Source organism: Leuciscus leuciscus (genome assembly GCF_965113295.1).
Source record: "Leuciscus leuciscus genome assembly, chromosome: 18".
Taxonomy (NCBI): domain Eukaryota; kingdom Metazoa; phylum Chordata; class Actinopteri; order Cypriniformes; family Leuciscidae; genus Leuciscus; species Leuciscus leuciscus.
Genome location: NC_138742.1, coordinates 16317093 through 16450624, shown reverse-complemented (window position 1 = coordinate 16450624; position 133532 = coordinate 16317093). Strand labels below are relative to the sequence as shown.

Here is a 133532-nt window from a genome sequence, read left to right as displayed (position 1 = left end):
AGGCAGTTAATGTGAGATGACAATGATAAAAACAATCACATCACAAACATCTCTAAAAGAATAATCAATACAGTAATGAGCTCTTTAATGCGATTCAACCTGTACATGTAAACAGACAATGAAAACAAAGTACCTATAGTGAGCCAAACTGATGGTAATCTGTTGATCTAATATAACCTAATCCTCAATAGTCAATATCAAGTCCTCCACTTTCAGACGCTTGTCATTCCTCTGCATCTCATTCCGCAGGAATGTGGAGAATGCATGGCCGATACTTCTCTGAAGGTCTCACATGATCACACAATAATGCTTGCCCAATTACCCGTGAAACACTGATGGGGCTAAATAAAGGCAGCTCTGACTCTTTAACTGACTTTATATCATGATAAATGACATCAACTCCTTATGAGGCAGCAAAACAACAACAATATAAAATCACACTATTTGTAGTGAAATGTTCTTATTTCAATATTCACTCAACCCCCCCCCCCCTATATTTATATATATATATATATACACAGTACCAGTCAAAAGTTTGGAAACATTACTATTTTTAATGTTTTTGAAAGAAGTCTCTTATGCTCATCAAGCCTGCAGTTAAAAAAAAACAAAAAACAAAAAAACAGTAATATTATGAAATATTATTACAATTTAAAATAATGGTTCTCTTTTTTAATATATTTTAAAATGTAATTTATTTTTGTGATGCAAAGCTGAATTTTCATCAGCAAGTACTCCAGTCTTTGGTGTCTTATGATCCTTCAGAAATCATTCTAATATGATGATTTGATACTCAGTTATTATCAATGATGGAAACAGTTGTGCTGTTTTATATATTTTTTTGGAATACTTTTTTCAGGATTCATTGATGAGTAAAACGTTAACAGCATTTATTCATTAAAACAGCATTTATTCAAAATAAAAACATTTCTAACAATATAAATCGTTACCATCACCTTTTATCAATTTAACGCATCCTTGTTGAATTAAAGTACTAATTTCTTAAAAAAAAAATAGTTCTTGTTCCCAAACTTTTTAACGGTAGTGTATATTGTTACAAAAGATTTCTATTCTAAATAAATACAGTTCTTTTTAACTTTTTATTCATCAAATAATCCTGAAAAAAGTATCTCAGGTTATAAAAAAAATATTAAGCAGCACAACTGTTTCCAACATTGATCATAAATCATCATATTAGAATGAATTCTGAAGGATCATAAGACACCAAAGACTGGAGTACTTGCTGATGAAAATTCAGCTTTGCATCACAAAAATAAATTACATTTTAAAGTATATTAAAAAAGAGAACCATTATTTTAAATTGTAATAATATTTCATAATATTACTGTTTTTTTTTGGAGCGTAACGTTTCCAAACTTTTGACTGGTGCTATATATATACTGTATATAAATTTGTAAATTCTGCAATTTCCTCTCCTCAAGCTGTTTTATACAGCTAGTATGATTTCTTATTAAAAATAAATAAATAAAAATAATGTTACTTCAATGGCTGTTAACATTTAGTGCACTTTTTCTTTTAGAAATAGAAAAATTGTGGAAATCCTCCCCTTATAGTAATTCATTTCACAATTAATGACCGAAATTTGTTATACAAGTTAAATATTTCCCCAGTGGTTTATGGTTAAGCTCTCTGTTCTTGTGTTTGTGTTTGTGTACTGACGTGTGTCTCATGATCCACATAATAATACAAAGTAGGCCAATCTGATAATATGGAGAGAACATTATATGGAGCACAAGTTCACCAGTGTCAACCACTATAAGATTACAGTGCTGGAAAAGGTGGAGGTACTGGCTGTTTTGTCATGCATGTGAATATGAGTCTAACCAACAAGAGCATGTGGCTCGACAGCTTCAGAGTCAAAGGGGGAGTGTGTGTGTTTGCATGATATTTACTGAAACACATCTTACCTGTATCTTTACTGGAACAATACAACTAACGGCTGTCACCCTACCCCACACTAACACGCAAACTACACATAATTTTGGACGCCAATCAAGATTTCTGTTAAGATTCCCTTGATATCCTGACAGCAGAGGACAGGTACGACTGCTTTTATCATCAGCCAACCAACAGCAACCGTCACTGGGACGTCTCCTAGGCAGAAATGTGTGAGGACTGCTGTGCCCTTTCCAGGGCTAGTTTGATTTTATTGATGATTTGGATTACATTGCACCTCAATGGAAAAACTAAAAATGCACAAACAAAAATAAAATGTTTAATTGGACGCCATCAAAACACTCATAAAAAATAGTTCAGGGTTGAAAAAGTCACGTTTTGCATAAGCACTTTGGCCTATGTCTAGTGTTTCTCATGGTCAATTAAGCCATAAACGTATGTTTCAACTTTTAATCTATATGTAGTTAGAATTTAATATACTTTAAAATATTTTTTTATTATTCTGGTCCACAAAAATCAATGAAACTATCAATTTTTATGGTCGTTTTTAGTGTGTTTAACGTATTATTATCCACATGTGCACTTGGAGCGATTTCAGCATTTGCATTAACCAGCTTTACACCCAGAGTTTATTAACATTCAAATAAAACCACGTCTGAAGTAAAAGACCAAATTCTAGCAAGTTTGTTGCTTTCAAAGGAGGAAAAGTAGACAGTATCCATTTCTACTGTAAAACAACAAAGAGATGATTATAATGCTCATTATAGATGAAAATTAAAATCCTGAATAGTTCTACAATGGAATAGCAGTTCTTACTGCAACAATTCTGCTTTTATCTTTATTTGAATTAATAATTATTATCTTTAGCAACCTGCATTTTCAGTTCCATGTCACCACATACAGTTTTGACAGTTTTTTGAAAAATTCCTTGCAAACTGGTTTCGTGACCTTCACAGGGACAGGCACCACAGTCAAAGGTACAGTATGTCTTTTAAAGGGGTGGTAGAACCTGAAATATCTCGGTTGTGGGTTTAAACCATACAAGGGATGCTTTACTATACTCCCTGTAATCACAATTCCGTCCCTGGGAAAAACTTGAGTGGGCCTTTAAAAAGTGCACATAAACCGAATCATTTGAAATAAAAATAAAATCTCTGTCTGAGATTTAATAGGCAATCAAAATGTCCGTGCACATGCAATATGAGGATAGAATACAGCTGAATGGCCCTGTTAGATTAAATACAGCTCTCTTTATACTGCCTATTCCTTCACAGTACATTTTAATTGAATCACTGTTTAAAGTTTGACAGTTGCACATTTTAAATATGATGCATTTATAATATATGAAGTCACTTGGTTCACTTCTGACCCTGATTTAAGAAGTCCCTTTGCATAAAACATTTTGGTTAATGAATCAAGACCTTGGAGATAGGCTGTGCATCACATTTTTCACAACCTTTAATGTATGTTCAAATTCATAATTAACCTGTATTGCAACTAAAGCAACGCTGACAACCCAGCTAACAGGGAACGTTCACACAACTGGATCTGGCAAATATTTTTTTCCAGTAACTTTAATAGAACAAAGTTATCTGGTCTCAAATGTTCTCGAAATTTTTGCACAAAAACATTTTATGGAATGTTTTTTTCCTGAGATGCTTAGTTGGACATTTGTTTAACGTTTTTAAACATTGCAAACGACTTGTTTCAGAGCATTCAGAGAACATTTTAAAATAATGTTTCTATCATGTTTACAGAATTCTAAAATGAAACGTTCCCTTATGCCTTATGTGTACGAAAGTTTCTGGTGAGCACAAGATACGTTTCTCGTGAGCATGTGAAAATTATTTTTGTAAAGGTCCCTTTAGGGGCTCCGTACATAACAAAGAAAAGAAACAAATTTAAAACATGTTTTCAGAACATTTGTCCCAAATTGACATTTTAACATTCAGAAATAATGTTTTTATAACATAATTTTTGTTAGCAAAAGCTTTCCCTAAGAAATATTTTATGCCTAGAGCTAAAACCGCTGTGTCTGCTGTTTTGTGAACAGTGAGGTCTTCTTTTGGCTCTTTGCTGCAGAACAGGACGGTTTTGATTGCCAGGAAGGATTAAGATTTAGGAAAGGTACTTGAGACCAATGAGTGATTATTCCTAGACCAAATTAATTTGGCTCAAACGGTTTTATTACTCATCACGGTGAGATGGAAATATCTATCGTTTGAGCACTGGCTTTTCCACCAGTAGGCCCTATTAGCATTATATACATGTTTTTGTTTGTTCTTATGTTCAGTTTTCACAAGACCTCTGAATGGCTGGTGCTATATTCAAGCTAGACTCATGAAAACGGGATGAACTGGTTTGAGTGCAGGTGTCGTTCAGTTTAGCATCGATATCACTCACCTGCTCCCATGTAAATATTTTAAATTTAATCAAATGAGTATGTGGCCCAAGAGGCCCAACATGTGAACTTGTGAAGGATAAATAGTACAGAGATTGATTTAGTAAGTATGTCTATGATCCACACAGTGGCGGATTTAGCAAATCGGGGGCCCAAGGCGAAGGTAGGTAGGCTATGGGCCCCTCCCCATCCAATCTTTAAAAGAGAACGAAAAAAATATGTACCGACTGAATGGTGGATAGGCAGGTAAAGCTAATCTATGGGGAAGTAAAGGTTAGAGAGGAGAAAAAAAACGCCCCCTTTAAATCCTGCATACACTTCTTTACTCCTAAACAGAAACATGTTACAATGTTTACATGGTACAATATCTGGTAGGCTAAGCAAGGTTTTTTTTTTTTTTTGCTTTACAAATTTCACCATTTCGATTCAATTCTTGTGATTTGATTCAATATTGACTCATTTGGATAAATATTAGGTAACGTTTCACAAGATAGGCATTACTTTTTCTCAAGAAAAAAAGCCCTATCAGCTGGTATAATTTAAGGTTAAAATAAGTAATATAGTACACATATTTAGCCAAATACTCTCTATAGCTCTTTTTTTCTTGCCAATTAAATGGCTTTCCTGAGGTAAATTTTATGTGACGATTGTTCTCCAGCTGTTTTACCTCTTTCCGCGGTTGAAAAACACGATTGATATTATGAATGAGGAATATACATTTCGGTAAGTTATACTGTATCTTTCAACATTGTTAATTCGTGTTTATTTACTATTAGCTAGAGATGATCAGTTCACGTGCCGCTATAGGAATCTGTCACGTCACATTAAAACGGCAAAAACTGTATTTATTGTTTGAATTTCGTAATAGAATTGACAGAATCTGAGAGCTGAGATTTTTTTTAAATATCATGATTCAATTAAACTGCTCAGTTTTGTCTGTCGATCTCCGTGTCCTCTTTGCTTCACGATTTTTCTGTGCATTGGACGTTGTTGTTCCTGATCTGTATCCCCAACAGTAGCCGTAAAAAAGTTTGTCATTTTTGGCAGCGTTCCCAAATAACGTTACTTATCAGCGTCTTTTCACTTTTTTCTTTTATTTGAGCCGCTTGGGTAACTTCGAAACTTAAAATTTTCGCGTTTAGACTCGTCTTGCTCTGTTTGTGTATTTCCCAGTCCTCCTGTTACTGCGTGTTGTTTATCTTTCGCGCCGCGCACCTTTACATACTTTTTGCTTTCCTCCCGCTTCCTCCTTTTTTCAGCACCGCTTGGATAGCTAGCCTCGCTTCATTTTTACTCTATCTACTACTCTGTCTGTCAATCACTTCTTTTTCTCCATCAGTTTTTTGGCACAGCCTTGTCACTTTCGCAGATGCGCAGTAAGTGAGATAATGGAATAGTCCAATGTAGTGAGGCGGGGGGCCCCCTCCTGTCTGCGACACTAATGATTTGATGCCATTTTTCGCAAATGGAGTTTTAGAAATATATAATAAAAAAATAAAAACCTTAAGCATAAGTTAATAGGGCATTTTGGGGGCCCCAAGGTAGCTCGGGGCCCAAGGCAATTGCCGACCTTTGCCTAATGGTAAAGTCCGCCCCTGGATCCACACACGTTAGCTTTCTCAGTTGAACACTCACAGTCAGGGCGCCCTCTGTCGGTCATGGAGCATTGTTGCCATCAAGGACTAATGCGGAACCTTGAAGTGGATTGATAACTTTGTTTTGGGGGCAGCATTCGGGTTATTGTCATAAAGTAGTAATTTCGCTTCTACAGCGCAATATAACCAGTGGTGGTTATATAAGGATTTACACTTTTATTAGGGAGACATCAGCAGGTGAAGTTCGTTTCACGATTGATTGCCTTTAAATCTCAGATCAAATATATTAAAAGTAGCCTACATTATTTAAAAAGAAAAAAAGAAAAAAAAAAGAATAGGTTTCAACACCGTTTTCAAACAACATTTCTGTAACTACAGACCTTTCAGTAGCTTTTGGTCTGAGCGGTAACCATAGCAACTATAGGCTATCGCGAGCTCAATTGGTGATAATCAACAATTATTCATCACTTTATTAAAAGTTTACTTATCACAAAATATTGTCTTGTTTTAAGTGTCTTAAAGATGTGACCAGATAGAACTTGATCAAGGCTGGTAGACCACCTTGCACAGTATAACGTTTCCACAAAAAAAAGAGAAAAGAAACACACACACACACACACACACACACACACACACACACACACACACACACACGCCCAGCTTGACCACCATAAACTGACCTGTTTTTATTTTTTATTTGTTTATGTATTCTTATTTATTTATATTAATAGATTTCCAGAGAAGACAGATGCTTTTATCACTTTACATGCGAGAACACCTCTCTCAAATTTGTATCATTTCAACTGCAGCGAAAAACCGACAAAAAACTTTTGCATTAAAAATCGCAGAATTTTTTTCTGAACTCTCTCAATGCTAAGATTTAAGTTTTTTTTTAGTTTTTTTTTATCAAAAATGTTTCTACATACTTCACCCAAATGGACTCTACGTGTGATTATAATTTAATTATTTTTGTTTGAAATGTACTTTTGTTTATTTTATATATAAATATAAACACAAACACAAAATGTTTGAATGTCTTCAAGCACGAATTTAATTTGTATTTATAAGTATAAATACCCACATAATATAAAAATATTATATATTGCCTAGTTTATGTTTTAAAAAATGTTAAACATGTTTTCATCATCGTTTTAGTAGAACTCTCTCTCTCTCTCTCTCTCTCTCTCTCTCTCTCTCTCTCTCTCTCTCTCTCTCTATATATATATATATATATATATATATATATATATATATATATAAAAGCTTTTTTTAATTTTCTTTAATATTTTATTATTATTATGACATTTAAGGCTTTTGTAAACGTTGGTTCATTGGGTGACGGGCTGCAGAAGTCAACTGCTCAAATGGCTGTTATGTCAATATGATCCGGAAGGAGGCGCTGTTGTTGAGTAATGACAATGGCACGGGGGAGCTCGACCAGAACAGACTCACGGCGTTGTCATGTCGTCCTCTCTGATTCACACCCATCGAGTCTCTGGTGCAGTAAACCAAGATGTCATCTGATACCTGTACCAGCCCTCAGCAATGTGAGTCACAGCATTCAAACTGTTGATATGCATACACAAATCTTATTTAGCATTAGAGTAAAATAAATAAACAAATGCAAACCTTTCAGCAGCACACGATGAATGAGACCAGAGATAAATGTCACCCAAGTGGCTCGACTGGTCATAAAGTTGCAGGATTGTGTTCAGATGTGATTTGCTTGTGAGTTAGAATGATATAAAACACTTTATTGTGACAGATAGATACTGTTTAAAGTTTATGTAACCTAGGCCTGGTTTCACATAGGCATACACAGGCCTTGGTTTAAACCAGGAGTGTGCCTTAGTTCAATTAAGACATTTAAGTACCTTTTAAAACTGTGCCTTAGGAAAAAAACAAAAAAACATTACTGGTGTGAATCTTGAGTTAAAATATAATGGCACTGACATATTTTAAGATATCTCAGTGCAAGTTTCTTTCCGTTAAAACAGCTCAAACATGCATTTTAGTCCAGACTTGGCTTAAGCCTTGTCTATGAAAGCGGGAGTTAGTGTACCATTCCCATTGTTTTGATCTAAAGCAGAGTTAATATAATTCACCATGTAGGCTACTTTGATTCTGTCAGATGCATAACATTTATATATACTTTTTTTTTTTTTATTAACCAAGCAAACTTGCAATAAAAGTCATTCATGTAGTTTCTCAATTTGAGATCATTAAAAACTGCATGCATAGTAATTATAAAATGGTTTTAAAGCTTAACATCTCATCTGCTTTAGATGTCAGCTAGCCTCTTATAATTCCAGCTTAACATGGTTTAATGGTGTTGTATAGTAGTCTGAGGTTCCGTGCGAACACTTGTGTTTGTGTGTGTGCATTGCTCGATGGAGCGAGCCAGAGAGGCCTGGTTTCCATAGCGCAGAAACACTGATGCAATGACACTGTCTGAAAGCCCTATGGGATTGACTCCTAGGTACTTGTTTTATCTTCTGCTGGTCTCCCCTGATATGTCACTCTATTGTTTCCACGTACTGTTCTGTATTGAGAGCCACTTATGTCAGTGTTGAATTTGAGGGGGATGCGTTTTATCCCTGAAGTAACGTGGGACTGAAGCTTAATACCGTTCACATAAGGCAGAAAGTTCCCTTGACTGCACAAACACCTGTTAAACATCATATGGAATATGTGGTAAATCTGGGGTAGGTGTGTTCTTTTACCTGAGTGTACACTATAATTGAGATGTCCTCCTATGGACCATCTGTGCTGTTGTAGGGATGCAGATGGGCCTCGTTAACTCGGTCCGCTAATAATCACGTTCTAAATGAGTCAGTAGATTAGGAGTCATTTGGGGAATCAAGCAGAAGCTCAGAGCAATCTGTGGTTGGCTTTGCCTTTCATTTCTATTGTTGTCTGCCTCACAGACCTTGCGCATATTGTCAGTGCCAGTACTACCGTATTTATTTTAAGTTTGAGTATATAACTTTATACCCGTGGTTCTCAACTGGAGGGTCGTAAGTCTGTTCAGCAGGGGAAATTATGTGACAAGATGACAAGACGTTTTTGTCCTATGCATTAATTAATTAAAAAATACACAGTTAATCAATGCATTCAGTGTCTTGAATACACCTCTTCCATGACGAGCATTTTTTTTATTTCTGATTTAAAACAGTAATATTTTTGAATATTATTACCATTTAAAATAACTGTTTTCTATTTGAAAATATTTAAAATGTAATTTATTCCTGTGATGTCTGAATTTTCAGCATAATTACTCCAACTTTTCAGTGTCACATGATCCTTCAGAAATCATTCTAATATGCTGGTTTGCTGCTCAAGAAACATTTCATATTATTATAAATGTTGAAAACTTTATCATAAATGTTGCTTAGTCATTTTGTGGAAACCATGATAATTTTTTTTTTTTTTTTCAGGATTCTTAGATGAATAGAAGGTTCAAAAGAACAGCATTTATTTGAAATGAAAATCTTGAAGATCTTTATATCTTTACTGTCATTGTTGATCAATTTAATGCATCCATATATATATAGGCTATATACTTTTCTTTTTTTTTTTTTTTTTTTGCCTGTTCTTTGTCATGGACATTCTAGGACAGTAACATTATTTATATTATTATTTTTTTGATATACTAATATTATATACAGTATTTACTATTAGTAATACCATTATTTTTACTATATTTTTTAACTTTTAATTTCTCTTGTATGATAAATCATTATGTTGCTGTGTTTGGAACCACTGCACTCAGGGTTGTATTAGTGGCAGGGAAGCCAAACGGTCATGAGCAGGTGGTACAAATATATGACCTTGGTTATCAGTGCAAGCATTCTCCTTTACACGGAGCTAGTGCTCTGTTCTGTTGGAGTGAGCTTTGCATGTTGGTTTGGTTACACACAGGGAGTCAGAAAAGCATCAGTCAGGCACAGCGCGCTCAGACCAACACCATGTGCTCAGACAACCCATGCAAATGTTTTTGAATAGGAAAATAAAAGCGCATGTTCATCGCAAGCTCTACTACTCATAAAGTTTGCCTAAACCTTTCACTTTCTGACCTCGTTTCCTGTCTAACTTTGTGTATGGTGTGCATTTTGAGGAAGTATTAAAATTCAGACACTTGTCTGACCTGCAATGATAGAAAAAAAGTATTAACTAGACATTTATCTCATTGACTAATATTTATCCTACAGTATGTTTTACTTTGACTACTCTAATGTTTTTTTGCAGGTAATTGGTGAAATAAGGCAATTTTTCTTTATACTAAATGATCACACAATAGCGATTTGCTTGTGATGCAAATGTTAACTGAAGCTTCGTAGAGGAAGACACACACACACTCGCACAAACACGCACACACACATACATCCGAGGGCGTATTTGAATTTTAACAAGCGACAGGGAAAATGCACCTGATTTACGTGCCGTTGGGGGATGGGCGGCCGCCCCTGGGCGTGAGTCTTGGATGTCACCTGTTGACATATGACCCCAGTGTTTACCTTGTCTTTGATTTCCCAACATTTTTTACATATATATAAGATGGGCATCGATTACTGATGGGCATCAATTACTGTAGCCAGAGATGAAAAATTATTGATTTATATTGTATTATTAATCAAAATAAGTTATTCCTCAGACTCATAAGGATACTGGGCTTGATAAATGCTGATTTGATGCAGACTTTGGGTGAGTTCAGGGCTTCTCTGAGCCTTGTGTGTGACGCTAATGACAGAGTTACGGAGCAGAGTCTACCACACCGCAGCAGTCTGTGTCTCTATAGACTTTGAAGTGTGTATTTGTGTGTGGTGTGTGTGTTTTTGTGCCTCAGGATACTGCGTCTGTCTCGCCCTACAGATGAATAGGACCTAAGCCCTGTGCAGTCAGCAGCTGCTTCCTTTGAACACACGGAAACAAAAAAGGCTCTAAATCTGCTCTGCCTCTTTCATCTGAGCATTTGATACCCGTCTTCCTCACCTTGCCACCATTGATTGTAACCCCCCCCCCAAAAGAAAAAAAAAAACACGGAGGTGACGGAGGTGTTCAGAGTCGCTGCGTGTATTTCATTGTAGAATTCTGCTTTATTTTGCCGTTTTCTTTTGTCTAAATGTCAAGTCTCTACCAAAAGTTTCAGTTGTAGGGGTAACAGATAGATTTTTACTTAGTTTCTGCAGATTTGACCTGAAAGACCCATTTATAAATGCCTTACATACTTCTCTTTAAAACTAATATAATGCCACTATTATTATTATTATTTTTAAAGACACTACATCCTTTTTTTTGTCCTTTAATACCTCCTCTTTCAGCCGATGACCTCAAGACTCAGGGAGGGAATAGGTTCAAAACTAAAATTAGTAAGTAAAAAAAAGAGCGTGTGTGATAACCTAAGTGTTACATCCTGGGTGAGCCTGACAGATTCCCGCTCAGCGAGGACAATTAGGAATTTTTAGGGCAGGATTCCTTGGCTGCGTGAAGCAGGGGCCCAGCACTGTACCAGGCAAAGGTTTCCACCAAACCATTCTTGCATAACCTCCGGTGATAACACTAGTGCATTCTTCAAACCAACCATCCTAGACGCCCTACATCACTTCCTCACGCATGAGTCCACGCACATGCAGTACACGGTCTCATACAGATTTAGGAAACCGTTGTAAAAAGGTTTCAGGAAGTTCAGGGCGGTCAATGCTTTCTGGATTTTTCTGGATGTTTTTGTGCAGTGCGTTGTGATGGTCCGGTCTTGATAGGCCTTGTGTTGGAGGACTGCTCTTGAGGTAGGTCACCTGGGGTTAAGACTGAGGAAGTTCTCAAGGTGCTTAATTTGTTAATCCTTCCTCTCTTTTGCTGTCAGTACTGCTGTCCATGGTCATCTTTCTTATTGTGCTGCTTTTTTTTGTTATCTATATACATATACTGTAAGCAACTATATATAAGAAAGTGGGAATACTGGTTAGTATTATATGGCACATTTAAATTATTTTTGAAAAAATTTTGATCCTGAAATAATATGATGGAAAATGGAATGGGTGCAAATGGTTTTAAATTTAATGTAATTTGAAAGGTTTTATATAGTAAAATGTATTGCTTTTAATAAAATAGAATTTATTTAAAAAAATGATTAGGTTACACGGTATGGACTAAATTAATTCTACTGCTTATAGAAATTCATAAAGAAGTTCTTCAAAGCCATAACCTGAAAATGTCGGATACTGTTACGATACGCTTACACCTTGAGAACTTGCACCAGCTTGTGCTTTGCATCTGAACAGGTCATGTTGTTGGCCTTTCAGTCTCTTGTCTACATCGTATCTCTCTGCATTTAGGATTCTCTCTAATTGGTTGTGATTTTTTTTTTTTTTCATTGCACAGACATCTGGCCATCTCTCTCTTTATTTGCTGATGCCACTGTATGATTATTTTTTGTAATGCACAGTCTGTGAAATTGTGCATACCAGTGCCATGCCATCAGTTATATATTTAGGAAGTGAAACTTGATCAAATGTGATAGCAGCACTTCTTTGATCTTAGCTTTGTCCTGATGGCTGATGATATTATCAGGAGAATGAGATCTGTGATGTCATAAGAAAGCTTGGGTTTGCCTCTCGCATTGCCTGCATACTTTTTGGCACAGTCATGGTAGTGTGTATATATTAGATAGATAGATCTCATTAGTGCAGGTGCTATTTCTCCTCATATAAACGGCTCAATGTCCTTATCTGCATACAGCTTCTTGTTCATATGAAGCTCTTAAAAGATATGTCAACGGTTTAGGCACACCTTGAAAAGTTGGTCATGGCAGGGTTGTTCATCAGGAATTTGGCACGTTGTTAGTGAAGATTACACATGATAGCGTACCAGCTCTGTATTGTATGTCATTAATAATAACATAGTTTCAATCCTTGTGGTTAGGTTCCATAACATTCTGCTTCACGGCAGCCATAGAACTGCACACAACACATTCAGGAGCCGTATTCACGAAACATCTTAAGGCTAAAAGTAGCTTCTAACTTACTGATTTAGGAGAACTTGTAGTTGTAAGATAAAATGTTTTGTGAATACGGATGAAATATTAATTAACCATTAACTGCATTGTGGCTTTGGATCATACTGCATGGCTTAGGCATTAAGTTGTTCTTCAGATATTTATAAATCTATAAATGTATAAAGTTTTCTAAACTGTCTAAGCTATTAAGGGTTTTGAAGAAGCTTGAATTTCTCTCTCTTTTGCTTTTTGTTGCAGAAGTAGACACTTTATTGACAGACTGGCCTTCTGGGCTGTATTTGTGCAGCAATAAAACTACCCAAGCCCTCTGATAGTGCTGTGTTATTAACATCAGCAAATGTGCTGCAGTGTTGCTCTCCCGTAGAGACAGTATTTGGAGAATGGTGTCAGATGGTGCTTAGATAACTGGACTTTGATTCCTTACCATTCAAAAAAAAAAAAAAATGATTTACATGATGTGAAGTAGGCTAAAAGATGCCATTTGGAAAATATACATGAACAGCATGAGAAGCACTCTAAATCTTGTTTTCTGTGTTTATGAATACACTATTGTTACATTTTATGTGTGTGTGTTCTGCACAAATAATTCATAACTCATTACACTAATTTCACCTCATGACCAGTTTCCAGTTACTTGGTAAAAGTGCACTGCACTGATATCCATCTTTCATTTGAATGCTATTTCTTTGTGGACTGCTCACAAGTTCAGTAACATTCAAACTAATTGGTTGCTCAATTTCATCGGTTGTCAAAGTTTCTTTCTTAGATCACATCTGTAAATCAGTTTTAATTGGGCCCGTCGGTTCCCTGCTCTTTTGAACTCTTTAATCACAGGTGATAAAGGGCTGGTTGAGCTGTATAAATGTCCTTCTTATGAAAAGGACTCATTATCCAGTATTCTTTTTAAAAACCGGGCATGCTTTGCAGTTTGTTTAATCCATATGCAAATCAAGTTTGCCTTGGAGTAATTTTGGACGTTTCATTCATCACATATACAGTAAGAGTAACACAAACATGTTACCCTGCAATGTTGGTTCATTTGATTCATCAATGATTCATTGATGGATTCATGCTGAGATTTATAATAACAAGCGACAGATTTGAAAGCTGGTCTGAATGACATCAGAAAATTGTGGGAAATTTTGATTCACCATCTGTCTGTGATGAGAATCCCGTGTTCCTCACTTGTTTCTCGCTGTGGTGAGTATTGATATCACCCAGAGGAAAGCAGCATCACCTCTTGGGATTTGAGAACTGGCTCTAATTAAAGCGATTTAAGATGTCATACAGTTTCTGTTCAAAAGGTGCCAGTCAGAAAAAATGATAAAAGCATTTCGCATACACCTGTACTATCATTCTTTTTTTTTTCTGAAAATATCAAGAACAGAGACGTGTTGAAGATATTCATCACTTTAATTTGGAAATTGTTTCCGACACCTGCCTTCTGGATTAATAATGTTCTCTTACGTTTCCTCAATTAAGTTCTTGTACTCTATATCCTCCTAAGTTACATTTTCATTGGAATTGCCATTGTGTTCAGCAACTTTCATATCTCTGTGAGCCTCTTTTGATCTGGCTAGGATTGATAACACATAACCGTGTCTTGTACATCCAGCATCTTCCATAGTAACGGGTCCAGAGAGGCCTGTGGATGAGTCTGTCTCCCCATGATCAGAACTCCCTGTGGGCAAACCGTATCACAAACAGATCTTGCATCATTATCAGCCCTTCTGGTGCTCTTCCATCTGTGCCCACACACATTTCACAAGCGCTTTTCAAGCTGAAACAAAGCACAAAGGAACATGGACCTTTATGACATTGACATTAACTTTTGCATGAAATTTCGATTGATCCCTCATCATTATAAACAGAGACACTCATGCAGGATCATAGAGCAAAATGGGCTCTGATGTTGTCCGTAAAGTTCTGCATGATGTAATAAGCAAACACTCTCTAAAACGATTGCGCCGGCAGGTGTGTAATAGAAGTAGTTGTCGTAATGGCTGTTCGTAGCATCGTCTCCTGAAAAGCATACATAGACTGACAATTGAGTGGGTGCCTAAAAGCTGAGCGAGCAGACGAGGCATTTAGACGAAACAATGGAAGAAGAGACCTGCGGGACAACAGCCTGCCTCGTTTTCCAAACAAACTCCTTCGCTCTTGTTTTTCCCTCATTATGTTAGTTGACATAAAACAGGCCAGCACAGGTGTGTTTGATGGTCTGTTGAGGGTCATATCAGGAAAGAGAGGCTTTTTGTTGGCTGTGTGCGCAGAGTCAATATAATATGGAATGGGTTGCTTTGAATCAAAATGGAATTAGTTTTTTATCAGGTCATGGCTGTAATCTAATAGCACATATTATATTAAAGCACATATGATTTGGTATTTACCAGTGTGTTTGTTTTCAATTGCAGTTCACTGGAAGAGAAATAAATGATTGAGATAGATCTTGTTCTAATCCAAACTGTTTGTTTTAGTCTTGTATGTTTAAATCTAAAGACAAATTTTGCATTATTCTGTTTTAATTAAATACACTGCCGTTTAAAGATGTCTTTATTGTTTTTGAAAGAAGTCTTTTATGCTTAAAAATACAACAAAAACAGCGGTATAGTGAATAAATTACAATTTAAAATAACAGGTTTTGAATGTGATTTATTCCTGATGGCAGAACTTAATTTTCAGCATCATTACTCCAGACTTCAGTGTCACATGATTTTTCCGAAATCTTTCTAATATGCGGGTGCTCAAAAAAACGTATTTTTCTTACTTCAAGTTCAAAAGAACAGCATTTATTTGAAACATAATAGAAATAGATCTCCTTAAATCTGTGATTTGCTGCATATTATATTGTACTGGAGGTCTTATAAGAGAATCTACTGTAACTGTTCCAGTAATCGGTCGACTTAAAGAGACAGATTTTGACTAACATCCATTTGGATGAAGTGAAGTTTTCAGTTTCAGCATCCATCCAATTTGACACCATTTCTTTCCTAACGTCGATCACAGGCATCGATCACACAACAAAATGGGTGTGGAATAATTGCTTCAGCTCCTTCAGAACCTTGTGCTTGACTCGAACTCTTTGACAGCACAGTGTCAGTGTCAGTGCATCATAACCCATTCCTGCTCAATCTGAACTAACAAAAAGGCTGTATATGTGTGATAGAGTTGTACTGGTTGAATAAACCAATGCTGACTTTATTTTTTTTCCTGAAATATATTTTTTGAATGAGTGGTCAAGCACAGACCAGTTTGATGTGTTAACAAGTGTGTTGTGGGGAAAAGGTAGATCATTAATTGGTAGGTCTGACTCTTTTCCCTTCACCTATGGCAACTTCTCCTTGGGGACACACAGACAAACTCAGTGACACACAAGCACTACACCCATGATCCCCGGAGGCCAATTACCCAATGAAGGTAATGCGTGGCAAGTCAGAGCAAGGCTGTGGTTGTGTATTCGTTTATGTCTCCCCCTCAAACCTCAATCCCCTAGTGAATTTCCACAGGTAAAGAAGCTTCTCAAGATGCAAGAAGGGAACTTTTCACTTAAATTGTAGATATCTGATAGTGCTGTTTGAGACGATTATGACATTGAGACATTATGGTGTGTTTTCGTAGCAGGTTTGCATGAAGTACTGTGCATCAAATGCAAGAAAACATAATTTAGTGAACCAGAGCCTTTGCATTGACCCATGTGGACTAAGCTTTCCTGCTAAGACAACACACAACTCTGTAATTTCACTGGAGTCGACCTGACCAAAATACAGAAGCAAGGCAAATAGAGTGAGAGACTCAGAGAGACTTTTTTTTATATATATCAGTATTATCATAGGCTACCTTGTTTTATTTTTGCCTTTAATATTAATAAAGAGGGGACAGGAAGTAAAATGAGAAGAATAAGTAGTATAGACAAATGACATGAGCCAGACTCAGTCACATCACAGCATGAGCACCATGGCTTAATGTATCCCAACACACCTACGTTCCTTTGCATAAAGGAATCTATATGTTGCTAATGAAAATTCTAAAGGTCATGTAATGACTGATATTTTGCTGGTAATTTTTTTATTTTTCAAAAATATCGGTTGCATTTTGAGGTGCTTTAGGTCCGATCTGTAAACATTAAAATAATCAAGGCTAAAAAAGTATAGTCATACAGTCAAGAAGACATTAACATTATGCATTCTAACATGATTTAAGTGTGAAAAATTAGGCCTAATTAACTTTTTCTGTGTATGGTTATATAAAATGTTGCCAGCTTGCCATGACGTTCGCACAATAATCCCCAAAACAACTGTAAAAATGGCTCACACAAAAAACTCAGCTCAAATGAATGTTTTTATAAATGATTACCTTTACATTTCTGCTTTAAAATCCTCCAAGAACTGTCCCTATTCAAATCCATTGAAAGTGCCCCACCAAAACCTACATTTTTTGCAAGTTTTTGCAAAATATTTTTTTTGTGTTAATCAACATTATGCCACAAATTTTATCGATTGAGTTTAACTTGTACCAGTGTTAGTTTGGTGTAATTTTTGTACTATTATAGTATTAATTCATATTTTGAATGAGCTTTTATTGTTATATTTCTCATTTTTAGTTTTGGTTATATTTTGTTATTTTTTCAAAATTATTAGGGTTTTGCTTTTTTTATTTCAGTTTTAGTCATTTTATTACTTTAACTTAAATGTAGTTACTATGTTTTTTTCCCCCATATAATATTTATATTTTATAATATTTCAGCTTTATTTAAATTAACGGAAATTTTATATAACACACACACACACACACACACACACACACACAGGTGCTGGTCATAAAATTGGAATATCATCAAAAAGTTGATTTATTTCAAGAATTCAACTTAACAGGTGAAACTAATATATTATATAGATTTATTACATGCAAAGTGAGATATTTCAAGCCTTTATTTGTTATAATTTTGATGATTATTTCATAAGCTTACAGCTTATGAAACCCACGAAATCAAAATCCCAGAAAATTAGAATATTACATGAAATCACACAGTAATATCATGGTCATTGAACCATGGTTTTGGTTCTTTTGGCAGTGTGGGCAGGTGCAAATCCTGCTGGAAAATGAAGTCAGCATCTCCATAAAGCTTGTCTGCTGAAGGAAGCATGAAGTGCTCTGAAAATGTCCTGGTAGACGGCTGCGTTGAGTGGACAGCACAGTGGACCAACACCAGCCGATGACATGGCTCCCCAAACCAACACAGACACTGGAAACTTCATACTGGACTTCAAGCATCTTGGATTGTGTGCCTCTCCATTCTTCCTCCAGACTCTGGGACCTTGGTTTCCAAATGAGATGCAAAATTTGCTCTCATCAGAAAAGAGGACTTTGGTCCACTGTGCTTTATTAAATCCAGAGTCAACGCAGCCGTCTACCAGGACATTTTCAGAGCACTTCATGCTTCCTTCATTTTCCAGCAGGATTTGCACCTGCCCACACTGCCAAAAGAACCAAAACCTGGTTCAATGACCATGGTATTACTGTGTAATTACTGTGTGATTTCATGTAATATTCTAATTTTCTGGGATTTTGATTTCGTGGGTTTCATAAGCTGTAAGCCATAATCATCAAAATTATAACACATAAAGGCTTGAAATATCTCACTTTGCATGTAATGAGTCTATATAATATATTAGTTTCACCTGTTAAGTTGAATTCTTGAAATAAATCAACTTTTCGATGATATTCTAATTTTATGACCAGCACCTGTATGTGTGTGTGTGTGTATATACTGTATATATATATATATATATATATATATATATATATATATATATATATAATAAAAAAAAATATATATATATAGATAATATAAATAAATATAAATATAGATAAATTGTACGAGACACAATGCGTGCTATCGACGCACATTTAGTGTGACCGGGTTGCTTGTACTGAACCTGAAGGTTCCTGGGAAATATTTCAGGCTTTTTGTTGAAGTCATGATGTTATGTGTTGAAGCTATGTAGCCTACTATTAGTGTGACAGAATTTTTTTTTTATTGACATCTAAACAAGAGTGTTGCCCCATAAATGTGTGCTGCCACTGTTATACTTGTTATACTTTATGTTGTGAGACATTCAGGTTATATAAAGCGAACAAGAGAAACTAGTACATGGGCTTTGTGGAGTCATTCGTTTGTCTCCAGCGAGGAGTGACTAAATGCAAACCAGTATGAAAAACAGCATGTCACTATACATTTACATTGCTTATGTTCATCTGCTGTCTATCCGGCACAGAACATGTTTAAGTAAATAAGTGTGTGTGCTTCTGCTAATACATGCATTTTGATATTTGTCATTCCCATGTTTAAGAAAAATGATTGACGTGTAGTAGATCCGAGTACGAAATTGCCGTGATTGCTCTCTCCTTGTGGAAGGGCCGTGGCTGCTGTCTATGGCATGGTTCTTCTGGAAAGGGAGCTGATGTCTGTCCCCTCCGCTAGCCTTGCGTGACAGCCATGGCTGATATCTATCTACCCAAATGAGTTTTGGTTGTGCCTGGCCGGTTCATTCTCAAAGCTCATTTGGAATGCAAATGAAAGAATGCTAAACAAAGCAAACCTTTTAGACAGGCCAATTTCCTTCCAGTCAAACCGGAGGGCCTCTTTCGCTGGACAGCCGGGGGAGAGAAGCACGAAGCAGTCGGCCGCTTAATGGATATGGCCCTTTGTCCCCATTTACCTTAGTACAGCACTTCTCTGCTCCGCTGACCAGGAAATACTGTATCAGAGGGCACATCGTATGGGAGTCAATGACTAACTAAGTTACTTTTTCTCTTTGAAATGAATTCCAGATAACAGTACCCTGCAGTTGCATCTTAAGTGATTAATATTTTGCATGTAGCATGGCATGTTTAGTTTCGTTTATTCTCTTTTTAATTTACAGTAAGGTCTAAAAGTCTGAGACCACTTTTGAAAATGCTTCTGTTTTTCCTTTTTTTTTTTACTGAATACAATTTTTCATTACAAATCATATTATCAGCATAGCAAATTGAGTGAAAAGTTTTAATTTAAAAACGTATTTGTATTTTGCTTTAATAACAGCAGCACTCAGGCTGCATGAACTCTTGAGAATGATCCATATAAAGAGTCACTTGATCAGAAACGCATGCAGATTGCAGAATCTTAAATATGTCATAAAATTAACCACATTGTGTTATTAAAAGTAAAAGTTTTATGTTTTTACTTCAGATTGGTCTGAAAAGATTAATGTGCCCTTGATGTCAAAGGTGAGACAGGTCACCATAGCCCACACCTTGAAGTATCGGGTTATCATGGGAAAAACCTCAGTCTTTTGTTCTGACATGATGCTCACACACAATCAGTGATGGCTGAGGAGTCACCTGCCCATTAAACCCCCTTAACAACATCATTAAAATGTGTTCCTTTGTGCCCCTGACAGTTCCTATTATCCTTATATGATTACCTGAAATACTTCTCCAAGTAACTATTATATTATATTATATTATATTATATATTTATATAAATTAAATTATATTATATATTAATGTTAAGCATTGCATTGGCTTTTATTCAAGAGAAAAATGTTATCATTAAAGGATTCAATATCACAGAATTTGTGTATATATATTATATATAATATTTTTTATATATATATATATATATATAAATAAAAAAACTAAAAAAAACTTCAGTGTGTGTATTTACTAATAATTACTTTATACAACTGATCAGCTCTTTCATAGGGAACAGTTTGACTTCCCACCCCCCAAAAAAAATCCTGAGAAAATGCTAAATAACTATGAATTCTCACAACAATAGGGTCAATATTTGCCCATTGTAACAACATCTTCTGACTTTCGTTGACATTTGTCAGACGTAGGATTAGTATCAAGTCAGTCTGCATTGTTTAAATGAATCCAGCTATTACGTTGAGCCCCAGTGTGTTGTGGGGCCCACCAGCCTGCAGGAGACAAGCATTAGACGGATGCCTCAAGGCCTGATGACACAGTGTCACAAACCTGAGTTTACCTGTGTCCCCTCGGCTCATAATATCTAACTCCCTTTTAGTCTGTTTTATAGGACTGAGGTTAGAGTTCGATGGGTGTGGGAATATGAACGGGGCAAAGGCCAGTTGCTTCTTGGTTTTACCCTTTCTGGTTGTAGAGGCTGTGTCTCCTTGCATGTCTGTATCAGAGGATGAGAAAGAAATTCTTAGTCTGTTTTAGAATAAACATGAATGGACTATTTCTGTTGAAATAGGAAAAGAAGGTGCAATCACTCAAAGAGAGATGACATCATAAACATACACAAAGCAGGTTGGGCGGGGGCAGGTGGTTAGAGAGGGCCCTCCGGGGCGGGACTGACCTATCATGGAGTTTGGGACACACCTGCAAGCGCTACAGGCTAAGGAGATTGGCTGCGGCATGAAAATTGCACCTGTGGGGGTGGAGGGGGCCTGTTACATGTAAAGCAAGCTCTTTACAAATTCTGTCTCTCTTCTCAAAGAGGTTAAACAGGTAGCATCACCTCGAGCTCCCGGCGACGAGCGTCTTCGTTGAGACAAAGACTTACCTGCTTTGCTACTCTGTTAGTTTCAACGCCCAGCGTCATGTTGGGAATCTGGTTTCCCGCCTCAAGATGGTCTCCTTCCTGGCTTTCGGGCTGCAAAAATCTTAAAGGGCGTCGTTCAGCCGAAGAGAGAAGAAAAGGACATGCTGGTGAAGCGGCGTAACTGACGCAGTGTGGTGTCTCTCTCGTATTTAGTGGATCGTGTCCCGAGGACGCAAGGGTAACTTTTTTAAAACTCTAACTTTTTTATATCTGTCATTTTGTATTGCGTGGATTGCTTGAGTTTTTGTTTGCTCTCGTTGTCCCCACCCTTAGTTTTGTTCCTGTTTGGTAGCAAACCATGTCATTGGTAGCTATATTTACAATTTGTACAGTACAAAGTAAAGAACTCAAGTGAGACAGAACAGGAAGGGGGATGTTTTTTAGTTGGTTGAGGGGTGCTCATAATCTGTATCAAATTCCAATCCATTTAAACAGAAAGAAAAAGGGAGCACAATAGACACAAACCGTCATTCCTTGACTGGATAAACCAGTTTGGGCAGGTAGAGGCAAACCGCCAGACTTGTCAAAGGGGATAAAGAGGGGGCTTAGGAGCCCTCTCTGCTTTTGCTAAAAAAAATAGCTTTAGATAGGACGCTCTGTAATATATAATCACTGACAAAAAAGGCCTACAGAAAAGCATTGTTGATAAAGAAAGAGGTTGTATTATTTCCCATTATTAAAAATATTTGTATCTCTTTTAAAGCTTTTGATAGAGATAAACTAACAAAAATAGCAGCATTTAGTTTGTATTTTTTTATCAATTGAAGTGTTGTGAAGATTAATTGTATTTGCTCTTACAATTGCTTGTAGTAAGGCTTGTCTTTGCATGTCTTTTTGGCATGATTTCAGAGGAAGCGAGACGATGATTGCTGTTTTGTCAGCTTCTGGTGCGAAAAGCAAACAAGTGGCTATTAGCTTATACGCACTAAGCTGTCGTCTGCTCTTTTATCCTTCTTTCTTGATAGTCACGATCGCTGCTTTAGATTAATAATAAGTCCTGTATTGACTTGACACAATCTTGATATTGTTTCTAAAGGCAGGCTTATGTTGTCCAGTCATTTCATTATTGCTGATAAATGTATTTTAAAAGAGCTTGTCTGCGGTGGAAAGAAAATGTCGGCTAGGCAGCACAATGGATGCACAGTGAGGTGGAGGGTTTTGATTGGTGGTTGGAAGAAAATGAGTCTGTTTCATTCCCTCATCTGAATGAGTCATTTGTCACAGTTCTATAACCTAGCCAGAGCATTATGAGAGTTAAGCTCTACCTGGGACAATGTGCAAAGGTAACAGATCTCCATGTTTGGAGGCCGATGAAGCCTTTATCACAGAGCCGTTAGTGCTGGAAGTGGGCAGCGGTTCTTGCTGTAGTGTTTGTTCCTCCGTGTGAGGGAAGAAAATGGCGTATTAATTACCGCGCGTGGGTGAGAGGTCACGGAAGTGCGGCACATTGAACTTGTGTACTTAAGAGCAGCAATCTGCCACAGTGCACATTCAGTATTTTCATGGGAGGCCATCTATTAGCAGGTGCGCATCTTTTTTTAGAATTTTTTTTAGGAGGTTGTTAACATGTTTAACATAATTATGCTGAAAAATGAAACGGGGTTCTCTGGAAATTCTGGATGACAGGGGAAATTACCACCTATTCCTGATATGCAAATTACCCTCATCCACTTCCTATTCCCATTCAAACTTAAGAAAAACATTTTGAGCAAGGAAACATGCCTTATAAAACAGAAAAGGAATAAATCTACTACATATTTCTCTCGTTACATGCACATCGTAGGAAACAACACGTCCATTTAAACCTGAAGAGCAATTAGAGTCGTCAGAGCGAGGCCCGCCTTTAAGTAAGGTTTAGGGTTTCCTCGTCTTTGTTCTTCACAAACTATTGATTAAGGCCAAGCCTAGTTTACCCCTCAGGTTGTCCATTTCAGTATGGAGTCACATTCCAACCAGGAGGGCAGGGTTACCTGATCACACCTCACTCTCAACCCAGAGACCAGTGCAGACAGCCAGGAAAAGTTAAACCTGCACCTGACGGCAGCTGAAATGTGAGGGAAAGATAGAGAAAAACAGAACAGGGGACACTTATTCTACCAGGAGGACAGTGACGATAGACGAGAACCCTCAAGTATGTGCTTAAAACGTTTTCTGCTTCTGACTTATTCTCTTTTCCCTCTCTCTCTTCTTCTCTTCCTCTTTCTTTCTTTCTTTCTCAGAAGGCCTGCTGCACTGGTTTATAATGCTGATGATTAACCAAATAGAGGCTGCGGTCTGGGAGAGCAGGTCTGCTTGGGCTTTTCATTGCATGGGTCCTGACTGAGCAAGAGGAAGCTGAAACCTTTTCAGGCACCTGCTGGAAATTTGAGATTTTTTTGTCTTTCTTTTCCCCCCTTACTTGCTTTTTTTTTTGTTACTTTACCAGGGTCCCTTTCACGACGGTAAGGTTACAGCCTCTCTCTCTAACCCTTAAGTTTGCACTCGCTCTCTTTCTATCTTTCCCTCCCATTCTCTTTTTTCTGCTCCCCCTCATTGCTCTGTTCATTTCTCTTTTTCTCACGAGATCTACAAATGTAGTTCTTTGTCACAATTCTTCAACCGTTTTTTGCTTTGTGGTAATTGTTTTGAATAATTAGTATGATTTTGTGTTTGTTCTTCTACTTTAACGGTTATAATAAGGTATTTGAAAACTACATCTATGACTTCGCAGTCATAAAAAAGTATGTTTTAGATCTAGTCTACTTGTATCTTATTATTCAAATCAGATCAGTAATTAATTTCGCCACCTTTGTCCGATATTTAGCCATTTGTGACAGAAAACATGTGTGTATCAGTATGCTAAAGATGGTGTTTCTCACTTTGTGTGCTACAAACGTTACTCAGTAAACAGGAAGTGTCTAGATCGACCTTCTCAATGCCGAATTTGGTCGCAGGTCAGTCCGGAACAACATTCCAGCTTGCTGTTATCACTACACATTAGCAATAGTCAACCCTTCCCACACTCGCTGTAATTCTGTTTATCTTAATAAGACAACTGGGGTTTTAGGTTTGTATGGACTGTGAGGATGAGCGAATCTTTCGACGCCACCCAGTCAGGCCTTTGTTGCTTTCAACGCAAAAGGGTTAGGTTTGGGTGGGGGGGCGCCGTTTAGCAGAGATGCATATTTTTTTCCCCTCTACATTATATTGTTAAAGCGAACAGCCCTCCCAGCCTGGCCATGATGTCAAATCAGACCAGTCAGAACAGGTTTGGGCAATTATTAACTGTCTTAGTGGCCCACTCTGCACTTCAGCTGCAGTTTTTTAGATGAACAAAGCCATGCGCCATACTAGCTCTACCTGTTTTTGAGCAGGTTATTTTGCTGGCATACCCCTTTGTCTGGGACAGTTGACTGAGTCAGAGCTGTTATCAAGCCGTGTTGATACTACATAGTTTCTGTGGTTGACTCCCCAACTTATGCCATTACAATCCGATTTTAAACGACACAAAGAATTGGATGCTTATAATACTGTTAACATTATGTTTTGGAGTGTTTCTGATGATAGCATTTGATATATTTCACTGGACTGAGATGTTTGTCACTTGTTAAGATTGATTTGGGTAGTCTTCTCCATCTTACGAGGCAGCATTGGATTTCATTACTTTTTCTAATACTGCCTGGTAATGATGATGATGGCTGTCCACGAACTTCAGATACAGAAATTTTTCTATCAGCGCCCTGGAAATATTAGCACTCATCGCTGGCACTTAGCAGCCATCTTACCGGACAGTGCTGGACTGTGTATCTGTTTTCTAACACTGTCTGGTAACGATGTTTGTTGGGTGACCTCATTACTTCAAGGGGAAGTGCTTGTGTTAGTTCACATAATGATATTAGTCTACATGCAACTTGACTATACATGTGCTTGTATGTGACATGATGAAGCTACAGAGGGAAAGGCTGTATTATCTTTATGTCAGCAATTCTTATCACAATGTTTGACAGCACTTGTTTTGTCTTTATTTCCACTGTTAGGATGAGAGAGCCACATGAGGGCATGTGTTTGTTTGACAGTTTGCTTAATGCGTATAGGCCACGTTTCCACAGAAACCATAACGAACTATCTGCACTTCCTGGTGTGGTCTTAACTACACTGTCCTAGAAAATGCCTTTTAGACAGTTTTTTTAATAGTGTGAAAACAACTAGCACATTGTTTAGTACACAAAACTATATATTTAATTCTATTACAATTACAAATTTAGAAGCAACGCTCAAAGTTAAAGTATCAGCAGTTAGAAAGTTCAAAATGTTGCATAAAGAGATGACCCTTTGCATGAAAAGTCTTTAGAAATGATCTTAATAAATGACTTGAAGGGGCTTTGTTTCTTTTTCTTCTTTTTTTGACGTTGTCCCATTTTGTGTTTCAGACGTCTGAACCGCACCCAGCCTTAGTTAAAGAATACCAGTCGGTTAAACCAGACCTGCTGAAAGTTTCGTAGTCCCCTCCCCCCCTCTTATGTTGAGTGTGGCTTTTGTGATAGCAGGCGAGCCGTGATTGGTCCAGCTCGTTTAACCTGCGTGGCACATCCTGCAACTGACACATGAGCTCAGCGTAACCATCCTGATAAAAATAGACATAATGACATCCTCAACTCCTCCTCTTCCTAGTCCCCCTCTCTTTCTTTTATCCCTGACTATATATTTTCCCACAGAAAATCATCTTGGCAAATGTCCATGTTAAACATGTCATTCAGTGGTAGAGTATCTTTATGAGTATCTTTTATGAGGAGCTTTACTTTGAGTAATTTAATTTACATTACAGGGAAATTTTCTGTACACGTAAATCCTAAACCATAATGACCTTTGCCACTTGTTTAGGGTACAGAAAGTCCTGTTTCCTTCATTATGTCATTAATGATGGTTGGGAAGAAGAAATGGTTGTATAGTTGCTTAAGTACTGAATGTTTGTTTAAGGTGGGTGAATTGACGCGCAAATACTGAACCACACCTATATTTGCTTGAATGGGGTACTTTTTTATTCTTCACTTATGTATGTATGTATGTATGTATGTATGTATGTCTAAAATGAACTCGTTTGTCAATCACCATCCCCCTTTTTTGTGTTTTTACTGCCCGTATTTACATAACTGCGTCATCTACAGTCCCTTAGGCCTTTTGAAATACACGCAGGTTGGCTGTATGTTTGTTTTAACAAAATAGTTTTATGGCATAAGCGAAACTGAGTGCTTTTCTGTACGTTTCATATTCTATTTTTATGTAAGTTAACACAATTTCCTCTTTATCAGGTGTCACAGAGCCAGGCCTGTTGATAGGCGTCTTACCAGACATGGTTAGATCTAATAATTTGTGTCTAATACTGTCTGGTAATGCCGTCCATCACACGCTAATGTCATCTTTTCCCTCTTGAAAGAATAACTTCAGTGTGCTTGAAAGAAGGATGTGGAAAATCTATCATTTTCCTATCTACATATGCAAATTAAGATACTGTCATGGTAACTTTTATCAAGACGCATGCAGAGTTTCATCGTTATGATGCAAACCAGAGCTATAACTCCCAACAGTCTTCACATTTGTTATTAATGGGCCATATTTTTTATATTTATGCTATATATGTAATTTTATAAGAAACTGTGAATCCTACACTGGAAGACTGGTATTTTGCAATTCTCTTCCATGTGTTATGAGTCAAAGTTTCTGCAACAAACCCTGCAAGTAAAGTAATTTGGCACTGGCAGGAAAGATATCTGGGACATGCACTTTTATGTATATTTTATGTTTTTGCTCGGTGTATATAGATGTTTCATGCGATTACATCAAAATTCTTCTGATACATACTGTAAACTGAGACTGTAGATGGAGGCTAGTATCCACATTAAATCAGAGTGTAGGCTAAGAAAAAAAACTATTTCAGAAATGTAAATTATAAAATGATTTTTGTCACTTGCTGCTGATTACCCAACACAACGATCCTCCAATGTCACCATGGTAACTAAATTCCACATGGGAAAAAAGCTCACAGTGTTCACTAATGGTATGTTGTCTAGTTTCTTTCCAACTAACCGTGCTGATTTTCAAATATGTGGATTGGAGCAACAAAAGTGAAAACTGCATCAATTAAAGTGTGTTGAAAGGTACAGAAATAATGAAAACAGTTCAGACTTCAATTGAGTGTGTCTGAGACATTTCTTTTGATTCTATCAGGTCAGTCAGGCATGTATTCAGCGGTCAGGTAAGGTGTATGTAAATCTGGGTCTGGCTCTGCTGCTGGCTTGGTCATTGTGTTCATGTGACTCCTCAGTGGGTCGACCGGAATGCCTGGCCTCAGAGCAAAGCAAGATCCAGTTACATGTGAACAGAGCTCCTTTTTAACTACCTCAATTTGCCCTGTTCTGCCAGGACCTCATTGTGTTGCTGTGGAAAGCACACTGCCAGTGAGGCCCCTGTCGTACTGAGGTGCAAGGACACCATGACAATGATATGTAAAAGAGCTTTTTACCTTCATGCACCTATGTACTCAAACGCAAACTACCGTGAGTGAATATATGAATGATTCCTTGAAGTTCAAATGTAAACTGACACAATGGCTCAATAAAGTTCAAATACAAAACCAACACAATGGCCTTTTATTTGCTATTTCTGTTATCTCTGAAATATTAGTCTGTCACGGACGGTTTTGTCTGCTGCTATAATGCAGCATTTGGCACCCAACTCTTTTATGAAATAAATGGTTATCTTTTGTCAGTTGTTAGTATAAAGGCCCATTCACACTAAGGACGAAAAGAATAGCAGAGTCCACATCACAATTATAATGATAACGTCACAGAGAAACGATGCTTTCAGAATTTCTTTTTTCCAGCTGGTGAAAAATAAAAACATTGACAGCCAATCAGAATCCATCCTGCTTTAAAAAACGTAGACATTTAAAGCATCAATGACAAAACTGCAGCTTTGGTGTGAACACTAATGTTGCCTTATATATATTTTGTGATCAGTTATAGTAGTAATACAGCAACTAAAAATAACCCTGTTCAGGATTATGATTTGTTTTTCAAAGAAGTCTCTTATGCTTGTCAAGGCTGAAATTATTTGATCAAAAATAGTACAATAAAAAAAACTATATATATATATATAATATAATAAGCTGATTTGGTGTTTAAGAAACATTTCTTATTATGATGAATTTTGAAAGCAGTTGTTAATGCAAATTTCCAGAGTAATTGCATTTTTGTGAAGTCACGTGGGTTTAGGGAGAGATCCTTTTGAGTGCAATCCAGAATTATAATTTATAGTTAATGGATGATATACATCCAGACAGGATCTGAAACGTTGTCAAGTGCTTTCAATTAGATAAATTTTTTTAAAGTTGCAAAGGTTACTATAAAGTAAGTTACACCTACAACTTGCTTATATAGTATAGACAGTATATCAGCATTTTAACTATTTAACCAACAGATACTTGGATAATCAAGGAAAGAAATGTGACAAATTCATGTTTGTTTGAACATTATTATAAAAGTGGATACAATGTAAAACAACAAAGTGTCTATGAACATTAAAGTGAGTTAAATGCGTCAAGTGAAAACAGAAAGAGATCCTGTCATCGCGTGACATCACAAGAGAATTCCACATTGCCGGAAACACTGGAGAATTCCAGCACTGGTCTGTGCATGTCAGATGTAGCCAAACTAGATTCCAACCAACAGAGGGTGAGATTAACCTAGGATTGCCAATGAAGTGGAATGGGCTGTCAAGATGAACACGTGTTTAAACGGCTGTGACATACAGTACCTTTAGGAAAAGTAGTAGTCACGCTGATAGGAAACTCCCCGATTCGTTTGCAAAGGGTTTTTACCACAACTCTAACCACCCATTCTCAGTTATTTAGATCATTCTGAGAAACTTGAGAGTTTGTTATACATCTAGCTGCTGGAGAGAGACTGTTCTGTGCTTCGTAAGATTAAACTTTGGGCCTCTTTACCTTTATTTATTTTATTTCATTAATGCTCCTCCTTGTACAAAAGAACAACGTCACCCCTCATTTGCTTCACTAATACAGCAGTTTGTCAGGTTCTGGTGACTGAGAAACAAGGAATGATGGCACAGCATGATGACAATAAGATGACATCAGTCTTTCACCAACTGTGAACAGCATGAAAATGCATTGTTTTTCCTGTCCACTCCTCCACACTCAATTGTGTCTCAAAGTTATGGTGAGACCCCCCAAAAAACTGACTTTTTTTCTTCAAAAACTACATGCATATAAACGACTTCAGTAGGCTACTTCCTGGTTTGTGGCAAAGATGAGGAATAGGACAGTCCACAAAAACAGATATACAGTCTCTCTCTCTCTCTCTCGCTCTCTCACACACATAGTCATAAGCAGATGGTGAACCAGGGGAGTTACATGGCTGTAAAACAAACCTGTTTTCTTTGTCCACCTACACAGCGCTCTGTACACAGCGTCTATCAGATTGCAGCCTACTGGCAAGGTGTGGCTGAAACCAGCAATGTACTCACATACTGTACATGACTACAAGCCACATCTGATGACATGAAGCCACTGCATTAAGAGCTTGTAGCTTTGAGTAAAAGACACAATCCAACACAATGTGATGCAAAATGTAATGTTTTGCTCTTTACACAATCGTTTTGTTTCTATAATATTACAAATTAGAAAATTAATTGAAATAAAAAAAATTGAAAATTAATATTTGTATTCATTGACCCTCATAATATAGGCTACCCTATTTTTTGCACAGAGAAACATGGGTCGCATTTTCTTTGGAAAGTTTAAACATTGATTTATAACTTCTTTATGCCTGGGATGAGTTCTTATTCTGCTAAAAAATAAAATTGTCATTATGTACATTACACACACACACACACACACACACACACATTCATATATATGTGTGGTTTAGGATCAGTTCCTTCCCTCCATGAATTCTTAATCACACTGGATTAACTCTACTCAATGAGCAAGACCAGAAACTATTGGGATTGTGTGGAAGCTGGTTTAAGCTAAATGAGTGTCAGGAGTGGGATTACAGTTAACTGCCACTGGTGTCTGGGTGTGTCTTACAGAGTCGGTTGTTATGAAGAGCAGTAATTTTCACACTTTCTAGGAGACACTCTGAAATGTAGTATATGTGGGAACTGACTAGCACCTCCGCATCTAAAACATGAAAAAATATCTGCATTCACATGATTAAAATACATAAATGGAGGTTCAAATCTCTCAGTCCACACTGAAAATGAGGGATTCAAAATCTAATTTAAACCCGGAAATAAACTGACAGTTTTAGAATTTTGAAACATTTTAAACAAAGTAACTTTACAATGTAAAATTACAAAGAAAATGTCCATGTCACTGAAGTAAATTAAGATTATCACATATTATGTAGTTATGTAACAAAAATGGAAAAGTTAAAGAGAAGCATTACAGTACTTGACTGTGCAAATACAGATCAAACATGTGTTGTCTAATGCAACATAATATGGTTACACACAATTAGAATTTCAATAAGTCTGTTTAGCGTCTTTCTTTCTTATTAAGGTAACTGCATAGAGACAGGTGTGTTTGGGCTTGATATTTATTGAGGTTTTGTTCTTTGTTTGACGTTTTACCTTTGTGTTATGTTCATGACAACACAATCCTGAAGAAAAAAAACATACAGAGACAAATAGGCCTCAATAAGCTGAGCAATTAAAACCATTGTCTAATATCTTTTTATGGGACATTGATCCATTTTGAAATCAATATTAGCTCCAATTTCCATGTTTTACACCTAATTGAACACAATAGCTTAAAAGAGATCAAATAAACAGCATCAGTGCACACCATTCATTGTGGTTGAAAATGCGCTCTCACATTACTGTAATGTCAAAACAGTAATCTTTAAGACGATTAATAATGAATGGTGTTCGGTTGGAAACACTGAGAATCATTTCCTGGAGTGATTCTTTTGTTCTGAGATTCTAGCCTCCAGTAGTAGCTGTTGCTAAGACACCCATTTCCTAGGTAACAAGCAGTTGTTTACATTGGCCTGGCTAGTTTGAGTTAGCATGCTCCAAAAGTCTCTTAAGTACATGGACTGAATAAACAATGTTTGCTGCCATATCATTAAATCACAACCAGTTTAGATGTTCCAAATGGAGACAGCAACTTTTTAAAAGAGGAACGGAACAATAAACATTTTGTAATCTCCAAAATCACAGTAAGTTGAATAAAAAATGTATTTACTAAATTCAAAGTAGCTGCTAAGCTAATCCACCGTTGCTAAAAAGCAGTATTTAAACATTTTTCCTTGGTTATATGTAATGTGTTTTCTCCATTTTTTAATCGTATGTGTTGAAAATCATAAAAATCAATGTATTGTTTTGCCAAAATAAGTGTTACCGCTCAAATCGTTCTTTGGTAGCCTAACGTTACAGCAGTTTCAAGGTTATTTTCTCAAGCAATTCCAGCGACCAATAAATACCAAGTTGAAACGTAGCCAAGCATATCTGATGTTGCTGTTTTCTGGATCACTGGCTCTACAGAGGTCAGTCGGGCACTGCTGGGCAAATCCCTTTTCTTCTCCATAGATCTGGGCTGGTAGGGGGGAGTGACCGTGATGTCATCTGAGAGCCGGGTTGAGCCCCGTCAGCACAGAGAAGAACCAGGTGCTGGACAGAGACAGGACACACAGCATGTCCGTGGATACACACAGCAGACGATGAGCGGCCTGGGCCAATCAGACGAGGAGGAGAAGGGCAGCCAGCTAAACGCTGGGGCAGAGGTTGTGGTGCCACAACATGTGAATGAGGCTGAAAGGCAGAAGGAGAAGAGCAAGGAGATAAGGAGACGGGCCGCTCAGATGCACAGAGTAAAACATCTGGATGCAGTCCCGCCAGGTGTGTGAGATTATTTGTGTTTTTTTTAATATAATATATAGATGGATGGAGATGTTTAGATGTCATAGATTCTGTACTGCAGTTTGTTTATTACTTTACTTTCATTACTTATTTTAGATGTCACTGCACTATTAAATTCATTCATTCAATGAGCAAATGTTGTCTGGTAATAAGGGGATACAGTGAGTAACGTTAGTATCTGGCTGATCATAACATGGCTGCTCCCATGAGGTGACAAACTCCACATAAAAGAAAAATGCTTTTAGGTTACTGATATGACTGGAATCTTAAATAAATACATTATAAGTATTATTCAATTATTTTTATCTATCACTTGTTTAATAAGGAAAAGATACCTCCTATAAAACACTTGGAATGCAGTCTTATAATTAATATTTGCCGTAATTATAATTTTAATAAGTATAATTTTTTTATTAATAATAATAATAATATATTTTAAAATAAATATTATTATAAAAATTAATTTCAATGCTTTTGAAATATCTAATGCTTGAGATCAGTGGAAAAGTAATAATACTTCTGTTTAATAATTTACATAAAAACAAATGTAACTAATTTGAATATACTGTAGTATTGTTGTTAGTATTGATACGTTTTGAAACATATCCAGTCAAAAATGCCATTTAGTGATATGAAGTCAAAACATTTATTTATATCTACAACTTGTTAATAAGTAAAACATTATACCTAACGCAGTATTTTATTTTAATTATGATACAATAATTATAATTGTTGTTACCATTGTCATTAGCATTATTATTATACCAATAAATCATTAAATTGAAAAAAGTAATAATGGTTCAGAATAAAAACCTTTTAACCAAGTTGTTTTGGATGGGATATTTTTGATAGATCCATTCATGAATAAACAGTATTTTGTTTTTTAACAGTGATTTTTTCCCTTTAACAGTGTTTAATATACTGGTAGTATTGATAGGTTCTAAAACAAAAATATATAAAGAGGCCACAGTACTTGTAGAATGACTTCTGTAAAATGGCTCAGTGCCAACAAACAAACTAGACAACATGATACAGGGTTAAGTCTAGTCAGACGTGCACTCGCGGGTCAGGAAAAGGAGGTGAGATTAATTTAACACTTTGTTGGATCAGGTGTCTCCCACTAGTCCAACTCTGATCCGCCCCCAACTGACGCACGTTATGACACTCACCATTCTTACAAGGGTCATTGCCAATTTTCCAACCATCTTTTCATTGTATGTCTCGATAAATAATGTAAAATATAGCCCATGTATTATTTTTAATTGTTTAGAAACTGAAGTTCACTTAGTTTGTATTTCTTTGTGTATGTAAAGGTTCAGTGAGCAACTCATTTGTTGAGGACAGAGACAAGCGGCCTGAAGATCCACGGGGCCCCGGACCCTTCTTCTTCTTTGGGGGGAGCAATGGGGCCTCCATGTGAGTATATAAAAAACCTTTGACCAGGGTGTTTTGGATGGAATATAGTGTGTGATTTGTCATGTGTTATACATGATTTGCAGAAATCAGTTCAATTTGACTAAATGAAGTGTGGACACTGCAGTTTTGGTGTTTTTCTTGGTCTTTCTTTGGCCTTTAGTTTGGATTGGGTCCTTGAGAGGCCTACAACCATATAATCAATATATATACATACCAGTGGCTTATGATAAATAAAGAAATAGACAGATTTTCCACTTCTTGAGAATCTATCACACCATTTTTAAATCCTTTCAAACATGATATCTTGGTTTGATCTGATATTTAGAGTTGTTTCATATTGTGAGGGTCGAGGCTGGCAGCGCATATTTGACAAAACCAGGACGGACTACAAGCTCAAGTGGTGTGAAACTAAATCACCTGCTACCTACAACGGCTTCAAAGCAGGTGATCTACGTTTCATTATGTCAAGATCACAGCAATCATAAACAAAACATTCTACACTTTGTCTGTTTTATTTCCTTACAGGTGGCCAATTGCTTTACCAGATACCCAATAATAAGGTCTTGACCACTAAGATTGGCCTTCTGAACAGCCTACGGGAGTATGACAGAGTCAGCAGCAAGGTTAATTATGGATGTGGAAACAGGTTAAAAATGAATTTACTTTTTGATAGTACCAGTTACACAAATCTTTGATAGCATTTTCAGAATATCAGTCATGTTTACTTTACTATATGTTACCACTGAAATATTCTTCTTTTATCTAACTGCCGCATTTACATATACAATATTTTTACATGTTGCAGGAGGATGAAGCTTGAGGACTTCTTTCCTGTCACTTTCCGTATGGATATGAAGGATGAGAGAGAAGCTTACTTTGAAGGCACGACTACGTGTTATAGAGATACAGACAGAAACAGTAGATAAAGATATACTGTTGAAACCATATCTTCAGTACTTCATCATCAGTGAGAGTCTAATGAATGTAAAATTGATGTGGCCTTTAGGAATATGCAATGATAAATCCAGAATGTGGATCTGCAAGCCGACAGGCCTTAATCAGGGCCGTGGTATTTTTCTACTGCGGATGCCAGAAGACATCACAGCATTCAGAGAACGACTGCAGAACACAATAGAGAAGAACAGGAAGTCGCCTTTCAATTCGCCACAAGCTCTGATTGTCCAACGGTAAGTATAGCTGACAATTTTAAAAGATCACATGTTTTAATTATATGTAATCATGCTGTGAATCATGGCCTTAGTGTCCTATAATCCTGCTAAAATTCATGGACAACGCCACAGGTATCAATCAAAAACAGCTTGATGTCTACATGCTATTTTTTAAGTCAGAAATCAGGCAACATTACAAAATACAGTAGTTGTGCCACAGAGTAAGCTAACGTGCATCTTGTACTCTGCCGGGAGGCTGTGATCAGGGCTAGTTTCTGTTATGCTAGCTCGGCGAAACTGCAAAGACTATTATTTTATTATTGAGGTTGTTAGAAATGTAGCTATATATATGCTTCATTAGCGACTGTTTCTATGGACCACTTAGACATAAATATTTCTATAAGCCATCCGCCATATTGGAACGCTCACCGTGACTTTCTACCCGGATCTGTTCACGTCCTCAGACTCGAATTTTTGTGTTTCTATCAACACTATCAATGCCGAAATGAAACTGCAGCAGTCAGGTGGTAAAAGTAAGAGCTCTGTAAGTTGTTTACAACGCTCATTGTTATTGTAATGTCATGTGCTTGGAGACATGAGGTTATTTAACACAGTCTCTCGTGATGTTTTGCAGACTCTTCTGTGCGCGACGCGTTCATGTGTTTTGAAGGAGGCGTGGCTTTGGAGACACTCTGAAGGGAGGGTGGGATCTCATGCTTTTAAAGCTAGCTTGCTATTGCTAGCCTCTCCGAAATTGCCTTCCCTACCTTTAAATCTCGGCTGAGGCTTCGTAATGCTGTGGCATCTTGGAAAACTCAATGATTTTTACTGTGAGTAACGACACGTTGACCGTTCCAAGATGGCGGACACATCGACGTGTGTGGAGCAGTCGAACGTGGCATATACGTATACATACCTACCATGGTTAGAACAGCATGGCAAGCAATTTGCCACTGTAGTAAAGGATGCACAAAATTAACACAATAATTAGTAAATAAATAAATATTAAATCTTTGAATATATAATAATTAAATGTATATTTATTAAATATTATTTATTAAATTATTAATAAATACCTGATACATATTCATGTTAAACTGAGTATACTGGAATGCATTTTTAAAAAGCGTAACCTTAATCAGTACAAATAAATGTTCTTCTGATTATTTTAAGGTACATCGAGAACCCTTTGCTTCTAAAGGGCCGGAAATTTGATGTGCGGTCATACTTTCTAATTGCTTGCACCTCTCCATACATGGTGTTTTTTCGCCATGGTTATGTCCGATTGACATGTAACCTTTACGACCCCAACTCTGACAATATCACGGCCCACCTGACCAATCAAGTAAGGCAATGTGTTTATTTAAAAGACTAATTAATGTTAATATCTATATGCTTGTTTTTAGGCTTTACGATACTACAATTTGTCCTTTGTTGCAGTACATGCAGAAGCAAAACCCTCTCTACAGCCTGCTAAAAGAGGAGACCGTTTGGTCCATGGAGCGCTTCAATACATACATTAATGAGACATACATGCTGCCAAAGGGTCTGCCCAAAGATTGGGCTCTGGGTCCTTTCGCAGTGAGTTTGATCTTTTTTCACACATCAAAGAGGCAATATCCTTAAAATATTTCTATAGATTTATATAATAAGTGATAATCAAAAAGATCAAGTGAAAATATCTGTTAACCTGATTTAGTAGGAAGATCTACATGTAGGCTATCTTTCAAAGTACTGACTGCATGTAGATTTATTCAAACTACTTGAAAGGATGCAGATGTCCTGTTGTCATGGTAACAATGGTTTTGGGAGTAGATGAAATATTAAAAGGGAAGCTCATCAAATTTATTGAGAAAGATGAAACTGAATAGGAAAATAAAGATGTGGTAAATTAAAGGCAGTATTTTATCTCGGAGCTCAAAACAAAATTTTATTTTTGACAGGTGAATATGAACTCTAAAACAGAGGAACAACATTTCATTTGAGCTTTCAGTAACTAAACTAAATGTTTTGTCATTCTGCAGAAAAGGATGCAAACTGTCATCATGCAGTGCTTTCAAGCTGTCAAAGGCAAGCTGGACTGCAAACTTGGTTACTTTGACCTAATTGGCTGTGACTTCATGATTGATGAGGATTTCAAGGTGAGACACAAAGAGTGTTTATTATAGGGACTTCAAGAATGGAAATGTGTGTGTGTTGGAAGCCTGACAGGCTTAACGGAGTCAGACACAGGAGATTAGTTTTAGAATTATCCACCGAATGTGCTAAGACGCATTACAAACATAAAGTCTTTATTTATCTCTTCTGTAATCTAATCCTCTTTAGTTTCTTCAAGACAATTATGATACAGTTTTTAATGCTGGCATGATTCTCTGGAAACATGATGTTCAGAGGCCAGTTTTGTCCCCCTATGGAGCATCCTAAATTCAATCCCTGCCAAGCAGTTGCCAGGCAACCCGTGTACTGTCAGCGTAAACATGCGTTCCCAGGCCAGGCACATTCTGGTCTCCAGGTTACCAGATCATGGATTCACACATAACAACCAACAACATTTATATCGGAAGATATTACACAGCATACTTATAAAATAAGACTATAACAGTACCTTAAAAGCCTTGCATTGAAATATTTACACTGAACATTTCTTCCTCAGTGAGATGTGTACGTGTTTCACACTCAGTGTCAGTGTTTAATCTTGTCATACTGTTTCCTCTGCACTGATCACAAGAAAAAAAAAAATGTTTGTTGTTCATATTTGTGGTTTAGTCGATATATTCATTTACATATTTTACTGTAAAATGAGTATAGCAATTTGAGTAGGGTAAGACTGCCATCTACTGTTAAAAGTGTGTCTCAGAAAGTAAACTGTAATGTGTTGCAGGGTTTTTGTTGGTACTCATAAGGACAAAGGGTGACATGTAAACGAATTATTTGAATGTATTTGATCAAAAATACAGAAAAAACTGTAATATTGTGAAAAATTATTACAATTTAAATTAATGGTTTTCTATTTTATATACTTTCAAATATAATTTATTTCTGTGATGCAAAGCTGAATTTTCAGCATCATTACTCCAGTCTACACTGTCGACAACAAAATGTTTTCCTTACAGAATTATGGTCACCTTAAGAAAAGATCTTGTTTGTAACTTTGTAACCTGAGAAGTCTTGATTGTGATGTGGTGGTTGTTTTGGGCAGGTCTGGTTGCTCGAGATGAACTGTAACCCTGCCCTGCATACTAACTGTGAAGTACTGAAAGATGTGATACCGCGGACAGTCACTGAGACACTTGGTGAGCTATTTGTTTCACTAAATAATCACTCAGAATGCATTAAATATATTTAATCCAAACATTCATATTCAGACAATTATGTGCAAACAAATGTGTTTTAAAATACAATGTATCAACAGTGTGAAATTTCATGCCATTCTTAATGAGCTAAAAAAAAAGTTGTTCTAGTTTGTTAAAATAATGTGTGAAAGCTGTGAAAATTGCTTCTGATGATACATGATTAAAAAAATATGTGACAACACGTGTTGTAGATGTGATATCCTTTCATTTCAGACCTTTCTTTGGAAATCTTTAATAAGTCTTGCTGTGGACTGAAACTGCTTCCACTAAACAGTCGAAGAGAGTTTAAATTGCTGTATGGTGGTGAGACTGCAGCCATAACCAAACAGAGGCAAAACAAAACCACCGGGCCCTTCTTGACCCTCCACCCGAAGAGCTGCTCCACCCACGATAACACAGATAAAACTGTTGCCTTAGAAACACAAACAGGGAAATCAACTAAGAGGTACAGCAAGTGTTCTGAAACTCAAGCCAAATTTCCTTTCCCATCCACCGCCGTCCACTCTTCCACTGTTTTGTCCAGTACCAGCCCACCTTCACAGCAGCCTGTGGAGTTACCAATGAAACAACATTCAACAGTAGCAGCTATATCACAGGTTGCAACATCCAAAACTCAAGAAACAAACCAGCCTCGACCATACCAGTCCAGACCTGTCCGTGCACGTGTGGAGTTGCATCTCAGCAAGTGCAGCTGGCATCAACCTGCAGTGATATCCAACCTTAAAGTGCCTCCACAACCGGTGAGAAGTGCTGTCATGTCATTGTCTACACCAGCCCTGAGCAAAGGCTCAAACCCCACACAAAGACTTGGAACTCAAGGCTGGCAGACAGACAAAGTTATGAGTTCCAACCTAAAGATGTCCAAGATTCAATTGGCTGAGCCATACTCCCTCCACACTGTGGGGACAGAAAAGAAAGAGCCCCAAAAAAAGAAAAAAGGAAGATGACACTGCACTTTTACATCAAAAGAGTTATTATAAGGGCTTCTTCTCAAAATAATCAGAATTTGCTTCTGCTCATGACTAATGTTGTTCCTCTTTGCCGAAGCATCATGCTCATTTAAACTGATGCTCCTGATTATTATTTACGTCACCCATTTATACATCATCTATCCTCCCTCATACCCCTCAAAACTCTTGACTTTGCTCTGTGGAAAGCAAAATGAGTTAAACTTATTAAAATGCCAAAGCTGCTGTTTTCCAAACAATAAAAATGCATGGTAAATACTGAGTCTGACTAAAGTCTGTGCAACTACTTTATTTACTATATATACCCTACCTTTTAAAAATTTGGGGTTGGTAAAATGTATAAATGCTTTAGTCACTTATGCTCAAGGCTGCACTTATTTGGTAAAAACCGTAATATTATAAAATACTATTACATTTTAAAACAAATGTTTCTATTTAGAAAATGTAATTTATTCCTAAGAGGACAAAGCTGAGTATTCCATTACTCCAGTCTTCAGTCTAATGTGCTCAAGAAACATTTCGTATTATTATCAATGTTGAAAACAGTTGTGTTGCTTAATATTTTTGTGGAAACTGTGATAAAAAATTTTTAGGATTCTTTGATGAATAAAAGTTCAAAAGAACATTGACATTTAAAAAAAATAAAAATAAAAATTTATATATATATATATATATATATATATATATATATATAAATGTAGTAATTTACTTCATCCTTGCTTCATAAAAGTATTAATTTCTTTAAAAACAAATCTTACTGACCCGACTATATTACAGAAACAATCCCCTTAACTGTCACCCCCCTTTTTGAGCATAGATGTAAAAATGCACTTAAAGGGTTAGTTCACCCAAAAATGAACATTAATTACTCACCAACATGTCATTTAAAACCCACTAGACCTTTGTTCATCTTAAGAACACATATTAACATATTTTTGATGACATCACAAAAATAACGACGGCTTCTCTTCCGTGTCAGTCTCTGATGCTGTTCACGTAGTAAACACAGTGCAGCGCTTCCGGATTCTACGTCAGAACGCAGGCTCAGTATTGGCTAGTTCCTGCGTCAGCATCACACGCATACGTTGAGGTGCTCACGTTAACAGCGTCAGCGTCTGACACGGAAGAGAAGAAATTGTTGAATAAAGTTGTTATTTTAATTTTTTTGCACACAAAAAGTATTCTCGTCGCTTCATAACATTAAGGTTGAACCACTGTAGTCACATGGACTGCTTTAACAATGTCTTTACTATTCTGGGCCTTGAAAGTGGTGATTGCATTGCAGTCTATGGCAGGGTCAGAAAGTTCTGGGATTTCATCAAAAATATCTTAATTTTGTGTTTCGAAGATGACAAAGGGTTTGGAATGACACGAGGGTGACAGAAATGACCTTTTTTGGTGAACTAACATTTTAAATCTAAACAAATGGTTGTAATTCATGAATACAGATTATTGCTGAAGTGAAAGTACTTCATAAAGTTTCAATTCACTGCAAAGCAAATGTACTGTACTAAACATTTTTTATACAAAATATATGTATTTTTTTATATATATTTCTTACTCTAAAAATGCTATAAAATCAAAGCCATATGTCTAACCAAGATGTGTTCCAAATTTGAAGTTTATATCACAAAAATGTAAGTTCCCATGAGATGTTGTTTAGGCGCTATAACAAAAATAAAACAATTGATATGCATTCTCCTGCACAAATTAATACATTTCTGTCACTATATCACTTATATGCCAAATATGGAACCTTGAGTCTCAAACCTTTCCAATGATATGTGTTTTGTCAAGATTAGAAAAGTTTGGATTACAAGATAGTGCAGTGAATTTTGTAATATGAAACATGACACGGCTAGCAGGACAGTTAAGGGGTTACGGTTTGAACCATTGCTCAAAATAAATTCAAAACAACACCACTAAACTAACACATCTTTAAGCTGTGAAGAAAAATGCTAAGCTGCTTTTTTTGGGGGGGAGGTTATGTGTTATCTAGTGTCACATAGTAAGGCAGTATCATTTCATCTTTCACATACTGACACAGCATGAAGAATGAAGCATAGCGCTCCTGTTCATAACCATCATTTCAACAAACCAGTTAAGTTTTGAAGGGATTTTGAATGTTCTCTTTGACTAAAGTTCAGACAACCACCCATTTTTTGTCTGTGGTGTTTTTTTGTTGGTGGCAGCCACAAGACCCTCCTTCTTCCTCCATCTGTAGCATATGCGGCAAAACAAACACCTGATTAGACCTCTGACACTCTAACCCTCTCCTTACCACCAATAAACACATTTGAGACACAGTTTGAGATTCAGCTGCAGTTTTGTTGTTGCGGTTACTCTTTGCCTACTTTTGTGTGTTGACTTCATGAGGTGTAATCATAATCTTAAGTGGGATTTGCTATATTGATGCTGCTTGCATTCCACGTGCATGAAATCAAAGTCGAAACAAACAGTTCAGTGCTTTCAAGCTCACTCACAGATGAAACAGTGAAGAGAGGAAGTTGTGTTGCCCGCTGCTGCGTCACTGCTGATAGCAACAGGAAGAAATAGTGCAGCATTTGTGTGTAACTGCTGTGCTTGATAGTTTCATACACCTCTCTTGCTCCTCTTCATTGGCTCCCAACGTTGGCTTCGGTTCAATGTCAAGACACTTCATTCAGGCTTCTTTGCATCTCATTCTTGAACCCTGCTTATAGTCTGTTGGGGTGTGGGGCGTGTGGGGGTGACCAGATGGCCCTCAGTGTGTAGTTTAGAGGAGAAGCCATTGGGGACGTGTGTGTGGAAAGGAGTGGTAAGGTGCAGACAAGCTATGGGATGCTGCAGTGTGACCCAGAGGAATACGGGAACTGATGAAGTGGGCCCAGATGAGATCGAACTCCTGGAAATCAACAATGCAGGGTAAGAGATTGACTGCCACATGGTTGTTGTTTTTTGCTCATGCATTTCAGTTGGAAGCCAGGCTCTTGCGTGGACATAATACACTTAGTAGCAGAACTTCCTCCTTTCAGAGTGTTAGGTAATGTTTGATAACATTTTGAAAACCACAAAGGGTTAGTTGTTCATAATCATGTGGATGTTAAAATGGAAGTGGCTGTCCATTGGAGTTGTGAATGTTTGAATTTGTTTGACATAATATGTATTCTAAGAGTGATGGTTTTTATGATAAGAAAACATGTGACAGTTTCAGTTTTAGCCAGTAAGTAATTTATAGATACCCCTTTTTCCGAGTCAAACCATTCTGCTTTGTTCTTTCTGTCTGAAATTTATCTGATGAAACTGTGAAACATCTTGAGCTTATTGTGTAAGTTGTAGTTGTCTTATTCCTCTCACAATGATGGTGTTTACCGTGGATGGGCAGCAGACTTGTAGCTAGATCTCATTAGATCCTCTCATACACCAAATGAGGCAGAACTAATGTAACTAGTATAGCTAATTAAAGGAGCCAAGTGTGTTTGAGCAGTCTGGTGTCTTACTCCAGGCTGGAAGCCTCAATCCTCTCATTAGGAGACTGTAGGGATTAGAGTGGGAGTTAATCAGAGCTCATAAGCTTTATGTGGCCAAACTAGCAGAAAAACGGGGATCAGACAACGGCCAATCTGCAGAAATAAACACTGGTTGTTTATATGCAGATATGCAACTGCGTCAGGGGTGAAAACATGGTTTGTTTGGGGTAATTACAATGTTAAATCACTCATTTTGTGGGTAATGGTCTTGCAATATACCTGTTGAAGTGTCTATAGGTTCTGAGTGTTGCTTAAAGAGTCGGGCCTATTGAGAGTCAGATGGCGGATGTCTGCTCGTCATTCACCACCCACAGTAAGCTGCTTATGTCTGAGCACTTCCACAGCAAGCAGCATGCGTAAAAGCAGCGGGAACAGAGGGTCTGGGGATGAAATAAGTAATATTCAGGGAACAAACCTCATACAAAGCGTGTAAAAATTTGCACTTGCTGTGCACTTGTTTCTCTGGTACATATTATGTCAATAGTATGAATCAGAAGTGCCCACTCAGTCACAGAAAATAGGTTACTTCCACGTTGCTAAGGTGAAATTCTCTCCCACTAAATCTATCACACAGCGCACAACAATTTGCATTGTGTTTCTTAAATCCTCATCTCTTATGCTGCAAGATAAAGTGATTTGACACTGTTTAACCATCTGCGGTTTCAGGCTCTGGAGTCTCTCTGAAAGCAGACTCCAAATTTCCACAAGGAATGGTACAGATGAAGATCCTCATCGTTGTTCTTCTGTGAGGCACCTGAAGCAGGAGGTAAGCCAGTAAACAGGAAGTTGCAATGGGTGTAGTTTCCAAAGAAGAAAAAAAAAGATAACATGCAGAGAAAACAAAAGAGAAACAACAGTGGCTCTAAAAATGTGTTGGACACTTAAAAATCTATGAATATTTCTAAATTACACAAAAGAGCAAAGCGACTGGCATTTATTTTGAACAAAATGTGCATCATTGATGTGTAAATGCCACTTTTTTTATATTTTATACATAATTCTATAACAATTGGACATTTTATGTTTTGCTTAGGTGCATTAAAGTATCTAAATACTTTTTGGAGCCACTGTATTCAGATAGATCTAGATGAATGTAATGTCTACACTGAATAAGAGTTTTCATCTCCATTTCTGCATCTGTGTCTTGTGCAAGGAACCGGATCCTGGATCTGTGAGGAACAAAATTCAACACAACCATTCACAAGTATGTCTTCATCAGCTTCTAAATAAATAAATAAAATAATACTCTGTACATTTGTCAACATTACATGCTCTTTATATAGCATTATAGGGGGATTGTTTTGTATTTCTGTTTCTCAGCTTGTGATTTGGGGCTGGACAAAAAAAGAGCTCCATCACAGACTGTACACTCATCCAATCAGAGAATGGGAAGGACAGGCACCACACACTTATGGAGACATTATCCACTCATCTTCTGTGTATTTACACAGTGGATACACAAAGGTAACAATTAAACAAAATTGCTTCAGTTCATGTGCCAAACTGTCCCTAACTACACTAAACTATAATGAAGATGCCTTTTGATTTGCTTAGTGCCAATTCAGAATTATTTTGGGGAAAAAACGATTTAAGAGGAGCTGAATTAATATTTTTGCATATGTCCAACTTTATGAGTAACTGTAATTTGTATGCATTATGATGTCTGTCCGCAGGCTATGAGCGAAAGATATCTGGTTTTATTTTCCTTCCATTTGTTAATCCTTGCTTTGGACAGCGCTAATCACGAATTTATATATGAGGTAAGACTCTTTCTATAAGGAATAAGGTATAAGGAAATATGTAACGATGTGAGCTTCACTTTAAAATGCCATCTGTGTTTCGTCACAGGGCATTCTTCCTCTCTCTGCCATTGAGGTGCGTCTGATCTCACAGCAGGACCCCAGTTCTCCACACATGTTTGAGATTAGCGGTGAGAGCCCCTCTAAAAAAAAACTAAAAAAAACAACGACAACAACTTAAATATCTAAATTAACCCTGAATATGAGAATTTTGAAGTCACAAAAATATTTGAACATGGTACACCTATATTTATGATATACTTTAGGGCCTATGGTGGACTCAAAGATCTTCATTTGTACTAGTGCTGCTGAAAAAAATGCCTGGATGGATAACATTGAGGAAAGGAGAAACAAATCCCTAAGGCAACAGCTGAGCCCGTCCCATAGTGCTCTCTCATACCTGGTACTAACCCTAACCCTGGAATATACAGGACTCATAAAACTTGGTCAAATATATTAGTTTCTGAATGAACATTGGTTATGTTTGCCCAAAGAACCAGATAAGTGAAACAGAATTAGGATCTTTCACATCATTGCTTAGACAGGTTTTATTTCCACTATTCCAGGTGCCATGTGATGAAAACTGGAAGAAGGAGGAGCTTAAAAGGTACTTACTGCGGTCTCCGATCTTGCAATGGGAGGGGACGCCCATTCAGCACATGGGCTATCCGAAATACCTTTCATTGGTGCACATCAGCAACATATTCACACAGGTCAGGCTATAGACTATAAATAGAGAGTGGTGTCCATGTAATTCAGGATGGTACTAAACAGGCCTCTGGACCGGCTTTTGCAGGGACCTCAGGAGCGTTTACTTGTGCTCTTCCCGTTTGACCTCCTCATTCTATCTCTCGACTGTCATCATGTTCGTGTGAAATATGAGGTAAGCCAATTTTGCTGACTAAACAACAAGCCATACAGAACACTGCATATCAGCAATATGTCTGCAACTATGAGCCATAGAAATGTATTTGGCAGCCTCAATTAGTACACTCTTTAAAATAAAGGTTCCGAAAAAGGTTTTTTTTTCGCGGTCAAGCCATAGAAGCAGCATTTTTACTTCCCCAAAGAACCTTTCAGTGAACAGTTCTTAAAATAACCATTTTAAAAGAACAAACTTATTCCATTATTAAGAATCTTTTGTGGAATGGAAAGTTTCCATGCTTTCATGGAACCACTAATGCCAATAAAGAACCTTTATTTTTAGGAGTGTAAGAAAGTGGTGAACCCTATTTAATTGAAAAGTTAACTCAGTTGATAAGTGGTGCCAAAGTGCTGTTTATAAATAGGCTTCTGTTTCTTAAAAAAAAAAAAAAAAGTAAACAAAGGACCTTCTGGCCACCATTACTGTAATATGACCTCAATTTTAGTGATTCTACTTTTTAATACAATAAACAGCAGCCATATCACCCTGTAGCCCAAGACTGGTTGCCCACTGAAGGGCTGAGCCTGGTTAGTACCTGGATGGGAGACCTCCTGAGAAAACCAGGTTGCTGCTGGAAGAGGTGTTAGTGAGGCCAGCAGGGGGCGCTCACCCTGTGGTCTGTGTGGGTCCTAATGCCCTAGTATAGTGACGGGGACACTATACTGCCAAAAAGAGCACCGTCCTTCGGATGAGACGTTAAACCGAGGTCCTGACTCTCTGTGGTCATTAAAAATCCCAGGATGTCCTTCGAAAAAGAGTAGGGGTGTAACCCCGGCATCCTGGCCAAATTTGCCCCTTGGCCTCTGTAGATCATGGCCTCCTAATCATCCCCATATACTGATTGGCTTCATCACTGTCTCCTCTCCACCAGTAAGCTGGTGTGTGGTGGGCGTTCTGGCGCAATATGGCTGCCGTCGCATCATCCAAGTGGATGCTGCACATTGGTGGTGGTTGAGGAGATTCCCCCATCTATGTAAAGCGCTTTGAGGTCTCAGAAAAAGCGCTATATAAATGTAACGAATTATTAAACAAACATTTAATTTAGATTCAAATATAGGACTATTGTATACATCACAGCACTGAGTTGTATTGTTTTATACTGAAGGGTCGTCTGCCACTAAAGAGCATTAAAGCCATGGAAAGATCGGCACTACCTGGCAGACTGGAGTTTGAACTCACAGGTATGTATCTTTCTGAACAAATACATTACTCTCATATTTCAACACAACACTTGGACATAACCTCTAAATTGTATGTAATATAAATAATTTAAGTTTAATATATTTAATATACAATATAGATGGGTTACGGGAGAGCATTTTAAATGTGCTTTTGTCTCATGACAAGTCATAGTGAAATGACTGACATGTCAAACCGCACTGATGTGTGCTTAAAAAGAGAACAGACCATTACCACAGACACAAACGCAGGGTGTGATGTAAGAATATATATATATATATACATATATATGTATGTGTATATATATATATATATATATATATATATATATATATATATATACGTATATACACTGTTAGACTTTGCCGTAATTTTACAGTTACTTACTGCAAAAAAGCCCAGTAAAATACCATTTATATTATCTACGGTTAACTACTGTAATATGCACTGCATTGTGGGTATTTTTATGAAATTTACAGTAACTTACTGGCAATAGTGCTGCCAGTAAGTTACCGCAGAAATACGATAAAATGTCTAACAGTGTATATATATATATATATATATATATATACACTCACCTTAAGGATTATTAGGAACACCTGTTCAATTTCTCATTAATGCAATTATCTAATCAACCAATCACATGGCAGTTGCTTCAATGCATTTAGAGATGTGGTCCTGGTCAAGACAATCTCCTGAACTCCAAACTGAATGTCAGAATGGGAAAGAAAGGTGATTTAAGCCATTTTGAGCGTGGCATGGTTGTTGGTGCCAGACGGGCCGGTCTGAGTATTTCACAATTTGCTCAGTTACTGGGATTTTCACGCACAACCATTTCTAGGGTTTACAAAGAATGGTGTGAAAAGGGAAAAACATCCAGTATGCGGCAGTCCTGTGGGCGAAAATGCCTTGTTGATGCTAGAGGTCAGAGGAGAATGGCCCGACTGATTCAAGCTGATAGAAGAGCAACTTTGACTGAAATAACCACTCGTTACAACCGAGGTATGCAGAAAAGCATTTGTGAAGCCACAACACGCACAACCTTAAGGCGGATGGGCTACAACAGCAGAAGACCCCACCGGGTACCACTCATCTCCACTACAAATAGGAAAAAGAGGCTACAATTTGCACGAGCTCACCAAAATTGGAAAGTTGAAGACTGGAAAAATGTTGCCTGGTCTAATGAGTCTCGATTTCTGTTGAGACATTCAGATGGTAGAGTCAGAATTTGGCGTAAACAGAATGAGAACATGGATCCATCATGCCTTGTTACCACTGTGCAGGCTGGTGGAGGTGGTGTAATGGTGTGGGGGATGTTTTCTTGGCACACTTTAGGCCCCTTAGTGCCAATTGGGCATCGTTTAAATGCCACGGCCTACCTGAGCATTGTTTCTGACCATGTCCATCCCTTTATGACCACCATGTACCCATCCTCTGATGGCTACTTCCAGCAGGATAATGCACCATGTCACAAAGCTCGAATCATTTCAAATTAGTTTCTTGAACATGACAATGAGTTCACTGTACTAAAATGGCCCCCACAGTCACCAGATCTCAACCCAATAGAGCATCTTTGGGATGTGGTGGAACGGGAGCTTCGTGCCCTGGATGTGCATCCCTCAAATCTCCATCAACTGCAAGATGCTATCCTATCAATATGGGCCAACATTTCTAAAGAATGCTTTCAGCACCTTGTTGAATCAATGCCACGTAGAATTAAGGCAGTTCTGAAGGCGAAAGGGGGTCAAACACAGTATTAGTATGGTGTTCCTAATAATCCTTTAGGTGAGTGTATATATATATATATAGGGCTCCAGACTAACTTTTCCACTGGTTGCACTGGTGCTACCAACTTTCTCAGTTGGTCGCACCAGCATATGATTTGGTCGCACCTTTTTTTTTTTTTGCTACATGCCATGGGATTAATCAATGCATGCTGATGAATAGTGGTCTTAATCTGCATACCCTAGTTTTGCACTGATGTAAAAAGACTGACAGTGACACAAGACCTCATGTTAGAAAAATGTTTTAATCTTTTAACTCTCAAAAAAAAAACAATTAAAAAAACATGTATGTTCTTTATTGTTTGATTATAATTTTACTGTCTTCACATATGGGAATTGATAAGATTTTATCAATAATAATGCCACTGACGATTCTGATTATCGATCCGATTCTTTAACGATTCTCTTATCGATTCTTGATAGCACTGTGTGGAAAAATGTAGTCATATGCTTTTCAAAAAAACAAGTGGTTTTATTTACTTTAAAGCTAAAGCTTGAGTAAGCAAACTGTACTTTTTAGGTAATTTATGTAATAAATAGAACCTTATTGTAAAGTGTTACCGATACACCGATTCAGACGTCTCCTGAGTTCAATGTTGGAAAGATCTGTTTTAACCATTCATTAAAATGAATCGGTTCAAATTAGTCATTAGTTCGCGAATTGGACGTGTCATTCGCGTTGTGTGATTATCCCAGCAGTTAGGACATGGACATCCAAGATTTGTGTCAACACAGAAAACATATCATCACTGGATAGTTTTTTTCGTTTAATTAAAGTGTTGTTTTATGTCTGCTGAATGTCCGGAACGCTTTTCAGAGAAGATAAGGCAACTTATTTAGCACAATTCACACCCAGCGTAATTCAGGGAAAAAAAAATCTCCGAATGCTCCACATGAAACTTTGGTCTTCCGACCTTTTACCACCGTGTCGATTTATTTTCATGAATATGTGCGAGGGAGAGAGAGCAAGACAGCGCTTAGTTTGGAGACGGTGAATCTTGTTTACACTTTCGCCTGGCTCCGAAGAGAGAGAGAGAGTGCGCGCGCGCGACCGGCTCGCTCTCTCTCTCTGCTCGTTCTTTCAGTTAAACATCGCCCTGTCACGCGCAGCAGTTCATCTACATTACTCACCGATCAAATAAGACTTACCTTTGGCGGGACAAAAATTCACTTTGGCGGGCGCTACAAACAAGTTCAATGCAGGAAAATTCATGCGTGCAATTAACTGAGTAGTACATGACCATACACTCGCACAAATGCGACCACATAAAATTTTAACTCGCACATTCTCAAAAAATGGTCACAGTCTGGAACCCTAGCCTATATATATTCTTACATCACACCCTGCGTTTGTGTCTGTGGTAATGGTCTGGACTATTTTTCAGCACACATCAGTGTGGTTTATCTGACATGTCAGTCATTTCAGAACCGAGGAAATACTATTGCATGATAATCAAACCATTGGGGTTACTTCTTAGTTGTGCAGTTTGCTAGGGGTTTATTAGGATATACTATATATTATCATGTATTGGTCTTTCATAAACATTAAGAAAGCTAAAGTTGGATACATTGCATGATTTGTTGTTCTAAGTCAGAAATCAAGTGATCTGTGGTAGTCATACAGAGATGCTTGTGACTCACCTTCAGAAAATAGCCATGTGATGATAAACACACTCAGACTCCTCAATGTTCCTCTTATCGCCTGAATTATTTAACAAATTTCATTACACCAAGTTATAGAACTGACATGTAAATAACTTGACAAAATTATCAGAAGCCTTGTTGGCCACTTCATAGTTCTTCTATGCACTTTTCTGTCAGATTTCAAGCCACATACAGTACCAACTTCACACAAGTGTGTTTTCTAGACTGTTGTCGGCCTACAATCTTTATGCTGATCTGGAGTGATGTATTTTCCAGGTGAACTGATGGAGCCTCTGCTCGTCTCCTGTATTTACCCTGAGGACTATCAAAGCTGGATCTTCCAGTTACAACAGGCAAGACTGCAGTCTTTGGATTTTAAACTGTTTGCATTAAAGACAAGATAATGATCATAGTAAAACTAATTACTTTAGAGTTTACCACACTTTATGAGATGTAAATGCAGCCTAAACATTGATACAATAAATTTGAATACTTTTTTCCCGTCTCCTACAGCCTGATAAAGTGGCAGATTCATTGTCACATCACACCCCTCCACCTCTGATGCCGAAGAAGCGCAGAAGCTGAGGATGATGACGGATGGGGATTAAAATGTTGTAAACATCATAAATACTCCCATTATTCATTGCGCCCAATGAAAGCTGCTGATGACAAATGAACATTTTACTGTTGCATTTTAATTATGAGTAACAAATCTCTTCACTGCTTGTGACTGTGAGGAAAATCATCAATAGCTAGGAAATTCAACAGGTTTAGAAATTCTGCTCCATTTCAGTAGCCTAAATATCTGTTTCTGAGGTAGTGAAAAGAAAACAGGCCTTACAGCTTACACATGCACTAAGTACAATGTATAAAATTAATATAAATGGTGAGATGTAATAAACTGTTTTAATTATAAATTAATTCCAGGGTCTTGTATTTGTGAGCTAAATAATCTTTACATAAACTGTCAGAATACACATCCTCTACAAAATAGCAATTTAAACAAACATTCGACAGCAACATCTTTACAACTATCCACAATGTGGAAATGTTTCTCTTTTTTTCCCTAACGATAAACAGCATTCAAGTGATTCACATTATATAATTTGTAATCCTAATTTTCAGACAATGGGGCAGAACAGACAAGCTCAGGAGGAGTCAGGGAGTAATATTTGCATTCACTAGTTTATCCTGCTCTCTGTCACCCCTAATCTTTCTTCATGTTATCTCTTGCTGTGGGAAGGTAGAAGGCAGTAGTTGAACATAATAAGTTAACAGGCAGAATGTTAAAGGGTTAGTTGACCCAAAAAGGAAAATTCTGTTAGTAATCACTCACCCTCATGTTGTTCCAACCCCGTAAGACTTTCGTTCATCTTCAGAACAAAAATTAAGATATTTTGGATGAAATCTGAGAGCTGGATCACTCCTCCATAGGCTTCTAAGGGATCAAAACTTGCCGGCCCAGAAAAGTTAGTAAAGACATCGTTAAAATAGTCCAAGTGACTACAGTGGCTCAACCATAAGTTTATCAAGCGACGAGAATACTTTTTGTACTAAAAGTCGTTATTTTTGTTGTTTTTTTGCGCACAAGAAGTATTCTCGTCGCTTGATAAACTTGTGGTTGAGCCACTGTAGTCACTTGGACTATTTTAACGATGTCTTTACTTACTTTTCTGGGCCAGCAAGTTTCGATCCCATAGAAGCCTGGAGGAGTGAGCCAGCTTTCAGATTTCATCAAAAATATCTTAATTTTTGTTCTGAAGATGAACGAAAGTCTTACGGGGTTGGAACAATGAAATTGTGAATTGCTATTATGATGAAAGAGTTGAAAAATAGTCAAACTAACTTGGGTTCTCAATCCAGTCATTGTATTATTGGTCAAGCCTATGAGTGTTGTTGCAGATTACTGTCAGCAGAGGGCAGTATGTTAAATGTCTACAGTCACGGCAGAGGAAAATATACAAAATATCATTATCAATTATAAACAATAAAATTACATCTTATCACATGACACATCCCAGGGTACAACAGGGATGTAAATCAGTGTCTGTGCTGCTTTAGGATTTTATATTTTTCAGGCAACTTTTTTTTCTTTTCTTTTTTTTAATATACAATATTGAATATACCTGCATGTAGCAATTATACATTGCCACAATAAATCTTTAAGTCTACAAGCATGCACAGCACCTAGCGAGACACTAAGTCAAGAACAGCAGAGGCAGGCTACAACTTCAGGATCGCCCCAGGCCAGACTTTAACTTTCATCCTTTTGATTTCAAGCCACAATTTGTCCCACTCTAGACATAGCTTTGGTGTGTTGCCAAACAGTCATACTGACATACTGCTGTCATACTTCAAAAAGACACATTCAAATTAAAAACAGTGCACATGCAATATGCCAGACTTTGGAAATATGTTTATCATGCAAGGGATCTAAAGACTGCAGAGATGGTCAGCTCTAATCATGTATCCCCAGGGCATGGTATAGAATGCAAATGATTAATTTTCAGTTTGATACGCTGATACTTTAGGGGTAGATTTAGCCCTATTTCCTGTTTGCTACTGGTACTGACTTTCTTGTGGTTTTATTTTTAAAAATGCAGCTTAATACTCAGAAATCCATTCAATAACCTTTGTGTGGTTTGGTTTGAAGATTATCTAGAAACATAATAGGGATTTGAGACTTTAAGCCATAACTGGATATTGAATTGATAAGAGTAGCAGTGAAAAAAAATATTCAAGATGGCAGGAAATCTAAAGGGAAGAGATTCAAATCAGTGAGCATGAGGCAGGAAATCATAATGGACAACTTTTTTATGTGTATATATATATAATATGAAATTGACATCTTTTCTTCTGGCTGGTAGGTACATTTTCTTAATGCATCTTCTCATTGTCATCAATTCACCTGTGCTTTTTTGAGCTCAGATCTGCCTGCAAACAATCAACAACCTACAGAAAGAACCAAGTCTTTCCCTACATTTCTTTTTCGATAATCCGTTTCACTCGGATGTACTTCGCAATATGGAAGAAAAGATCGATCACTGCCATTTCATAAAAATACAATAGGTGCCTATACACACTGTATGTGAACATTACTAATACAGTTATTCCATAAACAATAACAAATAACATTAACAATAATGTTACCATAATACTTGTGAAATTGAACAAAGAATGTATAACCTATAAGCAGTCTTGACTCCATCTTTGTGTTCATTTGCTAGTCAATTGCAAGTCATTTGCTAAAGAAATTGCTAAAGAGGCTATACAGATACTGTAGATTATTATTGTTGCAAACCCATAGCAGAAGTAACTTTAATCTGCATGGATGCATTTTGTACAGCACATTATATCAAATGGATAGGAAATGTTTTACTGAGATAAATGGCTTTAATTAGAAATGCATTCCTGGGCCTCTGCAGTCCGTCTCTTATCTGTCTCTAACTGCAGCTTCTTTTCTGCAGCTTTTCACCTCTGATTTACAGCAGTTGGAAACCATTCAAGGTTCTCAGAACAGCTATGACAAAGAAACTATTCTGTTTACCTGCTACCCGGCTGCTTTATTGCCCCATGGGATATGAGGTCAGTCTGGAATGAAACTGAAGTTTATGAGACATGCTTTGTTGTAGTTGTGAGCATATGTGGCTGGGAATAAAGGTTAACTTTACACACAACCTAAAATCTCTTTTTTCTTTCTTTTTTTTTTTTTTTTGCTCTCAGACAGACACTTCAGACACTTTCAGTTAGAATATATGCATTTATTTTTTATTTACAAAGTTACCTTAAAGGATTATTTTTCCGATGTGATTTAACATTCTCAGGAAATCAGTACTCCACAAAGAAATTGCCCCAAAAAATCTGCGTTACCAAAACAACAAATTCACAAGCAAACAGCAGAATCACTGACATAAATAATGGTCATAATTTGACAGTACACTTCCTGTTATTACACCAATACTATTAAGTAAATGATCATCTACAGAAGACTAGCGGCATAAAGTAATATTTCCAAACGTTGCAACAGCAACATCATTCAAAAAGTCCACAATTTGGTTTCAATGTTTCACTAGTAAAAGCAAGCATTTAGCTTTACTGCGTGTCTGTTCAGTGAATCAGCTAACATCAAGACATCTCACTTTATTAAACTATCTGAGTCACTAGGTTGAAGATAAATCCTTAAAACACTTGAGAGTGAAATGATTGCTATACCACCTAAAACTAACCCATTTAAATTAGATCTTGTTATTTTGCTAAACATTTTAACAGCTGATATATCCAGATTTTGTGCACCCACATGGTGAGCCTGGGACAGCCATGTTTTAAGCAGAGTCCGTCTGTGGGCTGTCAGAAAGTGCAGCACCATATGCTCCGGGTTGTCGCAAGCGGGGCGAATGGTAGTGACGATTCTAGGGGCCCCTGGCTTTAGGGGGACCCCCGCGATTTCAACCGAGGGGTTAAAAATCTTGAAATACAAGCTTTAAGTAAAACAATGTCCCATACTTCAAGGTCTCAGAGAGTCTCTCCCTCTAATTTTTGTGAGACACACTTAATGCGAATGTTTTCACGGAGGTTTCGCAAACGAGCACTGCGGCTTGTGATCTCCTCCACGTAGGATTTGGGGAACCAGCCCCTCTCTCCATCCGACAACCGAATCCCCTCTACCCACCCTGTGAAGTAAAAACATTCAAATTTCATTTCGCTCTTCTGCAGTCCTCCCACTTCTCTTCTTCAAAAGGGAAAAATGGAGTATAGCCAGGACAAGGGAAATTATTTTCCATACCATCACTTGTAATTGTTACAGCTTGAAGGATGTCTGCCTTCTCCAGCGTTAACTCATCATGCTCCTGTGACTGGTAGCTCTTGATGCACTGGACTTGAGATAGATCTGTATAGACACATGCAGAGAAACATTAAAGGGATACTCCATCCAAAACTAAAAAAATATATAATAATTTACTCGCCTTCATGCTGTCTCGCATGTATAAAACTTTCTTTCTTCTGTGGAACGTAAACAAAGATTTTTAGAAAAAATAAATTATATTATTTTTCTAAAAATCTTCATTTGTGTTCATCTGAGAAAATTGTAATTGTTGGGCGGAGTATCCCTTAAATGATTTGTATGCAAATGTAAGTCTTGGCACCAAAAGGCAGATCGTTTATTTATTTATTTTAAGTCTTTTTCATTGTATGTTCCATCTAAAGAAGCTTCAGAATACCACATTTTTTGTTTAACAGTAGAAATATGGTCATGCAGGTTTTAAAAGACATGAGGGTGAGTAAATGTTGAGAGAATTTCCATTTTTGGGTGAACTATGCCTTTTAAGAGTTTTATTTGAGGCACTTGGTTCACAAGTAAACAGGATATTCTTGAGCAGAATTGTATATTCCACTTTGTTTTCAATGTTGTGTCAGTGAAATAGCTGATGACTTTATGTCAGGCAAAACAGCCCCCTTTATTATCATCATAAAGTATCTGGACCATCTGGTACAAACTACGGCTTAACCTGGCCATGAACCACCAAATGCAACCAGCCACAATTCATTTTTAACATGCCATTTAGATAACAGTGTTAAATCTTAAATGTAGTTAAATCTGAATTGCATGACAAGAGTGAGACAAAGAAATTACACACCATCATTCTCATTGGTCTGCTCAATGGCTGCCTTTGGGTCTGAGGGAAACATGGCTGTGATCCACCTCTGTTTGCTGCTCCTACATATAAAACAAAATGTTCTTTACTCCGTTTTATGCATCTTGTGGGAATATATTTCCTGGTGTGGCTCATTTTCTAGGAACACTCAGATCTATTTGTCATTGACAGGATTTTGGATGTTAATATTTGCGAATTATGTGCATGTCCTCACTCTGTGGGTGACTTGAGCAGAATCTGGTGTTTTAGCTGTTGCCCCTCACATAACTGCAGGTAGAATATGAATCCTGAGATTCCCTGAAGTTTCTGGCTTAGATCTTTTACCTTGAGGTCTTCAATCTTTGCATGTACAAACACCATGAACTTCCATGAGCTGTGACAGGAAAGATAAAGGACAAATTGTGTAGCATACTTATATCATTTACACAGGGTTTTCAAATGGTTTTGCTTGATTCAAATATTACATTGGACATTGGTCTCCCATCCCATTAGACTTACTCTTTCCTCCGGGACAGCAGAAGACAGTCATTAAACAGATGAAGGTACACAGGACGAGTGGTGAGTTTAAACTTAGACCCAGATATACTCAAGTTCTGTGTGTCCACTTCCAGAAGTTCACCATGTTTGACCAGCCAACGAGACTGAGAGATGAGAGGGAAAATCTAAAATAAAATAAATAGAATTTTACAAAAGAATTTTGTATATTTTTAATAATTATTGTAGGTTAAAAATGTAGACCCTCAAATTCACCTTTCAATTACACACTTCACTTACAAATGGTCCCCTATAGGTCATGTCTTATTTGGCCTCTCAATAAATAAATAAATAAAAATTGCTGTATAACACTCCTGCATGATATAAGTGTAGGTGAAAGTGACATGTGAAGGCCAAGTATGGTAACCCATACTCGGAATTTGTACTCTGCATTTAACCCATCCAAGTTAGTGCACACACATTAGGAGTAGTGAGTAGTGAACACACACACACACACACACACACACACACACACACACACACACACACACACACACACACACACACACACACACACACACACACACACACACACACACACACACACACACTGCAAACCGTGGACACACATTTGGGCAGCCATTTTTGCTGTGGCGCCCGGGGAGCGATTGGGGGTTAGGTGCCTTGTTCAAGTCATTTCCTGCCGATATTGAGAATCGAACCCGCAACCTTCGGGTTAACAGTCTGACTCTCTATTAGGCCAAGACTTCCCCAACACCCCTGCATGATATATTATACATATCTACTTTTACAATAAATGCTTGGTGTAATACCTTGCCCTCAAAGTGAATTTTCTTGTTTAGATGAATTAGTTCTTCCATCCTCTTCATGGACTGCACACTGGAGTTACATTCCTTTATTATCTAGTGCAGCAAAACACATTTAGTTTTAATTTCATGATTTTTAAAACATTGTTTGTGACAATTATGAATTCCTCTCCTGCTTTACTCACCTTTTTGAGCTCATTAAGTGCTTTGGTGGCAGTGTCCTCATCTCGTGATCCAGGAGTTGTTCTCTTTAAGATGTTCTATAAATGGACAAGGTTGATAACCACAAGACAATTTAACTGATGAATTTTGTAAGCCTGGTTCTAAAGCTTGATGATAGCTTTCAACTTATAAGATAAAATTTGAAAAGATAGAGATTGTGCACTGTCCATGATGGAATACCTCCACTAGCATTTTGAGTCGTGTGATCCTTTGAAAAGGAAGGATAAGGAATGATGTAAGAGGCAGCCTCTGGCATATTGGGTCCTCTTCCAGGCGAGCAAGGATTCCAGGGAAACGAGGATTCTCTTGCCTAAGAAAACACCACAAAGCAAATGTATGAACCTCTTAAACAGGGCAGTAATTGCAACATGCACATTATTATGCTCGTTAGGGAACTTTTTTACAGTAAGAGACTGTTTACAGTAGCCGTTGATAGGTCTGTTCCTGATAAGCTTGATTGGTGACATAAGGCAGATAAACCCTCCGCAGTGCAGGACAGTGGTCAAAGACAATGTCACACACGTCAAAACGCAGAATGTCCCCTTCTAACCTATGCTCTAGATCTTGAAGAAACCTATGGACATAGGGAGAATTGAAAGGGAGAGAGAGACAAAAACAGGGATTTAAATTTTGCACATCTCAGCAGAAGGCCCACTCTTTCAAAAACAGCAAAAATTGTAGAACTCTTCATCTTTATTTACCTCTCACTGACTTCCTTCACATCAGGCAGTTTGGAAAAGAGCCACTGCCTCTCCTGCATCCCAAGACTCTCACACAGCTCAGGAGACATCATAAAATGGTCAACTGCAATAGACAAGCTGCGTATGTATGAGGCCTCTGATGTCACTAACTCAAACTTGGCCTGAAAAGTCAAGAAAAAAAATAATTATTTATTTTTCAGCAAAACTTGCTGGTTGAAACACACTTTCTGAATGTGTGGAGTCACCTCCTGCAGTTTGCGCTCTTCATTGCTGAAGTTGTCAAGTTGTCCACTGGACCGAACATCAGGAATATCCTGCCAAAGGGAAAAGGCGGAGCCTCGTGATGAGCGGAATGAGCTGGATGGCGAGAGGTTGCCTGGGGACACAGAGTCCCCTCTTTCTTCATCAGTTCCTGGCTCTGCCCCCTGCTGCCTCTGAATCTCTCTGTTGATAGCAACATCACTGTATTCCTGATACAAAATCACTGAGAGAGAGGAAGAGAAAAATGGTAAATGATACTAAAATATAATAAATAATATAAATGTGTATATATATATTTATTCATTTATTTATTTATTTATAGGTCTTACAGTTCGGCAAGAATCGTGATAGACGTTTAGAGCTACTGGGAGGACTGCCTCCATCCTCATCAATGGAAACCTTTCTCATCCTGTGAAAAAAAAAAAAACAGTAGAAAATATGTTAAAACAGAATTTGTTATATTCTACTCACTACATTGTTCTCTGTGGGTACTAGCTGAGTTTTAGAGCCACCTTTGCTTTGAACTCCTCCTGTGCAGTGGCAGATTACAGTCAGCAGAGGGCAGTGGTGGTGCAGACCCCACCGGACTATGTGGTGCAGTGTCACTTGATCCCCCTGAGAAGCAACGTCTGGAGTTGGGTTTGTCTACAAACAGACAAGGGAGGGAGAAAGTATACAAAAGGGATAGAGCTGAAAATATAGCACTGATGTGTCATAATGACATCACAGCACAAGACTTTCACAATAAAGTCTTTCATTAAGCTAATCAGTACTGATGAGTCACTTACAGTCTGAGCTGAGGTTTCCAGACAGGTGGCGGTCCCGGGAGGCCACACGAGCAGAAAGAGACTTGCCCAGCTTAAGGGTAAAAGAGTTTTTCCTCTGGGAGAGTTGCAGGCGGGAGATGAGCTCAGAAGCAGAGAAGCGCCGGCGCTCATTGTCTGCTGATCGAGAATGGGACAGAGATAGTGAGGTCCCACTGTTGAGGGCAGGGCCTTCCAGGGCTCTGCAGTCTTCTAGGCCCAACCTCTGCCTCCCCCCATCATTTACTCCCCCCTCTGATATGGCATCCTCTTGAGGGATATCTAAGAATGGCTTTGGAGAGGTCGGTGTGGCAAGAAGAGAGAAGTCCTCATCTACCCCTGGGAGCGGGCTGGAACTTTGGGATGTGGGGATAGTAGAGCCCACCATGCCAAGCCCCCCTTCTACGAACGATTCAAAGGATGTTGGGAGCAGGTAATCACACTCCACACCTGGGCTGCTGAGAGGCTCATCACTCTGAGTGTCTGGAGAGTACACCCTCATCCTACGCCCTATTAGCAACAAGGAACATGATAAAAGGTACCATCCACTTGTTACATTCACCTGTAGTTTTAACAGACACAATCACTTTAACACAGTAGTACATAACCTTGTTCTTATTGGCCGGTCAATAGAACAGATTTTGGATAGCTCCTTAAACAAACACACTTTATTCAACTCAACTCATTAGTAGAAACTCCAACATCCAAAATGTGTATTGTTTTGAGAAGCCTCCAGGGACAGGCTTGGGAACCACAACTGTATTAAAACATCTGACAGGACATTAGTATGCTTTTAAGGATTGCACTAAGAAAAATCATCTATCCGAAAGCTCTCGTACAGTTTCAAGAGTGGTGAAAAACTGAGCACTGTGACAAACTATTTATTGTTTAAAACAGGAATGTAGGGCCAATGTGTCAAGACTTAGTTAAGTGAGAGTGGCACTTACTTATGGACTTCTCTTTTATGGATCCCAAAGAGGTGCGTCTTTGAGGGCGAAATGGGTCCAGACTTTGGAACTCTAAGGGGGAAGAGGGGGAACTCAGCTGCTGAGACTCAATAGAGTTCCTGTCCCCAGGTGCATATGAGGACAGAGGCAGAAATAAGTCTCGAGAGCGGAGACCCTTAACTTCTGGTTCAGGGTTTTCATAAACGGTCTCAGGAAAGCCAGTAATGGGTGTCCACGTTTGATCCTGAGCCACTTCCACATTATTGCTATCCTGGGTCAAATAATTGTCCAGTGTTGTGTCTGTACTCCCATTCTTGGCAAAGTCAGATGGACTGCTTCCATTGCATCTGACAGGCTTGGAGCAAAGAGAGGAACTACAGTTTTCCGGTGTGTGTGATTGGAAACCATTAACGCTTGGCTGTTGAAGGTCAATGAAGGCCAATGTCTCTTGCTGGCACACCGCAATGTGCTGATGCTGCCGCAGGAGAGGCCTACCTTCCCGAGAGTCACTCAGAGCCGGGGCCTCAACTGAGCCTGGGAACCACATGTCAGAGCTCTCGCCTCTGCAATGGAACGCTTGGAGGTGAGGCTGGAAATCAAGAAGAGGAGAGAATCCATAGCCAGGGAGCATGGCTCAGGAGGGACATGGGTACTGCAAAGCAATTGGGGAAAAAAAACAGACAGAAATAATGTAAGGTATTATAATTAATGTACCCACATAACCATTGTTCTGAGAGATGCTGCATTTCCAAATTTCAGCACAAAGGAATAGAGCCCTCTGGCCAATGTTTTTGTTGTGCCAGCACAGATTTATGCACAGTAAAGCTTGGCTCATCTCTGCAGTTCTTAATGGATTTGGTGATCCACTGGGTAAAGTTAAGTCTCACTGAACAGTCTCTGCTCTTCCCCCCGTGGCAGACTTGGCTCAGTCGCCGCCGATGCGTCTTCCTGTTCTAATTAAAGAGCGCAGCATGCAGCCCTACACCCCTATACTTATCTACATCATTTACAGCTGGATCCCGTACTCGAAACGGCATCTTCATGCAGAACGTGCACTACAGAAGCAAAGTCAGTCACATGAGGACACTCTGATTTCTCAAACTATGATAATGGGCAAGTGTCTAGTCTTGCTAGCAGCTTATACCTGAGATGGAATGCTTCACAAAGAAGAACATGACTGAGAATGTCATCTTGGAAGAGTTTTTTTTGTTTTGTTTTTTGTGCATATTTCCCATGTTTCCAAACAGCTTTCTATTTACCTAAACAAATCTGGGTCATGGGAGAAGCAATGCTTATTAGTATTCAGTGTCTTGCCCCGAGGGACAGGCAAGCCTAAGATAGCTTGAGCTATGACATTTCCTGGGCTATTAAAGCAATGAAGCCTCAGCAAAATGTCAGTGCTGATGACCCACATCTGCCTTAATCGCTGACCCGTGAAATAAAAAGAGATATTTTCTAAACTTGGAGATGAAATCCACCTAAAGATGCTAGTTGGGTTGCCCCTAGGTGTCTTAAACTCTACCTTGCATGCAATTTAGGCGTCTGTATGTCATGAACCAGAAAATGAAAGGTAATACTTACTGAATAAATCATTGTTTATTGTAATAGTTTCAAAAATACCTATGGCAAATCTTTGCACATTTTCTGAGAGGAAACAAAGTTTTATAGTCTCCCCCATCTCAGTTTCTCTTTTAAAGCTGATTGTACACACGGCTAAATCCAACTGCACGAATTTAACATGATCCACAAGCAAATACTCTCTCTCTCTCTCTCTCTCTCACACACACACACACACACACACACACACACACACACACACACATATGAAAAGCCCAGGTACCATATAATATGACCCTCTGTCCTGAAAAAAACTATGCACATCTATACCAACATTGCACAACTAAACCCAAAAACATACTGCACAAATGGTTACCTGTTCCCTATACTCTAAACAAAGGTTCCTTTATTTCCCCAGATGCAGAATGTTGTTAGTTGCACAGGAGATGTGAGATTTACGGAATGAATCTGGATTCATCACATGCACACAGAGAAATAAAAGTCAGTTGGTATTCTCAGTTTGTCTCTGTCATCCTCTGAAATTACATTTCCTTTCTGCTCATGTCACGGCTGTGTGTGCTATTAGATAATGAAAGCAATTGCCAAATAGCTATTCAGGCAATGTTTTAGCAAACTCACATTTACATCTGCACTAGTTTTCGTGTTGAATATCCTGTCATTTGGAAATAGGTCAAATTGTGGAAGCAAAACTTGGGAGCTGTTGTAAAAAATAATTGTATTACAATTTACTGTGCTACACAAATTAAATGTACTGTACAAATAGCTACAGTCACTTTGTGAACGCTGTGCATAGCTATTACTATAGAGCAAATTCAATAATACACTACATTACAGTTCATTACCATATATCTATTCCATACATTCAACTTGATGTCTTGCCCATTTTACAATTCTCAGTAATATCCACCATGTAATTTTCCATGTTCTCAACATGTTATTTCCTTATGTTTTGGTCTTTGTTGTATACATTCTCCCTGTAATTTTGGAGGCTTCCTGTAAGTCAGGGCGTCAACAAAGTAAATGAATTGAAAACTGCCATCTTCTTCATTGTTGCTATGATTAAAGAAACCAATGCTGCAAAAGCCCATGCAGACTGTTAAGCACCACATGTTAAGAATCCACAAATATATTCAGCGATGTCAACAATAACAATTGATATCAGGACTAATATTTTGCATTTGAAATAAAGCGAAATATTTGTTTTCATAGCATACAGCTATCACTAAATCGAGTTAAATCCTACTGTTAAATAAAAATAAATATTTAATAAATTACTGTACATAAATTTTACAAAAGTTTTAAAAGTCAGAATTTAAACACCAAACAAGACCAAAAAAACAAAAAATGTTCCCCCTATTAATTTGTAGAATTTTTTTGCTTGTTCGAGCACAGGGTCTAACAGTGTGGTGTGATAGGCTTCTGTTTGTATGTTATATTGCTCTGAAGCAGACTGACACTGCTGGTCTAATTGGCCTGTGACAGAGAGCCCAGATCCAGGGTGCATCATGGCATCTGCCTTTCACACTCAAACACCTCTGCTCATTTTCAGCTGCTGCAACTTGATGGCAAGATGCAGGTGGTAACAAATAAAAGATAGACATTATTAATTTTGTCAAAGATTAAGATTAAAGGGATAGATCGATGAAAACAAATATTCTGTCATTATTTACTCACCCTTGTTGTTCATTGTCGTTCTGAATGTTTTGATGATGAACTTCAGATGAATGGAAAAGTTTAATCTTTTTTGATTATTCAGAAAGTCTCCTTTTATGGCAAATAACAGCATACAGATACGGTACAACATGAGTGCGAGTAAATAATGACAGAATTTTCATTTTTAAGTGAACTATTTCTTTAACAGTTTCCTGTCGTGAAGTGACCTTAAACTCAAATGGTATGATACCTTACTCTTGAATCTAGACAGGGCAGCAGAGTTGCTTCAAAAATACATAATTAGAAAAATAATATGTTTAATGTGTTCAATTTTTCCTTTATATAATGGATGATATTATAATGGACACCTCATGTGTAAAAGTATAATTCTATAACAAAAGATGCAAATTCATTGTTGAGATTTTTATATAATAGCATTTCAATTCTGGTGGGGTGAGTGAGGACATCTGGAGGAGAAAAACACTTCTTTGTTTGTGTTTGGTGTGGGGTCTGATCCCCAAAGTGCCTGAGGCCTTCCTCCACCTACTCCATCAAGACAGACAGCAAAATCCCTTTTCACATTCACAAAGCATTGACATTGCCCTCAACCATCTCAACAACAACACAACAGAGAGAGAGCAAGAGAGAAGCCCATAAGTGTAACAATACCTGGTTTAAGGTATTACTCTACACTGTAAAAATAAAAGGTGCCTGGAGGAACCTTTTGGGGTTCTTCACTTTGCCACACCGGCGGAACCGTCTGTAGATCCTCTAGGCACCCTTTAAAAAGGGGCGGTTCTCTGAGGAACCACACAGGTTTCCTGAGGAACTCTTATATAAGGCACTGTGTGGAACCATTGTGGGTGCTTCCAGGAACCAAATTTCAATTTTATTTTATTTGTATTAAATTAATTTCATGTTGTTACTATGGTTACCACCATTAACTTCTATTATAATAAACAAACTGAACCAAATACAAAATAAGAATTGTTTATTACATATTTTAGATCCATTTTAATACACTTGGAAAAAAAAACTAGTAATAGATTAATATCAATGAATACACAAAACAATTTTTTATAATAGTATAATACATAAGTAACATGAATAATCAACCATGTGTATACAATAAGCTACACAAGAAAAGACATCTCAACAAAATGCATGGAAAAAACATGTTCCAAGTAATAAATCAATGTAAAAAATTCAAATTTTGACTAATTAAAAATGTCCATCTTCACTTAATTTTAAAACATGTGTTTCAGTCCGCTTGTTAAGTCTGACGTCACTGTTTCCAAGTCCAAAAGCTCTATCAGATGCCAAAAACAAACAACAAACAGTGCTAATATACACTCATTGTGCTGTAATATTCCTGAAAATTATGATCCTAACATTTATCTCTATTCCGAAATCTCAGATGGTTAGTTATCCATAAAATGTTGAATCATAAAATGTTGAAGTCTGGGATGCCGTGAGACTGGAGACTGTAATGTACACTATGGCTTTTGAAAAGCTTAAATGTGTGACTTGAATCAACAGTTCCCATAAATGGTTGTTGAGTATTCTCAATATCTAGAAACAAGATAGAGGAAGTAGAAGTAAAGGCTTCGACCCGGAAACAGTATTCCTTATGTCACAACAAGCAGAAAACATTTTCCATTTTTCCAAAGTTAAGGTGCAGTAAAATGATCTGTTGTTCTGTGAATGTTCACTGGTGAATTCAGTCATTTCAATAAGAATCCACACGATCAGCAATTTTGTGTGGTGCTTCATACATTACGTCACTACACTGCTGACAACGGTCAGTGGACCTTTTTGCCTGTGTAATTTCACGAAATTCACAAATGTGATGCACCTTTACCCACTGCAACATAAAATGCAATCAATTATAAAATCTTCACAAGGGACATGTGAGGTACTTAACGAGTTAGAAAAGTGAAAAGGTGCATCAGCTTCATTTTCCTGTTTGTTTTTCCTCTTTTCTGGTGGATGGTCCAGGCACTTCAGTGATTTTCAGGTCTACAGGAGGATTTTTATTCTTGATCAAACTTGTATTTCAGCTTACCGAGATCCCTGCAAAGTACAACATTTACTGTTAGTAAGGTTATTAACGTGATAGTTGTGAAATTTAAATAATTTCCTCAGCCTTGTGACGTTCCAAACCTGTTTGACTTTCTGTCTGTGGAACCCGAAAGCAGATCTCAGGCATAATGCAACCCGTCACCATTTCATTATCACTGCATGAAACACAAGCATAAAAAAATTGTGTAATTCATTCACACCATTCTTATGTACACTTGTCTAGTTCAATTCAATGCAACAATTTATGTAAAAATGGTTAAGCTCCAAAAATGTCCCAGAAAAGATCCTAAAAATAATCAATGAGTTCACAACTCATGTGTTATGGGTTGTGTTGTAAGTCTTATGAAGCCATATAATAGCTTTTTCCTTTTTTTTTGTCGAAAAAGACTAAACTTGAAGTTATAATTCAGTATAACTGATTAAAAAAGTACACAGTCAAACAATACAATTTCACGCAGAGAAAGTTCATAGTAATAAAGTACCTGCATGTGGTGTATAGGTAACTTACTGTAATTCAATGTTGCCTCTGAAATGTTCAGATTATTTTAGAAATGTACTGGTTGTTCTGGGGAAACAAAAGAACAAAGCTGATTATTCACAACATAATATTTATTTGACAAGTAAATGGCTTTAAAATGGTATTTGAGAGAATGAGGGGACCTGTAGTAAGTAAAGTTAGGCTAAACAAAAACAGACCAAACTATATTAACCTGCTTTTGTTATTCATAACAAACGCCAATGAGGACAGCAGGAATCAGTTAAATTAGTTAGGCTAAATCAGCAATTTGAAGACACAGTTTTACAGAATATGTTGAATTGAATGACTAAATCAATCTAAGACAATAAGTCAATAATTTCCATTTGTTCATTAACTTACGTTAGATCAACGTAGTTAGCATCGCGGCTAAAACCTTCATACCAGATACTATGCAATAAACGAGTGGTAAACACTGTAACGTAGTAATGTATAATAAATTTAGTTTATATATATATGTGTGTTTGAATATAGTGAGTAGACTCTGTATTTATATTTATTTGGCGAGTTTACAAACCTTGTAACGGAGAGCCGAACAAACGGCGGAAGCTTTGATGAGAGGAGCCGTTACTTTCCCGATGACGAGGATCAGCTGAGCTTTGTTGCGCGCGAGCAGCGCGAGGATCACTGAAGCGACGACAGCAGAGGATTAGCAGCAGTTTCGTGACAGAATAAAACGTTTCTCCTCCTGGTTCTTCTTCTTCAAATAATAATTTATGAAGAAGTAGGTAAAAATTATTATTTTATTACTATTATTTATTCAATAATAATTAATTAATTCTTATTATTAATATTATTATAATTTAGTGTTGTTGTTTAAGGTTTAAATTAATCAATAAAATAGGCCTATAGATACTAAATAAATGTAAGCTACCCAGGTGAAAAAGACGTAGGCTACTGTTAAATGTATTAAAAATGCATTAAAGTATATTTGTATTGTAGGCCTACTAAAAACACACTCAAGTACATTTTTAATTGTACATCTTTTTCACCTGGGTATGTATACTGAATCAAACTTAAGTAGCCTATAATAATAATAATAATAGGATAATAATAATCTCATTCTGGCCTCACTGAACCATTGGGTTCCTCCAGATGCTGGCTTTAACATAAGAGATCTTCCAGGAACCACTTAAATGTTAAAAGATCTTCCAATAACCCTTTTATCGCATTCAAGTTCCTCTATTTTCCCCCAAAGCACTTCGAGGTCTCATAGTAATGAAAAGGTGACTCCAGAACCTCTGAACTAAATACAAAGTGCTTAAAGGATCCCATAAGTTCCAGCAAGAACCTCAAAGATTGTCAGTGCTCCTCCAGTAACCCTACTATAGGAGAAAGAGCTTTGAGGCACTTAAATTACATTTTGAAGTTCCTTGAGTATCCGACAGGATATTTGAGGCTCCTTTAGTTTTTACAGTGTAGCAAGCCGAGCTTGTTCAGACCACCTTGAACCCCATGGTCTCATCTTAAAGAAACCACACCTTTAGGACATCCGTGCACTCACCTTCTATCAACATTAACACCTCCCATATCGGACACACCCTGTCAAATACAGGAGCGATATGCACACAAGCAGTAGTGCTGAGTGTGGAAACAAAGCACTATTATCACATGCTGCAGTTCAGTATGAGTGCAGATGATTTTCAGTTTTATACACACAATAAACTAAATATAGTGCTTTGAATACTGCATTTTTAAGCAGAAACCACATCACTTCACATTAACCGAAGTCCACTTATGTTTGGATAGCCACTTATAAACACAGACTTCTTTAGTCTGTCACTAAAAATATTAGTGCTTTTAAATAAGTTAAATTGCAGACAGTTGCACTGTTTATTGTGTTAGTATAATTTCATAGAAAATAATATAAGTAGCAACAGGCTATTTACAGGAATTTATTGAGCATCAACAAAAATCTTTAAGAAAATCTCCTAAGTCAAAGTGCTTAATGTCAAGTAAAATCAAGACTGACCCTAATTACTTTATTAATCAGTTCCTCAGTGCCAAATGCCAAATGGCTATAGTTGTAGCTAATTTGCCTTCGTTCTGTCTCAGTTCTGGTGTGTCAAGCTCTGGTGTGTCCAATCAATTCCCAATGGGTTAAGATCAAGCCCCACCCTACATTTTACACTTAGAAATACATCAGATTATGAAAGTTAAATGGGTTGCGAACATCTCTTTGTCAGTCACAGTATCTTGATGATTTACTACTATATTTGCATCACTGCACTCAGTATTCCTGCTGATGTTTGCCATATTTATACAGCTCAATCAGTTCTTTACTGTGCCGCTAAATTTGTGTCCAATTACAACGATGACCTACTTTCACCGTTCCATTCACTTCACACTCATTCACACTCAACTTCCTGTTTTCCTTCAGTCGCTGCTTGGGAGGTGAACTGAGCCAGGCGAATGCTCCCCCCCCCCCTCCCTCTGCTTTATTATTTGGACAGGTAAAGACTAGTCACTCGAAGCAGCTTGTTTTGAAATGTGATCTGTACACTGCTTACACCTCGAGACTGACCATGCATGCAGGAGACGACAATAAAGGTTTGTGACATTGTAACATGCCGACATAATCATTTTAATCTATAAATGGTCTAAAGTTTTGCTGGTATTCCTCAAGATTTTCTCTGAGAGACCGCATTCAGGTCAATACATGTAATCAAATAAAAACACAAATTATTTTATTCACAGTAGGTCCAAGCCAACAGAGCTCCTGAAAAAGCCTGCAGGCTGTGTAGCTAAACAGGTGTGCATAGAGCGGAGCCAGAGAAAGGCCTTTTACACATACCTGTAGGGCTTGGCTTTTGCAGGATCACTTTTCATAGACAAACACAAACATGTGCACCACACACAAAAACAAATCCCCTAAAACACTGACATACATTTGTGCACGCATATTTAATGTACAAAAAATATGTCAAGATATCCACGCATCTTAATTAAATATGCTTTTTTTTAAATGTATTTAGGCAATTTAATAGCCTGTTATAGACGCTGGTTCTTGCGTTTTTTAAACCATAAACTTCAAAAAGTTCCTTCAAGCGGTGCTAGTGCCTTCCAACACAGTACAACAATCACACTAACCAATTTCTTCTAAAGTTTAAGTCTTGAAATCCAAGGACAGTTTGTGAAGGCAAAATGAGGACACAATAAAAATGGTTAACCATTAAGCCTTTTGTGAGCCGAAGAAAAGCAAGTTCATTATCATGGCCGACCCCCACTCCCAATAAAGATCTGACACTTTCCACATTCCCCAAATAACTGCGCTTCTGTCATTCCACTTAAATTGCCCAGTAAGCTGTACCCGAGAACAAACAAAGAGTCTCGTCTGTCTGAGCTCACGCAACAAGAACAGGCCTTATTTGTGTGGCTGCATCCTATCTGTGCTGACCATTGGGGGAGGCACTAATAGCGTGCAGTCACACAAACAAGGTCTGTTCTTATTGCTCCCCAAACCTCTTCCTTCACCATCTGTTCATTCTGCAGGTGAGCTCTGCTGTTTTTTTTTAGCCCTTACAAGCCCTTTAAGGCCAGTAAGACTAACAGTTGAGTGAAGGGGCTTTAGATACCCATTCCACCCCGAGTGGCCCTGTTGACCTGAATTCGACAAGCTAAATGAGGGTAAGTGAGGAGAGAACGTTTTTGCATGCAAAGAGTGGGGACGGAATATTACTGGGTGTGGCATGGCGTCCTTTTCCCCCAGACTGCAGTTCTAGTACATGTAGGTGCAGATACAGAATCAGCCTGTTGCCTCCAACTGACAGGTGATGGGGCAGGTGCTCCTTACGCAGGACAAATGATGGCAGGGAGGGAGGGAGAGAGAGAGGAGTTAAAGTTTGCTTTATAGAGTAAATCAGTGTCACGCAATGATATGCATTACACTAAAGTCAAACGATACAAATAACCATTTCTGATACCATGGTTATTGTATTCCATGGAAACCATTGTACTGAATGATTAGCATAAATATATAACACGGCATCTAGGTCAATGACATAAAAGAGAAAAATATCTCTAAGCACGTCATGCGATATAACCATCCTGAAAAAAGTTATATTATCATATAAAAATATTTTCCTTACACCTTGATAACACACGAGTGTACAAATCCTAATCATTATTTTGACTATATTTTTTCAGGTACATTTTTTTGTTTAAAAAAGTTTTTGTTTCTGCATGCTGATTCACACCACATGACTTTAATTTGGACATTTTCTCAAATAATAATAATATATTTTAAGTTAACATAATAAAAATAATAATACTAATAATATTTTAACAAACACACATTGTGTGAATAAAGAAAGCATAGACTTTTAGAAAACATCTTTAAAAATGTATTTAAAAAAAATCTAAGACATACTTATAAAAGATTGTACCCACCAAGTAATAGTAAGTACCTTGTAAGATTTTATTTTCAGGAATTTCTTTCTTTTAATGAGGCTTTTTTCTTCAATATGATCATAAGAGAGTATCACCCTGATCACCTTTTTTATTTATTTTTTATTTATATCCTAAAAAACATATCAAAATGAATTTTTCACTCAGAAATGACAAACATGCTTATAATATAAGAGGTATATTCAAATCATTATATGTATAAATAGCGATTTTAATTGTTTTTGTTAATTGTTTTAAATGTTTTTTTGAATCAATTAATTTATATGACAAAAAAAATGTCATGTCTTGTCATTTACACTAAATCGTGAGAAAAACAACATATTTTCCTGGTACACATTCCAGTTTAGTTGTATTGTTACTAAACATTCTGTGTCATCTATTGCCCCCCTCCAATCTGTTCTTATCTCTACCAGCATAAATGAGCAATCCAAACCTGCCGAGAACTATGAGAATGCATTGAGTCATACAAACACACACAGACTGGCACGGCCGAGCTGCAGGAGCGGCAAGCCGCAGGTTACGATACACATTCCAAGGGTCCGTCCGCCCCCACTGTCTCTCTAATGTTCATATCTGCCAATGTTGACTAAAGCAAAGCACCATCAAACCACACCCTGTGGGATCCATCCATGCTCAATTATACATCCTAAAAGCTTACAAAATTCAATGTCTTCAAGGGTCTAAATAGATGTCAGTGGAGAATAGGGAAGAGTTTCACAGACAATTCATCTGGTACACAAGGTCCATCCAGTCTGAGTGCATGAAAAAAAAAATCACTCGATCTCACTCCATTCAAAAAAGCCCCATATTTGTATGGGATAATCACTCTCAATACTAAAAGGATATCTCTTACACATCCAATGAAATGACGCAGCACATGCAGACAATGGTTTCTGAAGCTATACAGGATGAAGAATAAGGCAGGGAGATTTTATTGTGACTTGATACTTTTTTGTTTACCCCACATCCTCATGTTGGCATTCACTCATGACCCATCTTAAAATGATCTCAGTTTCCAGGCAAATGACCTAAAATCGGATATTATAAAACCAGTTTAAGCTGCAAGGTTTCTGCCGTTCAATAATTTCGTCTGGGCAGTCAGGATCATTTCTGTTCCCGCACAGCAGTGTAGAGGAGAACATAAAGTCTTCCATCAGACAGGTGCTAGGTCATAAAGAGGACGTCACACCCTCCCTCTCAGAAAGAAAAGAAAACACTCTACAAAACACATGCTCCACACATGGCATAAAACAATCAGTGAATACAAAATATTAGAAATGATGCCTTGGCATTGGCAAGTTTAATAAAATAAGTTTAAGTACTAAAATAACACACAAAAATAAAGCTAAATAGAAATATTTTTCAAAAACTATATTACTACAATAGTATATAAATAATACCAGAATAACACTATATATTTTTGATATTCAAAAGAATTAACTACAAATAAACTAGTACAATAACTTTTTTTCTTCAAAGAAAACACCCTATTAAACTCCTGTCTCCTCAAGATCTCATCAATGCATATATTTGACAAGAAAGCACGCAATGAAAAGTCAGATTTCATAAACTCAAACAGTTCTTATCAAACTCGTCCAAGAGCAAATTATCTGGACTTTGCAATCCATAAATATTTTATAGCTTATTAGTTTCATACTCTTTTACTGTACATCAACAATGATCTCATTTGTGTCAGCTCTTTTTCTTCTTCTAAGGAATCGATCTAGAACAAAGTTAATACTTAAATGAAACTTAACCAGGAATATTAAGTTTTATGATATCTGAAAGAGCAACAACTGAGCAACACATATGTCCTCTTTCCTATGTCAATCAGTAATAGAATTCACAGTTTATTTGAGCAAAACCAATTTATATCAACAAAGATCCACTGCCAAAAAAAAGAAGAAGAAAGAAGCATGAGGAAAAACTGACCAACTAACAATCTAAATTGCTTCACACGGTAAAACACAGTCCCTGACATCGAGTTCATGACTGCACTGCCATCTATCCATGTTCAGTTCTTTTACAGCGTGTTCCAGACAAGCACTCACCTGCCCCTCACATCAACAGAAGCTCACGCATGCACACACTTACCATCTCTGCTCCCTGCAGCAGTAGAATATTAAGGGTCATATCCTGCTCAATCTATCGAACTATTATGCATGCAACATTAGCTTGCAAGCGATCGTGCAGCACGGGCATATTTGCATCTGACTGTGTCTGTTAGCAGGGCTGGAGGGCAGTGTTGCTGCCTGCTCTATCAGGATTTTATAAACTGGACCATATCCCAGGCGTATCATGAGATTTGTCTATACAGGTGATGAGTGTCAGATGTGCAAATCAAAACATTAAACTCAGGGATGGAAATTAACTTTTTTGTCCACCGGCCACTGTGGCTGGTGGATTTCAAAATCTACCAGCCACTCAATGTTTTTACCAGCCACTTTCTTGTTTTTAACCGACAATGTGTAACTGCATGTGAAAATTAATACTACAAGATCTACAATACTTAAGCAGTTTATTTAATCTCAAGTCTCAATGAAATACTGACATTTTCTCTTTCTCTCTTATATATATTTCTCTTTTTTACCTGGATGTGGCATTTGAATGATTCGTGGTCTTTTATGGCTTCCAGTTTTAGGTTTTTAGTCCCAATAATGAAACTAGGGCTGGGCGATATGGACCAAAAGTCATATCCCGATTATTTAGGCTGAATATCGATATACGATATATATCCCGATATTTTTTACGCAAAGTGAGAGCAAATGTTCAGTCAAAGTCAAAGCCAAATATGACATGTCACAAGTAGTTTTATTGAAACCGTCTATTTCCACATGCACAAGTACTGTCCCCCTTTACTTAACATAAATTGTAAGAATATGACTAATAGTAAAGACTAGTACTAATAAATAAACATTAGGCCTATGCTAAAGCTATTAAATAGCAGTTCCAAACTAGTTTTTGTTAATACAATGTTGGTATGAGCCACTAGAGTCATTTAAAAATATAAAAAATAACACAAAGAAAAATAAAGTGGCATTTTGGGGTTAATATGGAAACGACAGTTACCATGGTGAATACACAATATTAACAATAACTGTTAATGAACCATGGAAACTGCTCCTGGTGAATAGTATGAAAATCATCCCTGCATTACTTTTATTTTGTGTAATTTACAACGTAACGGCGTTGCATGCTCGTAGTTTATTTTGCACTTTATATACAGTGAGGCGATACACAGCGCGCGCCGCCGCATTTGCGCGTGCATTTGAAGAGTGTGCGCTACGAGAACAGGATAACGGCTGACGTGACAGGACAAGAAAGTCCGTTTTTCTGAGGTGAAAGACTTTATTTCAGCGTACACTTATGTCCTCTAAAAGTGTCCGCCGTCTGTGTGAAACAGTATATTTTTATTTACCCGCCACGGTGGCCGGTAGGTGAAGCGAATTTACCCGCCACAACACAAAATCACCCGCATTTGGCTGGTGGCGGGTGCTAATTTCCATCCCTGATTAAACTGCATGCATGAGCATCTGTTCAGAATGGTCTGGCAGTACAACGCAAAACCCAGTGGGACAGGTATAAATGACCTAAGTTTATGTGACCTTAAACATTCACCATGTCACACAGTAAACAGGAAGCAGTGATAAGTTTGTTGTTGGCAGCAAGAGATTACAATGTGTAAAAATGACTGTAGGATCAGGCACTTCTTTGAACAGTCTGAGACCACTAGACAATGTTTGTATTATATATACACATATATATCATATTAAATATAATTAATATTAATTAACATTCACAATAAATTATATATGGGCAGCAATTGGGAGCTGAAATTAAAGTTATAATTGAACTTCTACTGAAAATTAAAGTAAAACCTAATGATCATGTTCTCCAGCTTGATTTCAGATTATCCAAAGAGCATATTGAGCTTTAATGGAAGCAAGAGCATCTGACCATCATGCAAAGTTCCCATTATCAAATTTACCTGATTAAATGATGTAGAAATAATGCAGATTCTGAAATATTTCTTCCTAATTTCTCTTCACATTGTTTCATTGTTTTCAGTTTTTCGAAATCCTACAACTTTTCATTTATTTCCTGGATTAAATTAGATTCTGGATCCTAGAATTTCCATGTGGTCTCAGACTGTTGGTCAACAGCATATATAAATCTTCCTCATACACACAAAGTACACAGTCTTTCCCCAGAACAATGTGGTGATATCATCTAAAATTCCACAGATTTTGATTTACAGAAAGCCAGTACCTCATTTGTATCAGTGGACTGTGGGCTGGATGGGGTCCAACTCCAGTGTGCAAATCCAAGTCATCCAGGACTGTGGCTGAGGTGTTATAGTGTCCATGACTGCCTTGTGTTCCTCTCGGCTACTTTGTTTCCCCTCAGCTGCTCTATAACTCAGTCAGCATGCTGCGGCTTGAGCCCAGATGATCCAAGTGTTCACTTCAATCCCCTTCAGACACAAAAATACAGTTGACAGTACACAAATGAAACCCTACTAACTGTTCTAGCTACTTAAAAATACAGATTTCTCCTCCATCTCGTTCCCCTTTCCTCATATTTCCCCTTCTCTCCAGCAACAAATGCAGAAAGACATTTGTCCTCCTCTCTCGCGCTGTCTCTGGCTCCCTCTTGCACTTATTTATGGTTTTATTTGTAACACCTGCCAGCAGAGGAAAAGGAGAGAGGCGCAAGCAGTCGTCTGGTTCAGAGGAGAGTCCTTCCTGCCAAGGAGGGAGAAAAAGCATGTGTGTGTGTGTGTGTGTGTGTCTGGATTCCTGTGTGTCAACAGCAGTACTTTGCAAGTGGATAGCAGGCGGTCGGTTAGGAGGGTTAGTTTGGTGGGGGCGAGAGATAGAGGGTGGGAAGAAGACTGTATGCGAATATCCTTTCGTGCATGCGAGTGTGTGCATGTGTGTGTGTATAATTAGGTAAGTATCAGTTTGAAGATAGCAAGTAGCTGAGAGGGCATGCCGAAACTCACTCAGATATGCTCTTTAAATCCTCTTTAACTCCTCTCCCTTTTGCACACCTCATTTATTCACTTATGAAGAACTGAAAGAGCCGTTCATCAAGCAAGCACGTGTGAAAGTTTAGAAGATCAGCAAAAAATCATTGAACTCTTTGGTAAACAAAACCCCTTCATGTTAATCTCCAGCCAATTATTGATGTGTTTGCACTGAGAAATTAGTCTATTCAGTGGGAAAAGCACATTGAAGCGTGACGGTGTGCAACGGGGTCTCTCTTGCAGGTGATGAAGCACACAGAGTTATTATATAGTTATTATATAGTTATTAATAAGCAAAAGGGGCTGCTGTCCACGTTGCATACTTCAGCACCTTGACATGTACCAACCAACCCCGCCTGCAGGCTGAACAGCGTAGGAACGCACAGCAATCATAACAATCAAAAAATGAAGGAGAGGGAGAAAAAAAGTCTTAAGAGCCAGAGGCGATGGAGATTCTTTTTCGATTTTTGAGTGGGTGGGGTTACAGACAAATCATTATCAGAACACCTGTCTGCTTCTCACTTTAATATATCAGAGTTGCTTGATCCATCCATTCCACACACAAAAAAAGGGGGGATAGTGTAGATGCATTTTTGGTTGGTAAAGGCTTTCAAAGGGGCAGGTTGTACGTACAAATCTGGCCTCGATGGTGTGATCAAATTAAATGGAATGTGAGAACCAGAGATCTGCAGAAAGTACAGCTGAAAAGTGGGGCAGAAGCTGCCTACATGGACGTGTTAACCAAAGATTAAGGATCTGATAAGTTTGCCAGCTGGCATCAGCGCTCAAGCTCTGGAACACAGAACTTCAGTGGCTTAGCATTAGTGTTGTCTTATTCACCTTTCTAACTTGTTCAAGCATATCATTTTCGTTCTTGTTCAAGCTAACCATTTTTGTACAATTAGGCATTGTTCGACAGGACAGGCGTAACTAGGAATTAAAGGGGTAGTTTGGCCAAAAATCACATTTTGTGATCATTTTTCTCGGCCTAATGTTATTCCACACCTGTATGACTTTGTTCTTCTTCTGTGGAACACAAAATGAGATATTTAGAAGAATGTTCAAGTTGCTGTTTTCCATACGTTGAAAATGAATAGTGACCACAGCTGTCAAACAAGATTTTCCGTGACCAGTGACTTAAATTTAATTCTGTTCATCACACAACCTCATGTTATCACACATCATATGGCTTCAGAAGTAGGGCTTCACAATTAATCAAAATAAAATCAAAACTTAGTGTTATTATTAAATCACAAAGGCTGTGAATTAATTTAAATAAATGCATGCACTGTGCATTTCAGATTACAGCGCAGCACTGTGTATATTTACACACAACCAGCTCATGATCCAGTGGTTTCAGCAGCTTAGTTTGCAGGAAATGTTGGTCTACTACATAAACTGATCTCTGCATGCTCTGTTTATAATTTATTATATTATAATATGCATTTGGAACACAACACGCATCAACAATCTCTCTAAATTTGTAAGGTGGCGGCTGTTGCCAACAAAAGAGAAGCTTTAAAATCCCCTGGTGGTTTACCACCGATATAAAAGCTCCATGGTTTGTTTGAAAGCAAAAAATTAAGACAACCATAAATATTAGTATTATGATTTTACAGTTGGACTGTAAAACTTTTTTGAACTTTTTCTGAACTTTCAATATACAGAAGAGAACAGTGTGAACATTCATCAGTATGTCTCCTTTTGTGTTCTACATAAGAAACAAAGTCATAGTGGTTTGGAATGGGTTTTTCATTTTTGGCTGAACTATCCTTTTAAATCTTGTCCTCCAGCATGTAAACACTTCAATGTTTATTTGAACAGTTATTGAAACTAGCTTTATTTTAAAACATGATTCGTTAAACAGCCCAGAGATAGACATGACAAATGCAAACATATTAAGGTATTATTCAGAGAAGCATTTTACACTGACACATAATGTAGAACATGCTTCTAATGCATTTGCCATCTTTCACAATTTTCAGTAGTCAGTAGTACAAATATATACTTTAGTATTAATGTAGAAAAGCAAACCTCCCTGTCCTCCCACTAAATCTAAATAGTAATATATCATTTATCAGGAGGGCAGAGAGAGTGAATAGGTGATCACGTCTTACTATAGTTGGAGCCAGAGGAAGTCGTATGTAAACAGCCGTTTGTTAAAGTAGAGGTGATAGTGAACAACTTTGGCATAGACCTCCACACTTTCAAATGCATGCTCACATACACACACACACACAACCACCACAAAGCTCAAGCCAAGTTTCAGTCCAAGTGTTTTAAAATACTAAGTCCCTCTTGAATCAATTATGAGTGTGTAAAGTGTGTTCTACGCCCCCTTCTGGAGAAGCCTCTGCACTGCAGGTCAGTCTCATGTTGCTAGGCTCTTCGCTTGCTTCAAGGACCAGCACACAAGGAGGAAAGAAGAGAAAAGAAAGAAATACATTGTTTAGACACCTCCTCCATCAGTTAAAGGTGAAGTATATATTTTTATATACATTGCAATACTCCAATTTTAGTTTAATATGCAGAGACAACTATAACTAGTCTTAATTTTATTTTGAAAAGATATACAAGGGCCAGGTCAGATCAGATCACAGAGGCGTTCACACCACAACCATCACATCACTGACATCACATCGAGAAAGAGAGCCAGGTCTATTTCTAAACTATTTAAGTAAAATAGCCTACATAAAATATAATTTACTGTAATTAAAAACAATAGAGACCATAACCACCACAGACATAAAGGGGGAATCTGCCAATATTCAGAATAGTAGTATTTCAATGGAACAGTTTGGTTTTCAACTATTACACTTGATCCCCCATAATCTTGAATATTTGGTTGCGTCATTGCTCAGAAACCAGTGCACATAGCCAAATACACACTCTGACCTCAACCAGAAGCAGAGTATCATCCTAACACATATTTTCCAAGAAAGTGGGTTGAAAAATGTTTTGATCTTCTTCCCGCCACAACTTTTCAGAACATGTGGAGTACATAAACCAGGGCAGCAAAGAAGTAATACAGAAGTCTTTGCTCTACTTCTGCTAGAGTGCTGGAACTGTCACACATTCATTTAAAAACGTTGATGTTTTTGGGATGTTGGAGAACAAAATAGCTCCAGGAATTGGATAAAGAATATATTTTAAAGAGGAAATGGGTGTCAAATCAGTGTTGTTATTGTTTACTTAAACTATCAAGAACATTTTTAATAGCTGTAACAATATTTTTGGCTTTCTCCCTCAGCCTTGAGGGTAAATTTAAACTGCTGCATATTGTGATTAAGAAAAGCTTTTTATATTCTTAATCTCTGAGCTCTCTGTAGTGAGTGTTAATGAGAAGAAGCGTGGCTCACTGGAGGGTGTGGACTTCACCATGTGCTCTGACCTCACCTAAGAAGCATCCTGCCACTCACCAGCAAGGCCTCCTGGTTATCAGCTAGAGCCTGCTTAGCCAGGTAGCGCTCCCGCTTGATCTTCAGCTCCAAGGACTCAGGGATGTCTGGAACCATCCAGTCGATGGCACGCAGGACGAAGAACACCGCATGCTGAAGATGAGTACACACACTTATTATTAAGATGACCACAAAATAGAAATAATAATTAGTAGACAATGATAAAGAAACTGTAATCAATCAGGTATAGACAATGTAAACTGCATCTGCAACCCATTTCACTTTCGTAAAGTGAGATATTTCGTCAAATTCACTTCCGAGATCTTACTCTCTTATATTTTTTCCACTGAATCAGACTCACTTCTTAAATCTCTTTAACTAATAATTTCTTTTTCAGATTCCTGAAACCATATAAGAAATGTTTTGGTGATACTATTAATAAGGTTTAATCTACTTTTCTTTTCTTGTCAATGTTTTCCATTTTATTTTATTTATTTTAGTGCTGTTAACGCGAATAATCGCAACTAACATAAAGGTTTTTGTTTATATATATGTGTGTGTGTGTGTGTGTGTATAAACACACATATTTATAAATATAATGATATATACACACATATATTATATAAACAAAAACTTTTATGTTAGTTGTGATTAATCCCGATTAATCAATTTGACAGCACTCATTTTAATATATTTGATTAAATCATGTGGATTATTTTTACTTTTATTCATGCATTTAAGTAAGAACATGCTCCGTAAGAGCAGTTCAGCAATGGAACACAGTGCCGGTAACCATCAGAGAGTCTTTGTCATTCTTTTCTTTCAAAAAGAATGCAAAAAAAGGGCTTGTAGAGAGCCAAACTTGTGGGCACTAATGCTCTTGGTGTGCATTTAAACATTCTATAATTATTTTACATGAATTGTATTTATTAACCACAATGTGTTGTATGTAATTTTATCTTGTGATTTTATACTTGTGATTATTTTTAAAGGCTGCCTGTTTTACATCTGACTGGGGGACTACCGATGAAAATTAGCACTTTTGAGCTAACTCGGGTACATTTACATTGTTTTAATGTTGATTAATGTACACTGTCCCCTTTCAAATAAAGAATAAATGAAATGAAAATTTGTTTATTTTGCTTATGTATGCGTTTATTTTCCTTGTGTGTGTGGTGCTCTTTAATGTTCTCCTGAAGGTGTTTGTACAATATAATTTCTGTTTCTTTCATTTAAAAAACCCAGAGGATATTCAAAAAACACTAATGTAGACTGGGATCCAATTTTATCTAGGAACTGACTGGATGATGAAAAGTTGGTGTCAATGGGTTACAGTGTATTCTGGGAAGCTTAAATTCAAGAAAGAATCTGACTGTGATGTGGTTTGCATGAGGAAGATCAATGATCACCTCAAAGGCGATGATAAAGCCCAGTCTTACAGCCAGAAGCTCCCAGTACACCAGCTTGTATTTTCCATTTTCATCCCGAAACGCTTTATATCTGACACAAGAAAAGCCGTGACAAAAAAAAAAAAGACCACAAGAGAAGAAAACAGTGCTGACAGCTACAATTTTACAGTTCACTGCCTTGATTAGCAATTTTCCGATTGATTAGACCATTGCTAATATGTAAAAATATATATATACAACAAATTACCCATCCTGAAAAGAGGAAAAATATATTTATGCTTATTTACAATGCATAACTGATACAACAGAGTCTGATTTCAGATTTCTTACACTGTAGATCAGCATCAACAATGTTACCTGCACGTGGTATGACTGGAGTGGTTGTAGCTGGGTGGAGAGTAAGCCAACGTGAAATTGACATAACCATGCAGGTCATTGTTAAACTTGTACTGGTACAGCAGGCGTGGCAAAAAATCTGAGGTAAACGCAATGAGGAAAGCCTGTAGAAAATAAAAAAAATAAAAGATATTGTGGAACCTTTTAAAGACTACCTTGGATAATGTAAAGTAACAAGATGAGTCGTTTATGTTTCACAAAAACAAATATTAACAGAATGTACCACACTAAAGGATGTCAAATCTTCAGTCACATTTGCTCTGTGAAATTTCGTGGGCGAAATCCAGACACTTCAATAGGAATCTGTACAATCTGTATATCTGTATTATAGTTTTGCATATGGGCGAAAAAGATCCCTGTGCAGAATTCACTCGTGTTCCAAGTTGGTCACACGAATTTGCCACGCAGACCAACAGAAAGCTGCTTGGTTTGAATGTGACTTCTGTGTGAGCAGTGTTTTCTTTTTAGGTCAATGGTATTGTTTATTGTCAACATTGTAGCTTTTTTGCCCACAAAATTTCACTTCGAATTCGCTAATGTGACCGAACCTTAAAGGAACCGTATGTAAGATTGTGGCCAAAACTGGTACTGCAATCACTTTCAAATTACTGTAGAGCGGTGTATCCCCTCCCCCTCCCCCTCCCCCCTGACTCGAGGTTGCCAGTTAGGCTGCAGGATCCAGCAGGAACATAGGCTGCTACAAGGAGATTCCAATGGCAAGTGACGAGTCCCACACAGTAAGTTTTTTTTCTGTTAATTATGTTTATGCTTCATGAGAGATGTTTTGCGAAGTAAATATGTATCGCAAAAAAAAATTATCCGACACAATTGTAGCTGCAGCTGTGGTAACTAGAGCAGAGCTGGCAACCCGGATGCCGAAACACTAATGACTTCGTGATTAGTAGATAAGGGGAGGGTGGAGCATCAGGCCAAAACACAACATGACATCAACAACATCAGTTGAGGGCAGGGGGGCAGGGTTTCATAAAATATTGAAGCTTCCCCGGGCGCCGCCATTGATTAGCAGACCCCCACCTGCTGTTAGCATTCCATTGACTCCCATTCATTTTGGCGTCACTTTGACAGCGAATAACTTTACATCTGAGGCGTTTAAAGACTCCATTTGTCCATTATTTATTTCTAAAGAAACACGAAAATGTATAAAATGCTCCATTACCTTGAATCTTATGTTATGGCCCCATAGATGCAGTTTTTGTAAAAATAGGCTAACGATTGTGTCATAACCACGCGACTCTGTCGCACAGTAGAGAGATTACCGTATGGACAGGAGGAGAAGCTTGCGCGCAATCGGGGGGACGTGGAGGCAAAATGACAAAATAATTACTCAGAATACTTAGCAAAAGTTTCTCCTGCTCCTAGCTCATGGACACCTCCTACTCACACTCTCCGTCTCTGCAAGTTTCGGAAGGGAATGATTCAGATTTCTATTGGCACAGCTACTAGAAGACAGACAGGTTGCTCACGTCACATCTACGTCGTCAAGCTCAGTTTGAGTCTGCGCAGTACGCTCAGCCATCAGGAAGTGAGTGCTTCTAATTGACTTCACTTGTCTCCGTTGAATCCAATGGGGTCGCTGTGTCCAGTTTATATACTGTCTATGGTTGAGGGCTGCAACTTCACTTTTAAATGACAATATCCTGGCCGGACTACTGTTGTCAGTGATATAAGTATTTGAAATGAACATGATTTCTTAATGTCTAGTGACATATCAGGGCCATTTTATGATTAATTGAAATACATTTCTTACATACGGTTCCTTTAAGTATCAGAATTATTAGTTACGTGATAGAGGTTTTGTGTAGGCGCTCACATTGACTATGACGGACACGTGGGACAGCGCCTCCAGTATGATGAACCACACACCGATGTTCTGGGCTCGCTCTGCCACGGGTCTCCGGTATTCACACACAAACTTATGAGCGTCGAGCCTCACTTCCACCCAGTTATTTAGCAGGGCGAAGAGAGGAGCCAGAGGAAAGGCCGCCACAAAAATGGTGATGAAGCCAAACTGTAGGACTGGCAGCAGTCAAGATTAAAAACTGTAAGGTCATTCATTAAGTGTAGCAAGAATATCTGTACAGAAGTGTCATTTTCATGTAATGTTTAATTAAGTTGCATGATTATTGTACTGTAGGTAAAAATGTGAAATGTGAAAAATTAACTCTTACATACAGTAAACCTAAAAAAATTGGTGTCGACAAGACTTTTTAATATTTTTGAAAGAAGTGTCTAATTTTTACATAGACTGCATTTATTTGATCAAAACACAGTAAAATAGTAATATTATCAAATATAATTACAATTTAAAATATTTGTTTCTATTTTAATATATTTTCAAATGTGATTTATTTCTGAGATGTCAAAGCTAAATTATCAGCATCATTACTCCTGTCTTCAGTGTCACATGATCCTTCAGAAATCATTCTAATATGCTGATTTTCTGCTCAAGCAACATTTCTTAATATTATCAATGTTGAAAACGGTTGTACTGCTGAAATAGATAGTTCACCCAAAAATGAAAAAACTGTCATAATTTACTCACCCTCAAGTTGTTCCAAACCTGTATGAATTTCTTTCTTCTGCTGAACGCAAAAGAAGATATTTTGGAAAATATGGAAACAAAAATACTATGGAAGTCAATGGAGCCCATCAACTGTTTGGCTTCTTCTTTTATCTTCTTTTGTGTTCAGCAGAAGAAAGACATTCATAAATGTTTGGAACAACTAGAGGGTGAGGGTGAACTATCCCGTTCTTTTTTTTCAGGATTCTCTGATGAATATGAAGTTCAAAAGAACAGCATTTATTTGAAATAGAAATTCAGAAATGTTTTTTTTTTTTCTTTGTCATGTCTTTGCTTGCCTAGTCCACCAAGTGTTCCAGGACTGACACCTCAAGAAATATCAGTGCATGCTGTTCTGGCATCAGTAGCAACACATTCATTAAAGTTCATTAAGGGTGAAAGATTATCATCTTACCAATCTCCAGATACTCGTCAAAAAGACCCTCACATGGAATCAACTCATAGTCCTGCTCCCAACGCTTAGGCTCCTTTGCCTTCTGGGCCTTCTTCACAGATGATAAGGCCCGTTTCTGTCTCCAAGCCTTTATTTTACTGAGAAGCAGAGAGAGAGAGGCAAAGAGGGAATGACACAACTAAACCGAAATACACAGTGTTCTTATGATGATGACGATGATGATGATGATGATGATGATGATAGCTCCTCTGAGTGTATTTTTATGTCTAAAATAGAGCTGTGCTCGTTTGGAAAGATCCAGTTTTGCCCAAGCCTGACTGTGGTGGTGCATTATTGATAGGGGAGTGCTAAAAGCTTCTCCTGCGTGGCATTTATCCTGCTAAACCACTGGAACTGCTGCCTTAGATGAGAGACATGCTGCAGAACTGGCAGAGAGACAGTCATATATCTGCACAGTACCCTACAATGTTATCTGTGGATTACATCAATCAATACTCTTAAAGACAGCTATTATTGCTCACATTGACACACTTTCACTCTCCTACACCAGCATGAACGTACACACTCTTTCTATGACAGTAGGGACTTCCAATTGACTTCTGCATTTTAAGATGGTCATTAGGACATTTAGTTAGAATGTTTATTAATTATTCAGTATGTTTTCCACAATGTAGACAAAGCCTGACCACACACACACACCTCCACAGAAGAGTGCTGTGCCAACTTTGCAGCACTGACCCACCGTGCTGACTTGCTTTTCTCAGAGGACCAAATAATACAATTTCGATTCTGCAGGACTGAGACTTCAGCAGTCTTTTAGTTCAAATACTATGTGGTTTGCTCTACGATATAAAAAGCTTTTATGGTGCAGCTACAATAAATATGATTTGTTTGATGAAAAGTCAGGCTCTGAGGGAGACACGTACGGGATGATAAACTCCTGGGCGTTGTTGATAAGTTGTTTTCCCACCATGATGATGCAGAGCTGCTCAGCCAGTTCGATCAGACAGCCCCCTGGTCCACACTGCAACCACAGGTACATTTTTTATACATCTTTTTTAAAAGAAGTCTCTTATGCTAACAGAGGCTGCATTTATTTGATCATGAATAGAGTAAAACAGTTATAACGTGAAATATTATTACAATTCAAAATTGTATTTATTCCTGTGATGCCAAGTTTAATTTATCTTCAGTGTCAAATGATTCTTCAGAACAAGATTCTTCAGTCACTTTTTATCAATTTAAATGATAACCTTGCTGAATAAAGTTATAAATTTTTTCTTTTCTTTTTTCAATTACTGACTTAACTTCTGAACATTATTGTACATATACATTATAGAGGAAAACTTTGCTTCTTTAGTTTTAAAAAACGACATATAAAGTGCAACCTATTGTGGATGTATTGCAACAGCAGACATATCCTTTATTACAAGGCTGTCTGGACTCTGATTTACCATCTTTATACAAAATATTCTTGTAAAATGACTGCTAAACTGCATGTTTGAGCATTGTTAACGGAATAGGGAAATCGTATTATGGCATATAACCATAAAACTAAAAGGCAAAGCACTCACATCCTCATTCCGCATCCCAAACAGTTTGCCATAATGACCAGGATAGCCCACAAATCTGCAATAAAAGAGCAGTGAAAGTGCCCTGAATATTTTGCCTTGAAAAATACAGCACAAAAGGTTGCTTTGTTCTGTTAGGCTAGTTTACAGGTTACCTGCCCTTGAAGAAGGCCACATAGAAGGGCGACGAGTAAAAGTTGACAAACTGGAATATGAAGACTTTGAATGTAAAGGCATCTTCATATTGTGTCTGTGTCCTGTGCATTTCTGCAGGGAAAATGGTTTCAGGAACGGCCATATTTGAGTACACAAGATAAATGAGACTTATCTATAAGGCATGTGTGAAGTCTCAAAGCTTTATAGTAATTGCCTCAGAGAGAAAGACTAAGGACTAGAGTCCTAATGGCTTATTGATTCTGAAAGTCACTGTGGATGGGCAGGTTCATTACCCTGAACCCACAGAAAATGGCAACACTAGCCTGTGCGATTTGATTTAAACCCCAGGGAATGCGTTCCTTTATGGGGTCTTATGTGTGCAGAAAGCCTACCCCATTTAGTGAGCTGTTCTGCCAGGGCTGTGTAGACCTGCCCCATCAGCAAGATCAAAGCCAGATTCACCAAAGTGCTGGAGATATTGGCGATATTCCCAGCCTGGAAGACAAAAGTGTGTGTGGAGTGGATTCAGAGTTCAAGAGCTGCTGCAGGTGTGGAAGAGATTAATGAAATGCTGCATTATGGTAAGTCATCTCATATTTTAATTTAATTCAGATCGATGGGGTGCCCACCTGAGTACGCAGAACAGAACTCCCAGTTTCAAACATCATTACACTCACTATACTGCGGTATATGATCACTGTGACCAAGAAGATCATCACTACAAACAGCTGGGAAAACAGATTAAGAGGAAGGGGAATAGATTCGGGTGAATCATTATGACACATTATCTTCCTTCAAACAGACCAATTACAATTCTGTAGTTCCATTAAATCTCCAGTGGGTCTCACCATTATAACGATGACCATAGAGCCAGTCAGCATGCGTGAAATCCGGGCTTTCTCAGGGAAGTAGGGCTCCTTCACTCCTGTCACTGGGTTCTCCTCCATCGCAGGGGCCATTGCAGAAAACTCAGGACGTGGTGGTTCCTGTCCATTTCCAAGAGAATAACTTGCTATTATTTCTGATCTATAATACCAATTATATACAAACCCACAAATGTTAGGAATTATTACATAGGAATAGGAATAACACATTTCTTAATCTGCATTTTTTGTCCTGGTTTCCAGTAAAATATATAAACATTCTTAAAACAAGCAAAATGTTCTGAGGCAAAATACCTAACTTTTATAAGGACAAGTGTCTTTATGAGTCTTTCCTCCCCCAAAAAAATTATTCTGCCATGTGTAACTAGAAAAAGCTCCAAACACATTTTCTGAATTTTTTCGCTTCGGATTTTTCCCATATATAAAACTAAAAATTAAATAAAATAAAAAAGTTTTTTCAGATGTTTTTCCACACAAACAAAACATTTTTCAATTCTGATTTTACCCACATACATTTTTTTTTCTTCAGTTCTGATTTTTCCCCCAAATACAAACAAAACAAAATTCCTTTCAGGAATTCCATTATGTTCAGGATACTTTTAAAGGAAAAAGGACCAAAAATGCTGTGTCCATCAAACCTCATCTTCATGGAAATTCATGCAGTCCCAGTGGTGAGCGAGAGTGGCATTCTTGCGTTTCCAGTACTCCAGGAAAGTGACAGCCCATAAAGACATGAACACACTGAAGAAGACGGTGCCAGGATGATCAAACAGATAACCCACCTTAAGAAGAGTTGTGAATAAACCCAAAACAAGCAGAAAGCCCTAATGTTTAGTGTTCATTATTTGCAACCAGACTACAGTCCAAAAGTGAAGTGACTTAAAACATTCCTACATCTTTTACATAATCCATACACATAATATAAACTATACAAACATATTATCAAATGCTACAATATTGTGTCTTTCACATAGTACCCAATTCAAGCAATTTGAGCCAGGGATGATTACCTTGGCCATGGGACAGATGTCTGACATATTCCAGGGTTTGCAGGTTTCACACAGAGGACACATTAGATAGAGTCCTCCACTCTCACAGATTTCCTTCCTGTAGATGGTACATGGAAACAGGCAACAATGGTAGAGCTAAGATGAAAGCAAACATACAGCCTGTGTTTTTGAAGTATCTGTTTTCATGGTGTTGATTAAAGAGAAGAAAATGTTAGAAATAACCACACTCTTACTCCATTCCTAACAAAAGCAATAGTTTAGTTTTATGTAAAGATCAATAGACCAGAGTGGCAAAGTGTACAAAAGGAATGCTTATAGCATATAGATACAGATTTAGTGCTTCTAATTGTGTCTCTCTTTATGGTTTCTTGCTCTCTCATTCTCATTATTTTGCTTGTTCATTCTGTGGCGTAAACCGCAGCAAATATCTCCAACCCATCACTATTAGTCCTTCAAGCAGATTTGGTAAACAGTTGCTATAGAAACAAATAAAGGTCATAAAGCACATTGATATGAAATTATTTCTCATAGCAGCAAAATAGCTTCGAGGAGCACTAAATGTGTGTGTCATGTAGAGCTGCAAGAAGAGCAGCAGCAGAAAAACAGTTTATCGATAGGCTAATACAGGAGAAACTTACGCTGGGGTATTGGATCCCATTGTCAAAATACCCGAAACAAAGACGCATGTCCCAACCAATGCAGCAGGCAAGAGCCAGGCTGTATAAAATCCTGTGAACAAAACAGAATTTGGTTCTTTATGGTAATTACAATTGGTAAATACAGTTTGTTTCAAAGCAGCTTTACAGAGATAAAAGGAAAATAATGCAACAAAGTTTGTTTCCAGAAGCAAATAGAGTCACAGTCCAGCTTAAGTAAGTTAAGTAATGTTTCATTTTTGTTGTAAAAAAGTTATTCATTTAGTTTATTTATATATATAGCCGCTCTGGAGAAAACCGTGATGTCATCATCCAGCTCAGTTCAGTTCTCATATAATGATTCCAGGGAACGCACAAGCTGTGAATGCATATCCTGTATCTATATACATAACATAATTTTATATAAATATAAAATATTTAAAATATTAAAATAATATAAAAATGTTAGTATTTTAAATTACATTAATATATGAATTTTATATAATAATTTCATGTCATCAAGTGCCACTTATTAATGATTGCTGGAATATGCATTACACTGTCACTCTTGCAATGTCAAGAAAATGGTAAATAAGATCTAGTATGGTGCCTACTCACCCAACCAAGCAAAATAAAGCGCAATCTTCTCCCCAAAGTATTCACGGATGTGATCCAGAGGCTGGTACTTATACCATTTTAACCAATTGGACCAATAGTGGTACAGCACCTGCCTCTTGTTCAGCTGATCAGGCTTGATGTCACAACCTGGGAGCTCAAAGGGGCCCTTTGAAGCAGAGAAAAAGCTGAAAGTGTATCAAGCTATACTTTTAGTAAAACGTACATGTTTGAAGCGCATTGCTCATGTGCCTAACCTCATGCAGAGGGAATGCACCCGTAAAAGCCCCCTCGTTCAGCAGACGAGCGACTCCAACTTCTGCACGCTTCCTCCTGCCATATGCAGTCCTTGCTAGGATTTCATACACCTGCGAGAAGCACAGGTGTAAGCAATTATCATACACTCATAAGTACTCAATACACCATCTTATACATTACCATTCTTTTTTTGAAAGACCTTGGTGAGCAAAACAGACTTCTTTCAAAAACATTGTAAAAATCTCACAGACCCCAAACTTTTGAATGGTAGTGTACTTAATAACAATTTAATATACCATCTGATACACAGTTCCTGTTTTTTGCACACTCACAATGCGGTGTCTTTGTGTGTTGGTGAAGTAGTTTTCACGATCATCAGAGCCCAGAAACCTAACAAAACAGGAAGCCTAGGTAAATGTCTACATTTACAACTGTATCTGCAAGAATATAATCGTTTTGTTCACATATAGAAGCAGAGCATAACTTTTCCATTTTAGACTTGCGGAAGGCACACGTATAGTAGTCCACAGGACGGTTGGGGACCGATTCTTTCATGATGTTCGGCACCCAGAGTTTCTGAAGAACTTGAGCAGAAGTGTTGAAGTCTGGGTTAGGCTGTGCCTGTCAATGAACAAGAACAACTCATTTCAGAGCTCACTATTTATTTATTCTAGTGCTATTTTGAGCCCTCTGTATTTGCATTGAGAGCTCAATAGGGAGGTGAACATGAAAACGGATCTGACCTGCAGAGGCGCTCTAAGACATAACTCCTCAGCATAGTACACCAACACATCCCATGGAGCATGGAGCTTCAGATAGTGTATAGTCTTCTTTACACTGGATGATTCCTCCTGATAATAAAGAGAAAACCATTAGAAAGATCCTAAGTTGCATAAATGGCAATGTACTAAGAAAATAGACCTAACAGCTGAACCTTTTCCATCAATAGTCCAGCACTCTGAAGGTTCTGGATGAATTTGTCCCTCCATCGGGCCAGCTGAGCTTTTCTTCTCTCTGACCTGCTCTCCTCCTGTGCTGCTTCTACTGCCTCCCCCGCCGCCTCTCCTTGTGACCGTCCCCGACTTCGGCGCTTGCGGCGCACCTTCACCTCCCACACCAGCACAAAGTCTGAGGCAAGAGCGACCAGGGTTAATATGACTACATATTAAGCAAAGTGGTCTGTAAATTTACAGCGCTTTCATCAAACATTACCTATTTTTGCTTGGCCATCTCTGAAGTAGTTGCCTGGGGGCTGAACAGGTGGGCTTGCTGTCCGCTCACAATGAACGTATATGGGGTCATCATCATCATTAGCTGCAGTATTCAACTATGTTGACATGAAAATAGGCATTAAAGCAACATCATAAAAGCAAAAGAGCTATTGTTCCATCCTTTTTCTGTATTATTGATTTTTTTATTATCATCATCATCATATTTCAGCATTATGTTGCTTTTGCACTACACAATTTTAGCCCTAATTTTCCACTGGCTGACAGTTAATGGAGATCACCAAAAAAAGCCCAAATGATGCTTGCTTGCAAATGAGTCACTTCCCCTCCCTCTTGCAGCGACATCTCTTCTCTTCTCTAATGATGTGATCTCTTCTCTTCTTTACTGGCACAAGGGGGGACAATGTGTCACTCTTAAATACCCAATGGAATAAATCAAGTCAAATGATTTGACACACACATATATATATATATATATTTGCTATCAAATAACATATTTCCTGTTCGTGAAGCCATTTAACTATATACACGGGTTGGGATTTTGGGCTTTTTACTGTCGATGAGTGGAAAATCAAGGCTGAAGTCGTGTAGCTTGTGGGCGGCATAACCTGCTAAATATCTCTTTGGCATTCATGACATTTCTCAGATTGTGTCATTGAAAATTTACATATACTGAAACAATCATCACTCACGAGTACCAATTTGCCTCCGATTTAAGCAGTTTGTCAGCAAATTCAATTAACTGTCAGCGAGTACAGAAAATCAGGGAGAAAATAGTGTGGCATGTGGGTGGCATTAAATACCTAGACCTGTCTGTGAATCATCCTGCAGTATGAAATGTGTTTTGCTTGGAAATGACATCGGAGATGATAAATAGTTGTGTAGTGTGAGAAGAACAGCAATCAGATGAGTTTGAAAGTCCTATAATACGTGGGCAGTTTAAGTTAAGTTCTATTTTTGTTCTCAAAAGAAAATAGTTCCCAACAGAGCCAAAGCATAATTCAACCATTGTGAATCTATGAGCAACACATGGGTTGAATTCAGAGTAATATAGGCTGCTGCTTTTATCACTTTGGCCTTATAAAGATTGAGTTTATACCTTATTAAGCTATTTTCTGTGAATGTACAACTGAGACTTCAGATTCATTAGCTGCTATATGTAAATAACTAGAAGATTATGTTAAAGGGTTAGTTCACCCAAAAATGAAAATTCTGTCAGTAATTACTCACCCTCATGTTGTTCCAACCGCGTAAGACCTTCGTTCATCTTCGGAACACAAATTAAGATATTTTTGATGAAATCTGAGAGCTGGGTCACTCTCCATAGGCTGCTAGGTGGCCCAAACTTGCTGGCCCAGAAAAGTTATTAAAGAGATCGTTAATATAGTCCAAGTGACTACAGTGGCTCAATCTTAAGTATATCAAGCGACGAGAATACTTTTTGTGCGCAAAAACAAACAAAAATAACTACTTTATTCCACTATTCATTTCCTTCTCTCTGGGCCTCTAGTTGGTTCGCGTAGTGTTTTTGCGCTGCGCGTCACACACATGACCAGCGTCGGCCAATAGTGAGCCTACGTGGTGACGTGTAACACAGACGCGCTGCGCAAAAACACTTACGAGGCCCAGAGAGAAGGAAATGAACAGTGGAATAAAGTCGTTATTTTTGTTTGTTTTTGCGCACAAAAAGTATTCTCGTCGCTTGATATACTTAAAGGGTAACTAAACCCTAAACCAACTTTTTTTAGTTAATGGTCTGTAAGAATGGGGCTTTATTAGTGCTGTTCATTGATTCAAGTAGTTTTTTTTGACATTTGTGTTTAAAGTGTTTTAATTTTACAAAATATGGTGTAAAAACGTCTGAGTGCTGCCCTCTTCAGGTTGAACAGTGGCTACTGCAGTTGAATTTTCCTATTGGAAGTTGTGGTACCCTCTGACATCAGAGGGTACCAGCTAACCACGCCCTTGCCTGCAGAGAGATATGTCACAGATGCACGCCCCCTCTCCACTGGGCTCTGCCTACTTTTCCAGCATTTTTCAAATATTGCCAGTGGGTGGAGTCAGGCTCTGACCAGGGGTTTAGTTACCCTTTAAGATTGAGCCACTGTAGTCACTTGGACTATATTAACGATCTCTTTAATAACTTTTCTGGGCCAGCACCTAGCACCCTACGGAGAAGTGATCAGCTCTCAGATTTCATCAAAAATATCTTAATTTGTGTTCCGAAGATGAACGAAGGTCTTACGCGGTTGGAACAACATGAGGGTGAGTAATTACTGACAGAATTTTCATTTTTGGGTGAACTAACCCTTTAAGATTAAGGTGGATAGCCACAGTAGTAGCGTTTCATTAGCTGAATGAATCAGTGTTTTTGAACAAATTGGTTGAGTGAGGTTTAAATGACTCACAGAGTCTGTCACTTGTCTCCACCTACTGGTGTAAAGATGTAAGCTACAGAAGGAGTCGCTGGAACTGACAATCTGTCTGGAACGCTCAAACACAGACATGTGGAGCGATACAAAGTGAAAAGTCCAGATGCGGCTGGACTGCTGCTTGGCCAGTCAAATTCAAGGACAGGAACTAAGTGTTGTATATATGTATATATAGTATTGACAATATGACAGGTATTAGACAACTAAACTATACTGTATGTTTTATCAGACAGGAAAATAAGACAGTTAAGGAAGATTTAACACATTATCAAGAAGATATTGGTAATATATCCTCTTTTAGGTCTAGATATCTTGAAGTAACTAAAAACTCCAGGAAAACCACCAGGTTGCTTAATCAGCAAAGCCATATGCTAATTAGATAGCAATTTTAACACACAACGAACAGCTCTGCAATGAGTTTGGTGATATTGTTACACAGAAACTAGGACTCTTGTTTTGATGAAAAAATGTATCTTATAAAGTATGCATCCGAACACCATGTTACAAAACACAGATCTGTACACTCACATATCTGGGAGGGATGAAGCAACCATTTTGCACGCTTCCATAATTGTCAGGAACATGGGTCTCGCCGCTGTAGTCCAGATCCAGCAGCACCTCCCGGTCCATCAGCACCTCAGTGTTCCTCTTCTTCAGCATGAGAATCTCACAGTCACAACCAGATGCTGAGGTGAAGCTAGCAGAGGCTATGTCGTTTAACTCCCATTCAGAGCTTCAATAGAACTGATGTATGTACACAGTCCCATGCTCCAGTCCAGACACTCCTGCAGAACATCAGTGTCCAATAAATTATGCACACAAATTAAATTTGAGATAAAAGTGTAAGTGCATTCCCTGTAGAAGAGCTGCAGGAGAGGAGACAGAGGAAATGCATTAAGTGCCTCTATAAGCGGATGAGACCAAACCAGGGCAGAAGTGGGTCTGCAGCATCTCTTCTCTCTCTCTCTCTCTCTCTCTCTCTCTCTCGCTCTCATTCACTGCATCCCTGTCTCCTCAGCACTCCAGAGGGACACTTACCGTAACTCCTGGAATACGAGCCACTTGTTTTCTTTCATCTTCAGCAAGGAAAGACATGTAAACACACACTGAATGCATAAATCCTAAACGCTTGAGACTCTGGTGATGAGCAAGTTTTTGAATGCATCAGAACTGCACATAAATCCAGTTTCAGACAGACTATAGATGCGCTAAATTTAGTTTCAGAATGTACATAAATCTTGTTGCCAAAAGGGGTAAATTATCTATTGGAAGGACAAACCATCACAGTCTAAAACCCTTCAGTGCAAAGAACTCAAGAGATAAAATTTCACATTGGATGTTGAAACATTGCCACCTGAAATTTAGTCACAGAGGAATAATGCTCCCAAGTTTAGTTGCATATTCACTATATGCATTGTGTATATTTCTGATTTGCACTAATCATTAGCACTTAGCAATTCAACTCTGCCATTAGCTGTTTAGATGATATTTGCAGACTTCTGGGTCAGTCTTAAGTGCTGCATGCTTGGCTGAGAGCCACAAATAGCTTAGATTTCTCATTATTCAAGTGCAAGAGGGTTTCAGAGACAATAAACAAACTACAAATGTACAAATGACTGAAAGGAAAATCTCCATTTGTGGCATGTGATCCTTTTTGCTTCATTTGCCCCCATCCCATCCCCCCCAATCTCTGTGGTGCATTAATATTTTGATGTTACTGCAGCAGTGCAGACAGAGGGAGGAGAGAAATAAAGAGAAAGGGTTGGGCAGATAAAGAGAGAGTGAGGAAGGTTTGAGCACCTTCTGTTCATTGATGTGCACTGCAGGAGTAGAGAGGCACGGGTAACTGGAAAAAAGCAATACCACCTGACTGCAGAAATTCACCACCAAACAAGAGGGAAGTCAGAACATAGATTGAGACGACTCAATATTTTTATATCAAAACAACTCTTTCTTTTTTTTCAGAGGCTTTCTCACCATCACTGGATCTACATACAAGGAAAGTAGCACTAGAGATTATAGGGGTTCCTTGGAAAGAGGAATGACTGAAGTTAGGATGTGTTTAATTGCCCTTGTCTGAAGGTCATTGGATAAAGTGTTTTTGCATGTAGAAAACAAATGCAAGAAGCTACAAGAGGACTTTAGTTCTATAGTCCTGATGCCATTTGTTCCAATTTTGGTGGGAATTAAATGCATGCAAATAGTGTGTGATAATGTCACTGTAAATAGGAGTACTTCATTATGTTTGGCCATTAGATGGAGCCATGACACCCGTTTTATTTTATTTAAATACCACTGTTGTAATTGTTCGTCTTATTTTAGGAATTATTCTAATTTTCACCCCTTTCAAAAAAATCAATGTCACAACAAATGCAGATGTTATTCATACCTTTTCTCATTTAAAAAAGTCATTTTTATTTATATTTGTTATCATATTAATGACATCTTCCAAAATGTACATGCAGCATTTAGTGTATTTGAGACAGAGTGTTAGAACAACATAATTGACTACTGTTGGTCACTCCCATCAAAAAATAAAAAAAAGAACTGAAAGTTAAAAAAAAATATAAAAAAAAACAAAAAAACATAAAACCACATTTCAATTGTTAATGAACAACTGTATTCCATCATTGTCCAGCAATGTATTAGTTAAAATCACTGTTGACTGGAACAAACTTCCACATACCTGAGATTCTGCTTCTGATTCCATTCATCACAGTCAGACAAAGATCCACATACTCAAGTTTGCTTTCTTTAAAACCACTCTACATTCTTAAAACAACTTTACAGTGCGTCACTGAAAATGGTATATTATATTTAATGTACGGAACTGGGAATGGCTTTGATAAACCTGACAACACCTTTCGAAGAGTGTGACTTTACCAAATGCCTGATTGACTGTATTCAATTGCGAACGAAAATAAAAAATAAATAAATTTTTCTCAAACCCGATAAAGTTGTGCTGTGAATGCTTATGTATGATCGTAAATCCGTTTAATGGCATGATAAAAAAAGAAGAAAAAACCTTTCAAACCTATCTTTCAACAAAAGTACAAACAGAACACCAACAAACGTGTAATTCTGAACTTTGTGCAACTCTGCTGTAATTGATTCCTTCACTTCTAAACATTGTCACTTTAGTTGCAAGAGCCTTATACTTAAAATGACATATTAGAATTGTATGATCCCTAATACAGTATCTCAATACCTCCTGATTCTAACAAATTACTTCAGTCCATAATAACGGCGTTGACATGCTGGTACCTCACCAGTGTTAGCAGTACTGATTGATATTAGATATCTAAATGAAATCCAGACCAATTTCCCCTATTTCTTTCTCTCTGTTTTGAGTGTCTGTGCCAAGCTGCCATGCAAACCGTTATACTTTCAAATGGTTATTTTAAAGCAGCCAAATATTATCAATGGTGTAAACATTACTAAAATTCTCTTTCGCAAGTGCTCACAAAGCAGTTTGTACCTCTTTATACAGTACAGGCATGAACAGTGTCTGTCCATAGACTTTATACAAGGAAGAAAGGTGTATTAAAAAAAACAAAAAACAACTTTGACTATGCATTTACACTCTTTATAGTCCAAAAGCATGTAATGGTAGAGAACTACTAGATCTCAGAGTGTCTTTTTGATTTCCTGTAGCAGACTTCCACTTGTAAAAGCCTTAACTCCTTAAATATCTGTGCAAGGCAAGTGTAAACGAGGTCAGGCTTTATTATCGGTAGTTTGATATTATATGAGCCCACTTTGTTCAATATTGTCTTTGGTCTGGAGAGCTCACCGAGTCTGCTTGTACCTACGTAAACAGTAGGTTTGCTGGTGAGCTGACTTCCCAATGTTGTCCTATCCAATCCTGGGGCTCACTGTAGTGATGTAGAGGTCGTCAGCACCATGGTTCTCTCTCTGATCGACCTCTGTGAAGGCTGTCACTCCTCTGCCAGGCACTCTTCATCAGCTCCAGTGCCTCCCTGCACCTCTTCTGCACCGATGGGTCTAACACCGGCTTACGAGGCAGAGTCACCTGCACAAACGTGTAGAAATGCAAGCTGTTAATTAATGAAATAAATAATTAAAGAAAAATAAAATGTGTATATTTAAAATGTAATTTATTCAAAGAGGAATTTTTACTCCAGTCTTCAGTGTCACATGATCCTTCAGAAATCATTCTAAGCGGATTTGATGTTCTAAATGTAACCTTTCTTATTATCATCAATGTTGAAAACAGTTGCGCTGCTTAATATTTCAGGATTTATTTGAAATAGAAATCTTTTGTAACAAAAACCTTTGTAAATATGTTTGTGGTTTCTTCACCTGGTAAACAGCAGTCCAAGCTTGGCTCAATTCTGCTAGTAGCCGATCTCGCTCCTCACATCCGCTAAAATACAAAACCCATGGAGGGAGAAAGTGAGCACGGTCTTCTGCAAATTCCTGCAGAGAGAAACAAAGGGTGAGGAGTGCACAAGTTTAAAAAAAGACAGTTACAAGCTTTCGCATTCATAAACTAATGTGATTCATAATGACAAGGACACATTTCCTCAAACAGTACAACGAAAAAAAAAGAAAAAAAATCTAAAGAACACCCTATTTGTAGATGTGAAACTACAAACAGCAAACATCTGTTCACAGAGACATCTTACGCACTACAATCTGCACAAAGACTTACAATGACACAGTATTCTTTATCATCCTCCAGGCAAACAGCTGTGACATCGTTCAGATCTGCTCCTCCTAGAGAACGGAAAAAACTGGTCTGGCAATCCTGGTGACACGTGAGCAACTTCCTGTCTGTGAGCACAAGGCAACATGGGATACAGGGTGCAGGAGCTACTCCTTGTGGAATAATCTGAGAAACAAAAATATACAAAATGTATTGGTCAACATCTGGGGAATTCTGGTTAATTCTGTCAGGCTGGACTAAGAAAACATCTACAACATCAACTAAAATGCAAATGTTGGCATGCCTGGAACTGTTGAGGAACAATAACACATTGTCATGTGGCGAATCTGAAAGCATTTCAATGCAAATGCATGAATGGAAAGAAGTCTCAAACGGTTGCATTTAGTCACACTTCCCAAAAAAATGCAAAAGAGATCTTGAATGCTTGAATGATCTCCAGAATGCTTTGAAAAACAGAAATCAAGAACTTCAGGGAAAATGCATCCAGAAAAAAAAAGGTTAATATGTGTCGCTCACCCCTTTAGAGACAGACTGGCAGAGAAGCTGCATCCAGTCGGCCATTTCCAATTCGTTTTCTGCACTGAGCTCTAATGGAGGATGATCCGTCAGAATCACCTGAAATGCATGAGGCTTCTCTGTGCTGTTTGAACGCCTGCAACCTCCACAGTGCCCTCCCCTACAGCAGAAACAGTGGGCATATTTCATATTGATATTTTTTTCTTTCACATTGATATTTATGTTAAGTTGCCAAGAGTGAAATCTATGAACTGGAACACAGCACTAGTAATTGATTACATGTAATCTGGATTAAGTAATCAATCAGATTCCAAAAATTAAATAAATGTAATTAAATGATATTACATTTAAAAATACTTGTAATCAGACTACAGTTACTTATTGATTACGCTGGCAGTATTTATTTATAATTCGTTGATTCTCCCTACTTCTTTTTTAACTTTTACATTTTCCTTTCTAAAAAAGAATACTGCTTATATACATTCAGAAGGTGTTCCATGTTTGTGGAAATGCTCACACAGACCAGCCACTAGTCATGAGCCTATCACTGAAAACTGAGACACACACAGCTTTTGATCACTGGATTTACAGAAATCAATTCACCTTTAAGTGTTTACTCAACATTGCATATCTTATCAGCTCCTGACAAACACATTAATGATTATTTTAATTATCACTCAGTGAGTCATTTAACAATTTATGACTGTCATTGGAAGGCTTTTGTCTTTCCAAAACATTAAAATGTACAAATTCACATCATTTCATATTTGCATGCAATGCAGGGATCTCCCAACTTTTTTGTCAGCGGTTTACTTGTTTACTTGAAGTACCCCCTGAGATTTTAAGGTAATAAGTGAGGTCAATATAAAATGAAGTAAATAATAATAATAATAAATAAAAGTTATTTTATTTTTAAATTAATAAAAAAGCTAAATCATAAAACCTAAAATTAAAATAAATAATGTAATATTTAATGCACTTAATGTTGTTGAAAATGAAGAATGGAGTTTATCTTCTTTCTCTGTCAGTAACCGACCTCGATTTGTAAGTAATCTACCCAGCACTGCTGGAACTACAGCGGAGGCTTACCCCATGGTCACAGACATCAAAGGTGTAACATCTGTTCTCTCTGCATACTGATACAGGATGCCTTTGCTGCCAGGTGAACAGTAGATTAAGATTCAGTACACATGAACGGCTTGCTGAAACACTGTCAAATAGTTTAAAGCACCAAACCCTTTTGTACCTGAGAACCAAGTAACAGCTTTTCCACACTTCCTTTCCCAAATAAGAGTTCCCAGCCCGGTACAACAGTGGCCCCTCCTTAGTGCTGCTGGATTCTCTGGATATGGACGGAGATGTAGGAGAAGCCACAGTCACATCCATGGGATCCTCCCAGTGAACCAGAGAATACAGCCGGATGCTCATCTCCGACAACTACACAAACAGAGTTAGCACAACATCAGTCCTAGCATGTGCATTTATTTAACTATTTGTTGTGCTAACTACTTTTGAAATATCTTTCAAAAACAGGTAATTTGAACAGAAATTATGTTGTGTTTTTACAAGGCTCTATAACATTATTTTTAAATTGAAAAAAAAGTGTGAGATGCTAAATTATAATTTTTTTCTCTTTGAAATGTAATAATTCATGCATTAAAGTATAAATATATTGTGTAATAATAAATAATAATAATTATGATTATGATTCAAGCTCAAATGGCCTTCCTTAAAAATCATCAGTCCAAAAAAACTGCTATAATCATGACAAAGCATATAATTATGCTATTTGTGATTTTTTATTTATAAACAGGAACTGGGAAACAAACAGAAACTATCATTATTGAAGAGGGATAAAAAAAAATGCATTACTTCATTCATGGTTTAATGTTTTTTTAGCATTACAATCACATTAGATTATTTAAATGCAAATAAAATTAATAATATCAGTTCTATTCATAATAATAATATATTAATTTTAAGTAATTTTAAGGCCCCCTAGTTGAGAACCTAAACTGTATGATCATTATAAATGCTTTAATTGTTATAGGAAGAGTCAGCAAAGTGAGCCACAGTCTGCCAGTGTCTCATGCATTATTCAGGATGATAGATCTTCTCTATTTACCTCACAGTGTGTCTCTTGGCATACAAACTTAGAAAGAGCAAGTTTCTCCATGGTGGCGTCAGTGAGAACAGAGGGGTAGGGAGGATCCCTACAGCCGTTTTCCATGGCTGCCTTTAGCACGGTCAGAAACCAGCTGAGAACAAAAAGAGATCCTCTTCAAAGACATGCATACTAATTAATCTCACATGTATGCTTCAATTTAAAAAACTCACACAGTCAAAGATGAGTCGGCTGTGTCCAGCAGGAACTGCCGTCTTCTGTTAGTGCACACCAGAGTGATGGTCTGCTGGTGAAATCCCACCTATGGCACAAGCAAGGGCTCTAATCTCTCTGCAGCATGTCAAACTGATCATTTAGGCTTCAGATTGTTTACTCACAGAGATGTAGTCAAGCTCATTATAAGACACTGCTTCCTCAACACTATAAGGCTTCTCTGCTGCCCCTGAAAAATCAATGGGACACAACAACAAATGCAAACAAGTACTTTTGCAGACGTCCCTAACAATGTCCTGCTCTTCCAATGAAAATTTGCTGACCTTTACGCAAGAGGTAAATGTAGCAGTCTGTCAACAGCAGATACAGAGGCTGCAAATCTCCTTCCATGTGGCCTGTGCTCATTCTCACCATCTGAAATAAATGTACAAATGCAAAAGAATCAATAGGATAGCACCGTTTAACATTTCATCAGAATGTCTGTGTTCTTCATATTACACATTCATGTAATAGGGCCTTGTTTACTTGTATTATTTCCCAGATTTCATTCATTCATTCATTCATTCATTCATTCATTTCAAGAGTCTCTTATTTCAGGACTAGCCTATATACATTTCTTACTACACAGACACAAAACCATTCACCACAAACTGTTTCAAAATATGCACACATTTTAATATCACTAGTACTACAAATGTGATGTTTCAAGCAGCATACTTACTCATACTTAGTTGAGTATGTGTATTACTTTGGATATGCATGATTCATGATTGTATGTTTATGTCATACCCACATTTTTCCATTAACCATTGTGCATGTACACTCGTTCAAAAGTTGTAAATAAATTACTTTTTTCCAAAAAGGGTACATTAAATTGATGAAATGTGACAGTAAAGACATTTATTGACTATTTATACTATTCATCAAAAAATCCTGAAAAAATGTATCATGTTTCCACAAAAATATTAAGCAGCACAACCATTTTAACATTGATAATAATAAGAAATGCTTCTTGAGCAATACTATATATATCCACAAATTATTATTGTTTATGAAGGATCATGTGTCACTGAAGATTGGAGTAATGATGCTGAAAATTCAGCTTTATCATCACAGGAATAAATTACATTTTAAAATACATTAAAACAGAAAACGGGTTCTCTTAAATTGTAATATTGTTTCACATTACTGTTTTTTGCTCAAATAAATGCAGCCTTGGTGAGCATAGGAGACTTCTTTCAAAAACTCTTACTGACACAAACTTTTAAATGGCAGGGTATATATATATATGTGTATATACCTTTTTGGATTTTTCCATCTGATTCTGGGGGTCACAAATGTCATAGAATGTTTTAGAAAATTGGAAAAATGAGGAGATGTGGCCAAGAATTCTTGAACTAGTAAGCTGCAGCTTGGAAACAATGTAAAATTGTAAATACATAGGTATCCATTTAGTGATATTAATTAAATCGAATATAGTTTTACCTTAAAGAGCTGTTCTTCATTCTCCCTGAAAACATGAATCATGAGCAGCAGCAGGTGATTATTATCCACCCTGTACAAACAAACAAAAACAAATAACTTAACCTCATAATAAATCACAAATGGTGTCATTATTAGAGCTATTTCTAAGCCTAAAATCTCACTGGATAAAAGATAACCACAGTTTACAATCTCACTTGAACTCTGCAGCATGGGAGCTCTGTATTGAACAGTCTTTATCCTCCTCCTGCTCTTCTTCTGCTTCACTCTGTTTCTCCTGAGCTGACGTCTCTATTGGGATGGAGGGATCCTGCCCTGCGCCTGTTGTCTCTGCTTCTCCCTCATCTTCATCGCTAACAGGAACATCCTGCGACACGCCATTCCCTGCAGAGTCATTGTGCCCACCACACGAGGGAGCAGGGTCTGGACTCTGGGAGGTAAAGCAGTAGAAGTCTGCAGGTGGCAGGGGGGCCTGCAGGAAGCAACGGCTTGGGTCCGGAGGTTCACCGCCCGAGTCCTCTCGAAAGGGCTGCTGATGGGGGGGTTCATTGTGACTAGTGCATATTCCCTCCTCACCTTCACGTGGTTGCCAGCTCTCTCCATCCAGAGAACCGTTCAGCCTGTCCATGACGTCACGGAGGGGTTGGCCCACACTGTCCATAGAAGTGTCCGTCATTTCAGGGAGCCTCAGTCCTGCCTCCAGGTCTTCATTGTCTCCTTGTCTCCCATTCATCATGCACTCGGCCCCAGGACCGTCTGGCCCCTCCAGAGGACCCCGACTGTCCACGTTAAGCTTGTCTACTATCATGTCTCTCTCAACCACAATCTGAAGGGATTCCTCAGTGTCAGGAGAGATGACATTCTGCTCACTGCTCACAGAGTCTGTCGACCCTCTTGCCCGTCGTTTCTTACCAGGCCTTCTGCGCCTTGCCATTCTGTCGCACAAAGATATATTTATGAAAACAAAACAGGGAAATCATCCATTCCTCTACCTAATGTTAAACCTATTTAGCATAGTGTCATTGTAAAATAAGAAACAAGAACACTATATGTAAGTGGAGTTTAAAGGTGAAGTGTGTCACTTCTGTGGCATTAGTGGTACCAAATATTGCAAAAATCATTTTCAATTGACATCCATTCTAAAGTATCCATTTATTCAGATTAAATAATTGTTTTGCAAGCAACATTTTAAATATTTCATTAAATTAAAGATGTTTTGCCAGCTATTTTGGAGGGTCCTTAAACCATAAATAGTGCTAGCCGAGCAACTGTCATCAATATCAATTGTAATGCTAACAGTAAGGGTGGGCGATATACCGGTAGACACGATTAACCAATTGAAATCTCTCAACCGATAGAGATTTTGGACTATCGTCTCGATCTCGGTTATGCTCACGTGACGTTGTCGTTCTGTGCCGTCTTGAAAACGTATCATATGAATGCGTATTTAAGTCTTGTGGTTTAAAAACAAGTGATTTTAAACTGTTCAAGCGCAATAAGCAGCAAAAGACTGTTTCTGAGTGCACACACCTGAAACTCGCGCACATAAAGCCGGTGCTCATACAGAGCGCGAGTTATGAACTTAGAGCCAAGAGTTATTTTTAGCGCCTTACTGCGCTTGAACAATCAAATACAAACACTTATATGTCAAAATGCCCACCTTTGCAAGTATCCTCAAAAACAGAGTTTGTTTTAAACTGTTTATGTAAATGGTTGAGAAAGGAAGCGCATGTGTATCAGTATATTAGATCAGTGCATTCACTCTTAAAGTGACAGCAGCCTAATAAACCTGCTTTGTTCTATTGTAGTTCTTTATTTCTAGTGCTTAAAGTTTTTCAGGTAGGTCTATTTCATTAGTGTCTTTGTTCTATTGTAGTTTTTTGTCCTATTGCTTTTAATTATTTTCTTTGTTCCTATTTTATCACTGGCAGTTTACTTGTCTTCAGTGAGCTTGAGTTTGTTTGCTTATGTTAGTTAGGCTAGAATAATTTTTTTATGAGAATGTTAAATTGGTGATGAGATTTATAACATTTAAACACTTTATAAAGTGACAACCCAGTAACTTTGTTTTGGTAAGCCTTTCTCTGCAAGCATGTCAAAAATTAAGCCGATCTGATTTCGCTCCCCTTCTGAGGTAGGAAGGGGATATTAATATAATATTACCGCCCCTTAATCTGCTCGTTTCCACCCACGGCACCGCCATTTGGTTTACAACAGTGTAACCAGTTCTAACGCAATGTTAAAAGTTGGAGCAAAGCATGCAAACTGTTCTGTCGTTGCTGCACAGACGAGCACTGAACACTATTTGACCAAAAAACGTCACAGCTGTCTTATAAAGACCTCAGGGAACTGTCAACTTGTGTAAAAGCTAAACATGACAGTACATTAAAGTCGATTAGATTAATCAATGTAACTCCACAACAACTACATCCATGTATCCACTAACCATTCAGAAACGTCCAGGTGCAGTCTAAAAGTTGAACCTCTTCCTGAGTCTCTCTGTAAGGCTGCATTCCACTAAGGGTTATTTATGAGATTTGACTGAAATTCGCGTTTGTTATTGCTCGTGTAAAAGATCGGCCGTCTTCTGAACGGAGGCGGGGAGCAGCAGCTCATTTGCATTTAAAGGGACACACACAAAAATGTTGCGATGTTGGTCACACCCAAAAAGGGGAAACTATAATAAATGATCTGGGGGGGTTTTTGAGCTGAAATTTCACAGACACTGGGGACACCATAGATTTATAATACATATTGTGAAAGGGGGCATAATATGTCACCTTTAAATTAAATTTTTATATCAAAAACCTTATTTAAAGCAAAAATAACTATATCGTTATCATGAAATAAACGTATTCATATTGTCATATTGTGATACAAGTTATTGGTCATATCGCCGACCCCTATCTAACAGATCCGAGCATTACAGACTTACTTGACTTCTCAAACTGCTCGCAATAGTTTTTTTTTCTAAATGTGTTTACAGTCTTTGGGAAGTTAGCCTATAAATGGTTTACTGTTTTAGTGACACACTTCACCCTTTCAATGAATAATGTGTAATTGCCACTACTGTAATGCTACACCATTAGCTCTAATGCTCAAGACACACCTAATGACTTCCAGCTCAGTGCTGGTGATCTCAGAATCTTCTCCTGTTGTGGAAGCATGACGGCTAGACATGTGCACCGGGGTGACATCAGCGGAAGTGTTAGTGTCTGAGCCCTCTTTGAAGGGATTGTGCCGAAATGTAGGGCTTCGCGACAGAGACGTGGTCCTGATGGTGCGTGCAGAGGCCCTGATCACCACACAGTCACTGACAACAGTCTGAGGGTCGGATCCTGAGGAACGGGGCCCACTGACTGGATCCGTCAAGTCTCCCTCTGTCAGAAAACAACATGAAGCGAAACCATCTTAGACATGCAGGTATTAGTATGCAGGTATTAGCAGGCAGGATAAACAGCTACTGAATCATGACGAAAGCACAGAGAAATCCAACAAATGTAAGTTGTTTTGAAAAACTTAGCTTTCCAGCTACTTCCATTTCATCCTTTTATTTATCTAAAAATTATGGGAAAATAATCACAAATAGTGCAAATTATTAAATCACTTTTTTTGCTGTTAATTTGCTGATATTTGCTGTATACATAGGCCTAAATATATTGCAGTACTGAAGACAGACGTGTGCTGAAGCTCTTGCAATGACTATTCTAACTGTTTATTTTATATTTTATATTTTATAAAAATTATATATATAATTTTGATGTTAAAATTGTTTACTTTAGTGTTGTGTCTGCATTAAATACAATGAATTAAACAAAAAATTATAAGTATATTAAACTTTTACATACTAACAAATAATTTAATATCATGCAAGCAAAGACTTGTTCTGCATTTAAAAAGACTGCTATTTGGCTATTACAGTCAGCATTTCATAATCATTAAGTTATGACTTATATTTGCCATAGAATTTAGGATTGGAAGCAGTTGGTTAAAACCCAAGCAGAAAACATGCAAACCAGCTGCCACACTGCTGCAGGTGCAATGGCAGAAAACCCAATCCATCACCAGACAGCGAGTTTCAGCTGCATCAGGCACTGTGAATGTTTTAGTACCATCCCAAAAAACCCTGCATCAGCGAAGGGTTGGGTTCTGTTTAGTCTAATATAGACCATAGGCACCAGCAACCCATCTATGAACTCTTCACAAGCACATTGCATATAACAGATTCTGCGCATGAAACAAACGTGCAGTGAGTGAAACAGACATGCGCAATTCTGGTTAGTAGCTTTGGGAGGATGGATTGTGTGGGATTGCAAACGTTAGATTGGGGAAGGGGGAAATAACCATGTCCCACCTTCCCAGTCTGCACTTGGCAATGACTGCAACACAGGGAAGATGTCACCAAAATCATAATCTAAAAAAGGAAAAATAAGACTCATCAATAGGCAGGAAAGAATGATGAAGTGAATGAAAGAAGAACAGAAACTGTATGATATCAAAAGTGTGTGTGAAACTAAACATATGACAGGAACTGAAAAAAACTGAATGAGACACTGTGACATAATGAGCTGTGAAATGTGTCACTGAATTAAATGAAAGCATTAATGTGTGAAGATCATGGTCACAGATTATTGAGCACTCACTGACACTGTCCTCATCTTTCATATAAACAATCTTAAAGATAACTGTCATCCTGGTGCAGAATAATGAATTATATCAATGGGAATATGCCACTTTGTAAAAGAAAGAAGGAAAGAGAAAGACAATATAAAAAAGTGTGAAAATAAGACACAGAGGTTGGAATAGTAAAAAACACAGTGGGAGAAAAAGATGGAGAATTGAATCCAAGCAGCTCACCTTCACTGGATGGGGCAATGGCGCTGTCGTCCCACTCAAGGTTTGTGGAGGTGAGGGAAGTAAAAGAGTGCAGTGACAGGCTATCAGAGCTTGGCAACCTCTCCTCAAAATCCAACAGATTCTGAGGTTTGTAGTACTCTGGCATGTAAGGAGCAACATCCAGGTATGGCGCATCCTGTCACAAATTAAAAAAGTAACCATTATTCGGACATGGAGATATCAATGATATATAATATATACAATGATATAATAATATATATTTTTAAATAGACCTGCAGTATAACTATTGAAGGAATAAGGACTGATAAAAAGGTGACAAAAAAAAAACCTTTCTGACCTGTCAGAGCACCTAAATGATACACTCTCTCATATTTCTCATACTATTTTGAAACAGCTTGTAAAGAGCAGTCAGTTGTTGCACTATAAGACAGACACTTCAGGTCTAGGACATACAGTGGAACAGCCAATCTAATTCTAGACTGGAAAATGAATGAAGAGAAATACCAGTTCAAGGTCAAAGCGGATGAACTCCAGCCCAGAGACAAGGGTAAGAAACAGAGTGAGATGATCATGACTGCATACCAATGCATTTCTGTAAAGGAGGAAACATACCACAAAAATCAGATGACCACTTAAAGGAAGCACTTTTATGATCTGAAACCACAGAAGAACAATAATACATATTATCTCCAAGTCACTCACTTGTAATAGTATTTATGGAGCAGTCCTTGATTCTCTTGAAAAAGTCGGAGGTAGCTTTCTAAAGAACTTTCACTGAGTGCCAAGTAGAGCCAGGCACGACCTGTGGAACAACAACACAGCAGTCATAGTTAACTACATGAAACAAGGCATCTTGAAGGGTAAGTTCACCCGAAAATTCTGTCAGTAATTACTCACCCTCATGTTGTTCCAACCCCGTAAGACTTTCGTTCATCTTCGGAACACAAATTAAGATATTTTTGATTAAATCTGAGAGCTGGCTCACTCCTCCATAGGCTTCCATGTTATTGAAACTTGCCGGCCCAGAAAGTTAGTAAAGACAATGTTTAAAATAGTCCAAGTGACTACAGTGGCTCAACCATAAGTTTACCAAGCGACGAGAATACTTTTTGTGCGCAAAAAACAAACAAAAATAACGACTTTATTCAACTATTCATTTTCTTCTGTGTGGGCCTCTGACTGAGTTCAGCATCACACACATGACCAGCGTCGGCCAATAGTGAGCCTACGTTCTGACGTTGCGCTGCTACACTACTTGAACTCACGTCAGAGGCCCACACAGAAAAAAATGAATAGTTGAATAAAGTCGTTATTTTTGTTGTTTTTTGCGCACAAAAAGTATTCTCGTTGCTTGATAAACTTATGGTTGAGCCACTGTAGTCACTTGGACTATTTTAAACATTGTCTTTACTAACTTTTCTGGGATGGCAAGTTTCAATTACATAGAAGCCTATGGAGGAGTGAGACAGCTCTCAGATTTCATCAAAAATATCTTAATTTGTGTTCCAAAGATGAACAAAAGTCTTACGGGGTTGGAACAAGATGAGGGTGAGTAATTACTTAGGCTGAGTCCCAATTCGCCTACTTATACTACGACCTAAAAGTATGTACTTTTTTTGTGATGAAAAAGTACATACTTTTGAGTGTGTAGCAAAAGAGTATGCACGTTCTGGGACATACTTCGATGGCGTCATGCAACGTAAACGAGAACGTGGTTGCCTAGTTACGCACACCGCGACTGTTAACAAAACATTTAACATTTCATTCATTCTTATATATCCAATATAATTTTATTTACTATTCCCATCTTTTTTTCCACAATACATTTGCAATGTGTTTACCAAATTGAGGAGTGAAGCAGGGCGTCGTCGTAGATCAACCAAACGCAGGTCGTGTGTGAGGCGGCTGGTTCTGACGTTCATGTGCAAATGTGTGTAACGAAAGCTACTTATTTTCTGAGTTAAAATATTTAAAGTTTATAGTGTAACTATTGTTTAACGTATTTTATTCTTATAATAATTTATGTATAATACTTAAAAATACCCCGATGAAAATGAACCATGCTTTTACTATAGTAAAAGTGTAGTAACCATGTTTCTTTGGTTGGACTGATAAAGTTAACATTTGTACAGCCACAGTATTACTACAAATAAGTCAGACAGAAACATCAAAAGAAATACATAAAAAAGACACTTGCATGACACTGTACTAGAGCCTTTTTATTTATTGTTTTGTAGCCTGCAATGAGGCGCTCAGTATCTTCATCGGACCCTACAAGATAAACACAGTACTTTTTTGGCACAACATAAACCCATTAATATTACGAGACGACAAAATATAACTTTAATTAGGGTTAAACATTTGAATTCTTACACTTAAAAACTGAGGGCGCATCTCCGTTGCTGCATCCGACTACCATGTTTACATCACCATCATCACCGCAAAGCTCCTCCCTCCCGCACGCAATGGGTTGTGGGCAATATTAGCCGTTAGAGTGTGCATTGATCTGCACTTCGAATTCTAACCGGAAATAGTAGACCATCCGGGTATCTTTGGAATACTCATTTCAACATACTACGATTTGGGACGTACTAATTCTAGTTTCGCATACTATTTAGGACGGATAGTATGCGAATTGGGACTCAGCATTAGTTTATTATTGGGTGAATATAATATTATTTATTATTGGGTGAACTAACCCTTTAATATATCTAAAAAAAATGTAAAAAAAAAATCTCACTGACCCCATACTTTTGAACAATAGTGTACCATTATAAACCATTATAAAGCGCATCACAGAATCGGTCGGTAAAGGTTTTGGTCTTACTTCTGCCAAGATTGGTAGCTATGTGCTGGAGTTCGTCAATCTGTCTGACGGCCTCTCGCCGCGTGAAGTGTAATACGAGGACCCAGTAACCTGATGAGATGTCCTGCAACCTTCAAGACACAGAGAAAAGAGAAGACCTGTGTGCTTCAAAATGTCTACTTAAAAAGTATTTGAATTTTCAAAGGCTGTGGTGCAGTCTGTCTAACCCATAAAGTAGAGCGTGATCCAGGTGTTCACACAACCTCTGAAGAACCCGGTCGTGATTTCTGATAGCTGGCGTCTCATCCTCACAGGCGGCAAAGTAACTCTGTAACTGCGGATCAAATGTTACAAAGTGTTAAAGAATGATCACATGAACATGAATGAAAAATGCTTGTCCTGTCTGGTAAATTTCTGAAGCGCACACAGCCATGACATTCCAAGCAATCCTTATCATTCTGGATGAACAACCTAAGATGAGAAATGTATAAAATATAAAGAAATATAAACTTTTCTTTCGAATTCACCGCATTATGTGATTCACTGATGAAAGTGGGGCTTTATGATTTGTAAGTCCATCATAAATCCATGAGAACGTACTAATGCCAAGCACCTGATGAGCTAAAATCTGAATGACTAAGTCAAAAGGCGGCAGGGTGTGTAAGTCACTACTATCCTGAATCACAGGTGCAAAAGACAGACCAAGAAAGAAAGAAAGAAAGAAAGAACATTCTAACGTTGCAAACAGCAAAGATTCAGTAAGTTTATACAGAACAAAAAGACAGGATGACCTGGGATGGACCCATAAAATAAGTAGCAACCTATGTTTGTCCTATTAATAGGACCTCATTTGATCACAGGACTTCTTAACAGGGCCATCATAGTGTCACAGTTTTGATGTGTCTATGATGCACATGCAGTGAAGAAGAGTTTACTTGACTGAAGCCTAAAATGACTGTATCCCATTCATGTAATTTTACTGATAAACAGATATTAACTACGCTATAAATACACACTATAAACTAGAATAGTCAATCTAGTGCAGCGACAGTTGACTGGCTAACCTGGTATTCCTTAAACCTTGAATTGAAAACACTGGATGTTATTCTTAAGATGTCAAGGCGTTTGTCTTCACCAAAACACAGCAGGAGGGGGAGGGAGGCCCAACTATTTTGATAGCGTAAACAGCAAAAATCTCAAACTAACCTTCAAATTATAATCTAGAAAAGGTCGATATATATCCTCGGTGCATGTATAGAGTTTCTTACCTTCTTGACGGAAAAGGAGATGTTTTCGAGGATCCTGTCTTTGACTTTGAGTTGATCCATGTCTGGCTCTGCTCTGCGGGTGTCAGCTGACGCGCGCTCCCGACTCGTGTTGTGTTCACTCACAGGCCACGAGCTTAGTGATGACGTTCATTGTAGTTCTTGCGGTTTTCGTTTCGTAAGGTCTGTTGCTTTCATTACTTGAAGAGACTTTCGATTTTTGTTCTACAACATAAATTACACGCGGTCATATTTCAAACTTGAATTTTGTAACAACTATTTGTTTTAAAAACGTACGTTTCTATCAAGTCGCTACGTAAGGACTACAATATATGTCGGTTTAATTATACGTCATTCATCAAGCATGTAATCTCACATTTTTGTCTGGCTAAAATCATTGTTTCAAAAAGACATTGTCACCAGGCCAAACTGTATTGTTTACTGGAATAGACTGGTTGAAGGTTTGTTATGGAAGGCCATCTGGACTTTACCAAACAAATATTTATTGGTAAATAAAATAAAGGAACTACGTTTCAAGATCTGACACAGGTACTACCCAGTAAATAATTTTCTTGTTAAATTTAAAAAGGATATTGATCTGAACTGTTCTTTTAGCAATACATTGCCTGAAACTTTGTTTCATCTGTTTTGGCATTGCGCTAATGTAAGAACATTTTGGAAAGATTTGTCTAGATTTATAATTGACAACATTGACCCCTCATTTTCTTTGTGTTTAGAAAATGTTATATTTGGTTTTAATAATATTCCCTCAAATAAAAGGAAAGAGTACTACATTATAAATTTAATTTTTGCTAAATTCCATATACATATAAGTACAATAAAACCAAACCGTTGTTTTTGGTTCTTGAAAAAGAAATGCAAATATATATCAAAACTATCTTTCATTCCCACAATAAGAAAGCAATTAAAACTATTTCGGTTTGTGAATCCTTTGATATTTTTATATAATATTTAGCCTCCCCCCCTGGCTTTTTGTTTGTTTGCTTGTTTTTGTTTTCTCCAATTTGTATATATTGCAATTCTGACTGTACATTGACTTTGTTTGTCTGAAGCGCAATACAAAAATAAATAATAATTTTGTCTGGCTAAAAGTTAAAATTACCTATTTATATTAAATATAACAGTTTGTCGCCAAAAAATCTGACTATCCTAGGAAGACTGCTTACATTTAGATGTATTTATTTAGCAGACGCTTTTGTCCAACACGACTTACAAATGAGGAATATTTTATACAAGAAAGGATTATGTAGATTTGTATATCAATCCTTGTCTTTACATAAACGTGCAAATAAATATATTTTTTTATTATACGGATAACACAAAATTGAACTGTTCTAGCAAACAACCGATGTGAATGCGAGTTTGAGGTACAAAATGCTGATGATATTATCACCATACATCATACAAACAAGGGTGTTAATGATGTACACTACTATTCAAACGTTTGGTTTCAAGAAGATAAAAAACCCTAATACTTTTATTTAACAAACATTTATGGCATTACAAAAGATTTATATTTCTAATAAAAGCTGTTCTTTTAAACTTTCAATCCATTATAAAATCCTTAAATGTATTACAATAAAAACATTGATAAGAGATTTCTGAAGGATTAAGCGACACTGAAAAAGCTGCTAAAAATTCTGATCTGCCATCTCAGGATAAAATTAAATTTTAAAATAGAATATTGTTTCTAGAAATAGAAAAGTTATTTTAAATTGTAATATTTTAACAGTATTACTGTTTTTAATTGTATTCTTAATCAAATAAATGCAGCCTTTCTGAGCACAATAGATTTCTTTCAAAAACAAATACAATTCTCAACCCCAAAAAATTTGAACAGTAGTGTATCAATTAAAATATTTTAAAAAATGATTATGCATACTATGTGTATATACAGTGTTTGTATACTCTATTGTCACATTCATCACTATCCCATGTATTTAAGAATTTAAAGGAATAAGGTCACAAATAAAATAAACTTGCCTGTGTAGTCCACATTTTAGAGATGAGTCTGTAAAAACTATTTATAACTCCAAAAACCATCATGAATAGAATCAGGCACTTTCAAAAGGGATGCAAATGAACAGAGCAGAAAAAGGGTAGTGGTGGAATGTTAAAACTTTACTGCCTTCAGGTGTTTCAACCACATTTTGAGCATCCATTCCTCTTTTTACAAATGGTAGATTTCAAAACAATCTTTTCATAGCAAGAGCTGAAACATCAGTGCACATTGTATAATAAAAACCAATTCAAGTTGCATTTTATACAAATAAAAGAAGAGTGCCCCAAAATCACTTTAAATAACCAAATTGCAAACCAGAAAACAAAAACATATTTTGTCAGATTACCCAACCCCACTCCAAAGAACAACGTAATGTAATGTAATTTGTAATGGCACACCATCCAACTCACCAAAATGAGCCCATACCAACATAAATCAGATCTCATGACTGCTAGAGGTCTGGAGCACATCATCTTTTTTTCCCCCATCATTTTATTGTACTCCTCATTACTGGTACTCATTTTAATCAGACTTCTCTTTTTCTCTCATATGCAGAAAGACGACACTGAAGACAAAGAGTCCTGCCATCATAGAGAAGGCACTGGCATAATATGGAAAGGCAGAGGGGATGAAGCGCTCATATTGGGTGTGTTGCAGTGGACGGACAGAAACCTGTGGAATAACACACACAAAAAAATCAGTAAATATCAAGAGAGAATAAATCGCTGCGGAAATGTTGAGAACCTGAAATATATAGAAATATATATGAATATTGAATCTCACTTGGGTTGAGGAGTAGAGGTGTGTGTAGCCAAGTCTGTTGTAGTCAACTTTGAACTGAAAAACTCCATATACATCTGGAAGCTTGAACTGTACACTGTATTTTCCACCTAAACAAGCAGTCATATATTTTTTTAATGCCATTCATTATTAACAAACTATCATTTCAAATTTTGGGGTCAGTAAGATGTTTGTGAAAGATGTCTCTTACCCTCAGCCAAAGCTGCATTTATTTGATCAAAAATACAAAGCAGTAATATTGTGAAATATTCAGCATCATTACTCCAGTCTTCAGTGTCACATATTCCTTCAGAAATCATTCTAATACACTGATTTGGTGCTCAAGAAACACTCATTATCATTGTTGAAAACATTTTTGTGGATTTTTTTTTTTTCAGGACTCTGATGAATAGAGAGTTTTTATTGAAATCTTTTATTTAAAATAGAAATCTTTTGTAACAAATGTCTTTACTGTGACTTTTGCTCAATTTAATGCATCCTTGCTGAACAAAGGTATTAAAAAAAAATGTATCTTACTGACCCTAAACTTTTGAACAGTGGTGTACATGCACTTATAATAATGACATACCATTTTTCTTGAGGTAGGTCCTGACAAATGGATCAATTCTGACAAATTCCAGCTGAATGTCATCTCCATCAAAGGGCACCCACTTTCCACCAGACAGCATCTCAATCACAATGCTGTACTCCTGTAGAGACAATGCACACCGTAGTAGTAAATCAAATTGCTGTTTGTTGAGCATATTATGTTTCTTTAAAAGAAAAGTGAATGTTTGTCCATTTCTAAGCAAAACATTCTTCAGAATTAGCAAGCAAAATATTTGCACAATCAGAACACACTTCCAGTGCCAAATCTGTCAAATGAACTATAATACCTACAAAAACAATATATGCTATGCCTCACCACAAGGTCAGTGATGGTATAGGCAGCGGGGGGTGTGCTCTCTCCAACTGGATGATGGGTAACCGCCCCAACCCTCAGAACACCAGCCTCCTTAAACACCCAGCGGGACAGGGACTCAGCCAGCTCCTGGTTTCCAGTCTGTTCATATCTAAGAATATGCAAATCATGCATTATAAAAATGCTAAACAAATGGAGAACTTTCAGCATGGCACAGTTAGTTAAGCTGAAGGCCTTAACTTCACAACTGATCAAGCATAAAATAATAGATATTATTGGTTGACCAATATATCGCCATGGCCAATATATCAGCCAATATTTGGCATTTTTTAAGTTTTAAGTTGTTCTGTTTGGCCAATAAGTGTCGAAAGTGGCAGATTGTCCGTCTTCATTAGTTTACTGTCTTTCTTTAACACTTCTGTCTTAATTAGGAAAATGAATGGCATATGAAAAATGTATTACAGCATTTGCTTGTCTGTTATTAGTAATAAACATGCAAACACTAATACTTTCTCATACAGTGTAGCAACATTCAGCAAATACGCATCTATACAGACATACTCAAATATTTCCTTCAAACAATGCTCTGCTATATTCAGTTGGCCGCTATATCATTCATGTCATATTTACTATATGTAAATAAGCCCTACCCGTTTATTACACAGATTTATCAGATTACTGAGTGCACTGCTGGTTACAGTTTGCTTTTTATTCATATTTTTATCCATCTCTTTATTTGTGAAAAATACTATAATAGCATTAGAGAATCAAGAAGTTTCTATATAAAGTTTCAATCTGTTTATTTTAGAGATGTATTTTTTTGTCAAGTTCAAAGTATTGTTTTTCAGAATGATATATTTTACAATTACTTCCTTCTAATTTAGTAAATATGTAAAGTAAATATTTTTATTGTTATGCATGTGTTATTTACTATCTTTAAAATAAATAGCGTGATATCACATTTGGCCAATCAACTTTATTTCAGCGTCGGCCACACTGGCAATACATATGATTTCAACCTAATGTCACATATGATTTCAACCTAATGTCACAATGTATTTTAATGTCTGAATATATAGCATAACAGACCTCTTTGACCCAGGGGCAGCCTTCTGCACGGGGGAGTTGAAGAAAGCATCACTGAAGAAGTGCAAAGACCCGCTGAAAACCACACGCGCATTGTTTCTTGCCTGCAGACCGGCAATCAGGAGGGTGTTCTTTCCAACTGCATGAGGATACTGGAAAGCAAAAAGGGAACGGAGGTGAGTGCAAATGATTTTATCAAAAATGTAACATTAAAAGATTTTGGCTGTTCTCAAGCACCACATTTTGAAATATTGACCTGTGTGATGGGACGATCAGGGAAATAGGAGTAAGAGGTAGAGGATCCTGTCAGAATGTCCAGCACCAGAGAGTTATCTGGGTCAGCCACCATGCTGAGGAAAAGAGGTAACTTGTAATTGGATTAATTACATTTTTACATTAAGCAAGTAACAGGGTAATAAGAGACCACTTACCCAACACCTTTGAACAGGACTGGTTTATCAGTGGGCTTGCCAACTATAGTTGGGGCTTTAAGAAGATTCTCTGGATCTGCAACAATCAGTGTGTGCTGTACAAAAATAAAGAATTCAACTTTAATACACATAATAAGGCTTAAAACAAAGATTTGAAACTGCGGTGTAAATGTCAAGAGAGTAAAATAATCGCTATATTAATTTAACACGAAATAGCAACCCATTTTAATTCCAAGGTCAAGTTCTCCCTCAAGTATTTCACATATTTAATATTTCTTTATTACAAAAAACGGGAGTTACAAAAAAAAAGGAAATTATGATTTGTATTTGTTTACCTGCATGTCATGTGACCATTAACCAATATCAGAGAACAGAACATGTTAAATTATTGAAATATTAACTTAAAAATGCATGGGGTACTTCAAGGAATTATTTTAAATCAAAGTGATTCGGCTGGAAATAAAATGTTGGGCATCCCTGGCCTAAACCAGTGATTTAATGGCCATCTTACTATTGGTTAAAGCCAAACAGCCTACAGTAGGTGACATCAGATAAAGCAAAAAATCATTCCAGAGACTATGCAAATAATTACATTATGAAATTCCAAAAACTTTTTCTCACTTGAATTTAGTGTACTGAAAAATCATGGACAATAATATTTATTTCATGTTCATGTAGAACATTTCATTTTATATAAATTGTTTGAAGCTCTATTTTTCCTCCTTCCATTACTTACCTCGCCAGGGTCAGAAACATCATAGTTATGGTGGTCAATGACAGCGGTTTTCTCCTCATCAAATTCAATCCCACATTCACTGCCTAGCTCTCTCAGAGGGTCACCTGCCAGAGTCATAGTGGTAAAAAGATTACATTGACATGATCAACAGGCCAATATGTGTACACAATTTGTAAAACCAATACAGCACTCACCAATATCAGAGCTGGCAGCAACAAGAACATTTCCTCCACCATCAATGAAGGCCGTAATGGTCTCTACGTTGATGTTGCCCCCAAAATCTGTTCCATTGGGAATTTGTAAACATTAGATGGTTATTCAAGCATATAAATGGCAGCACGACATGAAAATCATGTTAACTTTAACAGGCTTCACCTTCCACTGATGGAGAGAAAATGATGAGATGGTCGTAGAGGAACTGGCCATACTTTATCAGAGAGAGACCAGGATCATCAGCAGTCTTGAAGGAAAGGTCAAACCCACGATCTGAGAACAACAATGTAATTACGGGTTCAAACAATTAAGAAACGTACAATACCTTTGTGTGTCAGTACAGGCATGCTGGAGCAATTACTCAATCAGAGTCACATATTCTTAACATGCATCTTCAACTGATTTCACATATAAATGAACATATTAAACTTATTTTCTTGTGTTAATGTGATCATTTGAAGTGTTAATAAATAAATAAATAAAATCCTATAATGTGTAGCTCACCTGCTAAACTGCGGAAGAAGATTGAATGAGTGTCTCTGATGTTGGGATTGTCCACCAGAACGAGAGTCTTTCCGTTTCCTAAAACTACCTGCAACATTAACGCCACGGATAAAACAAACAACGTGCTTTTGCTGAACCCGCCAGACAATGTGGGAATCATTGCAGCACGCCGTCTTTTGCAGGTTAATGTTGCAAGAGTCGCGGTGTCCCTCATTGACAAGCAACCTATCGCCATTTTCCTCCTTTGGACAACGTCAGCGCTAACGCGGATACGAACTCTGACCCAGAGCTGCAGCCAATCGCGTGCTGCCTCATGGACTCATTAATATTATAATGAGACTAAAGATCTGTCGTGGTCCGCACATAATGTATCTTTTGCAGGAAATTTGTTAAAATGTACATGCAGTTGAAACAACTATTTGTACACGTTTATTTCCAAACAAATAATATTTGTTAATTTAATTTAATTTAACTTGTTTAACTAATTTGCCCTTAAATTAATGCGAGTTAATTGATTATTCGTATAGATAAACTTGAAGAAAATATAGCATTTTTGTGTTGTTTATGTACAAAGAATCTTTCTTAAAAATTTTACGACCAACAGAGGTCAGTACAACACAATGCTTTTCGGTGGTCAGGCGTCGGTGTGTGGTAGATTAATGCTGACTTCACATGCTATCGAAAATGTCCTACTTCCCATTTCTGAAGTTGTGAATACGAGCTCATCGCATTTAAATTTTGACTCGAGTTGAATTGTCCATGTCCAATTTTTTAACTAGGAAACTAGTATTTACAATAATTCCGATAGCACGTGAAGGCAGCATGACTCAAATGAATAAAACTGAATGTGAAGATATTATATTTAGTAATTATATATCTGTTGGTTATTTAATCCATTATACTAAAATATATAAATATATTTTAATTGCAAAAAAAAAAATGCTTTTTATATATTAGCCTTTAATATGCTTTGGCTTTTATTTGATATATGTTTCGGAATGTTACATTTTACATTTGTGTGGCGTTTCATTAATTAAATTACTTTTCATAATTTTTACATAAAAGTAAGTGTAAAGTTTTACATTTTGCTTGCAATTTCTAATGTAACAGCTTACCACAGCTTGCCACCGGTTTCACACACAGACGAAGCTGAAGCGAGTCCCAGACTAAAATGCATGTTTAAGCTGTTTTTACTGAAAGCAACTTGCACTGACATATCTTAAAATATGTCAGTGCCATTGTTTTGTCTCAAGATGCACACCAGTAATGTTTTTTTAAGGCACGTTTATAAAAGGTACTTAATGCCCTAATTGAACTAAGGCTTAATCCTGGCCTTGTCTAACCGGGCCATAGTGTCAATAAATGTAATCTTTGGACAATAATGGCAGAAATGATCAAGGTATGATATCCACCTGAGTTTTCTTTATGTTATTAAATCAAGTTATATTTGAATCTACTTCACCCACCTTCTTCAGCCCTGGGATAATATGTTCCTATACAGAAAATAAAAACCTGAGAAATATTACCTGGAGTAAAAAGTGGGACAAATAGCTCCAAAACAAATAAATGTATATATAAAAAATAATTAAAAAAAGCCAAATAATCAACACTTGTTTTTCCTGTTCCTTTACCTAATTGTTTGTCTGTTGTTATATCTAAAGCTCAATGAGCTATGACACATGAAACAACTGCAATCATTGCCACTGGAAGCCTTTTACTGAAAATAACCACACTTTAAAACAGCAAAGCACCCATACCTCTGATACCTGCATTGTAATGTGGTCCAAGTAGTGTTGTTTTGAAGCTGATTCGATTTTTAAAGCTCTCATCAAAGTCTCAATGCATTTGATAAACCATTTTCATGAAAATTAAATTAGGGTAAACAACCAGTAGCCTTGCTTTCCTGGCAATGGTATAGACATTTATTCAATACCAACCAAAATATTTGTTTAAAAGGTTTATTAACAAACCATTAAATTGCAAGTTTTTCCATGTTTTGCACTATAAATAAGGCTTAATTTATATTGTAATCTAATTGTGATACAATATCCAATTGTCTGTTCGATAAACTCCAACAGAATTGGACCAAAATTACCTTGATCACTAATACTAGTTTATATAATCTGACAATGAAAGCTGTGATATTCAAAAAATAGTAGCTTAATTTCACTGATCTAAAGAAGTAACAATACTTTTTTTGTAGTCCATTATCTAGAACACAATGCATTTAAAAAAGATAATGTTCAAGCAGTACTATGCTCAAGTGGAAAATGAGTAAACTCTACAAACCATAAAATAAATGAATCATATAAAAGTTCGGTAGCTGATTTGTTGAAAAATTAAACTTGTGGGACAGTCAATTTGTTTAATTGGCCTCAGTAAAACAGTCTACAATAGTGTGAATACATGAGCTGGCAGAGGACATATACAGGGAGACAACAGTATTAAAAGGTTTGACACCATTACAAATTAAGTTTTGTTCATATTAAATTAATTGTTTTCTTGTCATCTTTTTTATTTAAACTTAACTCTATACAATGTAGTTTTAATAATGCTCTGCACACATAATGCTATGGTTTGAGATATTATGACATCTACCTAGCATTTTTAAAATATGAGCGAATTTAATTATAGTGTGTTAATCAGTAATAACCATACCTCTGGTGAGAAATATTACACTTTGTGACAGTCTAAAACTCCATGTGGATCTCTCTTGTCCTTTTAACTCTTCTTGGGTTGAATCAGGTCAGAAACTCCTCACTCTCCTTGGTTTTCAGCCCCCTCCTCGGTCTCTGCCTGTGAACTGGTCTCCACCTCTGCCCCCTCAGTTTGAGATTCAGGCTGGGCTAGAGCTACTTCTCCTTCCTCACTCTCCTCTTCTCGTGTTCGGAACAAGAGCTCCCCTCCCTGGATGACCTGCTCAGTTGTTTGCCATGTGCCGTCTCCAGCGTACTGCTGATAAAAGTCAGAGTCCGCCTGAAACATGACCAGGGCCTGGGCAGTGTGAATGCGCACATGCTGGGCGAGAGAGCTGGCATCCAGGAACTTCTCACCACATGAGTCGCATGCATACAAGATCTGGGTGTTGGGATCTGCAGGAATAGATCAGCACACTGTTTCAGCTTTGCATTGAGTGTACAAGTTCATGAAAAATGTCCACATCCGTGTAACTCCTGGAGGATGACCTGCCTGAGTGCCCTGAGATTTGAATGGGAGTGTTGCTCAACCTGCCTTTACAAAATCACCCACAGGTGCCCAACAGTGTGTAAAGGTTGGGTGAAATACTTGTTCACTGAAGGATTTTTACCTTGGGAGAATATATAGAGTCATTGTCATGTTAAAAAAGTGCCACAAGGTAAAATCTTCCATTTCAAGATTTTGTTTCACATAATGGTGTGTGCATTCATGACACCACTGATTAAGTACAACTCCCCCACTCGCTCAGGACTCAGACCTTTATTACCACAGAAGTTCACTATGGAGCCCAGGCACTTCTCATTCCTCCCCCTTGCAATGTCGTACATTTTGGATGCTGTTAGATCCCAAATGAATGATTTGCTCTCATGAGACCAGAGTATGGATTACCAGAAGTCTATATTTTGTTAAAATGGACCTTGGAAAAGACTAAATGAGTTCCTTGTGTCCTGTGTGGACAAGAACAATGCATTTCACTTCTGCACGTACAGTAGCATATTACTGTGCGAGATGAAATAGTCACTCTTCTCACAGCTTTTGCCAGCTCTGAGACACTTGCTTGTCATTTCTCCTGCTCTTTTCTTAACAAAAAAATCCCTCATCACAAAATTAAAGTTTAAAGTGATTGCCTGGTTGTTTCAGGGACTTTGTCACAAGTCCATTCTTCAGTCTCTGCGTTACTTTTGCAATATTTTCACACTAAAAATGGTAATCCTCTTGTACGCAAATAAATAAGTCTGAGAATGATTCAATAGGCTATATAACACTTTTATTTGTCAAGAAAGTACTCTTATTTAAATGTTTTGGTTCAAGATACTCACCTGTTGATAAAAAAAATGCCTTTAACTTGCACCAGTAAATTTGTATTTAGTTTTATTTTGTAACTTTCAGAAAGGTGTACTCATTTTTGCAACACAACATTTGATCACTTTAATAGGAAAATCTTATTTTCCTGATTAATATTTACATGCTTCTTTGAACAAACAGACTTGCTGGAACATTATATCTTCAAGGAACCCTAATATGTCTATGTAAAGAGTAATTGCTGAATTTGTTAACATTCAGAGTTAATGCTGCTGAGTACTGTACCTGAAAACACTCTTTATTTCAGTTGTATCTATGTTCTTTTGTATTAATGTTGTTAATTTCTTAAAAAACGTAAAAAATCTTTGTTGTTTATACATTAATTAGGAGTTTCAATGTGAAATTATGTATAACAATATAAAAATATCTTACAAATTTTAATGTTAGGTGTGATTAATAAAAATGTGCAATTCTTTAGTTGATAGCACTAATATATACAGTATATAAATTATGTATTACTCACCTGCTTCATGGACTTTCTCCACTGCTTTTGTGATCTCTGCTTTCAGTGCTTCAGTTTCATCAGCGGACACAGAGGTTGCCACTGGCAACACTACAGGGGTCAAGAACAACAAATAATATTAGGAGACCATCCAAGTGCCATTATGGTGACACTCAGATTTAGCAAATGCCCTTAGAACCACCTTTCTACAAGGCACAGTGTAATAATCAGTTTTATCACACTCCTCTGTCATATTCTCTCACCCGTGAGCTGTGCTACGGTACTGCCAGCCAGAGCCTCTGTGGCCAAAGTCACTATGTCTTCTGTAGTAACCGTGACGATGTTGACTTCATTATTGTCGAGCTCTGAGCCCGGGCCAGAGTCCGACAGCAGCTTCTCCTCGTCCTCGTCGTCATCCTCCTCAGCCACCACCAGTCTCTTCATGCCCGCCTTCCCCTGGTGCACCGTCTTCACATGGGAACGCAGATTGTCCACACGGTTGAATCCTCGGCCACACTTATCGCACAGGAAAGGTTTCTCCCCTGTAACCAAGAAGTCATTAGAAGCACATAAGAGAGAACTACATAAGAAAAGGCTCAATTCTAGAAAATGTTGCATCTTACCTGTGTGAATGATGATATGCTTTGAGAGATCTCCCACATTGACAAACGCTTTGTTACAGGTGTGGCACTTGTGTGGTCGAATATTATCATGATGACGGATGTGATTGGCCAGCTGGCTGGACTGGACAAACCTTTGAGGTATGATAGTCAAATTGAACTTTTAAAGTGTTTTATGATTTTTTTTAAATCATTTATGCAGTCTCAAATACCTTTTTCCACAGCGGTCACACACGTACGGTTTCTCCCCAGTGTGTTGGCGAACATGAGCAATGAGTGAACTGGCCTGAGTGAAGCCTTTTCCACAAATCAGACACAGACAGGGCTTTTCCCCTAAAACAGTAAGAGAAAGACATTCAAATCAACTTTTAAAGAGGACCTATTATGCTTTTTTACATTTTCAACTTTCCTTAGTGTGTAATGTTGCTGTTTGAGCAAGAAAAAGTCCTGCAAAGTTAAAGCACAAAGTCTGCTCTATATCAGTAAGCACTGTTTATGAACTCCCAGAAACACCTCGATTGTAGTCTTGAGTGTTCTTCTGGGAACGTGCATGTCACAATATTCCTCATTTACATTTTACATTTACATTTATTCATTTAGCTGACGCTTTTATACAAAGCGACTTACAATTGCTATATATGTCAGAGGTCGCACGCCTCTGGAGCAACTAGGGGTTAAGTGTCTTGCTCAGGGACACATTGGTGTCTCACAGTGGATTCGAACCCGGGTCTCTCACACCAAAGGCATGTGTCTTATCCATTGCGCCACCACCACCCCCATTTGGTTGAGTTGCATTAGAAGTGTGTTGTTGTCTCTATCTAGATGCTGTTTTTTCCACCCAGATCTAATGTGTTGTGGTAAGGGGTGTGACATTTCTGAAATACCAATCACCAATGGATTCATTGACCAATCACAAAACACTAAACCAGCCGACCAATCAGAGCACACTGCACTTTTCGGAAGACAGGGCTTCATAGAGACCAGGAGTGTTACAGACTGACATTCAAGCATGAACATTCAAAACAAAATCAAAACTTTGTAAAAGGGTCCTCTCTTTACTGTGACTGAGGACATGAAAAATGGCTCATACCTGTGTGGATGCGCACATGTCTCTGCAGGGCCCCAGGGTCGGCAAAGGCTCTCTGGCAGTGCATGCAGACGAAAGGCTTTTCACCACTGTGCACACGCAGGTGTCTCTTCAGGTTGCCTGTGAACAGAGGGACATTAAAATTCCTTTGCGCATGCATATATTGCTGTGAAAATGCCATAACTTGACCCAATGTGTAAATCTCACCTGAGGTGGTGAACTGTTTCCCACACTCCTTACACTTAAGAGGCCCATCTGCAATGTGGATCTTCAGATGTGCTTTCAGGTTCCCCAACTAGAAAAGAAAAAAATATATATAAAATTAAATCTATTTGTTCACAGTTATCAGTTTACTGTGCATTCTGCCTCAATAACAAAAAAAATGTGTCCTCAGCTTTTTGTTATGCCTGATTAAAATGCCTTTGTAATATAGCCTACTGTTGTAGAAATGGCTATAATATAATTTCAATAATATGTTATAATCTATACATTTTGTCTGCATATTATATAATATTTTTATTATATAATATAATATTTTTATTATTATATTCATATAATTATTTCAAATATTATTACAGGATTATTTCTACATAATATAATATATAAAAACCAAAAGAGTATAACATTCTGTTGTGATGCTAACTAATATATATATATATATATATATATATATATATATATATATATATATATATATATATATATATATATATATATATATATGTGTATATATATATATATATATATATATATATATATATATATATATATATATATATATATATATATATATACACACACATTATTAAATATACATATATATTATTTAATTGTATCTAGTTTGTAGTTAACATTAGTCAACTACAAACATGAACTAACAATGAGGAATTCTTCTACAGCACTTATTGTAGAACTATTGCTCATTACTGTCACTCTCAACATTTACTAATGTAACTAAAAATTTAACTAAAACAAAAAATTTAACTAAAGTTTGTTAAAATCAAAAGTTGTATCTGTTAACATTAGTTAATGCATAACATGAATATACATTTTTACTAACATTAAAAAAGGTTAAATAAATGCTATAAAAGTATATTGCTCATTGTAAATTCGTGTTAACTAATGCATTAAGTAATATTGTGAAATATTATAATTTAAAATAGCTGTTTTTTTAAATGTAATTTATTCCTGTGATGGTAAAGCTGAATTTTCCGCATCATTACTCCAGTCTTCAGTGTCACATAATCCTTCAGTAATCATTCTTATATGCTGATTTGCTGCTCAAGAAACATTTCTTAATATTATCATCAATGTTGTAATATACACATCATTATAAGACTGTAAGGTTTTTCTAATTACATTTATAAAGACAATAGTGGTTAAATTTAACACCAGTTTAAGTGGATCTCTCACCTGGTTGAATTTCTTGTCACAGTGTTGACATTTGTGACCTTTGTTAGTGTCGTGGGTCTCTAGATGTCGCATCTTGGCAGTGGGGTCAGAAAAGGCCCGTTCGCAGTAGTCACAGTGGTAGGGTTTTTCTCCACTGTGCACCAACTGATGCCGCTTCAGGTTTCCAGAAGTGGTGAAGAGCTTCCCACAGTCCTCACAGCTGTACCGCGCCTCATCTGTGTGACGCTTCCTGTGTAGGTTCAGCAGGCTGATTTGCCGATAACTCTTTCCGCAAGTGGAACAGCAGTATGGTTTTAGAGGACTGGAGGAACAGAAACGTGTAAGAATGTGTGTGAGGAAAACTGTGGTTTACTTTATTTCGATTGACAAGTCAGATGAGACTGTAGAGGAAGAGCATTAGACTGTATGAATATAGTGCTCACCTGTGTGTTTTCTCATGTGCTTTGCAGGCAGCTGGGTCTGAGAAAGCTTTGTCACAGTCTCTGCAACTAAATGGCTTCTCACCAGTGTGAATGCGCATGTGACGTTTAAAGTTGCCTGTGTGTGTAAACTTCTTCCCACAGTCCTGCAAGAATCAGAAAAACTATAATGAAAATAGAACTATTTAATCTGACAGTGGAAAAGTCTATCATTTTGACTGGTACTGTATAACAAACAGACCTAAAGGACAAAGACAATAAGGATTACAAAATTGAAGAATCTCTCACCTCACATTTGTGTGTGACGGAGCCATATGCTCTGGACTCACTGCGCTCAGCTGCGGAAGCAGACAGCTTCCCCTCCGAACCCGTCATTTCTCCATCCTCTGTGTCCATCTCCTCCTCTTCATCATCTTCTTCTTCTTCTTCCTGCTCCTCATCCTCCTCCTCCTCCTCCTCCTCCTCCATTCCTTCGTCTTCATCCTCTCCATCTTCTTCTTGTACCACAGTCTCCATGCTCTCAGCTTTTGACACACGTTCCTCTGCATCATCAACTTTTAGCAAAAATGTTAACAGTTATGAAACCTAAACATAAAAATATAAGGTGAATGTACACCATAGTTATAGACGGCAGAATTTACCTTGTGTAGACGTGTGAACGGTTGCATATTTCGACTTGCTTCTTCTTCTACTAACAAATGACCGTTTAGCCGCCATCCTCTGTGAGAGTTCTGTAGGAGCAGTATAGTGTCATACAAGTGTTGAAACATGGTTAACATTAACAAAATCATTAAGAGTAGAGAATGGACACTAACTAGGAGTGTAGTCTGTGTCAGAAGGGTCATCTTGGTATGGTGGAATCTCTTTTGTGGCTTTCTCTTCTTCTGTTTCTGTCTTGCTATCCAAGACAATGGCTTTTTTTAGCCTAGTTTTAGACGGCCTACTAAGTTTGCTGACAGCTCTCAGAGACTTTGTGCTTTGTTTCTCAGTCATGTTACTCGCAGCCTCCTGGGTTTCTGTTGTTTCTGACTGCGAGGGAGTTTCCTTCACTTCAGAAACCACATTCGGAGTCACTGAATGACTCTCCTGCTCCTCCTGGGATCTTGCATCCTTCGGATTCCTCACAGATCTCGGCTGTTCCTCAGTTACTACTACTTTACATGAACACAAATGAAAAAGGGTTTATAGATTTATAACTTCAGTACCTTCTTAAACTAACAGCATATGATAATCTGAGCTCTTCACTAACCAGGCTTGGTTGATGAAGGAACAGTCAAGGACTGAAAAGCTGAACAAGCATTGACAATTTCCTGCATTTGAAGGAAAGTAGCTACAGCAAGAACGTCCTCTATGTTCTGAGGGCTCAAAGTCAGCTTTGCGGTGTACATAAACTCAAGGACCTGCTCAAGACCTGAATACAATATTGAATACATTAGACAAAAGGCAGAAAACAACAAACAACCAAAGAGCAGAGAAATGTTCAAATTGAATTACATATGATTATCCACAAAAGACCAGATTAATGGGATAGTTCACCCCAAAATAATTACTCACCCTCAAAGTGTATGGCTTTCTTTTGTGGAACAAAAAAAAGTTCTTTGTCCATACAATGGAGATCAATTGTTTGTTTCCCAACATTCTTCAAAATATTTAATTTTGCGTTCCACAGAAAGAAAGAAATGCATTTGAAACAATATGAGGGTGAGTAATTGATGACCAAATTTAATTTTTTAGGTGGACAGTCCCTTTAATAAAAGTTATCTGTAAGAATGCAAGCCTACCTGATGCATTGCTGATATCAAGATGAACAACATCTTTCTGGTCCAAAAAGAGTGTGCGGAAGTAAGCACTACATGCCGCCAGCACAGCCTTATGGGCCTTGAAGTCAACTCCATCCACCACAAAAGTGCAGTCACAAAGAAGACCCAACTGACGTTGTTCATTAAGTTGCCCTAGGACTTTCCCACTATGCCAAGGAAAGTCCATAGCGGATGGAGCAGACTATTGCACAGTATCCTATTCATAAAAAAAGGAGAGAAATATGAATTATTGCACTATTGCTGCTTTTGCATTTGAGGCTTACAAACTAAATACCCCAGTTGTAATGATGTAAACAAATTGAGGTGAACCAGGGCCTTAGTCTGGTCAACTTTGTCCCAAGCCATTCATATCAATTCTGTCCCTGTCCCAGTCCCAGCCCCTGTGAATTTTACCATATGTAAAAGTTTACGAATCAACAACTATCTGAATGATTCAGAGATTAGTGATGATGGCCATAATTCAATATTGTATTTTTTTTAAGTACTTTCACAAAAAGTGCTAAAACTGAATATTTATTTTTGTGCTATATCTACACCTCATATATCTGAACATCTAATATCTAATAGAATATCTGTGGAACATTTAATACACAGTACAAAACCATCCCTCTATGGTGCTTTATTTTCATTATGATTCAGTGCGTGTATATTGCCAAACATTAATCATCCAACAGACTACAGACGTTATTTACTTCAATAAACAAACATAATTAACACATAGTGTGTTTCTGTGCGACACTGAAACGTTTAACGTTAACTGTTATCTCGAGCTCGCTCGGGACATTTTGTCCTGCAGTCTAATTCAAACTGTCATTATCAGCCGAATGGAGCACAATGATGTCTGGATGTCTGGCTTTAGCGAGTAAATGTGTCTAGTGATTTGGAGAGTAACTGCGCAATAACCCAACAAGAATGTGACGATGTTGCGGATTGATTATGAGTCCTCTCTGTCTCTCTTAGCTCCGGGATTAATTCAGCGTGCCTGGCCCTGCTGGATCAAGATGGCGCTGACAGAGGCGGGCTATAATCCTGCCTCTTCTTTGCTTATTTTAGCTGCGCGTTCGTTAGAGACTTGCCTGAAAAGTAGCCCTAAAACAATTCGATGATCGGGTCATGTTTGACGTTCTTTACCTTATATAATGGACGAGTTTCTAGCTTTCCCTGACTTCAGCTGATCCCGTCCAATCGAGTGTTTCGGTGATCGATCTCACTGCTCAGCCTCGTCGCGCCGCCATCTTCCGCTCTCTGATCGATTGATAGTGGCCGAGCGAATAAACACCATAGCGCATGCGCGGACTTTTCTTGTAACTGTTTTGACCACATGACGGCGAACTTGAGCTATTATTAAATACAGTGAGCTAGTAATAAGACCAGAGTGAGGAAATATCCATAAAACAAAAAGCAGCTAGTTTATTAATTGTGTCATTAATGCGTTTTAACACCACCTCGGGTTACACATATCAAAATATGTTTGGAATTGATGCAAATCTAAAGGGACAGTTAGGCTATATTGCACATTTTAGTCATTAACCAAACCATCAGTGAACCATTACCATGTAGCTTTTGGTTTAAAATTGGCAGACCTATTTCTGCTATTTAGCTACTTTACTTATAATTTAAGCTTATTATGCTTTATGTTCCCAATTCACATTTAAGAACTTTAGTAGCTACATCTGTATGTTGCTACATTTTTAATCTCATGTAAATGTTCATATTTCCTCAAGAATTTAGAATATTAATATACACTTTGAATGCTGGAAAACACTCCCTTAACCAGCTGATTTTCTGGTTTTAGCTGCTCTCCCAATCTGGTTTTGGCATTTTTCATTTGGTTAGGCTTGGAGACCAGCTGACCTTTCTGCTAAACCAGCAAAGACTAGATTAAGATGGCTGGGAGACCAGCAAAATCCAGTCCAGCAGATCATAATTTCTTCTTCTTTTTTTTTTTCTTATGTCATATTTTTTCTTAAAAATATGCCCTTTTGTCTTATGTACAACTGATTTGCATACATTTGTATCTGGTTCAGCACAGTGACAGGTTGATGGATGACAAAGCATAAAAATAGTTGATGATAAGACTGAATAATAACAGCAGACTCTATTTATAGAATAAGTACTCAGAGACACAGTACCTGTCATTTGCTCATGATGTCCACTTTAATAGAAGTGGACAGGAACCAAATCACTGACTCACAAAACTCAAAATATTCATCAAAGGTGTTCTGGTTTTATTCTGTTCTAAAGTGGTTTTAATCACACAACACAACAATTTAACATTTAGAAAATGTACCTTTTTATAACAATAACAATCAGCTCAATAAATAGGTTTCTCACCATTTGGGAACGAGTTGCATTATTGGTTCTGATTGTCTGTCATACAGTGGGCTCCAAAAATGTGAGAGACATCTTTTTTCAAGAATATCTTAGTACTTGGTTTGTCCTTTTTTATTTCATAATTTGAGAATGACTGATAAAACATCTTGAGCTTTAATGAAAGCAAGAACATCTAGCCGCCTGTGCAAAGAGCCACATGATTAGTGTAACAAATTTGTTTACTTGATTAGTGACACAGGAATAGAGCAGAATCTGAAACACTTCCTATTCCTATAATTTTTCTATCCTACTCTCAAAATTCTAAAATGTTCTCTTTTTTTCTAAGTTTAACTTTTGAATAACAGATTTGAAATGTGATCTCTGACTTTTGGACCCCACTGTACGTATATTGTAAGGTGATATACAGTTGGCAGGGAATTGAAGTTAGCAATTTGTTTTGAATACATATGACAGGCTTAAATTCCATCCAAGTCTAATGAGAAGAAATGAGAGAAGGTCATGGAGGAATGACAAAGCAGGACTAAGTAACTATATTTTCAAGGTCATTTATCACAGGGAAACAGATACAGCAGGAGGGGAAAGATTTAAATTTTGATCTCTGTGCGGAACGTCTGTGCGTGCTCTAGTTTTGCAGTGTTTCTCTGTGCTTTTATAGTGAGAGTCCCATCAGCCCCTAAACATGACTTGACCGAGGTGGGGTCCACATCCTCTGGTAGTTGGCATTTATGGGTAAAAGTGTTCAACACCGTCCCATCAGTAGCAAGCTGTTGACCAAAATGCACACATAAGGGAATTAATGATATTCTGAACAATTCAGTTGTATTATGCAGAGGCCTGTATCTATTTACCTTTTCAGCATGAACTTCAATCTGATTGTTTGAGGTGGTGACTATCACATCCTCAGGTGAGAAGTCTTGGACATCCACTGTGAACTGGTATGTGTCTCCCAGAGTCTTGATGTTTCCAACTGTCCCTGTTCTGTCTAAAGGAAAACATAAAATCTAATGTGATATCTGAAAAATATTACACAAGCATTCTGGAATACTTGATTCTGATTGGTCAGTCGCACCATTAAAGGTTCTGATATTTCCTAATGTTCACTGTAGTCTATGCGTTGCGCTTCTCCGGCACTACTTTCATGTTTTTTGTAAACATGTTTTTATGTTTACATACAAGCGTAACTGGCGTCAGCTTGCGTCTCAATTATAGACTGTGGTTAAAATTGACATCATATACTAATAGGTCTATTACTGTAGAATTGTCGCAGTTTTCGTCTTGTAGCTAGGCAGATTGTTTTGTAGCCTACATCGTAATGCACTTTTTTTTTCTTACTGGGAGCTTAAAACAGCCAAGATTAAAAAATAAAGTCAACTCAAATCAAAATTGTATTTATTTTCTTTGTTATTTTCAGTGACAAACTCATGCTATACTTAAATGCATTCTGAATGTGAATGAAACTATATCAACTAAAGTATTAACCCTGTTATTCCTCACTTCTGGGTCAAGAAAATAAGCATAACTTTTTTAATGATAGGGATGTACTAATACTATATTTTTTTCAATATGTATTCTTTAATATTTTGGGGGTTCTTTTTTAGAGGATTTCATGATTCTGGACAATATTCACCTGTATGTAGCCTATATATTTTCACTAACTAGTTATTGAAGTCTTTTCAGACATAATTACTTTTATTAGTTTTTCCACTTGGATATATATTTTGACATTATCCATTGTCATTATTGTCCATTTTTTGTGTGTTTATATAGCAGGTGCCACATAAGCCATCAAGTTTCGTACCATTCCGATGAAGTAAAAATTAAACATGAAAAAATTATTCACAACATAAAATGTGTTGAATACCACCAGAGTTAATTAAATCAGCAATGATTAATGAATATACTCTGTTATGTTACACAAACACCACTATGTTACAAATGGGCATTCCTGTTCATTAATATCCTTCTAATGATGTGTGAAAATTTGCCTTGATGAATCTCAGACTTCATATCCATAAATCAGGCTCAGCAAGAGATCGCCCTCGAGTCATTCCCCAACAGTGAAGTCACAGCACTGGCTCTGGCCCAAAACATTCCTTAATTTACCCTTTCTCTGCCCCCCATGTGCCCTTGTATAGCATGTGAGCGGAGCAATTTGTTGTTTTTACATACTTCTACAGTTACCAAGATGCAACTGTGAATATTAAATACATCTGCCTTCACATACATATCACACAGACAAACGGTCAAATCTCAAGTCAAGTCAGTCTCGTGCAGTCTTGAAATTCACATACTACCATAAATACATTTTCAGGCCTCATGCAGTTGACACATTTGTACAGTCAGTGCCCACTTTTTACGTACAGTCTTTAAAAGTATAATTAGAATGTGACTATATCCAGTAAATACTGATCCTCATCCAAAACAAAAATGTTTAAGGAGTTAAAACTGATAAAGATATATAAGGCTATATAGATCCATAAAGAACTGAAACCAGCCTTAATAACTCACTTGGAAATCCCAAAGCATCCTTTGGACACATGAAAGATCCAAAGTCCTCAGCAAAGAGTCCCCGGCTCTTCTCCATGTATGGGTTTGTTGAGGTTGAGGATGAAGATGAGGATGATTTCTGGTGGTAACTGCGCTCCGACCGGTAGGCAGAGGAGTTGGTCGCACTCATTAGTGTTTAGATGGTTTGTTTGCCTCAAATTGATATCCAGTCAGGGCTTTGTATTGACACGCAGAGCACTGAGTTTATAAATGAGGTAGTTTTGGTCCCTGCCCTTTTTTAAAGCATGGTATGAATCCACTCTCAAGCCTGTTTGTATTAGCTGTGTCTCCCTGGAGTGGCTATTGTCTGTCTTGCTGTCTTTTATATGGTGGGTCTAGCTTCTTCTATGTGTGTGTGTATGTGTGTGTGTGTGTGTGTGTGTGTGTGTGTGTGTGTGTGTGTGTGTGTGTGTGTGTGTGTGTGTGTGTGTGTGTGTGTGTGTGTGTGTGTGTGTGTGTGTGTGTGTGTGTGTGTGTGTGTGTGTGTGTTAATTGTAGGATGACAGTGTGCTATAATTATCATGCGAGGGAGAGGGGCTCTGTGGTCGGAAAAGTTTTGTGTGATGAGGACTTGAGGTTGAGAAAGGGGCTCTGACAAAGACTCAAAGATAGGAAAGGGAGAGAGATTGGGGGAGAGAGATGGGGGGGGGGGGGTTTGAGTCAACAGCTGGCATTCCAGACACTCGCTCCCTGAAATAGCCGTTCTCTTCCTCTCTCCCGTTCTGTGTGCTCTCCATCCATTTTTCTCTAGCCTGCCATCCACAGCAATTTGCCGTGATTTACAAATGCAGGCGTCAGAGGCTTGCGATGTCTGTCAATCTGAAAATTACAGTAAACACAGGTCCTCATCTCTGCATAAACAACAATGCTGAGGAATGACAGTTCAAACTGAGGATTAGCAGAAAGATGGAAGGAATGTCAATGAGAGAGTGACGTTGAGGGACAGATGACGTTAGGAAAACGGATTAGGAGGCATTTGTTTTTGGAGGAGAGCTGCTAATAATAGACATTTTAGTAGTTTACTCCTTATTACAGAAATTGCATGTATTTTCCGTTTCCTTTTCATGAGTTGTTTAAGATAGGGATGCACTGATATTACATGTCAGACTGATGCTGATAAGCCAATAATTACTTTTATGCTAGGGTCAAATAAATGGCCGGTATTCAAATTCTATTACATTTTTTGTAAATAGATAAATAAATAAAAATGCTAAAATTGAATATAGGCATAATGCACATGAAAATGTATATTTATTTAGCTAAAGATTACATTTAACAGCATTATTTTTTAAAGATTTAAGTGAGTGTTAGATGACAGCAAAGATAATCTGAATGTAAAAAAGAGGAAATTATTAAATATCCAATACTGACCAATATTGATAAATAAAAAAATCTCTAATATCAGCTGATAACTTATTTGGCACCCATTTAGTGATTTAATATTTACTAACCCTCATTCCAAACCTTCAGTGAAGCATAAAAGAAGATATTTTAAACATGTATCAGGTTTTTCTTCTTCTTCTTTTTGTCCATACAATGAAAACCAAAACGGTTTGGTTACCAACAGTTTTGAATGACATGAGGGTGAGTAGATGTTGACAGTAGTTTCCTTTTTTGGGTAAACTATCCCTTAAGATGTTAATAGCATTTAAAGTTTTGGATGTTTTAAAATAATAGGCATTTCTTTGGAGTCTGTGTTGTTCATAACCTTAAATCTAGTGACCTCTCAAGTAAGTTGCATGTAGTGTACCCTATCACTTTAAAGACTTATAAAC

At 37.4% G+C, this 133532-nt stretch overlaps 8 protein-coding genes across 17 annotated transcripts; 2 read left to right on the top strand and 6 right to left on the bottom strand.

The window, feature by feature from the left end:
* Positions 1-21389: 21389 nt before the first annotated feature.
* On the top strand, positions 21390-39997 carry ttll10 (tubulin tyrosine ligase-like family, member 10). 3 transcript variants are annotated; one of them, XM_082145336.1, is made up of 12 exons: positions 21390-21717; positions 32130-32438; positions 33773-33875; positions 34201-34319; positions 34401-34521; positions 34681-34757; positions 34882-35062; positions 36218-36389; positions 36485-36625; positions 37069-37185; positions 38244-38337; positions 38611-39997. In XM_082145336.1, exons 2-12 carry the CDS (start codon positions 32159-32161, stop codon positions 39342-39344), a joined length of 2139 nt encoding a protein of 712 aa, XP_082001462.1. In that variant the 5' UTR covers positions 21390-21717; positions 32130-32158; the 3' UTR covers positions 39345-39997. The 3 variants fall into 3 exon arrangements, with proteins under 3 accessions (XP_082001462.1, XP_082001463.1, XP_082001461.1); XM_082145337.1 differs by lacking the exon at positions 21390-21717 and adding an exon at positions 30981-31759; XM_082145335.1 differs by lacking the exon at positions 21390-21717 and adding an exon at positions 30981-31759 and having other exon boundaries at positions 32085-32438.
* Positions 39998-41881: 1884 nt separating this feature from the next.
* On the top strand, positions 41882-51126 carry LOC309480749 (putative pleckstrin homology domain-containing family N member 1). The gene is made up of 12 exons (XM_082145339.1): positions 41882-42269; positions 43541-43640; positions 44028-44078; positions 44195-44338; positions 44548-44634; positions 44723-44804; positions 44940-45076; positions 45240-45386; positions 45470-45556; positions 46704-46779; positions 50482-50558; positions 50719-51126. The coding sequence occupies exons 1-12, from the start codon at positions 42181-42183 to the stop codon at positions 50788-50790; spliced, it is 1149 nt and encodes a 382-aa protein (XP_082001465.1). The 5' UTR covers positions 41882-42180; the 3' UTR covers positions 50791-51126.
* A 2825-nt stretch (positions 51127-53951) lies between these two features.
* Positions 53952-76608, bottom strand: arhgef19 (Rho guanine nucleotide exchange factor (GEF) 19). Of its 2 annotated transcripts, none has more exons than XM_082145333.1 (16): positions 74619-76608; positions 60095-60746; positions 59133-59657; positions 58857-58989; positions 58674-58753; positions 58329-58567; positions 58084-58244; positions 57804-57956; positions 57563-57692; positions 57346-57420; positions 57167-57256; positions 56358-56521; positions 56074-56232; positions 55842-55921; positions 54989-55093; positions 53952-54875 (listed from the first exon to the last, which is right to left on the bottom strand). In XM_082145333.1, the coding sequence occupies exons 2-16, from the start codon at positions 60723-60725 to the stop codon at positions 54718-54720; spliced, it is 2883 nt and encodes a 960-aa protein (XP_082001459.1). In that variant the 5' UTR covers positions 60726-60746; positions 74619-76608; the 3' UTR covers positions 53952-54717. The 2 variants fall into 2 exon arrangements, with proteins under 2 accessions (XP_082001459.1, XP_082001460.1); XM_082145334.1 differs by lacking the exon at positions 74619-76608 and adding an exon at positions 72444-72682.
* A 408-nt stretch (positions 76609-77016) lies between these two features.
* Positions 77017-93344, bottom strand: ano11 (anoctamin 11). Of its 2 annotated transcripts, none has more exons than XM_082144328.1 (23): positions 92896-93344; positions 89919-90033; positions 89641-89834; positions 89450-89557; positions 89191-89321; positions 89039-89096; positions 88706-88816; positions 88452-88617; positions 87837-87927; positions 87199-87295; positions 86827-86970; positions 86153-86290; positions 85934-86032; positions 85697-85799; positions 85304-85415; positions 85152-85206; positions 84504-84601; positions 83578-83714; positions 82413-82618; positions 80543-80685; positions 80186-80276; positions 78798-78929; positions 77017-77773 (listed from the first exon to the last, which is right to left on the bottom strand). In XM_082144328.1, the coding sequence occupies exons 1-23, from the start codon at positions 93025-93027 to the stop codon at positions 77750-77752; spliced, it is 2685 nt and encodes an 894-aa protein (XP_082000454.1). In that variant the 5' UTR covers positions 93028-93344; the 3' UTR covers positions 77017-77749. The 2 variants fall into 2 exon arrangements, with proteins under 2 accessions (XP_082000454.1, XP_082000453.1); XM_082144327.1 differs by having other exon boundaries at positions 89191-89327; positions 92896-93343.
* Positions 93345-94738: 1394 nt separating this feature from the next.
* plekhm2 (pleckstrin homology domain containing, family M (with RUN domain) member 2) lies at positions 94739-110462 on the bottom strand. Of its 5 annotated transcripts, none has more exons than XM_082145318.1 (21): positions 110325-110462; positions 109284-109390; positions 109078-109187; positions 106953-107052; positions 106755-106842; positions 106251-106425; positions 105748-105807; positions 104503-104773; positions 101591-102328; positions 101397-101466; positions 101212-101322; positions 100235-100325; positions 100076-100140; positions 99911-99999; positions 99699-99831; positions 98820-99010; positions 98663-98728; positions 97574-97733; positions 97043-97222; positions 96691-96807; positions 94739-96400 (listed from the first exon to the last, which is right to left on the bottom strand). In XM_082145318.1, the coding sequence occupies exons 1-21, from the start codon at positions 110382-110384 to the stop codon at positions 96263-96265; spliced, it is 3120 nt and encodes a 1039-aa protein (XP_082001444.1). In that variant the 5' UTR covers positions 110385-110462; the 3' UTR covers positions 94739-96262. The 5 variants fall into 5 exon arrangements, with proteins under 5 accessions (XP_082001444.1, XP_082001446.1, XP_082001447.1 ...); XM_082145320.1 differs by having other exon boundaries at positions 101212-101235; XM_082145321.1 differs by lacking the exon at positions 101212-101322.
* A 1980-nt stretch (positions 110463-112442) lies between these two features.
* Positions 112443-117278, bottom strand: ddost (dolichyl-diphosphooligosaccharide--protein glycosyltransferase subunit (non-catalytic)). The gene is made up of 11 exons (XM_082145326.1): positions 117017-117278; positions 116675-116785; positions 116494-116580; positions 116300-116403; positions 115564-115658; positions 115389-115482; positions 115136-115284; positions 114050-114197; positions 113714-113834; positions 113128-113234; positions 112443-113016 (listed from the first exon to the last, which is right to left on the bottom strand). The coding sequence occupies exons 1-11, from the start codon at positions 117249-117251 to the stop codon at positions 112867-112869; spliced, it is 1401 nt and encodes a 466-aa protein (XP_082001452.1). The 5' UTR covers positions 117252-117278; the 3' UTR covers positions 112443-112866.
* A 2089-nt stretch (positions 117279-119367) lies between these two features.
* zbtb17 (zinc finger and BTB domain containing 17) lies at positions 119368-128931 on the bottom strand. Of its 2 annotated transcripts, none has more exons than XM_082145324.1 (15): positions 128008-128931; positions 126838-127072; positions 126306-126467; positions 125872-126210; positions 125698-125787; positions 125345-125610; positions 125060-125202; positions 124638-124938; positions 123432-123519; positions 123228-123344; positions 122350-122470; positions 122141-122271; positions 121781-122059; positions 121539-121628; positions 119368-120108 (listed from the first exon to the last, which is right to left on the bottom strand). In XM_082145324.1, exons 2-15 carry the CDS (start codon positions 127040-127042, stop codon positions 119774-119776), a joined length of 2667 nt encoding a protein of 888 aa, XP_082001450.1. In that variant the 5' UTR covers positions 127043-127072; positions 128008-128931; the 3' UTR covers positions 119368-119773. The 2 variants fall into 2 exon arrangements, with proteins under 2 accessions (XP_082001450.1, XP_082001451.1); XM_082145325.1 differs by having other exon boundaries at positions 125872-126207.
* A 152-nt stretch (positions 128932-129083) lies between these two features.
* hspb7 (heat shock protein family, member 7 (cardiovascular)) lies at positions 129084-132079 on the bottom strand. Its single transcript, XM_082145327.1, has 3 exons — positions 131719-132079; positions 130059-130192; positions 129084-129974 (listed from the first exon to the last, which is right to left on the bottom strand). Exons 1-3 carry the CDS (start codon positions 131885-131887, stop codon positions 129795-129797), a joined length of 483 nt encoding a protein of 160 aa, XP_082001453.1. The 5' UTR covers positions 131888-132079; the 3' UTR covers positions 129084-129794.
* Between the last annotated feature and the right edge of the window lie 1453 nt (positions 132080-133532).

Coding starts and splice junctions, on each gene's coding strand:
- ttll10 (XM_082145336.1), top strand. CDS start 32,159: ATGTCATCTGAGAGCCGGGTTGAGCCCCGTCAGCACAGAGAAGAACCA. Junction 34,320..34,400: donor CTACAACGGCTTCAAAGCAG/GTGATCTACGTT, acceptor ATTTCCTTACAG/GTGGCCAATTGCTTTACCAG. Junction 35,063..36,217: donor CAAGCTCTGATTGTCCAACG/GTAAGTATAGCT, acceptor GATTATTTTAAG/GTACATCGAGAACCCTTTGC.
- LOC309480749 (XM_082145339.1), top strand. CDS start 42,181: ATGGGATGCTGCAGTGTGACCCAGAGGAATACGGGAACTGATGAAGTG. Junction 45,387..45,469: donor TCAGCAACATATTCACACAG/GTCAGGCTATAG, acceptor CGGCTTTTGCAG/GGACCTCAGGAGCGTTTACT. Junction 46,780..50,481: donor ACTGGAGTTTGAACTCACAG/GTATGTATCTTT, acceptor TGTATTTTCCAG/GTGAACTGATGGAGCCTCTG.
- arhgef19 (XM_082145333.1), bottom strand. CDS start 60,725: ATGCTCCCTGGCTATGGATTCTCTCCTCTTCTTGATTTCCAGCCTCAC. Junction 57,421..57,562: donor GACTCAAAATGCTAGTGGAG/GTATTCCATCAT, acceptor GTCCATTTATAG/AACATCTTAAAGAGAACAAC. Junction 56,233..56,357: donor CTGCTGTCCCGGAGGAAAGA/GTAAGTCTAATG, acceptor TTCCTGTCACAG/CTCATGGAAGTTCATGGTGT.
- ano11 (XM_082144327.1), bottom strand. CDS start 93,027: ATGCTGAAGAAGAGGAACACTGAGGTGCTGATGGACCGGGAGGTGCTG. Junction 85,800..85,933: donor GTTCTGTTCTGCGTACTCAG/GTGGGCACCCCA, acceptor TTTGTCTTCCAG/GCTGGGAATATCGCCAATAT. Junction 82,619..83,577: donor TGACGAGTATCTGGAGATTG/GTAAGATGATAA, acceptor GACTGCTGCCAG/TCCTACAGTTTGGCTTCATC.
- plekhm2 (XM_082145318.1), bottom strand. CDS start 110,384: ATGGATCAACTCAAAGTCAAAGACAGGATCCTCGAAAACATCTCCTTT. Junction 99,832..99,910: donor GCCGACTCATCTTTGACTGT/GTGAGTTTTTTA, acceptor TTTTGTTCTCAG/CTGGTTTCTGACCGTGCTAA. Junction 97,734..98,662: donor TTGATGTCTGTGACCATGGG/GTAAGCCTCCGC, acceptor TTTCTGCTGTAG/GGGAGGGCACTGTGGAGGTT.
- ddost (XM_082145326.1), bottom strand. CDS start 117,251: ATGGCGATAGGTTGCTTGTCAATGAGGGACACCGCGACTCTTGCAACA. Junction 116,786..117,016: donor CTTCTTCCGCAGTTTAGCAG/GTGAGCTACACA, acceptor TGTTGTTCTCAG/ATCGTGGGTTTGACCTTTCC. Junction 113,235..113,713: donor GACCTACCTCAAGAAAAATG/GTATGTCATTAT, acceptor CTGCTTGTTTAG/GTGGAAAATACAGTGTACAG.
- zbtb17 (XM_082145324.1), bottom strand. CDS start 127,042: ATGGACTTTCCTTGGCATAGTGGGAAAGTCCTAGGGCAACTTAATGAA. Junction 124,939..125,059: donor GCACATGAGAAAACACACAG/GTGAGCACTATA, acceptor CTGTTCCTCCAG/TCCTCTAAAACCATACTGCT. Junction 120,109..121,538: donor GGAGAAAGTCCATGAAGCAG/GTGAGTAATACA, acceptor CTATTCCTGCAG/ATCCCAACACCCAGATCTTG.
- hspb7 (XM_082145327.1), bottom strand. CDS start 131,887: ATGAGTGCGACCAACTCCTCTGCCTACCGGTCGGAGCGCAGTTACCAC. Junction 130,193..131,718: donor GGATGCTTTGGGATTTCCAA/GTGAGTTATTAA, acceptor GTTTTCCTTTAG/ACAGAACAGGGACAGTTGGA. Junction 129,975..130,058: donor TTGAAGTTCATGCTGAAAAG/GTAAATAGATAC, acceptor TTTGGTCAACAG/CTTGCTACTGATGGGACGGT.